Genomic DNA, 109,076 nt, shown 5'->3' with positions numbered 1-109,076 from the left:
ACTGGCACTGGTGTGTGTGTGTGTGTGTGTGTCCTGTGATGGACTGGCACTGGTGTGTGTGTGTGTGTGTCCTGTGATGGACTGGTGTCCCATCCAGGGTGTACCCTGTCTTGTGTTCCTTGTTTGCTGGGATCGACGCGGGCTGCCCTGTGTCCCTGAACTGGATAAAGCCGTTAGAAACTGGATGGGTGAACTTGAGACTTGGGAAGGTGAAGGGAGAACTTCTAGCCCTTATCCATTATCCAGTACAGGGGCGTGGGGAAGCCAGAGTCTATCCCAGGATCCCAGTCCATTACAGGACACACACGGACACACACACTCACTCATACTGTCCGCAAACGACATCTCCAAACTTGACTTCTCTCCCAGGAAATGTTGTCATCAGTCGAACAGGTTTACTTCCTTTTGCAAAAAAAAAAACTTTACTTTTGCAATCCTCTCCTTGGTGTAATGAGCAGGCCGTAATACTGCCTCCGTACTTTCAGACGAGATTGTGAACTGGTAATGGCTCGGCACGTTTCTTCGGCGTTGTATGTTTGCAGTGTTTTCTTAAGAGTTCGTGAAAGGAAGTCAGGGACCCCAGAAAACCATCTCGTTAATACTTGTTATACTGGAAACCCCTATCTATGAAGTCCTACACACACAGACACAAAAGATACAGTTGTAAAAAAATATATTTTTACTTATAATGAGAGCGGTGGGTGAGGGTATCTCACAATATTTGGATAAAAACAAGGCGCATGAAGTACCTCCTGTTCATCCAAGGGGAATGGCTTTCCTGCAAAAGTGGGAGGGTCTGTGTGGCATTCCTGTGTTGTGATTGGTGGACAGGCTTCACATGGGAAGGATGGGGCGCCCCAACGTGGGCGTGTTACCGATTGGTATTCTTGTCTATATGTGATTGGCCAGAACGGATTGGAGGGGGGGTTCGGCCTTCACGGATTGGCAGTTGTACCTGTCCATCAGCGGTAGGCGGTCTAGCAGGGCAGCCCCCTCTCCCCATACGCTGAGCGGGCTGTCGGTCAAGGTGAGAGCCAGGCGAGGTGGCCTATAGCTTCCGCGGGGGGAGGCGGGATGTTTCGGCGGTGCGGACGCCGATTGGTCGGAATAGGAACGGAGTGGGCGGTGCTTCCGGGTGTCGCCGATTCCGTGCAGCAAGGGATGAGAGGCGGGCTCTCCACTGAGACGAAAGAGTCTCACTGGACGTCGTCTGAGAGGGATCGGGTCCCCAAGTCTGTAATATCCCCACCTCTCCCCGCCCCCCGGATTCCTGTCTCGTCTGGAACGGGAAATTCTTCACTTGGGGAAGGAACTGGATTTAAACGTTTTTTAAACAAGAAAAACATAAACAGACCGATCGGGCGGCGATCCTGGTTTTGGAAAACGAAGCGCTGGGATGGGGGGCTTTTGAAGGACCGAAGCAAAAAAAGCAACAACAACAACATTTAATCATGAATAAATAACTTAAGTGTGTCCTTCGCTAACTTGCGCAGTTATTTTCGTGCAAAAAACAAACAAAACAACGTTTGATCCTGTTATAAGGGCATCATTTCCCAGGGTTGTCATCGTTAATACTGTTTTTGCAAGACGATCCGTTCCCCCTATATAGAAACATCGAATTGTTTGGGTTTTTTTTTCCGCTGTAGTCGTCTTCACGGCGATCTTTTTTTTTTTTAAATATAAACGATGGAGATACTGGACGGCGGAGAGCCACTCCTGTACTGGGATAGAAATCTCAGCGAGCTCTCCGAGCCCGGAGAAGGCGACACTGCCCTGTACAACACCGTGAGTAAAGACAAAAATAAATATATATATAAATACTGTTTAACTTTTTTTTTGCTTGGCATTGCGGAGTTGAAAACAAACGCTGGATTGTGCTCGGGACGCCCCGCTCGGCAAAGCGTGCCAAGTTTGCACAAACACAAAAGTGAGCTTTCTTGTGCGTGTGTGTGTGTGTGCGCTGTAGGTGAGTTAACTTTTTTATTTAAATGGTGGTATCCCCGACGGGGTTTATTTTTAAGAAAATTACAAAATCATCCGAAGTCAAAACACCAATCGCCCATTCCGGTAACCCCCTACGAGAGCTGATGGTTTTAAGCGAAATTAACAGCTGGACCCTATCACACAGTTTCGCCGTGAAACGTCTGTAAAAGATTGGAGTGGGGGGGGGGCCGTTTGGGCATGGAAAGGGACATGTCGGGTGTTTGCTGTGTAAATTCCTCCACGGAAAGCGGCGTGGAGGCGGAGGAGGAGGAAGAGGAGTTGTGTTTCGGCCGCCGGGCACCTCATCCGGAGGCGTTGCCTAGTAACGGTGGCGAGGGAGACGGCTCCCCTTTGACCTTCGGCGCGAGGGGGGGGGCTGAACATCTGTCTGCGGCGCCTGACGGTTCGGTTCTGCTTGATCTTTTATTAAAGAGGAAGGACGTATTTGAGAGATCTCTGGGGATTTGGGGGGCGGTAAATACAGTTGAAGACGTCTGGAACTCGTACAGGGTTGCTGCAAACCAGGACATTTTCATTTGGGGCTTCCACGGGTGCGAGTTTTGTTCACGGGTGTGTGCGGCCGTGGGTATATATATATCGATCTGTCTCTTTCTGGGCGTGTTGGGGCGGGCAGGGGGCCGCGATGTGTGTGTGTGCCCCCCAGCGCAAGCCGGCCGTGCATGGCCCTAGCGGGGGAGGTTTTCCGCGCCTGCAGGACGAGAGCTGTCTTGTCTGTTGCTTTCCAGACGGCTCCCTGACTCACTGGAAAAAACTGATCACGCCTTTTGAGGCGCTGCGGCCTCAACACCCTCCTAGCCAGAAACCCAGCCGTGCACGTCCCTGCTCCCCACCCCCGCCTCTGTTAACAGACAGAGCTCTTCGACCAGACCCCCTCGTCTGCAGCGCACGATCTAAGGGCCCCGTCTGAAAAGTGAAACGGAACTGCGAGGCGATCGATCGATTCCTCTCCGACCAGAACTCGCTTGGCCTCTTGAGATCGCGAATCCCCGTTGCTCACGGTGGAGGGTTTTCATCGCACCTAAGTTGTTCTGCATGGCTGTTGTTTGTTTTTTTGGGGGGAGGGGGGATTCTGTTGGGGGTAACGGCTGTGTATTGGCCCCTCCTGGTACAGATGTGTGGCCGCTTGTCTGGGCTCTGCTCCCTGGGGTGTCTGGTGGGAGGGAGGGCCCTTGGTCTGACTCGCCCTGCCCCCCACCCCCTCTCCCGTGGGCCTCCCTGTTTACCTTGGTTGCCTGCTGGAATGTTGCACGGCACTGAGAACCACTGTCCTCAGCCCTGTGCTCCTGCATGGCTCCCGGGGGGCACCCCTAGTTCCTGAAAACCCGGATTCTGTGGTCTTGTTATTCCTGCCGGCACGTGCATGCTCCTCCGCAAGATCGCAGGAATTACGTGCTCTCCGTCTCCATTATCGATTAAAGAATCCACTGACCTGCAACTGTGAAAGCTCCATTCGGTGTGCGTTCGTTTCTGCTTCTGTCGGGGCTGTGTGAAAATGATCAGACGGGCTTCGCCGAAGTGCAGTCGTGTTTGTTCAATCATATCCCATAAAGAGTCCATTAGTGGGCCCAAATACTGTGTCTCGAGTTTCTCTCTGGCAGATGCTTCTTTAGGAAGCATCAATGGATAATCACAAGTGTTAGAAATGGTGTAGTGCGTTTCTGGACCCTCCACTCCGAGCTCTTCCGAGGTCAGGGGGAATCCCACTACCCCCACCAGTGTGCAGCCCCACCTGGATGATGCTCCAGTCCTCTCACACACACCAGCTCTCAGTGGGGAGGAGAGCAGAGGGATGGAGCCAGTTCAGAGAGGGGGGTTATTAGGAGGCCATGAGGGGTAAAGGCCAGGGGGGAAATTTGGGCCAGGACACTGGGGTAACACCCCTACAGATAAAGAGCTGTAGATGTCCAATACAGAGGAATATATATATATATTTTGTTCGTGAAGCTCTAATGCTCAAAATGTTTTGTGTTTTACTTGTTTTGAAAGTACATGGGGTACTTTATTTGGCACTTTTTTTATTTGAGACTTTTTGCTGAAATAATATCGTGTGCTTGACTGTTATTGTAAAGAACTAAACAAGAGAACACCAGGCAACCCACTGTTTGGATACACGCAGGCGCGGATTTGTGACAGAATTTCTGGGAGCCCCGAGTGGTGCCTACGTGCCGTGATCAGCGCCAAGATCAATCGGGAATCCGAAACAGCAGGTCTGGTGGGAATGTGGTGGGGCGGGGCGCTGGCTCTGTGGCTCAGGACCTGTGCCTGTGGCTGGGAGGTTGCCGGTTCGAATCCCGCGGCCCAGCAGAGGAATCCTACTCCGTGGGGGCCCCCCTGAGCGAGGCCCTTCACCCCAGCTGCTCCAGGGGCGCCGTATAAATGGCCGACCCTGCGCTCTGACCCCCAGCTTCTCTCTCCCTGTCTGTGTGTCTCCTGGAGAGCAAGCTGGGGTCTGAGAAAAGACACATTCCCCAGGCGGGACACTGTAAATGGCCAATAAAGTGATCTGATCTTATCTTAATGTGACTATCACAAGCCCCGTGCTGAGGTCGCTGCCCTTATTGGGACTGTCTTTCACATCCCTCTGTCTGCACGTCTGCGTTTTTGCCTTTGGACTCCCGTAGTTTCCAGCCTGAGCACTGAGAACTCATCGCCCCGGTGAACTTCGCCCCCTGACTGACAGGTGTACAGCTGAGCCAGGCCAAAGTTCCGGCACGCGCCCTCCTTCGTCTCGATCGCGGTGCGCGCGCAATCAGCCCCTCGGCGCTCGATGAAGCTGCCCTTTCCCCCTTTGCCCCTGAAGGGGAGGCGTGTTTTGCTGGCAGATTCCCAGTAGACGCCCGCAGCCCCGGTGAGGAGACCACTGCAGGTCGTTTGGGAAGGACAGTACACCCCACCCGGGGCGGAGGAGATCTGGGCGGCGATAGGCCCTCCAGCCCCCCCCCCCCCCCCCTCTAACGCCTGCGTTTCACGGCCTGCGGTGTCGAACCTCCCGCGTCCTTTTCTCCCTGTGCGCGTGCCTGGGGTTAAAACGATGATCGGCCCACGGGTTTGTTCTGGATCGGAGGGGCTCGATCCCGAGCTCCGTGGCTCCGGCCCCCGTTTTTTCCTGCGTTTTTCGCCCAGCTGTGCCTCACCCCAGGACTTGATCCCGCAACCCCCCGCCCCAGCCCTGGCCACAGATCCGTACTGCTGCCCTGGGCTCCTCTGTGATGCTGCTGGTTTGAATTCCAGATCGATTGGATTCCCCTCCACGGCTGTTTTCCCTGTGTCCATCACGAGGGAAAGGCGCGAGGTAGGGGGCCGCGCCGCGATCTCCTACCTGCCCGGCGCCCTGTCTCTGTGTCCCCCTGGCAGCACTCTTGGATGACGCTGGGGAGGGGAGAGGGAAAAAAAAATGACTAGGCAGAAAAAAAAAGGGCTGTCCGTTCCTTCTGCAGGGGGGCGAGGAGCAGGGCGGAGAGGGGCTGCCTCGCTTTTTCTCTTCGGCACTTAATATCATGGAGGCGGGGCGCTGGCTCTGCGGCTCAGGACCTGCGCCTGTGGCCGGGAGGTTGCCGGTTCGAATCCCGCGGCCCAGCAGAGGAATCCTACTCTGTGGGGCCCCCCTGAGCGAGGCCCTTCACCCCAGCTGCTCCGGGGGCGCCGTATAAATGGCCGACCCTGCGCTCTGACCCCCAGCTTCTCTCCCTGTCTGTGTGTCTCCTGGAGAGCAGGCTGGGGTCTGAGAAAAGACACATTCCTCAGGCGAGACACTGTATCTGGCCAATAGAGTGATCCGATCTTATCACTACTGTTTATTGTTCTGTATGATCCGAAGTATGTTGTTGTGCAGGATGGTTGACTGTGATTGTCATGATAATAATAATTCTTATTGGTACTGTTTTGAATTCACCGTGCACATCATGTGAAAGTGTTGTCCCGAGTGCTGTGTGCTGTGACTGTCCCGAGAGGACAGAGCCAGTAAGAATCTCACTGTGGCAAATTGAACTCCTCTCTCTGTCTCTCACTTTACTGTAAAAAGAACCCCAAAAAAAAACCTCCCAAGGGAATCCTCTGTTGGGGTTGCGCTCTGCCGGATTGGGATGATCGAACGAGTCTGGAAATACTGTGATTTTTTTTTTAAACCTGCGTGACGTATGTGATCTACGTGTTTGGGTGATGATCGGAATACCTTCCAGCATTTTTCCAACGGCTTTATCCAATTCAGGATCGCGGGGGAGCTGGAGTCTATCCCAGCAAGCAGCGGGCTCAAGGGAGGGTACGGCCTGGACGGGGGACGCGCGCGCGCACACACACAGCATAGTTCTGTCCGCTAGTAATTACCAGTTGAACGGCGTCGATTAACGCACTTCGAACTGTTCTCATGCCAAACCGCGTGACTGACGGAGCCGAGCGACTGTCACTTCGACACTCCTAGTCTCTAGAAGAGCCGCTGGACAGCGTCTGATTGTTGATCTGGAGCACCTGGAGTCCATCGCAGGCCTGTTGGTCCAGCCCGTTTCTCGTCAGTCACTCGTGTTTCCCTCCTGCGTGGGCCCTGGGCACTGTGCCTGCAGAGCCTCATGGGAAATCCGGCCCTGCCCGTCCCCTCTGGGCCACAGCTCGCAGCGGAGAGGCAGTGTGGCTAAGGGCAGGTTCGCACCTCTGGGTAAAGACAGCTGTTGGGCCGCTGTGTCGTGGAGCTGCGATGCGGAAGGGTTGCTGGGACAGGGGGGCCGTCGTTGAGTCGGAGCTGCGAGGCTCCCAGGCCCGGCCAGCTGGCGAGGCGGGGGGCTCCAACAGAGCGGGCTTTGTTCCTCCTCCGCGCCCCGCGGACACTGCCTGCCTGTCCCGGGCCCCGCGACGGCCCCCGGTGGGCCGGCCCGGGCTGAAAGGAGCAGCTTTGTGTCGGCCGCAGCCTTGGGGGGGGGGGGGTGGAGGAGGAGGAGGAGGAGGGCACCTGGGCTGGAGCTCCGGTGGGCTGTCCCGGGACACCAGTCGGCACCTGGCTGGCTTGCAGTCCGAATAGGAATAGGAGGGTATGTGTGTGTGTGAGCCAGTGACAGTGTGTGTGATTGTGAGTGTGCACGTGAGTGTGTGATTGTGCGAGTGCGCACGTGAGTGAGTGATTGTGAGTGTGAGAGCCAGTGACAGTGTGTGTGATTGTGTGAGTGCACGCGTGTGTGTGCATGAGTGAGTGTGAGAGGCAGTGACAGTGTGTGTGATTGTGAGTGTGCATGTGTGGGATTGTGTGTGTTAGAGCCAATGACAGTGTGTGTGATTGTGTGTGCACGTGTGTGTTAGAGCCAATGACAGTGTGTGTGATTGTGAGTGTGCATGTGTGGGATTGTGTGTGTGTGAGAGCCAATGACAGTGTGTGTGAGTGAGTGCGTGATTGTGAGTGTGCACGTGTGTGAGAGCCAATGACAGTGTGTGTGATTGTGAGTGTGCATGTGTGGGATTGTGTGAGTGAGCTTGTGATTGTGAGTGTGCACGTGTGTGTGCGAGCCAATGACAGTGTGTGTGATTGTGAGTGTGTGTGTGATTGTGTGAGTGCACGAATGAGTGTGTGTGATTGTGCGCGTGTGAGAGCCAGTGACAGTGTGTGTGAGTGTGTGCATGTGAGATTGTGAGTGAGTGCGCGTGTGTATGAGGAGTGTGTGTAAGTGTTTGAATGAGACTTGCATGTTAAAAATGTCAGAACTAAAGACGCTTTTGCTGTGTATACCGTATAAGCAGGCCAGGAAGTCGGGTGTGAGACGCGTCTCACTCCTGTGTCGCGATCCTTCTGCGCAGACAAAGAGCAAGTGTTCTGGTGCCAGTCGGGATGATGCAGTGTCCTGGGGTCAGGCTGGAGCTAACGGAGGGCTTTTTCAGACCGCAGTGGAGAATGTGGAGCAGGCATTTGGCAGGGCTGTTCCGGTGGATGTGACTGTCCAGCACGCTGCTGCATCTTAAAGAAGAGAACCAGCAGAACTGTAAATGTCAAAATAGAGTCAGTGTTCATCCAGCCACCCATTGTCTAACTGCTGTCTGCAGTACAGGGCCATGAGCCTGTCTGGGCCAGCACAAGGCAGGATGCCAGTCCAGCAGAGGACACACGCACACACCAGGGCCAGTCCATCACAGGACACACAGGACACACACACAGACACACTCACACCAGGACCAGTCCATCACAGCACACACGGACACCCACACAGACACACTCGCACCAGGGCCAGTCCATCACAGGACACACGGACACACACACTCTCACACACACACACACTCACACCAGGGCCAGTCCATCACAGGACACACGGACACACACACTCACACCAGGGCCAGTCCATCACAGGACACACACAGAGACACACACTCACACCAGGGCCAGTCCATCACAGGACACACACAGAGACACACACTCACACCAGGGCCAGTCCATCACAGGACACACACAGACACACACACTCACACCAGGGCCAGTCCATCACAGGACACACACGGACACACACACTCACACCAGGGCCAGTCCATCACAGGACACACACGGACACACACACTCACACCAGGGCCAGTCCATCACAGGACACACACGGACACACACACTCACACCAGGGCCAGTCCATCACAGGACACACACGGACACACACACACTCACACCAGGGCCAGTTTTCCCAGAAGCCCGTTAACCTACCCAGTCTGCCTCTGGGCTGTGGAGGAAATGTACACTAACACTGGAGCACATGCAAACTCCACACAGACAGCACCCCAGGGATCGAACCCAGGGCCCCAGCGCTGCGAGGCAGCAACGCCGACCCCTACACCACTGTGCTGCCCGGAGGTCTGTTTATTGATTTAAAAAAAAAAGTCTAAGAAAAGGAGCAGTAGGCTCTGCTATAATGATATACCACCTGGTACTCTCAGGACGGCTCTCAAATTAACCTGCTGTGAAACCTCCCCGCAGTCCTGATTCTCAGTATCGTGTCCCCGAAAGTCCCAGATCGGTAACGAAGGCGCCGTTTTGGTATTTCCCCGCGTAGAAAAAAAAACACACACATGCTGACAGGCTGCTGTTGAGGTGATAAATCTCCCTGAAACTCTGCCTAGAAAACTCTGCGTGATCAGAGCACGGAGGTGCTTCTGTCCACTGGCCCTGCACAACAGCTGCCTAGAGAAGAGCAGAGTCCGCCATTTACAAAAAAAAAAAGGACAGCAGAGACTTTTTCTAAGGAAACTAAGCCATCTCAAGGTAGATAGAACCATCCGAACCATTTTCCCCAAGTCTTATTGAAAGTCAAATCGAATCTACCCTCTACAGACAGAGGCTGGCAAAGACAGTATTCGGGATTGTGTCTCTCGGCCTCCTGCACTGCGAGTTCACGCCTCTCCGGTCTGGGAGACGCCTCTGCGTCTCCGAGTAGGTGCAGTACTCATAGACACGGGAACAAATGCAATATCGGTTTGATTTGCTTTGATTCCAGAAGCTTTATTGGCATGACCAATGAATACATCAGTGTTGCCAGGCTGGGACAGGAGATCACACACTGTATTATTATTATTGAGAGACAGGCTCACTGTTCCTCAGGCTGGGACAGGAGATCACACACTGTATTATTATTATTGAGAGACAGGCTCACTGTCTGTTCCTCGGGCTGGGACAGGAGATCACACACTGTATTATTATTATTGAGAGACAGACTCACCGTCTGTTCCTCAGGCTGGGACAGGAGATCGCACACTGTATTATTATTACTGAGAGACAGGCTCACTGTCTGTTCCTCAGGCTGGGACAGGAGATCGCAACTGTATTATTATTATTGAGAGACAGGCTCACTGTCCGTTCCTCAGGCTGGGACAGGAGATCGCATACTGTATTATTATTATTGAGAGACAGGCTCACTGTCTGTTCCTCAGGCTGGGACAGGAGATCACACACTGTATTATTATTATTGAGAGACAGGCTCACTGTCTGTTCCTCAGGCTGGGACAGGAGATCACACACTGTATTATTATTATTGAGAGACAGGCTCACTGTCTGTTCCTCAGGCTGGGACAGGAGATCGCACACTGTATTATTATTATTGAGAGACAGGCTCACTGTCTGTTCCTCAGGCTGGGACAGGAGATCACACACTGGGCTGCCAGTTCAACTGAGTTCCCTCCTCCCTCTCCCAGTAGGATTGGGAGTTGTTGTGACCTCTCTCTCTCTCTCTCTCTCATCACCAACCCCGCCGGCCCCCCGCCTTCCTCATAGGCCGAGGCGCTGCAAGACCACAGCTGACATTCCTGTGGAAAACGGAATGCAAAGCCCAGCTGGAGGGGAAAACTTCTCCTCCCATCCACCCCCGCCAAAGGGATTCGCTATTTTGTGTTTCCGAGCCCGTGTGGCGCTTTCCAAACGCCATGTCATTCTTGATGTGAAGCTGCAGAAACCTGCAGTACACATGGGGGGGGTTCTGTCTACTTTTTAAAGTCTCGACAGTCACATTGTTGGTTTACTGTTACTGTCACAAAAAAGTGTCATTTTTCACGTCTGATTAATTTTCCGGCGAGATTGAAGTAATTGTCATTATTCTTTATTCTTTATTCTTATTGTTATTATTGTTGTTGTTATTTTTTAATAATGCAAAATAATCGTTCGCTCTCCTCCGTTCGGCGGTCCCGTTATACATTTTAGGTTTCAACGGTTGACCTGCTCTTAAACGCTTTCTGGTCCGGGGTGCGAATAGAGGTTTAGGAGATTAAGATGGAAGATGTATTTCTCCGGCGGGGGGGGGGGGGGGGACTCATCTTTTTAACTCTCTTCACGGCGCTCTCAAAAAAAAATAAATATCTGAGCGAGGTGTGTCACGTCGCAGGGCAATATAGTCTTCCCGTCGAGGTTTTAGTCGATTTTGGTGAACGCATGGGGGGCACAGGACTGCTAAAGAAATGTTAATTTACTGGTTTGTCTCTGCCAGTCGGTGACGGGCACTGGTCGGACTGGAAACGGCTCCGTGCTGCGAGTCCCCCCGTGAGGCTTGAGGCGCAGTTACTGTTAATTGTGAAAGAGAGCTCAGAAGTTGTGTGTTCCCAAGAGACGTGAGACTTTGGAGTTCGAGCTTTTATTTTTTTATTGATTTATTCTTCAGTCTTCACCCGGGCGGAAGTATAACGAGTCGTATTCTGCGGCCACGGAGGCGACTTTTTCCCAAATTTGGGCCGGACGGCGCGTCCGCGTCTGTGGCGCGCTCGGGAGTGACGTCATGGGCTCCGGCCGGGCCGGGAGAGGCCCGGGCTGATCCGTGTGTCTTTTTTTGTGTGTGTGTGTGTGTTGTGGAAAGAAAACGACTAGAAAACTAAAAAAAAAAAGAAGAAAAGTCGTGTGGCGCTCGTCCTGGCGGAGGACATGAAAGGGGGAGGGGGGGGGGAACCCGGAAGGTGTACGTCGCTCTTTTAAAGCGGCGCTCTGCGTAGGACACCGGTCTTTCCCTCCCACCAGTTTCAGTACGTCAACAGCATTTATGATAATGTTTCTTTATTAGCCCTATACAATTTCTTGCATTAGGAATTTGTCTTTTCGCATACCCCAGCTTTTTCTCTCCATGAGACACAGACAGGGAGAGAAACTGGGGGTCAGAGCGCAGGGTCTGCCATTGTACGGCGCCCCTGGAGCAGTTAGGGTGAAGGGCCTCGCTCAGGGGCCCACTGGAGTAGGATTCCTCGGCCGGGGCCGCGGGATTTGAACCAGCAACCTTCCAGTCACAAGTGCAGATCCTGAGCCACAGAGCCACCTCTCCGCCCCAGCAAGGGGGCGCTCCGGCTCCCCTGCATCTTGGAGAGCAAGCGTGCCCCCCCCCCGTTCACTGCAGTGAAGATGAGGTCTGCCGGCTCTTCTCTGTCCCGTGCAGATCAAGTCACTCGCCGCCTCCCGACACGCTCCAGCTCCACGCTGCACGTCTGCAAACTGCAAGCGAGATAGACTCCGCGATAGGCTCCCGTCACCCCACGGGCTGGGAGCTCTCATGAGCTCTCATGTAGCTGATCCCACAGGCGTAGCGCAAGTGCATGAGCCATGAGCCATGAGCCATGAGCCATGAGCCATGAGCCATGAGCCATGAGCCAAGACTCACCCTCATTAACGAGCCCCCAGTTACCGTCCCTTCAGGTCTTGAGTCTGGAGGGGGGAACCCACCAGTACAAAAGACCATGAACCATGAACCATGAACCAAGACTCACCCTCATTAACGAGCCCCTAGTTACCGTCCCTTCAGGTCTTGAGTCTGGAGGGGGGAACCCACCAGTACAAAAGACCATGAACCATGAACCATGAACCATGAACCATGATCCATGATCCATGATCCATGATCCATGATCCATGATCCATGATCCATGAACCATGAACCATGAACCATGAACCATGAACCATGAACCATGATCCATGATCCATGATCCATGATCCAAGACTCGCCCTCATTAACGAGCCCCCAGTTACCGTCCCTTCAGGTCTTGAGTCTGGAGGGGGGAACCCAGCAGTACAAAAGACCATGAACCATGAACCATGAACCATGAACCATGAACCATGATCCATGATCCATGAACCATGAACCATGAACCATGAACCAAGACTCGCCCTCATTAACGAGCCCCCAGTTACCGTCCCTTCAGGTCTTGAGTCTGGAGGGGGGGGTGGGGGCACCCAGCAGTACAAAAGACCAAGTAACAGGTTTATTCCCGGCTGGAAAGAGAGGAGAGACAGCACAACGTTTCGGCTGTGGAGCCTTTCTTGGGGGTCGTGAGGGAAACGCCCTCTCGCCGCACAGCCGAAACGTTGTGTTGTCTCTCTCCTCTCCCCAGCCGGGAATAAACCCTTCGCTTGGTCCTTTGCGGTCCACGCCGGCTGACGCGCCCCCCCACCAGCCCTACAAGGATTCAGAATCCGCACAGGATTCTGGATTCGGGCCCTGCCGCCGGCGAGGGAGCGTTTCTCTGGGGTGGCGCAGAGGCTGGGAAGAGAGAGCATCTCGTTTGCCGACAAGGCCGCTGTACGCTGGACCTTGATCGATTGGCTGGTTGGTTGATTGATTGATTGGATGTGTCGGCGGTCGTGAGGCTGGGCCATGGTGGTTGCCCTGTGGGGAGGAGGGGGGTGTTGGTGGTCACACGGGGGGCAGCCCAGTGGTCCCGGCTGTGGGGGTGGAGGGGTCGTGTTCTTGGGACGGGGTCGCAGGGTCTTGGGCGCCCTCTTGTGGACGTAGCGGGATCGTGCTTGTGCGCCAGCTGGGCACGTCTGCAAACTGCAAGCGAGATAGACTCCGCGATAGGCTCACCCCATGGGCTGGGAGCTCTCATGAGCTCTCACGTAGCTGATCCCCCAGGCATAGTGCAAGTGCATGAACCATGAACCATGCATTTACATAGAATAGGAGACTGTCTGGTTTACTGGTCCTCCTGTGGCCCCCATTTTGGGACAGTCTGAGTGGGAGAAATCCCATACATCCTGCGGTGCGCTGGCTCTGCGGCTCAGGACCTGCGCCTGTGGCCGGGAGGTTGCCGGTTCGAATCCCGCGGCCGACAGAGGAATCCTGCGCCGTGGGGGCCCCCTGAGCGAGGCCCTTCACCCCAGCTGCTCCAGGGGCGCCGTATAAATGGCCGACCCTGCGCTCTGACCCCCAGCTTCTCTCTCCCTGTCTGTGTGTCTCCTGGAGAGCAGGCTGGGGTCTGAGAAGAGACACATTCCTCATGCGAGACACTGTATCTGGCCAATAGAGTGATCCGATCTGATCTTATCCCGACACTGTCTCTGTTCAGGGTTTGGTGAAGCGCCATTCAATGCCGGTCCTCTCCCCTGTGTCCACAGCACTTCTCCGGGCTCCTAGACGACTTCTCCCAAGAGGCCCTGCTGGGCCAGCTCTTGAGCGACCCCTTCCTGTCGGACCGGGCGGGGGCGGGGGACGGGGACGAGGAGCTGGCCGCGTCCCCCGCCCCGCCACACATCCAGGCGGAGCACAGCTACTCCCTGTGTGGAGACTCCCGGCCCCAGTCGCCCCTCTCTCACCTCCCGGGCGAGGGGGCCAGCGATGGCGGTAGGTCAGAGGTCAGGGGTTGGAGGTCAGCGGCTCTACATTTTGGCAGGAGTGTTTGGAGACCCAGAAACATTGCAGGTCCATGATCCGTCCATCGATCCATCCAGCCAGACGCTTTCCAACCTCTTTATCCAGTACAGGGTTGCAGGGGGGCCTATCCCAGCAAGCAGCCGGCACAAGGCAGGATACACCCTGGATGGGACGCCAGTCGGTCACAGGACACACACAGACACACACTCACACCAGGGACAGTCCATCACAGGACACACACAGACACACACTCACACCAGGGCCAGTCCATCACAGGACACACACAGTCACACACTCACACCAGGGACAGTGCATCACAGGACACACACAGACACACACTCACACCAGGGCCAGTCCATCACAGGACACACACAGACACACACACACTCACACCAGGGCCAGTCCATCACAGGACACACACAGACACACACAGACACACACACACTCACACCAGGGCCAGTCCATCACAGGACACACACAGACACACACTCACACCAGGGACAGTCCATCACGGGACACACACAGACACACACTCAGACCAGGGACAGTCCATCACGGGACACACACAGACACACACTCACACCAGGGACAGTGCATCACAGGACACACACAGACACACACTCACACCAGGGACAGTCCATCACGGGACACACACAGACACACACTCAGACCAGGGACAGTCCATCACGGGACACACACAGACACACACACACTCACACCAGATTTCACTCGCGCCTGTTGCTTGCTGGGATAGACTCAGGCTCCCCTGAGACCCTGAATCAGGAGACGCTGTTAGAAAACGGATGGATGACTTGTGGCCCTTTCCTCTGTGAAATCCGCTCTGCACTTGAACAGTATCCCAGGAGCTACGTAGATAAGCAGATGGCGTGAGGATACGAATCTCGGGGTGTCTCTCGACAAGGGTAGGGGTGTTACCCCGGCGTCCTGGCCAAATTCCCCCCCTGGCCTTTACCCCTCATGGCCTCCTAATAACCCCCCTCTCTGAACTGGCTCCATCCCTCTGCTCTCCTCCCCACTGAGAGCTGGTGTGTGTGAGAGGACTGGAGCATCATCCAGGTGGGGCTGCACACTGGTGGGGGTAGTGGGATTCCCCCTGACCTGGGAAGAGCTCTTAGTGGAGGGTCCAGACAGGGGCTGTAGAGGTGTGAGGGATTATTATTATTATTATTATTATTATTAATCCCCAGCGAGTAGAGTAGTCAGGTTGGGAAGAGACCAGAGTGTTGACCAGGTCTTCAGTAACAGCTGTAGCCCCGTGTTGCGAATACAATGCCCCAGTGTTACCCCGCTCACGGCCCCGCCCCCTGCTCTCTGCCCCGTTGTCCCGCGCAGGCGATCCCGGCGGTGAGGACTGGCCCATGGAGACGGAGGACGGCGCGGAGCCGAAGCCGGAGCCGCTGCTGTGCCCGTCCCCCGGCCTGCTGCCCGCCCTGGCGCTGACCGTGGCCCCCCAGGGGCCCCCCCCGGCCCTGCCTCTCCGGCTTGCCCCGCCCGGCCAGCTCAAGACCGCCAAGGTGGGGTCCCGCCGCCGTCCCGCGCCCTCGGCGGGGGTCTTAGGCCCCTTCCTCGCCAGCCCCCCCCCTCCCCCGGCTAGATAGAGACGTATTGTCCCCTGCTGGTGAACTTTGTCTTTGGCTCCTCCACGTGCGAAACGCACAAGCAAAACACAAGGTTTCACGACTAGTCGTGTGAAATCACCACAAAAGTGCGCCGAAGCAGCAGTGAATGGAGAAATAATTATTTGGTGGGGGGACTCCGTTTGCGTACGCTCATCGGGTAGTTTTATTGAAGAGGGGGGCCCGAAGACGTCTGGTCGGTGTTTTAGATTTTAAGGGGAGCTGCAGTCCCAGTTTCTCAGACTGGTCACCGGTGACTTTGTGGAAGTCCCAGAAGTCTCCACGTTGTCGCGAAGAGTCTCCTCACGGGCGAGGGAGGGAGAGTTGGTGAGAACTGCCCTTCCTGCTCACTAGTCCCTGTACTGACTGAGGCGCTGTGATGGACGAGTGGACAAGGACAGGCTGTTGAACTTGATGTTGTGAGAAAGCCCTGGTCTCTCCACTGGCCAGAGGGGGAGTTAGTGAGAACTGCGAGGTGAGGCGGCCCTTCCTGCTCACTAATCCCTGTACTGGCTGAGGCGCTGTGATGGACGAGTGGACAAGTACAGGCTGTTGAACTTGATGTTGTGAGAAAGCCCTGGTCTCTCCACTGGCCACAGGGGGGACTTAGTGAGAACTGCGAGGTGAGGCGGCCCTTCCTGCTCACTAGTCCCTGTACTGGCTGAGGCGCTGTGATGGACGAGTGGACAAGGACAGGCTGTTGAACTTGATGTTGTGAGAAAGCCCTGGTCTCTCCACTGGCCAGAGGGGGGAGTTAGTGAGAACTGCGAGGTGAGGTGGCCCTTCCTGCTCACTAGTCCCTGTACTGGCTGAGGCGCTGTGATGGACGAGTGGACAAGTACAGGTTGTGCAGCGGACGTGTCGCCGCAGGAGTGTTCCCAGGTGACCTGCAGGCAGAGTTAGCGAGCAGTACGTGTCAGCGAGGCCGCCTGGAAGTGGAGGGCGATATTTCTGATTCGGATCGCCCCCTGCTCTGATCCCGCAGGTGAAAGAGGACGCTGACGGCCTCACGCCGCAGATCAAGCTGGAACCCCACGAAGTGGATCAGTTTCTGAACCTGTCGCCTAAAGGTACAACATCGCTCTGCCAGCCCCAGCCCTGGGGGTAATTAAATGTTCTGTACAGCATAGACTCACAGTGCTGTATACTACAGACCCACACAGCCCAGCACAGACTCACAGTACTGTATACTACAGACCCACACAGCCCAGCACAGACTCACAGTACTGTATACTATAGACCCACACAGCCCAGCACAGACTCACAGTACTGTATACTACAGACCCACTCTGCACAGACTCACAGTACTGTATACTACAGACCCACACAGCCCAGCACAGACTCACAGTACTGTATACTACAGACCCACTCTGCACACACTCACAGTACTGTATACTACAGACCCACTCTGCACACACTCACAGTACTGTATACTACAGACCCACACAGCCCAGCACAGACTCACAGTACTGTATACTACAGACCCACACAGCCCAGCACAGACTCACAGTACTGTATACTACAGACCCACTCTGCACACACTCACAGTACTGTATACTACAGACCCACTCTGCACACACTCACAGTACTGTATACTACAGACCCACTCTGCACACACTCACAGTACTGTATACTACAGACCCACTCTGCACACACTCACAGTACTGTATACTACAGACCCACACAGCCCAGCACAGACTCACAGTACTGTATACTACAGACCCACACAGCCCAGCACAGACTCACAGTGCTGTATACTACAGACCCACTCTGCACAGACTCACAGTGCTGTATACTACAGACCCACACAGCCCAGCACAGACTCACAGTACTGTATACTACAGACCCACACAGCCCAGCACAGACTCACAGTACTGTATACTATAGACCCACACAGCCCAGCACAGACTCACAGTACTGTATACTACAGACCCACTCTGCACACACTCACAGTACTGTATACTACAGACCCACACAGCCCAGCACAGACTCACAGTACTGTATACTACAGACCCACACAGCCCAGCACAGACTCACAGTACTGTATACTACAGACCCACACAGCCCAGCACACACTCACAGTACTGTATACTACAGACCCACACAGCCCAGCACAGACTTTTCACAGTGCTTTTCAAGCACAGAGTTTCACCGTGCTTTGAGATGGGCCCCGCCAGGGGACCCTGAAACGCCAAGGTCGCCTCGCCGTTGAGACACGGGCTCCCTTCTGCCGCGCAGGTCTGGAGTCGCTTCACATGCCCCCTACGCCCCCCAGCTCCCACGGCAGCGATTCGGAGGGAGGACAGAGCCCCACGCGCTCCTGCGCCCCCGCGAGCCCTGCGCATTCTCAGGCCGTCCTGAAGGTGGCGCCGCGCGGGCCCTCCTCGCTCACCAACTCGCCGCTCCTCACGGCGCCTCACGTGAGTACCCGAGGGGGGCGGGGCAAGAGGCGGGGCGGGGGGTTGGGCTCGGCCTCTGATTGGTGGGGGGGGAGATTTGACCCTCCCCCTGAGTTCCGAACCAGGAAGTGACAATGCTCGGAGCTCCTGCCTTCACCCGTGCAGCGACGATAGACCGCAGCGTCCCTTTCCGAAATAGATCGTTCCTCTGGCTTGTTGGAAAACTCGAGGGCGTGGTAAAGGCAGCCAGGAAGTGTTTTTATTCGTCCTGGATAACCAGAAGGGACAAGGAAGCCGAGTCGTGCATCGTGTCTCAGTCTAGCTCGGATACATTCTGGGGGATCGACTCTGCCAGTCCTTTGCCCCAGTGAATCTAAAAGCTTTATAAGGCGTAAAAGCTTAAATAAGTGGCAGCAGCAGAAGTGGAGAAGTGGGAGTGGACGCGAAGGATTGTCCATGTGCTGTTCTTCAGTTCAGTGTGACAGATCCTGCCTGATGACCTTTGACAGATAAGTCTTCTCTCCCTCTGAGGAAACCGTGTCCCGGTGTGAAAGGGCTCAGATCGGGCCAGTGAAACTGTGTCCCGGTGTGAAAGGGCTCAGATCGGGCCAGTGAAACCGTGTCCCGGTGTGAAAGGGCTCAGATCGGGCCAGTGAAACCGTGTCCCGGTGTGAAAGGGCTCAGATCGGGCCAGTGAAACCGTGTCCCGGTGTGAAAGGGCTCAGATCGGGCCAGTGAAATTGTGTCCCGGTGTAAAAGGGCTCAGATCACACCAGTGAAACCGTGTTCAGGTGTGAAAGGGCTCAGATCAGGCCAGTGAAACTGTGTCCCGGTGTGAAAGGGCTCAGATCGGGCCAGTGAAACTGTGTCCCGGTGTGAAAGGGCTCAGATCGGGCCAGTGAAACTTTGTCCTGGTGTAAAAGGGCTCAGATCACACCAGTGAAATTGTGTCCCGGTGTAAAAGGGCTCAGATCACACCAGTGAAATTGTGTCCCAGTGTAAAAGGGCTCAGATCACACCAGTGAAACCGTGTTCAGGTGTGAAAGGGCTCAGATCAGGCCAGTGAAACTGTCCCAACCCAAAGGGCTCAGATCACACCAGTGAAATTGTGTCCCAGTGTAAAAGGGCTCAGATCACACCAGTGTTAATTACTTGAGATCCCTGCTATAGCTGGTTTAGTTAGGATGCCACTGCCTGAATGATGATCTGTAACAAGTGGACAATTTTGAGAGTGACCTCTTGTTTAGGGGGGAACAAGCACTGGAACAAGCTGTCTACCATGGTCTTTATTAACCTGTAAGATCAGCGCTGAACCAGAGGGAAAGTAAATCTCCCAGAGGGATTTTTAATGCATCCCGGAATACTGTCCGAGTCTGCTTCCTGTCAGCCGGGGAGGGGGGGGAGAGGCGTGCCTGTTCCTGACCAGACAGCAGGGGGCGCCCTCCCCACCGCCGCCACTGCACCACGGCTTCTGCTGAGGCTGTCTGTGCTCTCCGTGGGCAGAAGCTGCAGGGCACGGGCCCCCTCATCCTGACCGAGGAGGAGAAGCGCACGCTGATCGCCGAGGGCTACCCCGTCCCCACCAAGCTGCCCCTGTCCAAAGCCGAGGAGAAAGCGCTGAAGAAGATCCGGCGAAAGATCAAAAACAAGGTGAGGTGGGGGATCTGGGGGGGGCTGGGGGGGCTGGTGATTGGCCTGCAGCCCTGCACTGGAGCAAACGTACTTTGTACAGTATCCTAAAACCTCAACAACCGTGGGAATCGGTCTCTGTAGAAAGTCCCAGTCTTCCCAGCCTCTCGCCCCCACACAGTCTCCACGACAGTCCCAGTCTTCCCAGTGCCTCTCTCTCTCACGGTCTCCATAGACAGTCCCAGTCTTCCCAGTGCCCCTCTCTCACACTCACGCGGTCTCCATAGACAGTCCCAGTCTTCCCAGTGCCCCTCTCTCACACACACGGACTCCATAGACAGTCCCAGTCTTCCCAGTGCCCCTCTCACACACACGGTCTCCATAGACAGTCCCAGTCTTCCCAGTGCCCCTCTCTCACTCACACGGTCTCCATAGACAGTCCCAGTCTTCCCAGTGCCTCTCTCACACACACGGTCTCCATAGACAGTCCCAGTCTTCCCAGTGCCCCTCTCACTCACACGGTCTCCATAGACAGTCCCAGTCTTCCCAGTGCCCCTCTCTCACACACACGGTCTCCATAGACAGTCCCAGTCTTCCCAGTGCCCCTCTCTCACTCACACGGTCTCCATAGACAGTCCCAGTCTTCCCAGTGCCTCTCTCACACACACGGTCTCCATAGACAGTCCCAGTCTTCCCAGTGCCCCTCTCACTCACACGGTCTCCATAGACAGTCCCAGTCTTCCCAGTGCCCCTCTCTCACACACACGGTCTCCATAGACAGTCCCAGTCTTCCCAGTGCCTCTCTCACACACACGGTCTCCATAGACAGTCCCAGTCTTCCCAGTGCCTCTCTCACACACACGGACTCCATAGACAGTCCCAGTCTTCCCAGTGCCTCTCTCTCACTCACACGGTCTCCATAGACAGTCCCAGTCTTCCCAGTGCCTCTCTCACACACACGGTCTCCATAGACAGTCCCAGTCTTCCCAGTGCCTCTCTCACACACACGGTCTCCATAGACAGTCCCAGTCTTCCCAGTGTCCCTCTCTCACACACACGGTCTCCATAGACAGTCCCAGTCTTCCCAGTGTCCCTCTCTCACACACACGGTCTCCATAGACAGTCCCAGTCTTCCCAGTGCCCCTCTCTCACACACACGGTCTCCATAGACAGTCCCAGTCTTCCCAGTGCCTCTCTCACACACACGGTCTCCATAGACAGTCCCAGTCTTCCCAGTGTCCCTCTCTCACACACACGGTCTCCATAGACAGTCCCAGTCTTCCCAGTGCCTCTCTCACACACACGGTCTCCATAGACAGTCCCAGTCTTCCCAGTGCCCCTCTCTCACACACACGGTCTCCATAGACAGTCCCAGTCTTCCCAGTGCCTCTCTCACACACACGGACTCCATAGACAGTCCCAGTCTTCCCAGTGCCTCTCTCACACACACACACGGTCTCCATAGACAGTCCCAGTCTTCCCAGTGCCCCTCTCTCACACACACGGTCTCCATAGACAGTCCCAGTCTTCCCAGTGCCCCTCTCTCACACACACGGTCTCCATAGACAGTCCCAGTCTTCCCAGTGCCCCTCTCTCACTCACACGGTCTCCATAGACAGTCCCAGTCTTCCCAGTGTCTCTCTCACACACACACGGTCTCCATAGACAGTCCCAGTCTTCCCAGTGCCCCTCTCTCACACACACACAGTCTCCATAGACAGTCCCAGTCTTCCCAGTGCCCCTCTCTCACACACACACAGTCTCCATAGACAGTCCCAGTCTTCCCAGTGCCCCTCTCTCACACACACACAGTCTCCATAGACAGTCCCAGTCTTCCCAGTGCCCCTCTCTCACACACACACGGTCTCCATAGACAGTCCCAGTCTTCCCAGTGCCCCTCTCTCACACACACACGGTCTCCATAGACAGTCCCAGTCTTCCCAGTGCCCCTCTCTCACACACACACGGTCTCCATAGACAGTCCCAGTCTTCCCAGTGCCCCTCTCTCACACACACACGGTCTCAATAGACAGTCCCAGTCTTCCCAGTGCCCCTCTCTCACACAAAGTCCCCATTGAGAGTCCCAGTCCTCCCAGTGAAAACTTGCGGATTCTGACTTTTTTCTCCCACCCCCACAGATCTCCGCTCAGGAAAGCCGGAGGAAGAAGAAGGAGTACATGGACGCGCTGGAGAAGAAGTAAGCCTGGTCTGGGTCAATGTTAGAGGTTTCCATGAGCTTCAAACCACCCCACACGCGCCATCTTTTCCAAGATGGCGGAGAAGACGTTGGCAAGCGCGCTTGGCCTGGTGGTTTTAAACTCTGGCTCTGGTTTTTCTCAGCAGCGTTAAGCAGTCTTGCAGATGTAGCTCTGGGCCGTAAAACCCCGTTTCAGGTTTTTGCTGATAAGTGGGAGAGGCATCTCTCCGTCCTGAAGTCGGCCCACGTGCCTTCCTGGAGACGAGATTTTTGTTGTTGCTGTTGACGATGGGCGAGACGCGCAGGGTTTTCTTGAAAAGTACCCCATTAAACCCCAGCAGGGACTGGAAACGGGGAATATTAAAGGTCTCTCGCCCTTGGATTCGACACCTTGGCTGTGGCAGCATTCTCAGGTGGAAGGACTTTACTCTCTTGCCAGCACTGAATGGCTAATTCAGCCATTCGGTACAATACATGTCATAGGGCCCCCTAGATCTATACCCAGCAGACGGTGAATTTCTCATAGCAACGATCTGGGGAACATAGGAGGAGTTGTGCAAGAGATTTTTAGGTTAAGAACTGCAGATTAAAAAAAACAGTCCAGAGCTGTATGCTGTTTTGTTTCTTAACAACGTGCTGTTTGCCTCTAAAATGCTTAACGGGCTCTTCAGGTGCTTACACTGCATGAAACCTTACCTTAAGGGTTCAGATGTGCCCAAACCTTGAATTAATAGAAACTTTTGGACTAATCAATCTGTATACTGATATGAAATCCAAAAGGGAGCATAAAATTAGACGCTGCCCACAATGTGCCGTTTTGTAGCGTTGCGAAGACGGCTTTTTTGCTTCCACTTTTTTAAAAAATTTTTTTGTAAAAGGTAAGCTGCTGCTGTTTTTTTTTTCTGGCGAGAACCTGTTGTCATGTCCCTCCGTGTCCACAGGGTGGAGACGTGCTCCAACGAGAACAGCGAGCTGCGCCGGAAAGTGGAGACGCTGGAGAGCACGAACAAGTGAGTGGCCTGGAAGGGCCTCCGACCCCTGACCCCCAACCCCTGACCCGGCATGTGCATAGTCATTTCCTGGATCCTCTGGAATTGGGACGCCATCCCACCTCCTAGCTCAACCAGGAGTATTGTAAAGAGGGCTTCTTACCGTTATGGGGTGCGCAGGATAGAGGGGTGACAGGACTTTTTAGTATTTCTGCCGCTAATTCCCCTTAGGGGCGTCTTCCAGCCTGCTTATTTCCCCACGGGCCCCGGGATCGGCGCAGGTACAGTCTGTGGGTGTGGAGCAGCTCTGCAGCACAGGAGCCCTGTCGGTATTCCAGACTGAGAGCTTGACGGGAGTGATCTCGGAGCTGTGCTGTCACAGCATCTCAGATCCTCCAGGCCGACGGTTTAATGTTTGAAGTCCGACTCCCTGTCCCTCTGCCTCCCTACCCCCCTGCGTCCCAGTCCCCCTGCGTCCCAGTCCTCCTGACCCCTGACCCCTGACCCCTGACCCCTGACCCCTGACCCCCGACTCCGCTCTCTCTCCAGGTCCCTCCTGCAGCAGCTGCACTGCCTGCAGGCCGTGGTGGCGGGGAAGGTGCCCCTCTCCTGCCGAGTGATCGGCACCCAGACCACCACCTGCCTCATGGTAAGGGCTCGTCGGGGGGGGGGGTCGTGCGCCCCGTCCGACGGGCCGTTCGAGCCGCCCCGCGGAAGAGGGGTCCCGGAGTGGGGTTCAGAACAGATTGCATTTAGAAATGCAACCCCCCCCTCCCATGCTTTCGCTCCAGTTCCTTGTGTGTGGGGGGGGGGGTAGTTGGCGAATGTTTCAATAGCAGCTGCTGTGAGACGTCGAGATGCAGGGGGGGCTTCAGCTCTCCCGAAGACCCCTTCGTCGTGCGGCGGCTCGGTTGCCTTGACGACGCAGGCCGCCCACTTTGTCTAATTTTAAAACCGCAAATCCACACACAGAGACAGAGACAGAGACAGAGACAGAGACAGAGACAGAGACAGAGACAGAGACAGAGACAGAGACAGAGACAGAGACAGAGACAGAGACAGAGACAGAGACAGAGAGACAGAAGTCGGGCGAAACAGACAAAGGGGTGGGAGTTCGAGTTTTGCGGCACGCGGTATCCACGGAAAGAAAAAGGATCGAATAAATCGTTTCTAAAAGACCGAGTTCTGCTCTTCTCAGTCTGGGCCCGTAGTTATGCGAGACGCCCAGAGCGTTGCTTTCCAATCCTGACGATCAGACGACGGCTCTTGAGCCCCAAGCGTTCGTCCGTCAAGCCCAGCTCTGCTGTAGGCCTCCCAGGAACCGCAGTAAGGACCATAGTAGTTATAGGAGCTCAGAGGGGATGTGGCTCTGCACAGCTCATACACACTGTTCTCTACAGCCTCCCCCTCCTGTCTTTGAGGTAGCTTCCTCAGGAATCTCCAGGACTCGGAAAGCATTCCTTTCTTATCGGGAGTTTGGTATAAACATTGCCCGCTAGGGAGTTCAGTACAGGGAGGGCGAAGCGTCTGTGCTCAAGCAAGTGGGAAGAGTATAGAGCTTACCATGTGGATTCAGCAGGAGTTCACAGCTCCTACCACTCTACGGGTACAGAGTAACACACAGATTCTGCTAGCAGGCTCCATCCACCTCTTGGGGCGGAGAGGTGGCTCTGTGGCTCAGGATCTGCGCCTGTGACTGGAAGGTTGCCGGGTTCAAATCCCGCGGCCGGCAGAGGAATCCTACTCCGTTGGGCCCCTGAGCAGGGCCCTTAACCCCAACTGCTCCAGGGGCGCCGTACAATGGCTGACCCTGCGCTCTGACCCCCAGCTTCTCTCCCTGTCTGTATGTCTGTGTCTCCATGGAGAAAAGCTGGGGTATGCAAAAAGACGAATTCTTAATGCAAGAAATTGTATAGGGCTAATAAAGAAACATTATTACATTATTACATTACATCCCCTGCCGGTTTCGGTGCGGCACTGACCTCTGTGTGGTCCTCTGACCTCTGGCCTCTAGGTGGCAGTGCTGTGCTTCGCCGTGTTCCTGGGCAGCTTCTCGCAGAGTTTCGCGCCCTGCTCCTCCGCGGCCAAGACTGGGCTGCCCGGCGTGCTGACGGCGCAGGAGTCCTACACCGCCACAGGTGAGGAGGGGGGGGGTCTCGCGCGCGGCTCTGGCAAGGCCCTGTTTACGAATCGGGTTGTTCGGATGTTGCCAGTTCCACTCCGGGGCTGCAGGGCTGTGAAGGAACTGCAGCCTGGAACAGAGACAGGGGTCTGAGGTCATCCATCCAATTTCACACCACTTCATCCAGCTCAGGGTCTCGGGGGGGCTGCCGGAGCCTCTGAAAACAAGCCCCAGGCGCAAGGCAGGCTACACTTTGGGCAGGACACCAGTCTCATCACAGGGCAGACACGGGGGTAATTGTTCCCAGAAGCCCATTAACCTGCTGGCACGGGTTGGGACCGTGGAGGGGAAACTGGAGCGCCGGAGAACGTGCAAACTCCCCCCAGACAGCACCCCCGGGAACTGAGACCGGGGGGTCCCAGCGCCGTGAGGCGACAAAGCTGATCCCTGCACCACCCTGTCCCCCCCCCTTGGGTCCAGAGAATTCTGCACTCTAGAAAATGAACAAGATGGGTGGAGACTCCATGGTTTCCAGCACAAGGAGAGCAGTGAGCAAGCCAGACGACACTGGGGGATGCGGTAACGATTGTCCGCTCCCCTTTATCTGAACAGCTCTCGAATTCGCAGATAGGGGACAGTGTCACGAAACGCAGGACACCGAGACGGCGAGCAGCGCGTCCGTATCTGTCCTCCAGCGACGCGTCGGTGCCGTATCTGCGGAGGTACACTGACTAGAGCCGCCCCCCTCCTCCACGCAGATCTGGGCTGTTATATAATGGGCGATAAATTTAAACCGCTTCCTAACTTCGCTGGCCGCCCGCGCGTGGCCGCCCGCAGGCGTGAGTCATGATTCCCTGCGGCAGCTCTTCCGATGCCGAGGGGGGGGTCGCTGTCAGTCGGACCTCTGCTCTCCAGGGGAGCCCGGGTTCGGTCCTGTCTGGATCATCCGGTCGCAGGGGAAGCTGGGACCTATCCCATCAGGCAATGGGGACAAGGCAGGGTACACTCTGGGCAGGACACCAGTCCATCACCACACACACACACACACATACCAGGGCCAGTCCATCACAGGACACACACACACACACACACACATACCAGGGCCAGTCCATCACAGGACACACACACACACACACACACACACACACACACACACCAGGGCCAGTCCATCACAGGACACACACACACACGCATACCAGGGCCAGTCCATCACAGGACACACACACACACACACACACACACACACACACACACACACGCGCATACCAGGGCCAGTCCATCACAGGACACACACACACACACGCGCATACCAGGGCCAGTCCATCACAGGACACACACACACACACGCGCATACCAGGGCCAGTCCATCACAGGACACACACACACACACGCGCATACCAGGGCCAGTCCATCACAGGACACACACACACACACACACACACACACACGCGCATACCAGGGCCAGTCCATCACAGGACACCACACACACACACACCAGGGCCAGTCCATCACAGGACACCACACACACACACACCAGGGCCAGTCCATCACAGGACACACACACACACGCATACCAGGGCCAGTCCATCACAGGACACACACACACACACACACACACACACACACACACACACACGCGCATACCAGGGCCAGTCCATCACAGGACACACACACACACACGCGCATACCAGGGCCAGTCCATCACAGGACACACACACACACACGCGCATACCAGGGCCAGTCCATCACAGGACACACACACACACGCATACCAGGGCCAGTCCATCACAGGACACACACACACACACACACACACACACACGCGCATACCAGGGCCAGTCCATCACAGGACACCACACACACACACACCAGGGCCAGTCCATCACAGGACACCACACACACACACACCAGGGCCAGTCCATCACAGGACACACACACACACGCATACCAGGGCCAGTCCATCACAGGACACACACACACACGCATACCAGGGCCAGTCCATCACAGGACACACACACACACACACACACACATATACCAGGGCCAGTCCATCACAGGACACACACACACACACCAGAGCCAGTTTCCCCAGACGCAAGCGCAGGCCTGAGCGCCCCCTGCTGACAGAAACGCTCAGGCGCCTGTGTCGTTCGTTTCAGTGAAGTCCCGGAGCCTGCTGGGGTACGAGGAGCGCAGCAGCCTGGACGAGCCCCACCCCTCGGGGCTCTCCGTGGAGCACCCCGAGGCGTGGGGGCGCCGGGGGGGCCCCGCGGCGGCCTGGCCCAGCGCGCCGGACCGGGAGCCGGAGGGGGAGGGGCGCGGGGCCGAGCCCGGCCTGCCCTACCTGCGCAGCAACGAGACGCACGCGGCGCAGAAATCGGTTCTCATCGAGCTGCACCCCCGCAGGTGAGCCAGCCGAGGGGTTTCAGTCTCTTACTGAGGCCAGCAGGCCCACAGGGCTCATAAGCTCCCATAATAATAATAATAATAATAATAATAATCCCTCACACTTATATAGCGCCTGTCTGGACCCTCCACTCAGAGCTCTTCCCAGGTCAGGGGGAATCCCACTACCCCCACCAGTGTGCAGCCCCACCTGGATGATGCTCCAGTCCTCTCACACACACCAGCTCCCAGTGGGGAGGAGAGCAGAGGGATGGAGCCAGTTCAGAGAGGGGGGTTATTAGGAGGCCATGAGGGGTAAAGGCCAGGGGGGAAATTTGGGCCAGGACACTGGGGGGGGAGAGAGAGAGAGAGAGAGATGATATGTAAATATCATTACTTTCATTTGCTTTGGCAACACTGATTGTACCCATCGGTCATGCTAATAAAGCACCTGGAATTGAATTGAGAGAGAGAGTCTTTAATATGCCCAAAGGGGCAATTCGTTTGTACAGTTGCAGTTGGTGTAGAGACGGAAAAGAAAAACACGCCAACAATCTGCACGGATAATCAGGTCAGCAGCCATATCACCCTGCAACTCACAACTGGCAACCCACTAAAGCTAAGCAGGTGTGAGCCTGGTCAGTACCTGGATGGGAGACCTCCTGGGAAAAACTAAGGTTGCTGCTGGAAGAGGTGTTAGTGGGGCCAGCAGGGGGCGATCACCCTGCAGTCCATGTGGGTCCTAATGCCCCAGTATAGCGATGGGGACACTATACTGTAAACAGGCGCCGTCCTTCGGATGAGACGTAAAACCGAGGTCCTGACTCTCTGTGGTCATTAAAAATCCCAGGGCGTTTCTCGAAAAGAGTAGGGGTGTAACCCCGGTGTCCTGGCCAAATTTCCAATTGGCCCTGACCAATCATGGCCTCCTAATAATCCCCTTCTATGAATTGGCTACATTACTCTGCTCTCCTCCCCACTGAGAGCTGGTGTGTGGGGAGCATTCTGGCGCACTATGGCTGCCGTCGCATCATCCAGGTGGATGCTGCACATTGGTGGTGGTGGAGGGGATCCCCATTACCTGTAAAGCGCTTTGAGTGGAGTGTCCAGAAAAGCGCTATATAAGTGTAAGCAATTATTATTATTAATTATATTTGCATGGAAAATTCCTGTATTTGATTGTCCAGTAAGGATATGGCTACAGGTGTGAATGGGAATCTTAAATCTCTTGGTTTTGGAGTTGGGGTAACACCCCTACTCTTGTCAGGAGACGCCCTGGGATTGTTAATCAGTCAGGACCTCGGTTTGACGTCTCATCCGAAGGACGGCGCCTTCTTTGGCGGTTTCACCGCGAATTATGTTTTTTTTTCCCTCGCCGAAAATCGTCAAAATCGGCCCGGGGGGGGGGGGCAGTTTGCTAATTGCCCTCGCTGGGAAGAGGGTTCAGTGTGAGTTTGGGGGATCCTGCGATGCGCAGCGCCCCCCTTGACCGGCAGGCGGAGGAGGAGAGGTGCAGGGGTGACCGAGGGGGGGTTTCCGATGCCCAACAATGTTCTGGGTGGCCCCCCGTGGGGGGTTCGGGGGGGCCCGAAAAAAGACTAGCAAGCGAGGTTCAGTTCCAGGTGCTGACTCCCCTCCCTGGGCCGTGTCTGTTCCGCAGGTCCCACCCGGAGCTGCGGGACGAGGGCGGCACCCAAGTCATCGACCTGGAGCGGACGGTGAACGAGACGTCCTGAGGACCCCTGCCCCCCCCCAGCGCCAGCGGCCGAACCCCTGTATTTATATACACCCCTCCTTCTTTTTTACCTGCCTGTTTTTTTTATGTATTTTATTCCAATCTGTTATTATCTTCCGTATGTACTCCAAAGTATTTGTGCGTGCAATGTTAGCGGTTTTTTTTTGTTGTTGTTGCTGTTGTCGTTTTTCGTCTTGAGGCGTCACCCCCCGCAGTGGGGGGGCGGTATTTAAACGGGACGGGTGAATTTGGGGTTTTGAAGCAGAGAGATGCGGTTGAGGTGCTCGTCCGCCCGCCCGTCTCCCCCGAAAGAAAAACGGAACATCAGAAAGTGTTTTACCGGCCCCATGTTTTCAGACTGCTGCGGGGAGGGAGGGAGAAAACCTCCTGAGCTCTGATTTCCGAAGGGACCCGCCGTTGTTCCTGTGCGGCCCCGCATCTGAAATAAAAACTCCGCCGAGACTCGCTCTCCCGAATGAGATCGCTTCGGTTTCGGGGCGCCAGCGGGCTTGAGAGTCGACACAGCTGCTCCAGCTTCGAGCCAGTCGTTGGACGGAGCCGAGCCAAGGAGAACCGGGTCGGAACAGCCGGTCGGCTTGAGTGGGGACTGAAACGAGGATTTTCCCGAGCTCCGCTGGCTGGGACAGACCGGTCCTGCGGTACGAAAACGTCTCTCACGGTTGCTGGGGGAACCCAGCTCCGTCCGGGATAGAAACGTGTCCTCAACTCCTACCGGAGACCCGACTGTCCAACCTGTCCCGCAGAGTGACTTTCCAGACTCCTGGAACTCGCTATCGTCCCTGCAATGACAGAGCAGGAAAGTGTCCGCATACTGCTGGACACCCTAGGGCAGTGGACGCTGTTTTGAAAATTGTTACCGAGGTGTGTCCTTGCTAGTCACAGGTTAAGGGGTGAGAGTGAATAATTCTCTGGGGCTGTTTTTTTTTTGTCAAAAAATAAATGAAGATGCAAAAGGAGAAAAAAAAGTACAGGAAAATCGTCATTTGCAGCCGCGAACTGCAGACGTCTTTGATCAGTGAGGGCGGGAGGGCCAGCGGTTTAGCGCATCGAAAGTTCCCCTGTCCTGCGAGACAGTTCCACGGCGGTCGGAGCATCGCGGGCACCGCGCCCGTTTCTCCCGTGTGTTGTGAACGGTGCGTGGCGTTTCAGTGGGAGCTCGGCTCTTCCTCGGCTGGGCTGGAAGCAGAGCACCCACGCGTGGGGAAGGGAATCTTTTATTATTATTATGATGATTATTATTATTATTATTATTAGATCCCCGGAAAACGCAGCCGTGTTTTTCTCGGAGTTTACACGGAGACACGGTCAATATGTTTTGCTCCCTTTTTTTATTCCTTAAAATAAAAATAAAAAATATTTTCCTAAGTAAAAGCACTTTGATGTGTGTTTTTTTAAAAATAAATAACATTTCCAGGTTCCATCCTTCTTTCCCCATCTTTTTCAGTGGAAGCGGGCGCGTATATTTCACAGCTTTTACAGCACAGCGACTGGGATAAAAATATATATATATAAAAAGATTGATCTGCGCCATAGGGCCAGAACTGCCGTGTTTTAGGTGTTCTTAAAACAGCCGAATCCCCTTGCAAAGCGTCTCTAATTAGCAGCTCAGTCCGGTCCTGGAGAGTTAAGAGCTCGGAATGAAAACCTGGGCTGGAGCTGCGGATGTTTTCCCGGACTGGAGCTGTGTGCAGCGCTGCGGATCAGGGGGGGAGTCCAGTCCGCATCCCGGAGAATCCACTCCCACACCTGCGGGTGGTGTTTGTTCCCACCGAGCTCTGTTACGTCACTGAGCCCTTAAAGGGCTTCGTGACAGGACTCGTCTGAACAGCTCTTAACAATGGTGGAGGCTGTGACTGACTGAATTGTAATGACTAAAAAAAAAGACCTTTTTTAAGTGTAAGCAATTATTTTTATTACTATTATACTATAATAATAATAATAATTGCTTACACTTATATAGCGCTTTTCTGGACACTCCACTCAAAGCGCTTTACAGGTAATGGGGATCCCCTCCACCCCCACCAGTGTGCAGCATATAGTAATTATTATACTATATGGGGGCTGGCTCTGTGGCTCAGGATCTGTGCCTGTGGCTGGAAGGTTGCTGGTTCGAATCCCGCGGCCCAGCAGAGGAATCCTACTCTGTTGGGCCCCCTGAGCGAGGCCCTTCACCCCAGCTGCTCCAGGGGTGCTGTATAAATGGCCGACCCTGCGCTCTGACCCCCCAGCTTCTCTCTCCCTGTCTGTGTGTCTCCTGGAGAGCAGGCTGGGGTCTGAGAAAAGACACATTCCTCAGGCGAGACACGGTGTCTGGACTATACAGTGATCTTTTAAATGTTCCATTCGAGAACTTGTTCGTTCGGTGGAGTCATTCATCTCTGCGGGAATGAACAGCGGCAGGTGTGTGGGTCGCTAGGATCGGGGAGCCCTGCTGTAGATCGGGGTGCCCATGCTGTGGGTCATGTGTTCCCTTCTGATCTGGCGCCGTTACAGGGTGTTGCTACAGTAGGCTCCTCCTCTAATCGATCATCTGCCCGATTGATAAGGCGGCTGAGCATTGCCGTCTCGCAGTGCTGGGGCCCCGGGTTCAGTTCTGGACCCCGGGGTGCTGTCTGGGTGGAGTTTGCATGTTCTCTCCATGTCCACCTCCTCCCACAGTCCAAAGACAGGCTGGTGGGTTAACTGGTTTCTGGGAAAACTGGCCCTGGTGTGAGTGTGTGTGTGTCCTGTGATGGACTGGCCCTGGTGTGAGTGTGAGTGTGTGTGTGTGTGTCCTGTGATGGACTGGCCCTGATGTGAGTGTGTGTGTGTTCTGTGATGGACTGGCCCTGGTGTGAGTGTGTGTGTGTGTGTGTGTCTGTGTGTCCTGTGATGGGCTGGCCCTGGTGTGAGTGTGTGTGTGTGTCCTGTGATGGACTGACCCTGGTGTGTGTGTGTGTGTGTGTGTCTGTGTGTGTCCTGTGATGGACTGGCCCTGGTGTGTGTGTGTGTCCTGTGATGGACTGACCCTGGTGTGAGTGTCTGTGTGTGTCCTGTGATGGACTGGCCCTGGTGTGAGTGTGTGTGTGTGAGTGTCTGTGTGTGTCCTGTGATGGACTGGCCCTGGTGTGAGTGTGTGTGTGTGTCCTGTGATGGACTGGCCCTGGTGTGAGTGTGTGTGTGTGTGTGTGTGTGTGTGTGTGTGTCCTGTGATGGACTGGCCCTGGTGTGAGTGTGTGTGTCTGCGTGTGTGTTTGCCCGTCATGATTTCAAGCTGAGGTCAGCCCCCGTGTGGACAGTATCGGAGACCGCAGCAGTGACGCTCGCTCTGTTGTTCTGTCATCGGAGACCCCTGCCCTGCTGAAGCCGGTGGCTCTCGTCCGGGGGGATGTCTCCTGCTCTGTACTCACTCAGGCCTGCTCATCATGAGCTCATCGCCAGCTGGGGAGCAGTGTAGACTGAGAGGGTTTTGTCCCTGAAGAAACGAGGTTGGAACAGCACCAGTGGCACAGTTCCCGAGACCCATTAATTAAGGCATTAATTAGCCCAGCAATTAGGGGCATCAGGACACAGGCCTCCCACAGGTCTAGGACCAGGAACCAACAGCCTGAGGCATTTTCCAAATTCAACATCTGCCTCGATCTGTGTTCTACGCACACCGTGCTTGCAAAAGTGTCTTTTTCTTAAAAAAAAAAAACAACACAAAACGATCTGCGAAATCTTTCTTCTGACTGAGCCCCTGCAGCTCGTCTCGTCCCCCTCCGCGTGCGTCTCCTGAGGTGAGATTCACGGTCTTTCATCGGCCAGCAGCCTCCATCCACCCGAGCTCCCCTCAAAACTGGCGATCTACACCAGCAACTGGAACCAGCGCTGGTTCCTCGTCTCTGGATCTCGGGATCTCTCCCTTTGGAGAGCCAGCGGATCAGCTTTTTGTGCCCCTATCGTGGCTGTGTCTCGGGATCAGGGAAGAAACGGCGACTCGTGTAATGTAGGTGCCTGAAATGTAGGTTCCTCATCTCTGGATCCTCGGGATCTCTCTCTTTGGAGAGCCAGCGGATCAGCTTTTTGTGTCCCTATCGTGGCTGCGTCTCGGGATAAAGGAAGAAACGGCGAGTCGTGTAATGTAGGTGCCTGAAATGTAGGTTCCTCATCTCTGGATTCTCGGGATCTCTCCCTTTGGAGAGCCAGCGGAGCAGCTTTTTGTGCCCCTATCGTGGCTGTGTCTCGGGATCAGGGAAGAAACGGCGAGTCGTGTAATGTAGGTGCCTGAAATGTAGGTTCCTCATCTCTGGATTCTCGGGATCTCTCCCTTTGGAGAGCCAGCGGATCAGCTTTTTGTGCCCCTATCGTGGCTGTGTCTCGGGATCAGGGAAGAAACGGCGAGTCCTGTAATGTAGGTGCCTGAAATGTAGGTTCCTCATCTCTGGATTCTCGGGATCTCTCCCTTTGGAGAGCCAGCGGATCAGCTTTTTGTGCCCCTATCGTGGCTGTGTCTCGGGATCAGGGAAGAAACGGCGAGTCGTGTAATGTAGGTGCCTGAAATGTAGGTTCCTCATCTCTGGATTCTCGGGATCTCTCCCTTTGGAGAGCCAGCGGATCAGCTTTTTGTGTCCCTATCGTGGCTGTGTCTCGGGATTAGGGAAGAAACGGCGAGTCGTGTAATGTAGGTGCCTGAAATGTAGGTTCCTCATCTCTGGATTCTCGGGATCTCTCCCTTTGGAGAGCCAGCGGATCAGCTTTTTGTGTCCCTATCGTGGCTGTGTCTCGGGATCAGGGAAGAAACGGCGAGCCGTGTAATGTAGGTGCCTGAAATGTAGGTTCGATTGTCCCAGAGACCCTGGGAGGGAACCCACCCCCCCTTTCGAAACGCGGCGGAGAACGTGCAGACTCCACACGGACAGCACCTGGGGGCAGGTCGGCGCCCCGCTGGGCTCACGGCCTCTTTTCCTTGAGAGCGGAACAGGTGTCTCTGGAGCCCGCCGGGGTGGGGGACATGTTGCACCTATTCGGCTTGCTGGCGGGGGGTCCCAACCTCCTGGTTCCCAGCCCCCTGCTCCAGCAGCGGTCTACAGTATGTGACCCCTGCCAGAGGTCGGCCCGGCTCCCTGGGGTTTCACACGACACTCGGAGGGGAGCCGCCCGGCTCACGAAACAGGAAGACGGGTGGGTGGTGTGATGTCAACGCGCTGTACACCCCCCGACGGGCACGGGACGGCAGGAGGAAGTTTTCGCCGGAGAAAGGGAGCAGGAGAGAGCGGCCCCGGAGCAGCTTTTGCGCTTTCCTGTCGCTCGGCGGCCGACATGCTCCCGCTTGCCGTCTCCGAGACGGCTGTGGAAACGTTTTTGCTCCGCAGATGCCGCGGGACGAGCCCGGGCATGTGGGCGCTCCGATTCCGGGAGGGGAAGGAATATGAAAGGTTTTTTTTTTTTCCTGGGACTCCAAAGCCGACGGCAATGCAGGTGAAGTCATCCGTCCGAGGTAAGCCCGTAAGCCGCCGTCGTCCAGAAACCCCACACAAAACAAAAACGGAAACAGGTTTGTGTGGGGGTTGACAACCGGGATCTGTTGAGGACCAGAAGCTGGACCGGAGACAGGAGCGGCGGGGGGGGTCTGCTTTCCGGACCCCTCGCTCAGTCCAAGTCTTTGTGTTTTAGCCTGTTTGTGTTTTGTTTTGTAAGGTTGTGCTCACCTACATTCTGCCTGTGCGCGTTTTGCTTCAGATGGGACTCCCACCCCCAAATCGTATTAAGGGAAAAATGCTTGGGAGCTCAAAAGGACACGCAGCCGGCGACGGGAGTTTTAAAGAGGGGCAGAAACTGACGGAGTCTGATCGGGAAGGGTCGGGTTTCACCACGGGGTCGACAGGGAAAGTGAAATTCTTCCTTTTTCTGTCGCTATCCTCGCCGGCTGACACATACAGATCAAAAGCTGTTGTTGCTGTTGTTGTTTTTTAGAGAGAGAGAGAGAATTGAGATGCAATTCAAAGCCACCGAGAACCGACGCATCGACGCTTGCTCCTGCGGGGCTTTGCGCTAGAAAACCGGAGCCGGTCCACTTCCTCGTCTGCTGCCCGAAAACCCTCCCCGCGCTGGGAAAATCTGTCTCTGAAAGTCGGACCCGGTGCCAGCACGTGTGACGAGGCCGAGGCCGTCTCCTCCACCCCCCCCCCGGCTCCGCCTGGTCATTCACCGCCCTCGGACCTGAAGCCCGGCGGCGCAGTACTGTAAAACCTCTGGCCCGGCGCCCTCGGAGCGCCCGCGTCGCGGGGGTCACTGACACGCCTCCTCTCGCCACCCGGGACGAGACCACCCGGGTCCACGCCGAGAAAGCCGTGGGCGTAAGAAAGATTTAGGGTTTTGGTGGGGGGTTTTTTTTTCCCCCCGGGGGAGGGCTGAGGAGCCCCCCATCCACGCAACGCACCCACTCCCCGCCGAGGTGCTAAGCGGCGGCCCGGCTTATGTTTCTCGACGCCCGCTGGTCCTACTATCAAATCCCCCCCCCCCGCCCGGCTGATGCTGACGGATGCTGAGCTAAGAGGAGGAGTATCCCAGAATGCCCCTGTGCCGCGCAGCCGGAGATGGATGCTGAAGCCTGCTACTACTCCGGTCCCTGCTGCTGCTGCTGCCATTAGCGGCTCCCTCGCTGTCTCCTCTCCGGCGGGGCTGTGACCGAGCCCCCGGGCTGCGGCGAGCACAGACCCACCACCGCCGGCATCAGCGGTCCGGGACACCTCGGCTCCCACCACCACCACCGCCGCCGCCGCGGAGAGGAGGAGGAGGAGGAGAAGAGGAGGAGGAGGAGGAGGAGGGGAGGGGGGTTATGGACCCCCTGGCCGTGCCCTGTCCGCCACCGGGAGACCCGCAGAACTTCAGCCCCACCAGCCCGCCGGGAGCCGCCGGGAAAGGAGGCGAGGAGCGCGGCGGCGGCGGCCGAGCCGAGGCGGCGAGGACCGGCGGGTCCCAGGGCGGCCGCCTGGACGGGGAAGAGTCGCTGGAGGAGAAGCTGAGGGGTCTGGCTTTCAGGAAGCAGACCTCGTACAGGTAGGCAGGGAGGCGGACGCGGGAAACGCGTGTGACCGGGCACGGTGGCGGGATTGGAAGCCTTAAGCTTCTGCCTCGCGGGTGCGTGGGTTTTGTCGGTCGGTTTGTTTTTTTGACAGCTGTCGGGAGACAAAAGGGGTGTTTTACTGTACGGTTCTCCGGGGGATTCCCCTTGGGATGAGCGACCCACCGCTGCCGGCGGAAAGGGGGTTCGGGGCTCAGCGCGCAGGCTCCGGCGACCGGACCGAACCGCGTTCCGCAGCTGCCCCGTGGGAGAGAGGCGCGGATGGTCACGCCGGAATCCCCGGGTCGCGCCGTCCGCCAGACGTGGGGCGCGGAGAGACCCGTCGCGGATGCTGTTTCGTCGGGTTGAGTCGTGTGCTGGTTCTGGTTCACTTTGACTTGTTTATACTGGAGCCATTCTCCAAATCGCTCCGGGGGGATTTAACGGACAGGAGATCAGGAGACGGAGACGAAAGCGATTTTGTTGTTGTTGTTGTTGTTGTTGTTGTTGTTGTCGCTTCACGAGCTGGCGAGAGGGCAGGCGTCACGGTTTTGCGTGTGCACCTGTTTTGCGTTCCGATGCCCGCACCTGGCGTATAACTTATAAACGTTTATAAAAGACGGCGCGCTGGACGGGGCGGCGTTTCCGTCTTCGCTTGTCGGGGACGGGACAACCCGTTGCTCCCTGCCAGAGCCTAAAGGCGGTTATGGAGGGGAGATCCCTTCTCAGGCGATCCCGCAGGTGATCAGCCCGTGAGACGAGCGAGCGACGCGGCCGGCGAGGGTAAAAAGTGGAATCGACGCTGATTTGCTTACCAAAACGGCCGTTTGAAAGGGTCATTCTCACATCTGCATATATTTGTTTTTTGAAAAACAGAAACAAAAGCTCTTTCGTTTGTTCTGCTGGACTGGAAAGCCTCTGTAGTTTGTCTGAGATCTGAACCCCTTTTTTTTTTATTCTGCCCTGTTAGGGTTTTGGATGATTGTCTGTAGCTGTTCGCGTCTCAATTGTTTTATTTCAGTTTTTCCGAGCTTGTTACCCATGAAACTTCCAGCTACCGGTGATCCTCTGCGGAATACACGCTCGTATTTAACGCCCTCGTAACAGTCGAACACCCTGTTCCCTCTGCGTGTATTATAATGCCCAATTACTGTCAAGTGCCGAAGAAAGTCAGTAGGGGTGAAATTCGCTTTCATAAAGGCAAACCTAACTTCGTTTCGAGTTAAGCCGGCAGCCGTGTCACCCTGCAGCTCCCAGCTGACAAACCCCACTGGAGCCCAGCAGGTGGGAGCCTGGCCAGTACCTGGAGGGGAGACTCCTGGGAAAGCTGAGGCTGCTGCTGGGAGAGGTGTGAGTGGGGCCAGCAGGGGGCGCTCACCCTGCGGTCTGTGTGGGTCCTCATGCCCCAGTATAGTGACGGGGACACTAGACTGTAAACAGGCGCTGTGCTTCGGTCGAGACCTAAAACCGAGGTCCTGACTCTCTGTGGTCATTAAAAATCCCAGGGTGTTTTTCGACAAGAGTAGGGGTGTTACCCCAGTGTCCTGGCCAAACGGGAGAGCTGTCTCCGGTTCCGAGCCCCAGAGACCGAACCCCCGTGTTTCTCGGGACGGGACGACACCGGGGCCCAGCCTGCTGAGGGAGAGACGGGGGCCGCGTCGTTTTCACCCTCCAGATCTCAGACCTCCGGCGTGCCTATTCCGCGTCCCCTCAAAGCGCACATTGACCTGATTTATGAAAATAGCACCGCGTCCATCTCGTCAATCTCAAAGGGACACAGGAAGACAGAAATGCAAGTTTCTCAAGTGTGATTTGTTTCACACCCCAGAAGGCTGGGATTTCCAGAGCCCCTCGAATTATTATTATTATTATTATTATTATAATAGTTCAGGTGGGTGGCATGCGTAGTCTGCAACGGAACAAATAATAGGTTTATTCCATACTGGAAAAGAAAACACAACGTTTCGGCTGTGACGCCTTCTTCGCTGACGTGTTGTCAGTTGGTGTCTCGCAGGGAAACCGAGTTAGTAACTGACACTGCCGCACGCAGACAGTTCTCGCACCTGGTGCTCAAGCGGGCTTTTGAAAAGGCTCGGCTCTCCGGCATCCCCCCCAAAAAATCACGCACTGCTCAGGACCGGCCGGAATCCCCAGGATGCACCTCGCCGACTCGCCGCGGTGACGTCATCACGGTGCGGCCGCTCGCCACGGCCGTCGCAGGTAACCCCCGAGAGGTCAGTTGCTCGCTTCCACGAAGTTTCGTGGGATACAGAAAGACAGGAACGGCGGGTAACCGGTCCCCCGAGAATGACGCCGCCGGAGGAGGCAGGTGGGACGTGCTGTGCGCAACGCCGGGAAAAGTATTCGTCCCCGGCGCCGGACATTTTGATATTCCCGAGACGGTACAAATAAACACACAAACAAAAAACGGAAAGCAGTCGAGCAAAGAAGAGGCGCGGGCTCAGAAGTGGGGTGGAAATGAATGTTGTTAAGTTTCCCGATGAGAGGATCGTGATCCACCAGTTAGTGCCGGGTTTCCCTACAGTGTCTAGGGACCCACGCAGGAGGGAAACACGAGCGACTGACGAGAAACGAGCTGGACCAACAGGCTTGCGATGGACTCCAGGTGCTCCAGATCAATGATCAGACGCGGTCCGGCGGCCGTTCTAGAGACTAGAAGTGTCGAAGCGATGATCGCTGGACTGACGCCATCAATCACGTGGTTTAGCATTAGACCCGTTTAAAGTGCGTCATGTCCGTCGACGTCACACACTCACACACCCATCTTCTGACGGCTCTCTCCAGTCTGTACTGGGCCCCTGGCTGGAGTTCTGGGCCTGGAGTGTTATTTGCGTGGTGTCTGTCCTCCCTGTGGTTTGTGTGGGGACAAGCTGGGATGTTGATTGGCTTCTGAGAAAATTGGCCCTGGTAGTGTGAGTGTATTATTAATAATAATAATAATAATAATAATAATAATTCCTTAGATTTATACAGCTTCTTTCTGGATACTCCACTCAAAGGCCTTTTACAGGTAATGGAGAATCCCACTACCGCCACCAGTGTGCAGTGTGCAGCCCCACCTGTTTGTCCTGAGATGGACAGGCGTCCCATCCAGGGTGTACCCTGCCTTGTGCCTGTTGCTTGCTGGGATAGACTCCCCGCCCCAGCGACCCCATCCTCGTATCTTACGGATGAAAACCGTTAGGAAACTGAGGGAGGAGTGAAACTGCGGGGGGGGAGTTTGTGTCGGATTTGGCTCGGCTGGCATGAGCCTCCAGCCTGGCGCAGACGGTGCCCCCTGGGAGAGACCCCGTGCTGGAGGAGGGGCAAGAGTCCGGCAGCAACGGAGCAGAAGGGCGTCCGGAGCCGATCAGATCCCAGTTTTCCCACCTTGCCCCACTGTGGGCCGGACCCAGAGTCGGTTACGAGCACCGCCCTGAGGCAGGGCACTTGTGTGGGCCGCCAGACTCTTTAAGAAGAGGAAAGAAGACAGTCAGGTTCCACTGCCTGATGCAGTGAATTGGCTTGTTCTCTGTGCTTCAATGCAATGAAACCTGCCGTGAAAACTATGCATGATCAGTGGTTGGATTTTGAATTTTATTCCTGGGCTTTACAATATTGAGCCTGAAACCAGGCACTTTTCTTCAGTAGTGCCTCTATAATGCATATCCTGTAATCTGCTGCGGTGTGTACATAATGTGATTGGTTTTCTGTTTGCTCTTTGCCCAGGAAATCTCAAATGAGGTTTGTCTTTGGGGAAAAAAACAAACACAAAACCGGTTTGGGTATAATCCTGTTTTACGAGCGAGCAGGACAGGGGGGCGCGCTGGTTTGCGAGATTTATAATTGCACGGGGGCGAGCAAGTGACTTGGAGGACCGGGTGATAGACGCTGGGTGCAGGGCCATAGGAACAATCAGCTTTGTCCGGAAGAGACTGCGTGCTTGCATCGTACTGGTGATCTGGCATGGCTCAACTCGTAAGCAGACCCTGATGAGTCCTGGCACTAATGCTCCTGAGTGACGGTCTTACCATGGATACAGACGTTGAAAAGCTTTTGTTTTCCTCTTGAAGTATATCTTTATATTTCAGACATCTGCCCTATTACACCGTCCTTAACGTGCTTGTCTTTGAACAGCGTGCATCATTCATTTCTTCCTCAGTGTTACCCTCCACAATAAGGTTCTGGTCCAAACCCAAATGTTATTTTAGAGTCAGTAGATCGTAGGAGAGGGGGATATGGTGACACAGTGGTCAGCACTACTGTCTTGCACAATGAAGAAAGCCTTTCAGGTTGGAGATACAAAGACATAGTGCTCATCACCACAGTGCTATTCGGCTCCTACTGTAGTGTTTTAGTTTCCATATACTAGCGTTGCCAGGTTCTTGGGTATGTAAGAAACGGCTGGTTAAGACCTTTCGATCACTTTCCAGCAGCCGTGTCCCCCAGCAGCTCCCAGCTGACACACCCCCCACTGGAGCCCAGCAGGTGTGAGCCTGGCCAGTACCTGGAGGGGAGACTCCTGGGAAAGCTGAGGCTGCTGCTGGGAGAGGTGTGAGTGGGGCCAGCAGGGGGCGCTCACCCTGCGGCCTGTGTGGGTCCTCATGCCCCAGTATAGTGACGGGGACACTAGACTGTAAACAGGCGCCGTCCTTCGGATGAGACGTAAAAGCGAGGTCCTGACTCTCTGTGGTCATTAACAATCCCAGGGTGCCTCTCGACAAGAGTAGGGGTGTTACCCCAGTGTCCTGGCCAAATTCCCCCCCTGGCCTTTACCCCTCATGGCCTCCTAATAACCCCCCTCTCTGAACTGGCTCCATCCCTCTGCTCTCCTCCCCACTGAGAGCTGGTGTGTGTGAGAGGACTGGAGCATCATCCAGGTGGGGCTGCACACTGGTGGGGGTAGTGGGATTCCCCCTGCCCTGGGAAGAGCTCAGAGTGGAGGGTCCAGAAAAGCGCTATATATGTGTAAGGAATTATTATTATTTTACTGTATAAGAGCGAGGATTATCTACATTTACTTGTCTCCTCTCATTCTGTACCCTTTCCCTCTCTACCGTGCTGTCAGTCGAGTTTGATCGGCCCCAGAGACTCGTCTCTTCTCTCTCGCCTTGCGTTTTCCCCCGAGCCGGAGCCCAGACCCCCGTTTGTGAGGGCTGATCTGCAGCTCCCACGTCTCCCGTTCCTGTTCCGTCTCGTGCCTTGAAACCATGGCAACGCCTCTGCCTTCCCGCGCGCTCCTGCGCGGCGGCGGCGGCGCCCACGACCCTCGGGGGGGGGAGCCGCGGGGGTTGAAAGCCAGCGAGGCCCAGGTGTCCCCGAATCCGGGGCTCGTGCCCCCCCCGCCTGCGCTGCCACAGCTGGAGCTGCTCGGGCTGCAGGCGTTCGGGGCGCGGTCCCGGGGGGCAGAGTCGGCGGTCCTGAGACCAGCTGGGACCCCGCTGGCCCTGGTGTGTGTGTCTGTGTGTGTCCTGTGATGGACTGGCCACGGTGTGTGTGTGTGTGTGTGTGTGTGTCCTGTGATGGACTGGCCCTGGTGTTTGTGTGTCTGTGTGTGTCCTGTGATGGACTGGCCACGGTGTGTGTGTGTGTCCTGTGATGGACTGGCCACGGTGTGTGTGTGTCCTGTGTTGGACTGGGTCTGGTGTGAGTGTGTGTGTCCTGTGATGGACTGGTGTCCTGACCAGGGTGTACCCTGCCTTGCACTCATTGCATCACAGGGCACACACACACACACACACCAGGGCCAGTCCATCACAGGGGACACACACACACACACACACAGACACACACACACACACACACACCAGGGCCAGTCCATCACAGGACACACACACACACACACACACACACTTGCACCAGTCCATCACAGGACACACACACACACACACGCTCATGCCAGGGCCAGTTTTTCTAGAAGCTTATTAGCCTACCAGTATGTTTTTGGATTGTGGGAGGAATCTCGCAGGGAGGACATGCAGACTCCACACAGACAGCACTGTGGCTCCAGAATTGAACCCAGAGCCCCAGCGCTGCGAGGTGAGATTGAGATAGAGATTTACTCTTTTCTTACAAAGATTTGAGCTCCTCTGTCATGACACTAGGCTATCCAGTAACTGAGTCCTACACTCATAATTTACTGCACATTTTAGTAAACGTGCAGGATCAGGATCTGCCCCTGTGGCTGGAAGGTTGCTGGTTCAAATCCCGCGGCCGAGAGAAGGAATCCTACTCCATTGAGCCCCCGAGCAAGGTCCTGAACCCCAACTGCTCCAGGGGTGCTGTACAATGACTGACACAATGTCTTGCCTGAGGAGTGTGTCTTTTCTCAGACCCAGCCTGCTCTCCAGGAGACACACAGACAGGGAGAGAGAAGCTGGCGTCTGCGCAGAGACAAATTCCTCATGCAAAAAAAATTGTATAGGGCCAATAAAGTGATCTCAATCTTAATCTTTTAGAAACTGGAGGGATGGAGTAGATTGTGCGTTTTAGTCACTGTTCCTGTCCAATAATAGCTCCCGAACAGGAAGCCCACGTTAAAGCTTGTGCCGTGCTATTTGGAGCCCGGCGAAGCTCGGAAAGCGCAGCCCCCTCTTCTGTCGAGCCGGGGGTGGGTTGAGGCGGACAGAAAGGTTGATGACGGAGGTGTCTGCGGGCGGTGGGTCGTGGGGGAAGACAGAAGCCGGTCTGCCACAGCTCTTTCCGATAAGGCAACGGCGTTCTGCTCGTCTCCAGCAGGCTGCGGCAGGGGCGATGTGCCTGCCGGCCCGTGTTGGTGCTGTGCTGTTCTCTTGGCGCTGCGCGTCTTGTAGACGGGCTTAAGGTAGCGCACACCTCCCTGTTTTGTGATGGTTGGGGGGTGTGACGAGGAAAGAGGGAGATCGGGAGCGTTGAGAGAGGGTGGAAACGTAACTTTCGTCTCCAGTATACCCCTCCCCTCGCGGGCCAAGCGCTTAACCCCTCCCAGCCCCGTACAGTCGCACGGGAAATATTTCAATGAATAAAACACGTCTTTTTTACACGAGCCGGGTCTTATCGGCGGTAGCGATGACGTCGGGTTCTGGAGAAACGCGCAGAAATGCCCCCGTTTCGGCATTTCTATCGCGCAGTCAAGTCCTGCTCGGCCGTCTGTCCTCCGCCTTAGGCACCGAAAAGAGCGCATAGCGATGTTGACGAGATTAGTCAGAAGTCAGTTGTGCCCCCCCCCCCAAAAAAAAAACACCCAAAACAAAACAAAACCCGACACGGGGCGGAAAGAAAAGAGACCGAGGTTGGAAACGAGCGTTGAGGTGAAGTTGGTAACAGAAAAGCCCTTCCTTGAATGAACCTGGGAAAAACTAAGGTTGCTGCTGGAAGAGGTGTTAGTGGGGCCAGCAGGGGGCGCTCACCCTGCGGTCTGTGTGGGTCCTCATGCCCCAGTATAGTGACGGGGACACTAGACTGTAAACAGGCGCCGTCCTTCAGATGAGACGTCAAACCGAGGTCCTGACTCTCTGTGGTCATTAAAAATCCCAGGGCGTTTCTCGAAAAGAGTAGGGGTGTTACCCCAGTGTCCTGGCCAAATTTCCCATTGGCCCTGACCAATCATGGCCTCCTAATAATCCCCCTCTATGAATTGGCTTCATTACTCTGCTCTCCTCCCCACTGAGAGCTGGTGTGTGGGGAGCGTTCTGGCGCACTATGGCTGCCGTCGAATCATCCAGGTGGGGCTGCACACTGGTGGTGGTGGAGGGGATCCCCATTACCTGTAAAGCGCTTTGAGTGGAGTGTCCAGAAAAGCGCTATATAAGTGTAAGCAATTATTATTATTATTATTATTAAGTTTGAATGAAGAAAAACCTCCCCGCTCCAGACCCTGTTAGGCGACAGTATTGTCACGCACACGGCCTCCATTGCGTCCCGGCGCGGTGACGTCACCGCCCTTCCCCGGGATGTTTTGACCTGGGGTGGCGCGAGACCCAGCCCAGACACCCCACTCAGAGCTCAGAGACTTTAAACAGAGCTCAGAGCCCAGACACCCCACTCAGAGCCCAGAGACTTTAATCAGAGCTCAGAGCTCAGAACTCAGAGACTCCACTCAGAGCTCAGAGCACAGAGACTCCACTGAGAGCCCAGATATTTCACTCAGAGCTCAGAGCTCAGAGACTCCACTGAGAGCCCAGAGATTTCACTCAGAGCTCAGAGCTCAGACACTCCAGTCAGAGCTCAGAGCCCAGAGCCTCCACTCAGAGCTCAGAGCCCAGAGCCTCCACTCAGAGCTCAGAGCCCAGACACTCCACTCAGAGCTCAGAGGTCAGAGACTCCACCGAGAGCCCAGAGACTCCACTGAGAGCTCAGAGCCCAGAAACTCCACTGAGAGCTCAGAGCCCAGAAACTCCACTGAGAGCTCAGAGCCCAGAGACTCCACTGAGAGCTCAGAGCCCAGAGACTCCACTCAGAGCTCAGAGCCCAGAGACTCCACTGAGAGCTCAGAGCCCAGAGACTCCACTGAGAGCTCAGAGCCCAGAGACTCCACTCAGAGCTCAGAGCCCAGAGACTCCACTGAGAGCTCAGAGCCCAGAGACTCCACTCAGAGCTCAGACACTCTGCCCCCCTACCGTCTGGGGAAAGATATCACAGTGCGTGGGCCAGCTCCACCAGACTCTGGAACAGCCTCTCCCTGCAGGCTGTCAGGCTCCTCAACACCCTGGAATCTACCTGCCCCCACCCCAATTCCAGAAACAGGGTTTCAATCCCCCCCAGCGTGTTGTGTAGATTGTATCATGCATTTGCCTTGTAATTGGCACTATCTGCACTTTGCACTATGTGCAAACCCTGCCTACAATGTGTATGTCAGGGTCCTGCCTGCATTTGCACCTGTGCGCTTGCATACAGCTGGAATAATAATAATAATAATAATTGCTTACACTTATATAGCGCTTTTTCTGGACACTCCACTCAATGCACTTTACAGGTAATGGGGATCCCCTCCACCCCCACCAGTGTGCAGCCCCACCTGGATGATGCGACGGCAGCCATAGTGCGCCAGAACACTCCCCACACAGCAGCTCTCAGTGGGGAGGAGAGCAGAGTAATGAAGCCAATTCATAGAGGGGGATTATTAGGAGGCCATGACTGATAAAGGCCGATGGGGAAATTTGGCCAGGACACTGGGGTAACACCCCTACTCTTTCTTAGAGACACCCTGGGATTGTTAATGACCACAGAGAGTCAGGACCTCGGTTTTACATCTCATCCGAAGGACGGCGCCTTCTTACAGTATAGTGTCCCCGTCACTATACTGGGGCATTAGGACCCACATGAGCCGCAGGGTGAGCGCCCCCTGCTGGCCCCACTAACACCTCTCCCAGCAGCAACCTTAGTTTTCCCCAGGAGGTCTCCCATCCAGGTACTGGCCAGGCTCCCACCTGCTGAGCTTCAGTGGGGCTGCCAGTTGTGAGTTGCAGGGTGATATGGCTGCTGGCTGTGACAAATAAATCCCACCGCCGCCACCAGTGTGCAGCCCCCACCTGGGTGACGCAACGGCAGCCGGAGTGCGCCCGTACCCTCGCCACAGCCCAGCTCCCCGCGCGTCTCCCAGGTCGGCCTGCGTCTCAGTCGTGGTCCCAGGGGGTGGGGGGGGTGGGGTGAAAAGACCCTCGTTATGACTTTATCACCACGACGGCTCTCCAGCGTGGCGGAGCAGGTGCACACTTGCGTTGAGACGCTGAGCAGTCTCCAACGGGGGGGCCACACTCTCGGAGACCCCCAGAGAGGAGGGGGTCGCCTCGGATTGCTTCCTGTGAGCGCGGAAAAGGGGGTGCGCCGCCGAAGGCGGGCTGGAAAGAGAAGCTCCGCGAGTTGAGCAGGAGGCTGATGTCAGGAGTGGTGCGGACAGCTGGGGCAGCTGGGAAGGACGGTTGAGATGCTCGTGCTGCCGTGTCGGTCTGTATGTGGGCCCCCTGCACCCCTCGCGGTCTGGCGCGGGGCCCAGGCGCTAGATTTCAAAAACCGGGCCCGGGGGGGGGGAAGGGAGGGGAGTGTGGTTGCCGCGGCAACTCCTTCCTGCCCTCCTCCTGGCTGGTGTTCTCTGGGAGACGCGGGGATGGTAGGGATGTGTGTGTGGGAGAGCAGCTGTGGACTGGGGACGTTTTCAAAGCCTGCGGCGGTTGGGGGGGGCAGCTGGACAGACACCTCTGTCTCCGCTGCAGGGGATCAGAAGAGCTCAGCCGCTGATCTCCCAGCCCCTCTGCTCCGGGCTCTGAGCACGCTGTCCTGTTGTCTGGGTCTCTCTCTTCCACCGCACTGCAGCTGATGGGCTGCCTTATCAGCAAGACCACCCCCCCCCGCCTCCATCTACCTGCTGCTGCCCATTCAGGGACACTGTGGAGCTGGAGTCTATCCCAGCGAGCAACAGGCAGGGTACGCCCTGGACAGGACACCAGTCCATCACAGGACACACACACACACACACACACACACACACACACACACACACACACACACACACACACACACACTCACACCAGGGCCAGTCCATCACAGGACACACACACACACACACACACACCAGGGCCAGTCCATCAGAGGACACACACAGACACACACAGACACACACAGACACACACAGACACACACAGACACACACACCAGGGCCAGTCCATCAGAGGATACACACAGACACACACACACACTCACACCAGGGCCAGTCTATCACAGGACACACACAGGACACACACAGGACACACACAGGACACACACACACACACCAGGGCCAGTCTATCACAGGACACACACAGGACACACACAGGACACACACAGGACACACACACACACACCAGGGCCAGTCCATCACAGGACACACACACACACACACACACACACACCAGAGCCAGTCCATCAGAGGACACACACACACACACACACACACACACACACACACACACACACCAGGGCCAGTCCATCAGAGGATACACACAGACACACACACACACACCAGGGCCAGTCCATCAGAGGATACACACAGACACACACACACTCACACCAGGGCCAGTCTATCACAGGACACACACAGGACACACACAGGACACACACAGGACACACACACACACACACCAGGGCCAGTCTATCACAGGACACACACAGGACACACACAGGACACACACAGGACACACACAGGACACACACACACACACACACCAGGGCCAGTCCATCACAGGACACACACACACACACCAGAGCCAGTCCATCAGAGGACACACACACACACACACACACACACACACACACACACACACACACACCAGGGCCAGTCCATCAGAGGACACACACAGACACACACACGCTCACATTTTGAAATATGTATTTGGTGACCAAGGAACCACGCCACTCCTGAATTAGTCCCTCTCTGGGCAGGTTATCTGGTTTTGTGCAGTCTCTTGTGATTGATTTTTACAGCTAGGCAAGCATGCTCCTCGTGTTATTCTTGTCATGACTGCAGGACGCCATCTGTTCCGAGTGGCTGTTGACAGTGCCGGAATAGATGTTCTGTAGACAGTGACTCACAGGCACATTACTGGGATGTAACCTTTTGGTCTGCTGTCAGATCTGAAAGCTAAATTAGTAAATGACTCGAGCTGATGTAAGAGACAGTGCGTCGAGGCAGAATCGGGAACAGTATTTAGGACAGAGGGCATTAACAGTGCCATAATACCGAGTGTAATAGCGCCTATTTATAATAATGAAGGGCTGGCACAGTTTTGCAGTGGTGGGCATCGCTGCCTCGCAGCGCTGGGTCCCTGGGTTCAGTTTTCATGAGGTGCTGTATGTGTGGAGTTTGCGTGTTCTCCCAGGTTCCTCCCTCAGTGCGAAGACAGGCTGGTGGGTTAATTCGCTTCTGGGAAAATTGGCCCTGGTGTGAGTGTGTGTGAGTGTGTCTGTGTGTGTCCTATGATGGACTGGCCCTGGTTTGAGTGTGTGTCCTGTGATGGACTGGCCCTGGTGTGAGTGTGTGTGTGTGTGTGTGTGTGTGTCTGTCTGTGTGTGTGTGTGTGTGTCCTGTGATGGACTGGCCCTGGTTTGAGTGTGTGTGTGTCCTGTGATGGACTGGCCCTGGTGTGAGTGTGTGTGTGTGTGTGTGTGTGTGTGTCCTGTGATGGACTGGCCCTGGTTTGAGTGTGTGTGTGTGTGTGTGTGTGTGTGAGTGTGTGTGTGTGTCCTGTGATGGACTGGCCCTGGTGTGTGTGTGTGTCGACAGAGGTTCCTGGTTCCTCTTGGAAGAATAAAATGCAGTTCTAGTACAGTACAACGTCTTCACCATCAGCGCTGCGGTAAAGAGAGATTCCCCCTGCCTAAGTGTTGGGTTCGCTGCTGTGATGTTAACACCTTTGTGCACTGCCTTCAGAGGCCCGTTCTGCCTGTCTGAGCCCCCCTGAGTGGGTTTGAATAGTGACAGCTGAAGTTTTTGCCCCGGGTGTCTCTGTTCTGTCTGACAGAGTCTTGAGTCTTGAGTCTCGGTGCAAAGAGAAGAGTGTGGCTTGACTGTGGGCATTTTTTGTGGGATGGGGGGGAGGGCTGTGTTTGGGGGTCCCCCATCTGTGGTGAGGCAGTCTGGGGTTTTGGCTGTGGAAGCTGTGGGCCTGGGGGGGAGAAGCAGAAGAGTTCAGGGACATAGTAGGGGAGGCCATCAGGGCTAGCGAGATCGTTTGGTAGTTAGTAGGTAATCGATTCGGTGATCTCACCCAGCTGTGTCTGGAGAGAAGCCAGGGTATCAGCTTCACCAACAGGGCTGGGCAGCTTGTTCCCCACCCCCACCCCCCTCTGTGTACAGTAGACCCTCCTGTCCTGACTGGAGGAGCTCACCCAGCTGGGTCTGGAGAGAAGCCAGGGTATCGGCTTCACCAACAGGGCTGGGCAGCTTGTTCCCCACTCCCACCACCCTCTGTGTAAAGAAATGTCTCCTGTCCTACCAGGAGGAGCTCATCCAGTTGAGAGAGAACATGAGAGAACATGGCTGGGCAGCTTGTTCCATGCTCCCACCACCCTCTGTGTAAAGAAGAGTCTCCTCACACACATGGAGCAAGTATAATAGCAACTAACAGTTCTAAAGTGGGGGGCATGTGAGATAAAGTCCAGTTGAAGCTTTCACAAGGGGCTTGTTTATAAACAGAGTTCAGGATGTACAAGTGTCCTCTTCCAGCTGATGAGGAAAATATATCAGGGTGTAGAAGTGTTTACAAAAGTCAAACTACAAAGAAAGATGTGTGTGTTTTTAAGATGCCCCTGTCAATATTAATTTCACAGGACAATGATACACCTGCTGTCTTGTGCAATTGGTTTCTGCTCACAGACCTTTCCTGAGAAGCCATGTGATTCTGCAAAAGTTGGTGTAAGATTGCATACTAGCAACACGACAGATCAATAGCTTAGTGTTTATCTAGTGTATTTTTATCATTCTTTTTCCAAATCGGAAAAACATGGTAAAATATGGTCTTCGGTGGTTTTTTTTGTGCATTCTCACTGACTCGCCATTTGTAAAGTCTAGGTAACGCTCCTACTATAGACATAAACATATGAGTATTCTTTTCAACAGTGCGGGGAACAGCAGCTGAGAAATCGTGGGGAGAATTAAAAATGTTTTTCTGCGGGTGACGTTCACTGGTGGCAGGGCTACCTTGCAGCGCCGGGGCCCTGGGTTCAACTCCTGGGGGGGGGGGTCTGTCTGTGTGGAGTCTGCATGTTCTTCTGGTGGGTTTCCTCCCGGAGCCCAAAGACATACTGGTAGGCTAACTGGCTTTTGGGAACACTGGCCCTGGTGTGAGTGTGTTGGTCAAGTGTCCTGTCCAAGGTGTACCCCGCCTGGTGCCCATTGCTTGCTGGGATAGGCTCCAATTCACCCACAACCCTGTTTTGGATAAGTGGGTTTCGGAAATCCGTGAGTGGTTATGCGTTTATTGCGTCTGCCGCACAGAACAAAGTGAACAAGGGGGACTGGCGTCCCATCCGGGGTGTACCCTGCCTGTTGTTTTGTTGTTTCCTCAACAAATAAATTTTGCCCAATTTTGCAGTTTTTGCTTAGCCATGTACCTGTTAATCAAAAATGGTCAAAAATCCAAAGTGTGCCTGTTGCATGCTGGGATAGGCTCCAGCTCCCCCGCGAACCCACAGTTGGATAAGTTAAAAAAACGGCTGGATGTACTAGGGGCAATGAAAGGGAGAGACGCTAAGCGTTTCCTCTCGATATTCTTTATGTGCCGTTTCTGTGATCCCATACTTGTAGGGCTGGGACCTGTAACGTGCAAAAACAAAAACAAAGAAAAGCAAAACCTTTTCTCTTGTCAGGCGGCTGGGTTCTGTGATCGTGGAACTGACGTGAGTCACAGAGCAATCCACTGTCCTTTGTGTGCCTGGATATGCAGGGCATTTGCAGAGCAAGCCGTGCGATTAGCTACAAAGCTAGGGAGAACATTCTGCGTGCCGAGATCCCCAAGGAGAGCTGAGGGCTATTGATGAAAAATTCACAGGGCTTTCATCGCCTGGTGTGAATATTATTTCTAGCCCCATCCTAGATCAAGGTGACTTCCTGTGAAAAGCGACGCTTTTTGTTTTTATTACGGCTCTGTTGTCTCATGGTTTCTCTGTGATACAGAGGGCTCTCGACCAGCGAAAGCCACAGACTCCTCCAGCAGGAAGACAAGTGGGCAAGGTTTCAGGATGAATCTATTCTAAAACCCTCCCGCTATATCAAGATGGCCGCGTCTCCTTTCTCAACCTGTATGGTTTGGAGGAGGCAGGCCAAGTGTTATAGTCTTTGAACCAACGTCTTCTAATCATTTAAGGACAGTCTGTTTGTTTCTGGCTGGTGAAATCTCATTATTCGCTCAAAGTCCCCTTTTTAATTACTAGTAAGTACTCGTTGGGTGGCTCTGTGGATAAGGATCTGTGGCTGTGGCTGGGAGGTTGCTGGTTCGAATCCTGCGGCCGGCAGAGGAATCCTACTCCGCTGGGCCCCTGAGCGAGGCCCTTCACCCCAGTTGCTCCAGGGGTGCCGTATAAATGGCCGACCCTGCGCTCTGACCCCCAGCTTCTCTCTCCCTGTCTGTGTGTCTCATGGAGAGCAGGCTGGGGTCTGCGAAAAGACACATTCCTCATGCAAGAAATGGTATATTCCTCAGAAATGTATTTTACTTCTATTTACACGTGGTGACTCACAATCTCCCAGTGGAAAAGAGAAGCTCAGACATCCTGAAAAGTCATTCCGAACGAAGAGCTAGAAAAATGTGTAGGATAAGTGTGCTCGCCTCCGAGTTAGTACTTATCCGAAGAGAACATGAACATTATGGAGCGCGTCTTTGATATGCAGTCGTGTCTACGTGGAGGGTGGTGCGGGGGTTGCCATTGCTGCCTCAGAGCGCCGGGGTGCTGTCTGTGTGGAGTTTGCATGCTCTCCCCCCGGTTCACACGGTTTGGTCCCACAGTACGGAGACCTACCGTTAGATTCGTTGGCTTCTGGAATACCTGGCTCCGGTCTGGGCGCGTGTTTGTGCCTGTCCGCCCTGTGATGGACTGGTGTCCCTCTCCAGGGCGTGTCCCGCCTTGAGCCCGTTGCTTGCTGGGATAGACTCCACCGCCCGATACCCCCCAATCGGACAGAGTGGGGAGCGAGTGGCTGGGTGGGGGAGATGGAATTGGTACTACTGCTGCAGTGGCGCCTTAAAAATCTCCAGTCGTAGTCTGGAGGGCGGTGCAGAGGTTTGGAGTCACTCCGCGCGGAGAGGCAGGGGAGGGTGGTGGGGTGGTGGTGTGCGTTTGTTTTTTTCCCGCTGTAATCTCTGGATTTACTGAGCTCTTGGCATCCCTGAGCTAGCAGCTGGTGCCCCTTGGTAAAACAGACCACATACCACGGTCTTAAGTCCCTCCTCCTAAGGCCCTTCCTCGTTTTCCTGATTTCCTGTTCCCGCCCCGCCCTCTGTAAGCCAGATGCTCCCACCAATCCCGGGCTCAACTTTGGGAGATGGAGACCCGCGGGGTCCAGGAGAGACCGGACGGCACCGGCTTCACCCCCTGGGGGGTCCTGACCGTCTGGGTCCCGCTGAATCCCACTGAATTCCCCGGATCCTGCGCCGGTTTTCCAAACCTTGTCCCCTCTGTCCCGGAGGGATCGTCCGGCTCTGGACCCTTGCCATTCGCTCCGGGTTATCCCTTCGGACTCCCCTGGACTGGTTCGCCATGGCCGCACGTTCATTTCGGGGGCGTACTTATGGGGACCCCTGCAACTCAATCTGCAATGCCTAAGGGAGCCCGCCGGTGCAAGTGAGATCATGAAATTTGCGTTCCTGATGTAAGCCAACACTTTGCTGTTGCTTCCTGACGCTGGCTGGCCGAGGGAACGGGACCAGCTAACCCAGCCTGACAGATCTCTCTCACTCTCCTCTCGCCTGCTCCTCTCGTGAATCGGCGTGTGCATCTGTCCCTAGTTATCGCCCAGCACTGGGCATCGCAGGGGGGGGCTTCTGATTCTGACGGAGCAGGGCTCCCCAGCTGCACAGTGCGAGGACGAGCAGATGCTTTCTCTGGAAGTTTTCAAACTGAGGTGGGGAACCCCCCCCCGCCAGACGGTTATTGTCCTCATTAACGACCGAGCAGCTGGGGTTTAGGTCTGAATCGATTGAATCCTAAATGTAAACGGCCAAGCTGATGCAGCACTGGGGCCCCCTGGGTTCAGTTCCAGACCTGGGGTGCTGTCTGGGTGGAGTTTGCACGGTCTCCACGCGTTCACACTGGCTTCCCCTCCTGGTGCTCCGGCCTTGTTCACCAGAGTCCGAGCACATGCTGGGAGGTCAATTGTGAGCGCGTCTGCCCGTGTCTTCCCGTGACAGACTGGTGTCCCTCCCAGGGCGTACCCCGCCTTGCGGCGCTACCTTTGGGGAGGGACACATCGGATCGTTGAAGCCTTGACTGATCTCAGAAGGTGCTTCAGTGGAATTGCACAAAGCGGTTTTGGAGTTCTAGAGGAGCAGTCAGAAGTCTGGGATTTTATTTCACTGGGATAGACTCCGGCTGCCCCACAACCCTCTTCATCCTCCTCGTTCTCTCGGCTGCGCAGGGGACTCGGAGCAAAACCCATCACCGCCTTTCTTTTCTTCCAAACTGTTCCGAAAAGGTTTCGTCTGCAGCCAGAGCAGCAAAAAAAAACCCCAAAACCTCGGATTAACCTAAAAAAATCCAAACCTTAAGTATAGGGCTGGAGACATACGTGTCCCTGCGTTTCCGTGGCAACGGGCCGGGGATCCTTTTAAAGGGATGACATTAATAGCCAGGTGTCAGAAAAGAGGATTATAGCCTTTGCTGACAGCCCTTCTAAATTAAACACGCAGACGCAAATGTTCCCTGACATCCGTGCTGCCACGGATGCCGAAGCACTGAAAGAGCTGCCAGCACGTACAGCAGAGGCACAACTGAGCACGCACGAACAGCTCTCCGGTTCACTAGTGCTGTTCACCACCGTGCCGCCCCTAACACACGCACGTGCACACAAACAGCTCTCCGGTTCACTAGTGCTGTTCACCACCGTGCCGCCCCTAACACGCACACGTGTGCACAAACAGCTCTCCCTGGGTTCACTAGTGCTGTTCACCACCGTGCTGCCCCTAACGAGGTCTGCAACAGTTAGTATATCTAGCACTGCTGCATCACAGCACTGGGGCCCTGGGTTTGGCTCCAGACCTGAGGTGCTGTCTGTACGGAGTTTGCATGTTCTCCCCAGGTTTATGGGGTGTTCCTCCCACAGTCCAAAGACAGCCTGTGTGTGTCCTGTGATGGATTGGCCCTGGTGTGAGTGTGTGTCCTGTGATGGACTGGCCCTGGTGTGTGTGTGTGTGTGTGTGTGTGTGTGTGTGTGTGTGTGTGTGTGTGTGTCCTGTCCCTGGTGTGTGTGTGTGTCCTGTGATAGACTGGCCCTGGTGTGAGTGTGTCTGTGTGTGTCCGGTGATGGACTGGCCCTGGTGTGAGTGTGTGTGTGTGTGTGTCTATCCTGTGATGGACTGGCTCTGGTGTGAGTGTGTGTGTGTGTCTATCCTGTGATGGACTGGCTCTGGTGTGAGTGTGTGTGTGTCTGTGTGTGTCCTGTGATGGACTGGCCCTGGTGTGAGTGTGTGTGTGTGTCTATCCTGTGATGGACTGGCTCTGGTGTGAGTGTGTGTGTGTCTGTGTGTGTCCTGTGATGGACTGGCCCTGGTGTGACTGTGTGTGTGTGTCTGTGTGTGTCCTGTGATGGACTGGTGTCCTCTCCAGGGTGTACCCCCACCTTGTGCCCATTGCTTGCTGGGAGAGACTCCAGCTCTCCTGTGACCCTGGTTTGTAGTGTGGTCTGTACTGTGGCCCTGCTCTGTTACATGAATGAGCAGAGCGATATACTGAGTCACGAGACCGGCGGTATAAGATTGTGACCACTGAAGGGTCCACCTGAGCGACTCGCAGTCACTCTCCAGTGCCTGAATTTAGCTGCAGCAGATGCAATGTTGACGTTCTGGCTATTTTTAAGCCAAGGTGCACAGTGTCCATGACCCGGGCACGTGAAACCCAACCTGGCCTTGCTCCGGAGGCCTGCTGATTATAGAAAAGGGGGTTTAAACTTTCATTAGGTGTCAGGTATGCCCGACCTGAGAGAGCTTTATAGCATGTCTGTTTGCGGTGTGACCCCCATATGTCAGGGTATAGGGTTTCTGCCCAGACTGTCGCTCTGCTGGAGCGAGGGGGAGGGAACGTCTTCATCGTGCGAGGGAGACTGGACTTTGGCTGCTCAGTCAGGTGGCTGCTTATACTGCCATCTGCTGGGTGAACTGGCACATCGCAGGTGTTATGAAGCCGCAGGGTAGTCAGGGGGCAGATCCCTCCCTCCACTCCTTCTCGGGGCAGAGCAGAAGATCTTGAAAAGCGCTTTTTTTTTTGTACGGGAGAGGAAAGGCTGGGCTTTCTTCAAGCCGTGACGCACGAGTGTAAAAAACTCGCCTTTCTGATCGCGCTCGCTGGAGACAGACATCCCGCGCGGCCTGCGGTTGAGTCAGTGAGCTTTCAAATGCGTTTTCTTGTTGCTAATTGTTGCTGCCAACCCTCTCGAGCTGATTGGTGTAATGCCCTGCTCGCTGGGGGGTATCTGAATCCACATCGAGCAAGCTAAAGTCTGTCCAGAATTCGGCAGCCAGAATCCTGACCAGGTTTGGCGCCAGTGATCACATTACTCCTGTCCTGGCGTCCCTGCACTGGCTTCCTGTCTGGTTTCGGGTCGACTTCAAAACCCTCCTGCTCGCCTATAAGGCACTGCATGGCTTGGCACTACAGTACCTGTCTGAGCTAGTATCGCCCTACTCCCCACCTCGTAACCTTCGCTCTTCTGATTCTGCTCTCCTGTCTGTCCCCCCAAGCCCGTCTACACTCTAAGGGTGACGGGGCCTTCTCCTGTTGCGCCCCAGAGCTCTGGGATTCATTGCTGTCCAGACCCTCACTGTAACTGTGTAATTCTGCCATCTCCTATCATTGTGCTTTTTTTCTGACTGTAAAACACTTTGAGAAACCTCTTATAAAACTGATTTTTTTCATAGAATCTGATTCTTTCGTGTGCTGCTACCCTGTCATCCCTTTCAGTAAATTGTCCTGTCATTGTACATTTTTTATTGCTGTCTGTGTAGCAGCTATTGCCACTAGTTCAAAATTAGTTCAGTGGTCAGCATTGCTATCTCCCAGCGCTGGGGTCCCGGGTTCATTTCCGGACCTGGGGTGCTGTCTGTGTGGAGTCTGCATGTTCTCCCCCTTTTCGTGTGGGTTTCCTCCGGCTGCTCTGGTTTCCTCCCACAGTCCAAAGACAATACTGGGTGTGTGTGTCCTGTGGTGGACTGGTCCTGGTGTGTGTGTGTGTGTGTGTGTGTGTGTCCTGTGATGGACTGGCCCTGGTGTGAGTGTGTGTGTGTGTGTGTGTGTGTGTGTGTGTGTCCTGTGATGGACTGGCCCTGGTGTGAGTGTGTGTGTGTGTGTGTCCTGTGATGGACTGGCCCTGGTGTGAGTGTGTGAGTGTGTGTGTGTCCTGTGATGGACTGGCCCTGGTGTGAGTGTGTGTGTGTCCTGTGATGGACTGGCCCTGGTGTGAGTGTGTGTGTGTGTGTCTGTGTGTCCTGTGATGGACTGGCCCTGGTGTGAGTGTGTGTGTGTCTGTGTGTGTCCTGTGATGGACTGGCCCTAGTGTGAGTGTGTGTGTGTCTGTGTGTGTCCTGTGATGGACTGGCCCTGGTGTGTGTGTTGTGTGTGTGTGTGTGTGTTGTGTGTGTGTGTCCTGTGATGGACTGGCCCTGGTGTGTGTCTGTGTGTGTCCTGTGATGGACTGGCCCTGGTGTGTGTGAGTGTCTGTGTTTGTGTCCTGTGAAGGACTGGTATACCCTGCTTTGAGCCTCTAGCTTGCTGTGATAGACTCTGGGAAAATGGACGGATTACAGTTTTTGTGGGTTAATAAAGGCTGAGGGCTTTGCCTAAACACAGCTTCAAGCCTCAGGCTGGTTCCGCTCAGCGGAGCAGATGCGCTTAAGCCTCGCGGAGCTCTGAGGAGTTCGGTGAAGTCACAGAGCCCGGAATTGCATGGGGTTTCCGAAAGGAGCAGCTGGCACAGGAGAAATCTGGGGAGGAGGGGGGCAGGAATGAATCACTCAGCAGAGCCAGTGCAGCGATTTCACCTCGAGATTCGAGATTCGAGGTTCGAGGTTCACGATTCACGGTTCACGATTCACGATTCACGATTCACGATTCACGGTTCAAGGTTCACGATTCAATTCACGATTCACGGTTCACGGTTCAAGGTTCACGATTCAATTCACGATTCACGATTCACGATTCACGATTCACGATTCACGATTCACGATTCACGGTTCACGGTTCAAGGTTCACGATTCAATTCACGATTCACGATTCACGGTTCACGGTTCACGATTCACGATTCACGGTTCAAGGTTCACGATTCACGATTCACGATTCACGATTCACGGTTCACGGTTCACGGTTCACGGTTCACGATTCACGATTCACGATTCACGGTTCACGGTTCACGGTTCACGGTTCACGGTTCACGGTTCACGATTCACGATTCACGATTCACGAACCTTGAACGATTCACGATTCACGATTCACGGCCAGTTTTCCCAGTCACAACCTTGGTATGTCTTTAGACTGCGATGAAGCCAGAGATAGCCATACTAAAAACAAGCCTCAGGCTGGTTCCGCTCAGCGGAGCAGATGCGCTTAAGCCTCGCGGAGCTCTGAGGAGTTCGGTGAAGTCACAGAGCCCGGAATTGCATGGGGTTTCCGAAAGGAGCAGCTGGCACAGGAGAAATCTGGGGAGGAGGGGGGCAGGAATGAATCACTCAGCAGAGCCAGTGCAGCGATTTCACCTCGAGATTCGAGATTCGAGGTTCGAGGTTCACGATTCACGATTCACGGTTCACGATTCACGATTCACGATTCACGATTCACGGTTCACGGTTCACGGTTCACGATTCACGATTCACGATTCACGATTCACGATTCACGATTCACGGCCAGTTTTCCCAGTCACAACCTTGGTATGTCTTTAGACTGCGATGAAGCCAGAGATAGCCATACTAAAAACAAGCCATACTGTACAAAAGTAATTCTATTATTCACTAAGTTTAGCATAGGATTAATGTTCCAATTCAATTTCAAAATCAGCAAGTATATACTGTAGTCGAACCTCTTCTCTGTACTCTCAAAATCTCAAAAGCTTTTCTTGTACTCTACAGTTGCCTCATCATGATATCCAAAGGTTTAGTCTCCTGCCCAGTCAGACTCAATGAGGCAAGCATGATATTGTGATGCCCTTGTTCTTAATAATACTTGTTTGATATATGTTCCTGGCCAAACAGGATCAACTGGTTAGGTTCAGACTTTAGGTAAAAAGGGAGATTTCGGTTCGTTTTCTGTCATATTTTCTGGTGAAAGGCCAGACTTTTATGAATCAAGTTAGGTTTAGGAAGGATAACATCAGGGTTGTTCCTATGTCTCAGTTCTGCATTTCTTTAATAAACAGGGGGTTTATGTGTGTAGGCCCTCCACACCAGACACACTGACTGACCCTGCAGGACCAGGACTGGACACCCCTGTCCTAGAGTCAGGACCCTGCCTGGAGGCTCTGATTGGCTCATGAAGGAGTCAAGACCTGCAGACACACTGACTGACCCTGCAGGACCAGGACTGGACACCCCTGTCCTAGAGCCAGGACCCTGCCTGGAGGCTCCGATTGGCTCATGAAGGAGTGAAGACCTGCAGACACACTGACTGAACCTGCAGGACCAGGACTGGACACCCCTGTCCTAGAGCCAGGACCCTGCCTGGAGGCTCTGATTGGCTCATGAAGGAGTGAAGACCTGCAGACACACTGACTGACCCTGCAGGACCAGGACTGGACACCCCTGTCCTAGAGCCAGGACCCTGCCTGGAGGCTCTGATTGGCTCATGAAGGAGTGCAGACCTGCAGACACACTGACTGACTCTCCAGGAGCAGGACTGGACACCCCTGTCCTAGAGCCAGGACCCTGCCTGGAGGCTCTGATTGGCTCATGAAGGAGTGAAGACCTGCAGACACACTGACTGACCCTGCAGGACCAGGACTGGACACCCCTGTCCTAGAGCCAGGACCCTGCCTGGAGGCTCTGATTGGCTCATGAAGGAGTGCAGACCTGCAGACACACTGACTGACTCTCCAGGAGCAGGACTGGACACCCCTGTCCTAGAGCCAGGACCCTGCCTGGAGGCTCTGATTGGCTCATGAAGGAGTGCAGACCTGCAGACACACTGACTGACCCTGCAGGACCAGGACTGGACACCCCTGTCCTAGAGCCAGGACCCTGCCTGGAGGCTCTGATTGGCTCATGAAGGAGTCAAGACCTGCAGACACACTGACTGACCCTGCAGGACCAGGACTGGACACCCCTGTCCTAGAGCCAGGACCCTGCCTGGAGGCTCTGATTGGCTCATGAAGGAGTGCAGACCTGCAGACACACTGACTAACCCTGCAGGACCAGGACTGGACACCCCTGTCCTAGAGCCAGGACCCTGCCTGGAGGCTCTGATTGGCTCATGAAGGAGTCAAGACCTGCAGACACACTGACTGACCCTGCAGGACCAGGACTGGACACCCCTGTCCTAGAGCCAGGACCCTGCCTGGAGGCTCTGATTGGCTCATGAAGGAGTGCAGACCTGCAGACACACTGACTGACCCTGCAGGACCAGGACTGGACACCCCTGTCCTAGAGCCAGGACCCTGCCTGGAGGCTCTGATTGGCTCATGCAGGAGTGCAGAGCTGTGATCCTCTTGCACACGGCTGAGCTCTGTTTTATTTTATTTCTGCGGCGTGTGTTTGGGAGGTGTCACTGTAAAAGACAGTTCTGTTCTCGTACTTGTGTCTTGAGTCTGCTCACCTGCTGGTGTTGTGTTTCCATGCAGGAAGGCCATTTCGCGATCCGGTCTCCAGCACCTGGCGCCCATACAGAGTCCTTTCCCGCCACTGACCAATGGGGCAGTGAAGGAGCTCAGCACCACTGTGGACTGGAGCGTAAGTCTGGCCAGTCCGTCTATCCACTCATTCACTCATCTACTCATCCACTCACCCACTCACCCACTCACCCACTCACCCATTTCCTATCTGCTATGTCCAGTTCAGGGTTGCAGGAGAACGGGGCTTTATCCCACCAAGCAACAGGCACAAGGCAGGATACACCCTGGATGGGACACCAGTCCATCGCAGGAGACACACAGACGCAAACACACACACTCACACCAGGGCCAGTCCATCACAGGGCACACAGGGCACACACACACACACACACACACACACACACACACACACACACACACACACACACACACACACACACACTCACACCAGGGCCAGTCCATCACAGGACACACACACACTCACACCAGGGCCAGTCCATCACAGGACACACACACACTCACACCAGGGCCGATTTTCCCAGAAGCCAGTTATCCTGACAACATGTCTTTGGACTGTGGGAGGAAACCCAGCCGAACACAGGGAGAACATGCAAACTCCACACAGACAGCATCCCGGTTCCATAATTGAATCCAGGGACCCAGCACGGCAAGACCACCACTCCACTGTTCCTCCACAACATGGCTTCCCATGAATAAAATTAAACTTTTTTAACCATTACCCCTATTTGTACACATACTCGGAGGGACACACAGTGGTGTACACACCTCTACAGCTGCGAGGAGTCTGAGGTGAAGACAATTTCCGAACACTTCCTGTGTGTTTCCCCCCCCACCCCCTCCTGCTGCAGGAAAATGCTATAAACGGGGAACACCTGTGGTTGGAGACCAACTGCTCTGGGGACCTCTGTTATCTGGGAGAAGAGACCTGTGTCGTGAGAATCGCAGTGAGTATGAATGAAGGCGAGGAGGGAGGGAGGTCGGTCAGTCAGTCAGTCAGTCAGTCAGTCAGTCAGTCAGTCAGTCAGTCAGTCAGTCAGTCAATGCCAGCAGCTGTGTCCCCCTGCAGGTCCCAGCTGACACACCCCACTGGAGCTCAGCAGGTGTGAGCCTGGCCAGTACCTGGAGGGGAGACTCCTGTCTGGACTGAGCTCTGGATGAGAACACGGAGCTGTCTGGACTGAGCTGCGGATCAGAACCCGGAGCTGTCTGGACCGAGCTGCGGATCAGAACCCGGAGCTGTCTGGACCGAGCTGTGGTTCAGAACACGGAGCTGTCTGGACCGAGCTGTGGTTCAGAACACAGAGCTGTCTGTACTGACCTACGGATCAGAACCTGGAGATGTCTGGACTGAGCTGCAGATCAGAACCCGGAGCTGTCTGGACTGAGCTGTGGATCAGAACCCGGAGCTGTCTGGACTGAGCTGCGGATCAGAACACGGAGCTGTCTGGACCGAGCTGCGGATCAGAACCCGGAGCTGTCTGGACCGAGCTGTGGTTCAGAACACGGAGCTGTCTGGACCGAGCTGTGGTTCAGAACACAGAGCTGTCTGTACTGACTTACGGATCAGAACCTGGAGATGTCTGGACCGAGCTGCAGATCAGAACCCGGAGCTGTCTGGGCCAAGCTGTGGTTCAGAACACGGAGCTGTCTGGACCGAACTGTGGTTCAGAACACGGAGCTGTCTGTACTGACCTATGGATCAGAACCTGGAGCTGTCTGGACTGAGCTGTGGATCAGAACACGGAGCTGTCTGTACTGACCTACGGACCAGAACCTGGAGCTGTCTGGACTGACCTGTGGATCAGAACCAGGGCTGCCGGACTGATCCGTAGATCAAAACCTGGAGCTGTCAGTATCCAACTGTGGATCAGAATCTGGAACTGTCTGCACTGAGCTACGGATCAGAACCCTGAGCTGTCCTGACTGATCTGTGGATCAGAACCTGGAGCTGTTCAGACTGAACAATGGATCAGAACCAGGTGCTGTCTGCACTGAGCAGCGCTGGATAGAAATGGATACAACCTTGTAGTTTTCCTAGGTTCACCACAAAAACAAACGACTTGTCTGGTGCATGACAATCAAGTAGGAAGCAGCAAAACTGCATTACCAGATTTAGTTGATTTAATCTCAAAGCAAAAGCTCATTTACAGAACCCTATATTACTGTGGTCAAATAAAACAGAGCCAAATAATGTGGGATTTCTCAAATAGTTTGGATGCTTGCGTTATTGAGATCCTTCACAGCCTAGGAAAGGTACAGATTTTTGGAGACGGGCTCTGAGAAAAAGAACAGGAGGTTGAGAGAGCTCATAAGCTGATTCTTCTGTGTCTCGGTGGAGCTGTCCTGCCCCTGTGTGATCACAGCCCCACCGAGACTGTCTCACTGTCTCTGTGATCTCTCTCTTTTTTTTTAAGAAGTCTGCGCCCCGGAGGAAATGCGCGGCCTGCAAGATCGTGGTGCACACGGCCTGCATGGAGCAGCTGGAGAAGGTACTGCACGCCTGAAGGGCCCGGGTCCCTGTCTGCCTTTTCAACCTGGGCTCTCCTTACTCGTGGAAGTAAGAGACCCAGCAGCCATGTCCCCCCTGCAGCTCCCAGCTGACAAACCCCACTGGAGCCCAGCAGGCGGGAGCCTGGCCAGTACCTGGAGGGGAGACTCCTGGGAAAGCTCAGGCTGCTGCTGGGAGAGGTGTGAGTGGGGCCAGCAGGGGGCGCTCACCCTGCGGTCTGTGTGGGTCCTCATGCCCCAGTATAGTGACGGGGACACTAGACTGTAAACAGGCGCCGTCCTTCGGATGAGACGTCAAACCGAGGTCCTGACTCTCTGTGGTCATGAACAATCCCAGGGTGTCTCTCGACAAGAGTAGGGGTGTTACCCCAGTGTCCTGGCCAAATTTCCCCCCCTGGCCTTTACCCCTCATGGCCTCCTAATAACCCCCCTCTCTGAACTGGCTCCATCCCTCTGCTCTCCTCCCCACTGAGAGCTGGTGTGTGTGAGAGGACTGGAGCATCATCCAGGTGGGGCTGCACACTGGTGGGGGCAGTGGGATTCCCCCTGACCTGGGAAGAGCTCTGAGTGGAGGGTCCAGAAAAGCACTTATTATTATTAATATTAAAGGTGCTGCCCCTCCCTGGGTGAGTCTGTCCTAGTGTTCTTACACCAGAGATCTGTCATTACTGCCTGATGCAGGATCTCCTCCTCCTGGGCGAACCTGACTCTGTAACTGTGCTCTTACTCCAAAGTAATGACATCGCCCCTTGAAACGGGCGCTTGGTCTGACCGGATCATTAAAATCCAGAAAGATCTGAAGGTGCATGCACCCTCCAGGACCAGGACTGGACACCCCTGTCCTGGAAACAGGACCCTGCCTGAAGGCTCTGATTGGCTCTTGAAGGAGTAAGAGCACAGGTACAGACATGGCCCTCTTAGTCCAGAAGAATTTGATCATTAGATTGATCATGAAAACAAACAATCTGAAAGCACCTGGTTCTGCAAGATAACCAGCTTTCTCCCATTTAAGACTGGTCTTGTGCATGAGGTCTCCACTGCTCGTCTCATGACTGTCCTCCCTCTGTCTCCGTCTCTTGCAGATCAGTTTTCGGTGTAAACCCACTTTCCGAGAGGGAGGATCAAGATGTCTGAGAGATGTAATCTCTTTTTTTCTTGCGCCAGAATCAGATTTCCCATCCTCTTTGCACCTGAGAAAGTTCTGCTGAAGAGTGCAGTGCATTTCTTTTGCTGTAAACCACAAACTCAGATCCAGATCAAGTTCCAAACTACACCTTCAGGCTGTTTCACGCCCAGAGACAAATGTGCACAAGGACAAAGTCTTGCCGTCCTCTAAGTGTCAAGTGAGATATAGCTGTTCAAGAGGGGTACAGAAGGAGAGCTGCCCTATGCAGTATCCCCTGATAGTTTGAGGAAAGGGAGTCCTGACAGTCTGGAAAAGCGAAGGATACAGTGTGTGGATGAGAGTCAGTGCTCAGCAGCCTGGAGGACATCTGAGCGAAATCGGATCAAAATTTCACGACAAACCATTTTCTACCCAGTTCATCCAGTTCAGGATTGCAGGGAGGCCAGAGCCCAGGCAAGCAACAGACACATGGCAGGATACACCCTGGGCGAGACACCAGTCCATCACAGGACACACACACTCACACCAGGGCCAGTCCGTCACAGGACACACACACACTCACACTCACACCAGGGCCAGTCCATCACAGGACACACACACACACACTCATACCAGGGCCAGTCCATCACAGGACACACACAGACACACACACACTCACACCAGGGCCAGTCCATCACAGGACACACACAGACACACACACACTCACACCAGGGCCAGTCCATCACAGGACACACACAGACACACACACACACACACACACACACACACCAGGACCAGTCCATCACAGGACACACACACTCACACCAGGGCCAGTCCATCACAGGACACACACACACACTCACACCAGGGCCAGTCCATCACAGGACACACACACACACTCATACCAGGGCCAGTCCATCACAGGACACACACACACACACTCACACCAGGGCCAGTCCATCACAGGACACACACAGACACACACACACTCACACCAGGGCCAGTCCATCACAGGACACACACAGACACACACACACTCACACCAGGGCCAGTCCATCACAGGACACACACACACACTCACACCAGGGCCAGTCCATCACAGGACACACACAGACACACTCACACCAGGGCCAGTCCATCACAGGACACACACACACTCACACTCACACCAGGGCCAGTCCATCACAGGACACACACACACACACTCACACCAGGGCCAGTCCATCACAGGACACACACAGACACACTCACACCAGGGCCAGTCCATCACAGGACACACACACACACTCACACCAGGGCCAGTCCATCACAGGACACACACAGACACACTCACACCAGGGCCAGTCCATCACAGGACACACACACACACTCACACCAGGGCCAGTCCATCACAGGACACACACAGACACACACACACTCACACCAGGGCCTGTTTTCCCAGAGGCCAATTCACCTCCCGTCCATGCCCTGAAAGTCTGGAGGGGTTTAGGTGGAGGATGTGTGCTTTGTGGGTTTTGAATGGTCAAGGGAGATCTGAGGTCGGTCCACAATGTTTAGGTGGTCCTTTCATTTTTCGTTTCTCGTTCTGCAGCAAAATATTGTCCGTCACCACTGGGTCCATCGCCGCCGACAGGAGGGGAAGTGTAGGCAGTGTGGAAAGGTATGGCACAGCGCGGTGTACCCCTTCTTTCCCAGCTGAAGTGTCGACGAGGGTCAGAGGTCACCTGTCCTGCTCCTGCAGGGCTGGCGAAGATCTGTAGAAACACTGACCCTGCAGGACCAGGACTGGACACCCCCTGATTTAGAAACGTTGCAAAGGATGATAACCTGAACGTGAGGCTCCCCTGAGGTCCAACCTGACAGAGACCACAGAAAACTCCCAACGTCTACAGTGTTCTAGAGGAGCTGTGTGCTTATGTCTCACTGTGGCCCTGGTCACCTGGTGTTTGACCTTCTCCTGCGTAACTAAGGACGACGTCATACAGTTGGCAAACCCCAGGTTTTGATGCTGTAGAAAGGGGAATGATACAGGCCGATATTATTATTATTATTATATTGATTTTAACATTGCATCAGCATATTAAGATCAATCACTTTATTGGCCATTTACAATGTCTTGCATGAGGAATGTGTCTTTTCTCAGACCCCAGCTCGCTCTCCATGAGACACACAGACAGGGAGAGAAGCTGGGGGGCGGAATGGTGGCTCTGTGGGTCAGGATCTGTGGCCGGGAGGTTGCCGGTTCGAATCCCGCGGCCCAGCAGAGGAATCCTACTCCGTGGGGCCCCCTGAGCGAGGCCCTTCACCCCAGCTGCTCCAGGGGTGCCGTATAAATGGCCGACCCTGCGCTCTGACCCCCAGCTTCTCTCTCCCTGTCTGTGTGTCTCCTGGAGAGCAGGCTGGGGTCTGAGAAAAGACACATTGCTCATGCAAGACATTGTATACAGCCAATAAAAGTGATCTTCTCTTAATATGCTGCTGCAAAGTGACTTGTATGCTAAAGATTCCCTTGCTCAAGTCTTAAAATGGGGCAATCGTCATTCTGAATAAGACCATGTGGCCATTGGGCACATCTTATGAGACAGCCTTGGCACCTTTTGTAAGACACTCTTTGTGACTGAGGCCTGTGATCTTCCTTCGGTGTCCCGAACCGAGGAGTGTGTCGTCCCACATCGCTAGTGTTTGGACAGGCTGAAACCAGTCTTCGCCTGGACGGGGGGTCGCGTTTCTGCATGAGAAATCTTTATTTCTGTGCCTCCCTCTATGAAATTATACCCAGGTGATGAACTGTGTGGGACAACATGGCATAACGCTGTTTGAGCTGTAAAACCTGTTAGATCGTCACGGGTTGACCTGGAATTGTTTAATCTGCTTCCTGTCTCCTCCCCAGAGTTTCCAGCAGAAGTTCTCCTTCCACAGCAAAGAGATCGTCGCGATCAGCTGCTCATGGTGCAAACAGGCAGTAAGTTCCATGCCCTTCCAACCAACCGTGTTCTGCCGAGCTAATGGATTTTTGGCCAAAATGTTCCAAAATTGAGTCAAACCTTTCTCACACCAACCTCAGGGCTGCAGGCTTGAAGTCCAGGTTATTTCCTGCTCTGCGGTATGAGAGCAGGTTCTTTTAAATTGATCTGGTGTGGCGTCTCGAGCTGAGAAAGTCTCACTGCTGCTTTGTTGCTTCACCGCCGTGAAAGTAAAATGTACCACAGTAACGTGTAAAACCTCCAATTTCAATCACAAAACAGAGGACATGTCCAGGTCCGCGCCACACCGGGCTCTGTGATTCAGAACCAGGCCAACAAGACCTCCGGTGGGGTGAGGCGGGCCTGTGACTCTGTAGACAAGCAGGCTTGTGAATCCAGCTCTTCTCCTCCAGCAGGAATATCGCTCTTTGTCTTGCTGATAAATACTCCTTACTCGTTAACTCTGCCCGCAGATCAGGTTGGAACATTCCTGCGGCGAAACGTCTGCTGCACAACCTGTCCTTGTCCCCTCGTCCATCGCAGGGACTAGTGAGCAGGAAGGGCTGCCCTGCGTCACAATTCTCACCAACTCTCGCCCTCGCCTGTGGTGAGACTAGGGGTTAATAACAGAGTGCCGACTCGCAAAGCTCACAATTCCTGAGGAATTTATCCATTTTTCCTCCCCCGTCAATGAATTCACTTCTACGAGCGAGATTTAATCACCGGTCTGGGTACCAATTAACCTTCATTTGTCTCTCTGCACCACACCTGTGCTAAAACCCCCCTGTCAATAGTGTCTGACCTGCAATGACACCTGTCCTCCTTGTCCGTACCAGGGTACCAAGGTGCTCCAGAGCTTTATGTGAATTCTGAATCCCCGACAGGTGTCCGCGAGTGCGGACCGTCTGGCGCGGGGAGGTAGGCGTAGTCGTGTGGCCCTGCGCCTCACGTCCTCACTCTGCTCTCTCCCCCCCGGCAGTTTCACAACAAGGTCACCTGCTTCATGCTGCACCAGATCGAGGAGCCCTGCTCCCTGGGGGCCCACGCTGGGGTCATCGTCCCGCCCTCCTGGATCATCAAAGTCAAGAAGCCCCAGGTACGGGACGTCCCGGTCGGGAGGGGAGATTTTTCGGATTTCGGGGTGCAGAGCTGGGGCTTTGTTATGTTCGTGCCAGTAAGCGTCACATCAGGAATGGTAGGAATTTGGAGTTTGTCTTTTCACGGACCCCAGCTTGCTCTCCAGGAGACACACAGACAGGGAGAGAGAAGCTGGGGGTCAGAGCGCAGGGTCGGCCATTTATACAGCACCCCTGGAGCAGCTGGGGTGAAGGGCCGTGTATGTGGACGGATGACATCATGTAACTTGCATTGAACAGCAGAAATCCCTTATATGGCACAATCCTATACCCAAGTTTAAATCTTGAAAAAAACTGAGGTCCTGACTGTCTGTGGTCATTAACAATCTCAGGGTGTCTCTCGACAAGAGTAGGGGTGTTACCCCAGTGTCCTGGCCAAATCTCCCCCCCTGGCCTTTACCCCTCATGGCCTCCTAATAACCCCCCTCTCTGAACTGGCTCCATCCCTCTGCTCTCCTCCCCACTGAGAGCTGGTGTGTGTGAGAGGACTGGAGCATCATCCAGGTGGGGCTGCACACTGGTGGGGGTAGTGGGATTCCCCCTGACCTGGAAAGAGCTCTGAGTGGAGGGTCCAGACAGGGGCTGTAGAGGTGTGAGGGATTACTAATTATTAAGTCATTAACTATCCCAGGGTGTCTCTCGACAAGAGTAGGGGTGTTACCCCAGTGTCCTGGCCCAATTCCCCCCCTGGCCTTTACCCCTCATGGCCTCCTAATAACCCCCCTCTCTGAACTGGCTCCATCCCTCTGCTCTCCTCCCCACTGAGAGCTGGTGTGTGTGAGAGGACTGGAGCATCATCCAGGTGGGGCTGCACACTGGTGGGGGTAGTGGGATTCCCCCTGACCTGGAAAGAGCTCTGAGTGGAGGGTCCAGACAGGGGCTGTAGAGGTGTGAGGGATTACTAATTATTAAGTCATTAACAATCCCAGGGTGTCTCTCGACAAGAGTAGGGGTGTTACCCCAGTGTCCTGGCCCAATTCCCCCCCTGGCCTTTACCCCTCATGGCCTCCTAATAACCCCCCTCTCTGAACTGGCTCCATCCCTCTGCTCTCCTCCCCACTGGTGTGTGGGGAGCGGACTGGAGCACGCTGGCTGCCGTGGCACCAGACTCAGGCCCGCGCCGTTCCCTCTCCTGTTTTCCCAGAATTCCTTTAAGAACTCGAGTCGCCGGAAAAAGCGGACATCGTTCAAGAGGAGGACCAGCAAGAAGGGGACGGACGTGAGTAGACGTCTCCTGGCTGGGCTCCCGAGGGAGTGGGAGCGATAAGGTTTACTGCGTCTAAACATTCAGAAACGAGGACACTCTGTTATCATGGGGGGGACGGGGGTGATTTATACTAGTGTCTATTAGATCGCACACTTGTTGACCACCACCACAACGACTACAATCAACACACTAGCAGCCAGATCACCCTGCAACTCACAACTGGCAGCCCCCCCCACTGGAGCCCAGCAGGTGTGTGAGCCTGGCCAGTACCTGGAGGGGAGACTTCTGGGAAAGCTGAGGCTGCTGCTGGGAGAGGTGTGAGTGGGGCCAGCAGGGGGCGCTCACCCTGCGGTCTGTGTGGGTCCTCATGCCCCAGTATAGTGACGGGGACACTAGACTGTAAACAGGCGCCGTCCTTCGGATGAGACGTCAAACCGAGGTCCTGACTCTCTGTGGTCATTAACAATCCCAGGGTGTCTCTCGAAAAGAGTAGGGGTGTAACCCCGGCGTCCTGGCCAAATTTCCCATCGGCCCTCACCAATCATGGCCTCCTAATAATCCCCCTCTCTGAACTGGCTCCATCCCTCTGCTCTCCTCCCCACTGAGAGCTGGTGTGTGTGAGAGGACTGGAGCATCATCCAGGTGGGGCTGCACACTGGTGGTGGTGGAGGGGATCCCCATTACCTGTAAAGCGCTTTGAGTGGAGTGTCCAGAAAAGCGCTATATAAGTGTAAGCAATTATTATTATTATTATTATTATTATTAATTATTATAATTATTATCTCTCTCCCCCTCACTGACAATCAACGGGTGGGGAACAAGGAATAAGGGGGGGGGAATCGTTTTTAGACGACATGTAAGGGTCTCTCGGGCGGGGAGTGGAGGACGGACAGTCCGGACAGGCGGTCCCCCGACTCGGGGACGGCGGGGCGGAGAGTCCCGTGTCTCGCTCAGACCCCCCTGTGCTCCCTCAGGAGTCGAAGTGGCGCCCCTTCCTGCTCAAGCCCATGCCCTGCCCGCTGATGAAGCCCGTCGTGGTCTTCGTGAATCCGAAGAGCGGGGGGAACCAGGTGAGTCCGAACCCCAGCCCCCACCCCTCCTCAGACACAAGGTACCCCTAAACCTCCCACCCTTCCTCTGACACAAGGTACCCCTAAACCTCCCACCCCTTATCCGACACAAGGTACCCCTAAACCTCCCACCCCCCCACCCCTCCTCTGACACAAGGTACCCCTAAACCTCCCACCCTTCCTCTGACACAAGGTACCCCTAAACCTCCCACCCCTTGTCCGACACAAGGTACCCCTAAACCTCCCACCCTTCCTTTGACACAAGGTACCCCTAAACCTCCACCCCTCCTCCGACACAAGGTACCCCTAAACCTCCACCCCTCCTACGACCCAAGGTACCCCTAAACCTCCCACCCTTCCTCTGACACAAGGTACCCCTAAACCTCCCACCCCTTGTCCGACACAAGGTACCCCTAAACCTCCCACCCTTCCTTTGACACAAGGTACCCCTAAACCTCCACCCCTCCTCCGACACAAGGTACCCCTAAACCTCCCACCCCTCCTCCGACACAAGGTACCCCTAAACCTCCACCCCTCCTCCGACACAAGGTACCCCTAAACCTCCCACCCCTCCTCCGACACAAGGTACCCCTAAACCTCCACCCCTCCTCCGACACAAGGTACCCCTAAACCTCCACCCCCTCCTCCGACCCAAGGTACCCCTAAACCTCCCACCCTTCCTCTGACCCAAGGTACCCCTAAACCTCCCACCCTTCCTTTGACACAAGGTACCCCTAAACCTCCCACCCCTCCTCCGACACAAGGTACCCCTAAACCTCCACCCCTCCTCCGACCCAAGGTACCCCTAAACCTCCACCCCCTCCTCCGACCCAAGGTACCCCTAAACCTCCACCCCTCCTCCGACCCAAGGTACCCCTAAACCTCCACCCCCTCCTCCGACCCAAGGTACCCCTAAACCTCCCACCCTTCCTCTGACCCAAGGTACCCCTAAACCTCCACCCCCAGCTCCGACCCAAGGTACCCCTAAACCTCCCACCCTTCTGCTGACACAAGGTACCCCTAAACCTCCACCCCCCCACCCCTCCTACGACCCAAGGTACCCCTAAACCTCCCACTCCTCCTCCGACCCAAGGTACCCCTAAACCTCCACCCCTCCTCCGACCCAAGGTACCCCTAAACCCCCCACCCTTCCTCTGACACAAGGTACCCCTAAACCTCCCACCCTTCCTCTGACACAAGGTACCCCTAAACCTCCACCCCTCCACCGACCCAAGGTACCCCTAAACCCCCCACCCTTCCTCTGACACAAGGTACCCCTAAACCTCCCACCCTTCCTCTGACACAAGGTACCCCTAAACCTCCACCCCCCCCACACCTCCCCCCGACACAAGGTACCCAAGGCGTGTTTCCCAGAGACCTGGCGTGAGCTGTCGAGCCTCCTTCAGTGATCTACTTCTCCTGCTCCTGAATGAGGCTCAGCCGAAGAAACGCTGGGGTTCTCCTTTCCACTTCTCAGCGTGGAATTAACCTTCATTTGTCTCTCTGCACCTCACCTGTGCTAAAACCCCCCCCGTCAATAGTGTCTGACCTGCAATGACACCTGTCCTCCTTGTCCGTACCAGGGTACCAAGGTGCTCCAGAGCTTTATGTGGATTCTGAATCCCCGACAGGTGTTCGACCTTTCTCAGGGTGGACCGAAGGAAGGGTGAGTAGGGTCTTTATCGCTGTTCTTCCTCCCACACCTGTTGCTTGCTGTCTAGATGTCAGTGATGATGTCAGATTTGGTAACTAGGGGGAAACAAAAACCCCAACACCCTCATGAATCCTTCATAGACTCCGCACAACACGCAAAAACATCACAACTCCATACCCCGGGAGTTGGTTTTTGGAATCGGTGGTGCAGAATGAAGGGCGCCCCCTACTGGGCCACCAGCGCCACTTCAGTAGTCCGGTCCGATTCTAAGAAGGATGAAAGGGGCCGACGTCTATGAAGGGGGTGGCGGGGTTATTCCTTCAGCCTTAGAGGTTATGAAGGCGCAGGCCTGAGATCAGCGTACGAGGAATGAGCCAGGGAGGCAGCTTGTCAGGGCGAAGTTGGGGAGGCCTGGAAAAGTTGCACAGAGCCGAGGGCAGCCAGGGAGTGTTAGCACATCGGAGAGCAGGAGTGCGACCATGAGTGCCACCCCCTGACCAGCCCAGCCACCCTCGGCATCTGAGCCGTGAAGAGGTGGTGTCGCAGACGGCGCCCGGCTCACACCCCCGATGTGAATCGAGCCAGCGAGAGGGCTCTCTCTCGGCCTGGGCTGTGTCCTGTTAGTGATCGCGTTCCTTTTCGGATCCGGCTGAGCTAGAAAAAGGAAAAGCCGTCCAGAATTCTGTTATGGATCCTTCTGGGGAAGCTGCCCCCAGCGGGCCATTTTCGATCAGTCGATCCCCGGAATAAAATGGAGCCGCTGTCCAAAGTGTCCACGATGTAACAGATCTCGCCGTTCCTGTGTTTACAGGTTGGAGCTGTACCGGAAAGTGCCAAACCTGCGAATTCTGGCATGTGGAGGTGATGGAACGGTAAAAACTTCAGAAAACAAATGTGTTTCAGGGAGTGAAGTGCATTTACTAGGGTATATCAGGGTATACCATACAGCTGGAGAGAGAGGAGACATAGCTGTAGCTCTCGGACCAGGGTGCAACGCTCAGGGAGGAGACACAGTTGTAGCTCCCGGACCAGGGTGCAGTGTTCAGACGGGAGACACAGCTGTAGCTCTCAGACCAGGGTGCAGCGCTCAGGGAGGAGACACAGCTGTAGCTCTTGGACCAGGGTGCAGCGTTCAGAAAGGAGACACAGTTGTAGCTCTCAGACCAGGTTGCAGCGTTCAGAGAGGAGACACAGCTGTACCTCCCAGACCAGGTTGCAGTGTTCAGAGAGGAGACACAGCTGTAGCTCTCGGACCAGGGTGCAGCGTTCAGAGAGGAGACACAGCTGTAGCTCTCGGACCAGGGTGCAGCGTTCAGAAAGGAGACACAGCTGTAGCTCCCGGACCAGGGTTTAGTGTTCAGAGAGGAGACACAGCTGTAGCTCCCCGACCAGGGTGCAGCGTTCAGAGAGGAGACACAGCTGTAGCTCCCGGACCAGGGTGCAGTGTTCAGGGTGCAGCGTTCAGAGAGGAGACACAGCTGTAGCTCTCGAACCAGGGTGCAGTGTTCAGAGAGGAGACACAGCTGTAGCTCTCGGACCAGGTTGCAGCGTTCAGAGAGGAGACACAGCTGTAGCTCTCAGACCAGGTTGCAGCGTTCAGAGAGGAGACACAGCTGTAGCTCTCGGACCAGGGTGCAGTGTTCAGAGGGGAGACACAGCTGTAGCTCTCGGACCAGGGTGCAGTGTTCAGAGGGGAGACACAGCTGTAGCTCTCGGACCAGGTTGCAGCGTTCAGAGAGGAGACACAGCTGTAGCTCTCGGACCAGGTTGCAGCGTTCAGGGTGCAGCGTTCAGAGAGGAGACACAGCTGTAGCTCTCGGACCAGGGTGCAGTGTTCAGAGAGGAGACACAGCTGTAGCTCCCGGACCAGGGTGCAGCGTTCAGAGAGGAGACACAGCTGTAGCTCTCGGACCAGGGTGCAGCATTCAGAGAGGAGACACAGCTGTAGCTCTCGGACCAGGGTGCAGCGTTCAGAGAGGAGACACAGCTGTAGCTCCCGGACCAGGTTGCAGTGTTCAGAGAGGAGACACAGCTGTAGCTGTCAGACCAGGTTGCAGTGTTCAGAGAGGAGACACAGCTGTAGCTCCCGGACCAGGGTGCAGCGTTCAGAGAGGAGACACAGCTGTAGCTCCCGGACCAGGGTGCAGCGTTCAGAGAGGAGACACAGCTGTAGCTCTCGGACCAGGTTGCAGCGTTCAGAGAGGAGACACAGCTGTAGCTCCCGGACCAGGGTGCAGCGTTCAGAGAGGAGACACAGCTGTAGCTCTCGGACCAGGTTGCAGCGTTCAGAGAGGAGACACAGCTGTAGCTCTCGGACCAGGGTGCAGTGTTCAGAGAGGAGACACAGCTGTAGCTCTCGGACCAGGGTGCAGCGTTCAGAGAGGAGACACAGCTGTAGCTCCCGGACCAGGGTGCAGCGTTCAGAGAGGAGACACAGCTGTAGCTCTCGGACCAGGGTGCAGCGTTCAGAGAGGAGACACAGCTGTAGCTCCCGGACCAGGGTGCAGCGTTCAGAGAGGAGACACAGCTGTAGCTCCCCAACCAGGGTGCAGCGTTCAGGGAGGAGACACAGCTGTAGCTCTCGGACCAGGGTGCAGTGTTCAGAGAGGAGACACAGCTGTAGCTCCCCGACCAGGTTGCAGCGTTCAGAGAGGAGACACAGCTGTAGCTCCCGGACCAAGGTGCAGCGTTCAGAGAGGAGACACAGTTGTAGCTCTCGGACCAGGGTGCAGTGTTCAGGGAGGAGACACAGCTGTAGCTCCCGGACCAGGGTGCAGCGTTCAGAGAGGAGACACAGCTGTAGCTCTCGGACCAGGGTGCAGCATTCAGAGAGGAGACACAGCTGTAGCTCTCGGACCAGGGTGCAGCGTTCAGAGAGGAGACACAGCTGTAGCTCCCGGACCAGGTTGCAGTGTTCAGAGAGGAGACACAGCTGTAGCTGTCAGACCAGGTTGCAGTGTTCAGAGAGGAGACACAGCTGTAGCTCCCGGACCAGGGTGCAGTGTTCAGAGAGGGGACACAGCTGTAGCTCCCGGACCAGGGTGCAGCGTTCAGAGAGGAGACACAGCTGTAGCTCTCGGACCAGGTTGCAGCGTTCAGAGAGGAGACACAGCTGTAGCTCCCGGACCAGGGTGCAGCGTTCAGAGAGGAGACACAGCTGTAGCTCCCCAACCAGGGTGCAGCGTTCAGGGAGGAGACACAGCTGTAGCTCTCGGACCAGGGTGCAGTGTTCAGAGAGGAGACACAGCTGTAGCTCCCGGACCAGGTTGCAGTGTTCAGAGAGGAGACACAGCTGTAGCTGTCAGACCAGGTTGCAGTGTTCAGAGAGGAGACACAGCTGTAGCTCCCGGACCAGGGTGCAGAGTTCAGAGAGGAGACACAGCTGTAGCTCCCGGACCAGGGTGCAGCGTTCAGAGAGGAGACACAGCTGTAGCTCTCGGACCAGGTTGCAGCGTTCAGAGAGGAGACACAGCTGTAGCTCCCGGACCAGGGTGCAGCGTTCAGAGAGGAGACACAGCTGTAGCTCCCCAACCAGGGTGCAGCGTTCAGGGAGGAGACACAGCTGTAGCTCTCGGACCAGGGTGCAGTGTTCAGAGAGGAGACACAGCTGTAGCTCCCCGACCAGGTTGCAGCGTTCAGAGAGGAGACACAGCTGTAGCTCCCGGACCAAGGTGCAGCGTTCAGAGAGGAGACACAGCTGTAGCTCCCGGACCAAGGTGCAGCGTTCAGAGAGGAGACACAGCTGTAGCTCCCGGACCAAGGTGCAGCGTTCAGGGAGGAGACACAGCTGTAGCTCCCGGACCAGGGTGCAGCGTTCAGAGAGGAGACACAGCTGTAGCTCCCGGACCAGGGTGCAGCGTTCAGAGAGGAGACACAGCTGTAGCTCCCGGACCAGGGTGCAGCGTTCAGGGAGGAGACACAGCTGTAGCTCCCGGACCAGGGTGCAGCGTTCAGGGAGGAGACACAGCTGTAGCTCAGAGTGTAAAATTCAGAGAGGAGCTGGAGATGCACTGTTTATTGAGTGATATAATTCAATATGTATGTTAATATGTAATGTATTTTATCATATAGGGGGGTTGGAAGACAGTCAAAATTATAATCTTAGTAAGCCTCATGCATCAAAACATACGAGAATGTTTTATAAAACTGTATTTGAACTTAAATCACAGTTCGTCAGACTTGGTGCTCCGTAATGAGGTGATGAACTCCTCCCTTTTCATCACCTGGTTCCCCTACTCTGGCATATTTTAGCCAGCAGGCGCCTGTCCAGTCCAGTCCAGTCCAGTCCAGTCTGAGCGAACTGGTATGGGGAGCTGTGATCTTGCTCACCCCAACTGGGGTGTGCTGGTGAGGCCGTCACACTGGGTGTTGGGTGTGTTTTTTGTCAGGTGGGATGGATCCTGTCTGCGTTGGACGAGCTGCAGATGAACCCCCAGCCGCCAGTGGCGGTACTTCCTCTGGGCACAGGAAATGACCTGGCGAGAACTCTGAACTGGGGTGGGGTGAGTCCCCTCATTCGTGCATTGTGCACTGTGCCCAACATAGTCCGCTGTCCACATCTTTGCAGCTCACTGGAAAATGTGATCATCCTAAATGTGCACCAGTTTTCTGCCTGATTTAGTTATACGGTTTAGATATAGAAAGCTTTAACTTAGTGCTGCCCGGAGTCTGAGTATGATCTCATTTAACTGTGGTTCTCAAACACTGCCACGGTTTGCTTTGATGGGAGGGTCATTGGATCGAGAGTTGATCAATCTGTGCATTTTCATATTTTAAAGGCGAAAAAAAAGCATTTAACGTGTATTATCTGAAGTGTGTTAGAATTGGAAGCCCACTGTTGGCCCAGCTCTTTTTCGGTATTATAATCAGCCTGTGGGTGGATGCCTCAGTAGCACAAAAGAGAATTTGGAATCGTGCGTTTGTCCCACGCACACATACTGTACCCCGTGCACAGACCTTCGCAATGAGGTGCGCCAGCGAGCACATCGCGCAACCTAACTGGAGGCAGGCAGTGGCAGCCTGAGTGGCCTGGAAGCCAGTTAACTCTCCAGCCTGGCTTCAGGCCACGGCAAGGAAACCCACCTGCCCCGGCAAACTCCACGCAGATCAGGTTTGAGGTCTCGAACCCCGGGCCCCAACGCTGCAAGACAGCCATGCACCGCCTGCTCCAGGTGTTTTCGGCCCGTAAAATTCGAACCGCCACTGATTTTGTCTTCTACGCCCACCCCGTACGGCGGATCACTAGGTCCTCGCGGTGGCAAACCCTGCTTCCGCACACAGGGGAGGGCAACGCCCTTGACCTGTGACCTATGACCTATGACCTACTACGGCCCTCCCTGTTTCAATGCCCCCCCCGCCCAAGCCAGATCGGGAGCAGTGACCCCAGGCCCGAGCCAGACTTGCAGCCCTTGAAGAGCTGGGGGGAACGCGGGGTGCTCTTTATCTCTGCCGTGTCCCCCCGTCCCCCCCCGATCCGCAGGGCTACACCGACGAGCCCGTGTCCAAGGTCCTGTGCCACGTGGAGGACGGCAACGTCGTGCAGCTGGACCGCTGGAACCTGGAGGTGCAGAGGGGCTCGGCCCGCAGGCTGGGGGACCAGGAGGAAGGGGTCCACAAGGTGGGTTCTACGACCAGCCGGCAGCCGCGTCCCCCCCTGCAGCTCCCAGCTGACAAACCCCACTGGAGCCCAGCAGGTGGGAGCCTGGCCAGTACCTGGAGGGGAGACTCCTGGGAAAGCTGAGGCTGCTGCTGGGAGAGGTGTGAGTGGGGCCAGCAGGGGGCGCTCACCCTGCGGTCTGTGTGGGTCCTCATGCCCCAGTATAGTGACGGGGACACTAGACTGTAAACAGGTGCCGTCCTTCAGATGAGACGTCAAACCGAGGTCCTGACTCTCTGTGGTCATTAACAATCCCAGGGCGTCTCTCGACAAGAGTAGGGGTGTTACCCCAGTGTCCTGGCCAAATTCCCCATTGGCCCTGACCCATCATGGCCTCCTAATAACCCCCCCCTCTATGAATTGGCTCCATTACTCTGCTCTCCTCCCCACTGAGAGCTGATGTGTGGGGATCGTTCTGGCGCACTATGGCTGCCGTCGCATCATCCAGGTGGGGGCTGGGGGCTTTGAAGTTATTTGCATAACAATTCATCTGCTGCGTAGTATCAAATGTTCATAAAAAGAACATTTCTTAGAAGAGGTAAGGGTGTATTTCTCTCACCAGGGACTCCAATAATACGATCAGGGGAAAACCTCTACGACCCCTGACCTTTGACCTTTCCTGGCCTTTGGCCTGTGACCCCTTGACCTCGACACCGTCTCCCCTTCAAAACTTGTGCTGTTTTTTTTGCAGCTCCCCCTGAGCGTTTTCAACAATTACTTCAGCCTGGGGTTCGATGCCCACGTCACGCTGGAGTTCCACGAATCCAGAGGTAGGAAGCAGAGCCCGAAGGAGGATTTTGAGGGACATGACAGACCCCGCCCAAGTTCAAGCCCTAAACCTTTCAAGTCATGGTCTGTGTGTGTGTGTGGGGAGGGTGTCTGTCAAATCTCTTGCCCGGGAAAAATCTGAAGAGCAACTGGAGCATAAGTATACATTTATCTAATATTATATGTACTTAAACAATATTTGTTAGTGTTGTTCCGCACGTAATACGTGCCAAGAAATGCCCAGCCACAAGAGAACAGTATTGATCATCACACAACCGTAAAAATCCCAGGGCAAGTTTAGAAGATGTTTCTTCATCAAACTTCATCAAACGGGGGCTCTTCGGACTCCAGTACCCTGTTTAGTAGCCGGTGGTTAATTGATCCCAGGATCTCGTTGTGCTGTGTCTTGAACGAGGCCAAACCTTCAGCTTCAGGCCCGTGGCTGGGTAGCTTGTCCCCCACTCCCGCCACTCTTTGTGTACAGAAGCGCCTCCTGCTCTCGCTTCCAACTGCACTGCCACCGAAGAGTGTTTGTTCCTCTGAACATCTGGGCCAATCATGATACAGGCTTTTAAATATCGTTACAATTAGGGGTTACAAAAACAGTGAATATGAGAAAAATTAGAAGCTAGAAAATAGCTTCTACTAGGGTCATCGGTTGATACTGAAGAACCATGGGGGTCCTGGGGTTTTTCAACAGAAAGCTTTAACGTGGCTTTTAAGATCACAGGAAGCCCTGATGCCCTGAACTCTTCCCATCATGCTCTGGGGGACGGGCAGGCTGACAGGTTCCTGCGGTTCGTTTGTTTCTTTGCAGAAGCCAACCCCGAGAAGTTCAACAGTCGCTTTCGGAACAAGATGTTCTACGCAGGGGTGAGGAGCTGTTTTCCCCTTTGTCCTTGTAATATAAATTCCGGTCGACATAAAAAAAAAAAAAACATTTGCGTGTGTGTGCGTGTGATAATCCGCCCCCCAAAAAAAGTTTTGGGGGTGAAGCACACGTCGTCGATAAGTGTGCGTCCGCCCAGGGTGCAGCCTTTAGGCGGTTTGACTAACGAGCTCGACGTCCCTGTGTGTCCACAGGCCGCCTTTTCAGACTTCCTCCAGAGAAGCTCCCGGGACTTGTCGAAACACGTCAAAGTTGTTGTGAGTCGGGAAATGCTTTTCATTTCTTTGCACTTTGATACGAGAGAAGAGGCGTGGGTTTTGTCAAAGGATATAGCCAGCCTCTATGCATATATGTTTCCGTGATTTATAAATATGCTTATTGATCTATATTATTTAGAATGTTTTTTTTGTCAAGGTGTACACACAATTGCGTCAGCCTAAAATAAACATTTAAAGACGCGTCTCCCGTGTTCCTGCTGCACCCCCGCAGAACAACAGTGCCTTGTTTCCCTTCCTCCCCCAGTGTGATGGCACAGACCTGACTCCCAAGATCCAGGAGCTGAAGTTCCAGTGCATCGTTTTCTTAAACATTCCCAGGTGGGTCCGCGGCTCACGGATCTCGGGAATTCCAAGGCGAATGTGGCCGAGGTGGGCGGGAATGCTTGGACCCTCATGCAATATCACTGACCTCATCCGTGACCTTGTAACAGGAGACAGCAAGGCTCGGGTTAGGACAGGAAGATAAAAATAATAATGAATCATCATAATTCCTTCCGGCCAGCAGCCATATCACCCTGCAACTCACAACTGGCAGCCCCCACTGAAGTTAAACAGGTGTGAGCCTGGCCAGTACCTGGAGGGGAGACTCCTGGGAAAGCTGAGGCTGCTGCTGGGAGAGGTGTGAGTGGGGCCAGCAGGGGGCGCTCACCCTGCGGTCTGTGTGGGTCCTCATGCCCCAGTATAGTGACGGGGACACTAGACTGTAAACAGGCGCCGTCCTTCGGATGAGACGTCAAACCGAGGTCCTGACTCTCTGTGGTCATTAACAATCCCAGGGTGCCTCTCGACAAGAGTAGGGGTGTTACCCCAGTGTCCTGGCCAAAATTCCCATGCCTCCTAGTAATCCCCCTCTATGAATTGGCTACATTACTTTGTTCTCCCTCCCCCCCTTTCCCACTCCGACGGCAGGCGGAGTGACGCGCTGGTTGGAGTATTTCTCGATCCCAGTTAATGGCAACGTCAGCTCAAAGATTTGGTTCAAACCACCAAATGGAGACGGGCGTGCCAACAAGCAGACCCTGCTGATGCGCTAGGAAAGAGAGAGAGAGAGAATTATAATAATTCCTTCCACTAATACAGCTCCTGTCTGGACCCTCCACTCCGAGCTCTTCCCAGGTCAGGGGGAATCCCACTACCCCCACCAGTGTGCAGCCCCACCTGGATGATGCTCCAGTCCTCTCACACACACCAGCTCTCAGTGGGGAGGAGAGCAGAGGGATGGAGCCAGTTCAGAGAGGGGGGTTATTAGGAGGCCATGAGGGGTAAAGGCCAGGGGGGGAATTTGGCCAGGACACTGGGGTAACACCCCTACTCTTGTCGAGGAACCCCCTGGGATTGTTAATGACCACAGATTTCCTTGTGATTTCTGGTGATTCCCTCCATAGTGACTGACCAATCAGTCCAGTCCCATAGTAAGACACAGTCCTAAGGTGGACGAAGCCCTTGACACCAGCGAGCCTGGATCTCTCACCAGACATACCCCGACCTCCACAAGGGCATCGCAACCTCCAAACGCATTCTCCCTGCTTTTCCCCACCGGCCCCTGAACCTCCCAACAGTCCAATTTCCGTCAGCGCTCGGGAAACGTTTGGAAATTTGACCAGGACACGGGACACAGGACCCCTGTAGTATCGCAGTGCTGGATATGCGAGTTATTTCCATGTCCCACTCCGGGGGGGGCGATACTGCTGGACTTTAAATGCTCAGGTTCCGCGATCCGCTGCTTTCAGATACTGCGCAGGCACCATGCCCTGGGGCAACACCGGCGATCACCGGGACTTCGAGCCCCAGCGCCACGATGATGGGTGTATAGAGGTGATCGGCTTCACCATGGCCTCGCTGGTGAGTATCGCCCACGAGGCAAGGAACAGGGATATCCAGGGATCCGCTGAAATGTTCCTGCCTGGTAAAGAAATGGAGGATCCCTTGGGTTTTATGGGGGAAGTTGTGCACCTCGCTGGTTTTAGAACCAATTTAATCGTGTCGTTGTCATTAGACGATGTGCAAATGACAAAGGTGACTGGCTGGGACAGCGACTGTTTTCTCAGCCCAGACACTGTATCTGCAACCTTTGTGCAGAATCTTTAGGAAGGTTAAGACAGGAGACCTTATTTTTATTTACTTTCTTCATTGCGGTTGACCATCATCCCATCGTCTAAACTATCGTGGTTTGCTCCTGGAAATGAAGTTTTTAAGTGCCTAGAGAGCAATTAAGGTAATTCAAGTAAAACCATATGTTTCATTAATATACAGTGCGATTTTTTGTGTGTGTTTTTTTATCCTGGTTGAGCCATTTGGTTGAGGGATCTGTGATGGCAAGCTGACACAAAGAGCTGTGAGCAGCTGTTTCTTGATAGAAGCCAGGGTATCGGCTTCAATAACATGGCTGGGCAGCTTGTTCCCCACTCCCACCACCCTCTGTGTAAAGAAGAGCCTCCTGTCCTGACTGGAGGAGCTCATCCAGCTGTGTCTGGAGAGAAGCCAGGGTGTCGGCTTCAACCACAGGGCTGGGCAGCTTGTTCCCCACCCCCACCACCCTCTGTGTAAAGACGCCCCTCCTGTCCTGACTGGAGGAGCTCATCCAGTTGTGTCTGGAGAGAAGCCAGGGTGTCGGCTTCAACCACAGGGCTGGGCAGCTTGTTCCCCACCCCCACCACCCTCTGTGTAAAGACGCCCCTCCTGTCCTGGCTGGAGGAGCTCACCCAGCTGTGTCTGGAGAGAAGCCAGGGTGTCGGCTTCAACCACAGGGCTGGGCAGCTTGTTCCCCACCCCCACCACCCTCTGTGTAAAGACGCCCCTCCTGTCCTGACTGGAGGAGCTCACCCAGCTGTGTCTGGAGAGAAGCCAGGGTGTCGGCTTCAACCACAGGGCTGGGCAGCTTGTTCCCCACCCCCACCCCCCTCTGTGTACAGCGCTCACCCAGCTGTCGTCCTGGGTCGTCTTTTCAATCCTCGACGGCGTGGCCAGCGGAGCGGGGCGGGGGCGAGGGTCCCCCCGCCCCGACGGTGACCCCCTCTCTCTCTCTCCCCTCTCGCCGGCCGGGGGGGGGCAGGCGGCGCTCCAGGTGGGCGGGCACGGCGAGCGGCTGCACCAGTGCCGGGAGGTGACCCTGACCACCTTCAAGACCATCCCCGTGCAGGTGGACGGGGAGCCCTGCCGCCTGGCCCCCTCCACGCTGCGCATCTCCCTCAGGAACCAGGCCAACATGGTGCAGAAGAGCAAGAGGCGCACCTCCGTCCCCCTGCTGAACGAGTGAGTCACCCCGGGGGGGCGCGGCGCGGGGGGGCGGGGGCACTGGGGCTTGTGTCTGTAGAGCAGCGAGGAAGGAGGGGTAGGGGGCGGGGCTTGTGTCTGTAGGGCAGCGAGGAAGGAGGGGCAGGGGCGGGGCTCTTAGTGTAGAGCAGTGAGGAAGGAGGGGCAGGGGGCGGGGCTTGTGTCTGTAGAGCAGTGAGGAAGGAGGGGTAGGGGGCGGGGCTTGTGTCTGTAGGGCAGTGGGGAAGGAGTGGTAGGGGCGGGGCTTGTGTCTGTAGAGCAGTGAGGAAGGAGGGGTAGGGGGCGGGGCTTGTGTCTGTAGAGCAGTGAGGAAGGAGGGGCAGGGGGCGGGGCTTGTGTCTGTAGGGCAGTGAGGAAGGAGTGGTAGGGGGCGGGGCTTGTGTCTGTAGAGCAGCGAGGAAGGAGGGGCAGGGGGCGGGGCTTGTCTGTGGAGCAGCGAGGAAGGAGGGGCAGGGGGCGGGGCTTGTGTCTGTGGAGCAGCGAGGAAGGAGGGGTAGGGGGCGGGGCTTGTGTCTGTAGAGCAGTGAGGAAGGAGGAGTAGGGGCGGGGCTTGTGTCTGAAGAGCAGTGAGGAAGGAGGGGTAGGGGGCGGGGCTTGTGTCTGTAGAGTTCAAAATTCCCGTTTTTTAGGAGGTATTCACGTCGGATTATATAGTGGAATTCAGGGATCGCGCAAATTCCCTGGGGGTTTATCAGTCCCAGCAGGGGGCGGCGTCCGCACGCGGGAGGCTGTGCAGAGGAGCAGGTGGGGGCTTATTCCAGGCTGAAAGGCAAAGAAAAGAGACACGGTATCAAATAAATGAGCCCTTACCGCCTCCAGTTCAGTGCAGTTTGTTCGTCAGCTGCACAAGTGCAATGAGAGGCTTATTTGCCTGCGTCAGCCCCAACACAAAGACAGGCAGGAAAACGCCAAGAACATCAACAAGCAGCAGCAGCAACAAGAAGTTCAATTTCACATATTAACTCTGCTGTTTAGGAATCTGCTGCTCAGCGTGGAATTAACCCTGTTGATTCCCTTTCGATTCTGCTCTGAATATGAAGGCGAAATGGAGGCTGAAAGAAAATGGTAGACAGGTGTTGTCTTCCGCCACTTGGCTTTTCCTCTGTTCTCCTTCAGGTCGTCCTTCGATACCCTGAGCGGGACAGTGTCGTCTTAAGGCCCCTTTGCTGGTGAAAATGGGATAATATTATTACCAGCACTGGGGTCCTGGGTTCAGTTCCCGCGGTGCTGTCTGTGTGGAGTGTGTGTGTGTCCTGTGATGGACTGGCCCTGGTGTGTGTGTGTCTGTGTGTGTCCTGTGATGGGCTGGCCCTGGTGTGAGTGTGTGTGTCTGTGTGTGTCCTGTGATGGGCTGGCCCTGGTGTGAGTGTGTGTGTCTGTGTGTGTCCTGTGATGGACTGGCCCTGGTGTGAGTGTGTGTGTGTCTGTGTGTGTCCTGTGATGGACTGGCCCTGGTGTGAGTGTGTGTGTGTCTGTGTGTGTCCTATGATGGACTGGCCCTGGTGTGAGTGTGTGTGTGTCTGTGTGTGTCCTGTGATGGACTGGCCCTGGTGTATGTGTGTGTGTGTGTGTCCTGTGATGGACTGGCCCTAGTGTGTGTGTGTGTCCTGTGATGGACTGGCCCTGGTGTGAGTGTGTGTGTGTCCTGTGATGGACTGGCCCTGGTGTGAGTGAGTGTGTGTGTGTGTCCTGTGATGGACTGGTGTCCCATCCAGGGTGTACCCTGCCTTGCACCTGTTACTTGCTAGGATAGACTCTGCCTTCCTGCAGCAACCCTGTAGTGGATAAAATGGTTAGGAAATGCACAGTTGATTATCTCAAAGATCCTAACACAATTGCCATTGACAAAACAGACCCATTTCCTACCTCCTGGGCGATGGGCGAAGTCTGGGCAGTTCTGTCCCAGAAGCCCCCCAACACAGCGGATCAGGAGGAGGAGTGAGACACCCTTTCCCCCCTTGAATAAAAGAGGGCTAGCCTGATCGTGCAAGACACAAGTTCAGCCAGGACTCGGGAAGCTCGCACTCCTATCAAATAGTTTCCGAAAGATTGTAGGGCGGCAGTGTTTGAGATTTCCCGCGTACAATGAAGCCAAACGATATATTCATTTGAGCAGACAAATTTAATTTGCAGCAATACTACAGTATGGTAAACTCCTGTGTAAACATTGTCTCAGTGTGTGGCCTTTCCTCCTTCCCTGCTTCCCTCCTGTCAGTCGTTTCCTAGAGGCCGCCCTCAGAACTGGTATCTGTGTCCTGCTGCTCCTGTTGATCCTCAACATGTCCACCTGGTGTCGCTCTCCTGTTTCTGAAGTGCTTGTTGGTGTTTCTCTCTCTTTCTCTTTCTTCCTCGGCGGCCACGCCCACACCCTCCTCTTGCCCCGCCCACCCCCGCCCGCGACCCCGCCCACAACCCCGCCCCCCGCCCGCCCCCTCTGTGGCTGCAGCATACAGAAAGTCTGCGCGGCTGACCTGCGCCGGCTGTCTGCTCCCCCTGACTCCTTCGCTGCGTAAGTATCCCGCTGCCTGACCTCGCTTCCCCCTCCCCCCCCCCCCCAAAAGGAAGTGACATCACTCTGTCACGTGTTCCTAGTTCCTGTACCTGCCTCTCACAAGTATTCACCTACTTCTGGCGATGCCCCTTTCTACTCCTGCTTATCCTGTTCAGGGTCATGGAGGAGCTGGAGTCTATCCCAGGAAGCAACGGGCTTAAGGCAGGGTACACCCTGGATGGGACGCCAGTCCATCGCAGGGGACACACACACACAGACACAGACACGGGAGAACATGCAAACTCTGGCGCAGGTCTATGTAACGGCAACAGCTCCGCAGCGATCTTTAACAAATGCCTCGGCCCTGCACCTCCCAAGACTGGGCTTCTGTCGCTGCGCGAACGCCGCGGGTGTCTCTGAAGCGCACGTCAGGGGCCCGCATTCGCAGAAAACCAAAACACAGCTAAATAAACACCTGGGGAAGAGAAAATCACCAAGAAATATCGAAACAATCACCCAGGCCTATTTCAATACTCCTACACCACTACTGTACATTACAGCGTATCCAAATTCAAACATAGTTAAGATTAAACCAGTCTACATTATTGTTTTTCCTTATTCTGCATGAAAGGATTTCCTAAGGACTATTTTCTTTCTTCGGTGCTACTGTTTTCCAACAAAGAATACACTTACCCCCATATTTCCTTAGTGGGTGTACAGGCTGCCCCCCCATCACAGCAGTATATCGAGTCGAAGAAAACTCTTCGCTCAGGTTAGGGGGTGGCCAAGCAGAGTCCTTCATTCACAGGCGTGGGGAGAACACGATCACGCAGGTCTGAGAGCAGCCTCTCACACAGAAAAGGCAATGAGTTTTATACAGCAAATTCACACATTCTAAATTTCCATACGAGGAGTGGTTTTTGAATAATTATAATAATAACCCCTTACACTTATATAGCGCTTTTCTGGACCCTCCACTCCGAGCTCTTCCCAGGTCAGGGGGAATCCCACTACCCCCACCAGTGTGCAGCCCCACCTGGATGATGCTCCAGTCCTCTCACACACACCAGCTCTCAGTGGGGAGGAGAGCAGAGGGATGAAGCCAGTTCAGAGAGGGGGGGTTATTAGGAGGCCATGAGGGGTAAAGGCCAGGGGGGGAATTTGGCCAGGACACTGGGGTAACACCCCTACTCTTGTCGAGAGACACCCCGGGATTGTTAATGACCACAGGGAGTCAGGACCTCGGTTTTACGTCTCATCCGAAGGACGGTCGCCTGTTTACAGTCTAGTGTCCCCGTCACTATACTGGGGCATGAGGACCCACACAGACCGCAGGGTGAGCGCCCCCTGCTGGCCCCACTCACACCTCTCCCAGCAGCAGCCTCAGCTTTCCCAGGAGTCTCCCCTCCAGGTACTGGCCAGGCTCCCACCTGCTGAGCTCCAGTGGGGTTTGTCAGCTGGGAGCTGCAGGGTGATATGGCTGCATTTCTTCGTGATTGTCTGTGTTATTCTTCAGCAGCAATTTTACCCTTGTACATAGACAAAAGGAAGTACAGCGATAAAAGGTGTGAAACTGAGCTGGACGTTCTGCAGTTTCGAGCACTGAAGCATCAATACTTCAAATAATAGACTTGCAGTTGTTCCTTCGTACTGTAGCTCGGTAAAGGGCATTTTTCAAAGCCAACCAGTCACCGTCTCATACATTTGAGCAAGGTAAAATGCGAACATTCTTCCTCGGTCGCCGCGGAGAGCAACACCTGCGGAATTTGGGAAGGAAGCGCACTCTGAATTTTTCCCATCCCCGCCCGATTCTCCGGGGTTTCCCGGAACGTGGCTTCCAGGTAGCCTCTGCACTCTGCCGTCTCCCCCTCTCCGAAGACCAGGAGCTCGCTTTGATTTTCCTCCCCGACCCGCAAGGGTGTCGCGGTCCGGGATGGGGTTCCGCGGTTCTCCCACTGACCGTTTTCATGGGTATCCCTCTCTCTCTCTCTCTCAGCCCCCACTCCGTGCCCGACCGGTTGAGGCTCCGGGTCAACAGGATCCACCTGCGCGATTACGAGGGGCTGCAGTTTGACAAGGAGCGCCTGCGCGAAGCCTGTGAGTACCCCCGCTTCTCGCGCCGCACCCCCGCTCCCGGCCATCCGCATTCCGCGCGGCCGCGACGTCGCCCAGGCGCGGGCTTCAGCTGCGCGAGAGTTTGAGAGCGCGTCGTTCCCGACGTGGGTCACGGGACACCCCCTGTGGCGTTAAAAATTAAAAATTCAATTGAATGGTTGATATTATTATGACGCAACGGGGGCTCAGGCGGGCGCCCTTGCCGCATTAGGTCGGCCCCCCCACCGTCGGGGGCTCGAACCCGGGACCTCTCTACAGCCCAGTAGCTGTAGTCCTGCTATCACTGGGAAGGGCGGTGACGTCACCTGCTCTGGTACGCCGGCTGTTACACAGTACCTGTCGGCCGTAAGCGTTACATTATCCTGACTTCTGGGTGCTAACTGAACTGATAATTTCTCCTTTACCCTGCTGTATTTTAGTATTGTCGTCGCGCCCCAGATTGTATCGGCTTCTTAACCTCTAACCCCCTCGGCTATCTAGAACGGGGGTGCTTGGCGCTTGGCGCTTTGATGTAGTAAGAACTCATGACCCCCGCTGCCTCAGTGTGGCTGAATTCAGAGTCTTGAGCTTTACCGTCATGATTCATGCAGAAAGAGCAGCTAATTAATTAACAGCTTTCACGCCACATGGAGGGGATTGCCGGTTACTTAGCAGGCGTTGATAGCAGCACAAAACACTCCTCTGTACGAGACGAGCGCCTCGTTAAAGCTGGGACTCTGAATCCCAGTTCTGTTTTGCGGGCCCTGCACATATTGGGACAGCAGCGATTGAGAAACCGGGGAGAGAGAGCCTGTAAATTGTAAGACAACCCCTGCGATACAGGTGGCTACGAATTGCGTTTTTGGTTAGAGAAGGGCCAGAAAAGAAAAGTCTTCCCGCTGCTGGGAGAGCAGGGAAGGAGAATTGTATCTTCTGTTATCTGGCTATAAGGAGAGAGATTTGCTGGGATAAATGACAGAAAAAAAAGGAAAATAATAGTAATTAATAATGCCTTTCACATATATAGTGCTTTTCTGGGCCCTCCACTCCGAGCTCTTCCCAGGTCAGGGGGAATCCCACTACCCCCACCAGTGTGCAGCCCCACCTGGATGATGCTCCAGTCCTCTCACACACACCAGCTCTCAGTGGGGAGGAGAGCAGAGGGATGGAGCCAGTTCAGAGAGGGGGGTTATTAGGAGGCCATGAGGGGTAAAGGCCAGGGGGGAAATTTGGCCAGGACACTGGGGTAACACCCCTACTCTTGTCGAGAGACACCCCGGGATTGTTAATGACCACAGAGAGTCAGGACCTCGGTTTGACGTCTCATCTGAAGGACGGCGCCTGTTTACAGTCTAGTGTCCCCGTCACTCTACTGGGGCATGAGGACCCACAGACCGCAGGGTGAGCGCCCCCTGCTGGCCCCACTCACACCTCTCCCAGCAGCAGCCTCAGTTTTCCCAGGAGTCTCCCCTCCAGGTACTGGCCAGGCTCACCCCTGCTGGGCTCCAGTGGGGTTTGTCAGCCGGGAGCTGCAGGGGGACACGGCTATTGTCAAAAAGGAGAAGTCCCAGTGATCACTTCACTCCGATTATTTTCCTTATCTCCCGAAGAGGGGCCACCCTCGCCCCTCTGCCTTCTCCCGTCTCCATCTTTGCTGTCGGCATGGAGTTTCCTTCACTCCGGGAGCCCCGGGTTCCCCTCAGCCAGGTGACACCCACAGGGAAAATGCCGGCGCTCATATTCCCACTGTCCTCCCAGTCTGGGACTGAAAGGCAGCAAGCTGTGGAATGAGCCTGGAATTCTCCCCAGGGGAGTTCTCCGGGGATCCTGTGCGTAGCCGTGAATTCTGCGGGCTGCAGAGGCAAACCATCCAGAGGCAAGGTCAGGAGGCGACGCTGGGACAAACGGAGAAGACAATCCGGAAGGCGAAATCCGGGAGACGCGATCGAAAAAAGGTCCAAAAACCGGGAAAATCCGACAAGACAAAAAGGCGCACTGGAGAACGTTAAAGGAGGCTGTTCACTAGTGAGCAAGGTTCGGTGCGTGAGGAAACTTTAGTGAAAAGCGAAGGGAGAGGGCCGCGGTGGGGGATAACTGGTCCCGGAGTGAGGATCTGTGGAATCCGGTGCCTGTGGGGATGTGATGGGCTTCAGTTCGGAATGGTGGAACGGTGGGCTTGGGAATGAGGACGAGGGTGGGGCGTGGCGGAGCCCAGGCGGGAGAGCGCACAGAAGACATCGGGATGGGGTTGGGGGTGGGGTGTCTGATCGCGTCCCTCTCTTGCGCCGAGTCGGAAGCTGTAGCTGTCCTGAGTCAGCCCACGTTTTGCTTTGCCTTCCCCCCCCCAGCCATTCCCGTGGGGATCATCGTGGTCCGGGGAGACTGCGACCTGGAGACCTGTCGTCTGTATATCGACCGGCTGCAGGAGGTACGAGGGTGGGCGTGGGTTCGAGGAGCGGTTGGGAGGGGGGGAGGGTGTCGTGGTGATTAAGCGGTTTGATAGCTGACGGGTTGGACAGTGGGTGGACGTGTTGGACAGTGGGTGGACGTGTTGGACAGTGGATGGACGTGTTGGATGAAGGTTTGATGTGTTTTGGACAGTGGGTGGACGTGTTGGACAGTGGGTGGATGTGTTGGATGAAGGTTTGATGTGTTTTGGACAGTGGGTGGACGTGTTGGACAGTGGATGGACGTGTTGGATGAAGGTTTGATGTGTTTTGGACAGTGGGTGGACGTGTTGGACAGTGGGTGGATGTGTTGGATGAAGGTTTGATGTGTTGGACAGTGGGTGGACGTGTTGGACAGTGGGTGGACGTGTTGGATGAAGGTTTGATGTGTTGGACAGTGGGTGGACGTGTTGGACAGTGGGTGGATGTGTTGGATGAAGGTTTGATGTGTTTTGGACAGTGGGTGGACGTGTTGGACAGTGGGTGGATGTGTTGAATGAAGGCTTGATGTGTTTCGGACAGTGGGTGGACGTGTTGGACAGTGGATGGACGTGTTGGATGAAGGTTTGATGTGTTTTGGACAGTGGGTGGACGTGTTGGACAGTGGGTGGATGTGTTGGATGAAGGTTTGATGTGTTTTGGACAGTGGGTGGACGTGTTGGACAGTGGGTGGATGTGTTGGATGAAGGTTTGATGTGTTTTGGACAGTGGGTGGACGTGTTGGACAGTGGGTGGATGTGTTGAATGAAGGCTTGATGTGTTTCGGACAGTGGATGGACGTGTTGGACAGTGGATGGATGTGTTGGATGAAGGTTTGATGTGTTTTGGACAGTGGGTGGACGTGTTGGACAGTGGATGGACGTGTTGGATGAAGGTTTGATGTGTTTTGGACAGTGGGTGGACGTGTTGGACAGTGGGTGGATGTGTTGGATGAAGGTTTGATGTGTTTCGGACAGTGGATGGACGTGTTGGACAGTGGATGGACGTGTTGGATGAAGGTTTGATGTGTTTTGGACAGTGGGTGGACGTGTTGGACAGTGGGTGGACGTGTTGGATGAAGGTTTGATGTGTTTCGGACAGTGGGTGGACGTGTTGGATGAAGGTTTGATGTGTTGGACAGTGGGTGGACGTGTTGGACAGTGGGTGGACGTGTTGGATGAAGGTTTGATGTGTTTTGGACAGTGGGTGGACGTGTTGGACAGTGGGTGGACGTGTTGGATGAAGGTTTGATGTGTTTTGGACAGTGGGTGGACGTGTTGGACAGTGGATGGATGTGTTGGATGAAGGTTTGATGTGTTTTGGACAGTGGGTGGACGTGTTGGACAGTGGATTGATGTGTTGGATGAAGGTTTGACATTATGGATGAAGATTTGATGTGTTGGACAGTGGGTTGACTTTGTGGATGAAAGTTTGACGTGTTGGACAGTGGGTTGACTTCGTGGATGAAGGTTTGATCTCTTGGACAGTGGGTTGACGTGTTGGATGTTGGGTTGGATGAAAGGTTGATGTGTTGGATGAAATCTTCACAGTGGACATCAATCCACTGTCCACTGTGTTGGACAGTGGATGGATGTGTTGGATGAAGGGTTGACATGTTGGACACTGGATTGGCCGTTGTGGCTAGATTGAAGGGGTTGATTTCGTGGATGAAGGAAAAATGTGTTGGACAGCGGGTTGATGTGTTGGACGATGGGTTGACGTGCTATTTTATTGGACTTATCAAAGATCCTGAAACGATCCGTCAAGGTGTTGTGTCTTGAAACGCCCTCTCTGAAATTTTCTCCCACCAGGATCTGTACTTAGCTCCTTCAAGCACGCACAGAGTACACTATCAGGTAATGCTCAATGATTTTTAATTGTCGGAGTATTTGTAGGTGTTTGCTTGATTGATTTTTTTTCTGCTTTCCAAAGAAAGGTAAAGAGCTTTGTCTCCCAGTGTTTAGTTAGCAGAGGGGTCATGATGGAGAGGATTACTGTAGTAATGCTTTTATTTTGTCTTTCATACCTAAACACTGTTTCTGTGACCCTGACCCGAACCCAGCCTGGAGCACAGTCTTCAACCTGACCCCTGACTGGGATTTATTTTCCAAAACACTTGTCTGTTTTTCTTGGAAAAAGTACATTGTCAGTGTTTCGGGGGGGAGGATGTTTAGTGAAAATCACACCTAACACGATGGTCCCGGCTTCCCTGTGTCTGTCCTCTTAGGATGAGAGCAGAGGACTTCCCTGGAGCCAATCAGCACACAGCTTGTCTACCAACTGGAGCTTCCTGGACTGTAAGTCAAGTGGAGGTTTGGAATAATGCTTAAGTGTGATGAAAACCGCCCTCTACAGAGAACACTGAAGGAGAGGCGCCCAGGGTGTGTTTCCCACAGAGCCCTGAATCCCAGCAGTGTTACAGAGGGTTTTATAGTAGAGTCCAGGTCTGGTCACCCTATCTTATGACCATGAATGGGTGTTTGAGTGACCATTACCAAAATGGTTCCATCTTTGGCCACCCAGCGCCCAGGTTAAGTACCATCTGAGTTGGATGCTGCATCACTGCCAGGGGCATCGTGGATATAGCTGTCGTTTAGGAGGATTCTGCTGGTCTACAGAGATCTGCATGGAGTGCTGACATACAGAAGACACGATGGATGGATTAATACCCTCATTCATTTATTCCTTTTTTTAATTGTATAACGTTAGCATCCCCAAAGGGGTTGGGCAGCCAGTTGACCTTGGACCCCCAGAGGTTTTTCTTCTCCTTACTGAGGAGTTTTTGGCTCCTCTCCTCCGTTGTCTTCTGGTCTTTTCTGTTCTGTATTCACAACACGTAGGGACCCTTGCTTTGTTCAGCGCCCTGGGGCAACCTTGTTGCGAAAGGCGCTATATACAAATAAATTGAATTGAATTGAATTGAATTTCTCCCTGGCCTCTACCAATCATTGCCTCCTAATCATCCCCATCAGTGAACCCCCCCAGGCCAGAGTCTGATTTCGACACCAGGCCGACATGACAAACCATTGACCAGAAACTGTCACCAGGACCTCGTTTCATCTTGAGGTTTTATTGTGCTTTATTGAAGTGCCAGACAATGGGGTCTGGGAGTCTTTTCTCGGACAGAGTGCACTTCTGAGTGCTGGCCGGGGGTGAATACGAGCTCGGAGCGAATGCTGGGGGTCACCAGCGTCACGCCACCAGAGGAGAACAGCAGGACACCTTTGGTAGTACGTCCTGCTCCAGGGGGCCAAATAATCTCATTTACAAATGCCACCCCAGAGATGAGATCCCGTCCCTGTGTTGCACAGACGTCCCCAGACCGTCTAGAGTCGGGGCGAAGGTTTGGGGGCTCGGGCCTGTGGCCCGTACCCCCAACCCCTCCTGCACCCCCCCCCCAGAGGGAGGTGTGAGGTGGCCTGTGGCAGTGATCACAGAGAAGGAAAGCTCAGTTCGCATTCATAGGGGGGACGAGGAAACCTGCTTTAAAAACAAAGTCGTCCTCCCTGTCCTCGGCTCGGGTCTCTCCCTGGTCTCCAGAGAGTCGCCGAAGGCGGGATTTTGTGTAACGCTCCTGTGTGTTTGCTCTTGCAGCGACATCAGCTGATCGCTGCTACCGGATCGACCGAGCTCAGGTAGGCCGGACCTCCCCAGCCTCCAGTCAGCTAAGACCTTCTGGACTAGAAACCCTCACGGGGGGGACAGGGGTGTCGGAAAACTGGGCAAAAGAGTGGGTCGCAAGCAGATTTAAAAAAAAAAGTCTTTCCTACCGCGCATTCCAGTCTCGTAAGCCAGAGGGCGCTCCTGCTCTGTCCTGTCCCCTAGTTTCCCTGTGCTTGGCTTGTCCTTCCGGTGGGTCTGTGTCTGGGACTATGTGTTTCCGGGTCACCCTTTCCTCCTGGCTCATCGTTGAGGGGGTTCGGATGTCTTGAGACCCGGCCCGGCACCTCTTCGGCCCGGGGGCACGGGTTTCAACCCGACGTCGCCCGACCTCGTGAGCCCGGGCTAACCCCCTGCCTCACCGCTACCCATAGGGTCTATTTTCCCTCCCCTGCCGTTCCCCGCGTGCGTCCTCCCCGACATCCGTGACCAGTCCGCGCCAGGAGGAGTTGGCGGCAGGTTAGCTAACGCGCGGAAGCGATTTGCTGCCACCTCGGGAATTCTCGGAATTCCGCGGAAAGCATCTCGTAGTGCCGAGATAGCGACGATAAGGTCAGCGTGCTGGCACCCTGTCGCGGGGTGCACCGGACGCACCCAGGAGCTGCCGATGTCCAGCGCGGCAGAATTCGTACGGATTGACGACTGAACGGGGTGGAGTCGTCCTGCAATCGGGGCGATTTCTAGCGCAGTAGGAACGGAATCCTGACGAGCCTGAGGTGTTGTGGGATTGAGAGATCAAAGCAGCCAGCAGCCATATCACCCTGCAGCTCACAACTGGCAGCCCCACTGGAGACTCCTGGGAAAAAACTAAGGCTGCTGCTGGGAGAGGTGTGAGTGGGGGCCAGCAGGGGGCGCTCACCCTGCGGTCTGTGTGGGTCCTCATGCCCCAGTATAGTGACGGGGACACTAGACTGTAAACAGGCGCCGTCCTTCAGATGAGATGTAAAACCGAGGTCCTGACTCTCTGGGATCATTAACAATCCCAGGGTGCCTCTCGACAAGAGTAGGGGTGTTACCCCAGTGTCCTGGCCAAATTTCCCCCCTGGCCTTTACCCCTCATGGCCTCCTAATAACCCCCCTCTCTGAACTGGCTCCATCCCTCTGCTCTCCTCCCCACTGAGAGCTGGTGTGTGTGAGAGGACTGGAGCATCATCCAGGTGGGGCTGCACACTGGTGGGGGTGGAGGGGATCCCCATTACCTGTAAAGCGCTTTGAGTGGAGGGTCCAGACAGGCGCTATATAAGTGGAAGCAATTATTATTAATTATTAAAGCAGTGATGGCTCTGTTATGAACAGTTATCCGTGCAATCACGTTTTCCCCTGCTTAAAACTGCGCGTCCCCAAGTAGCGATCCAGGTAGCGTATCACAATTGCGCTACCGCGTGATCGCATAAAGCACGCGGGAATTACTATCGAATTACTAGAAATCTACAACACATTTTTCCTTGGCGGTAGCAATGCGCTTCCCTGCTAACAGACCAAAATCCTGGTATTTCTCGGCAGGAACTGGTTTCAGCTGCGCACCAGTTAACTCCTACTGAGTACCGGTGTCTCTGTAAACCCGCTGCCCTCATAAACTGGTCTCCCACTGGGCTGTGGGATGCGCTGAACTGGGCCGTACAGGAGGTGTAGCTTTCCCGATGTCTGAACAGGCGTCTGGCGAATCCCAGCCGGAGCTCCGCTCGTGACCCGGCTCTTTGTGGGCGCGAGGCCGGGTGAACGGTTTTCCCGTTGTTCCGCGCCGCGGGTGAGGGACCGGACTGAAAACTTCCTCAAGGGACGCCGGTGTCGTTTTGCCCCCCCCCTGCAGGAGCATCTGCACTTTGTGACGGAGATTTCCCAGGACGAGATCTTCATCCTGGACCCAGAAGTCCTGGGACAGCCCTCCGGGGGTCCTGGCATGCCGGACGTTGTGGTGGAGCCCAGCTCTGGGTAGGTTCCCCCCTCACCTCTGTGGCAGGAAGATCGAAGGAGCTCAAGGCTTAATTCTTTCGGTTGGCCGTTCGTTTTGGGGGCTGGTTTTTCAAGTGCAAGTTTATTGTTATTTACACTCGTACACAGGTATATGGTATAACGAAATGCTGTTTAGCGAGCTCTCGGGCGATAAGTAGTGCAAAAAAAACAACAATGCAATTGTATGAGAAAAGAAAGACAGAGACAACAGGCAGCGTGCAAAACGACAACAGGCTGCAGGTAATAAAACAACATCAGGTGTGCAAAAGCATACATCAGCAGGAAGAAATAAAGGATAGAAAATTATAGTGAGCTTTTTGACATGCGAGGTAGAGGTAGATTTCAGTTTTGGTAAGAGAGAAGCCACTGTGAGGTTCAGATCGTAGGCGAGAGAGGCTGGGAGTTGAATAGTTTGATAGTGCAGGGGTAAAAACTGTCTCTGAGTCTGGTAGTCCGGGCCCGAATGCTCCTGTACCGTTTTCCAGATGGTAGGGAGTCATACAGACTGTAGCCGGGGTGTGTGGGGTCTTTGATGATGCTTAGAGCCTTCCTCGGGCACCGTCTGTCATAAATGTCCTGGATGGATGTTGGACAGTGGGTTGATGTGTTGGACGAAGGTTTTACGTGTTGGACTCAGGGCTCAGAGCTCAGATACAGGGCTCAGGGCTCAGGGCTCAGATACAGAGTTCAGGGCTCAGATACAGGGCTCAGGGCTCAGGGCTCAGATACAGGGCTCAGGGCTCAGATACAGAGCTCAGGGCTCAGGGCTCAGATACAGGGCTCAGGGCTCAGATACAGAGCTCAGGGCTCAGGGCTCAGATACAGAGCTCAGGGCTCAGATACAGAGCTCAGGGCTCAGATACAGGGCTCAGGGCTCAGAGCTCAGATACAGAGCTCAGGGCTCAGATACAGGGCTCAGGGCTCAGATACAGGGCTCAGGGCTCAGATACAGTGCTCAGGGCTCAGGGCTCAGATACAGAGCTCAGGGCTCAGATACAGGGCTCAGGGCTCAGAGCTCAGATACAGAGGTCAGGGCTCAGATACAGGGCTCAGGGCTCAGATACAGGGCTCAGGGCTCAGAGCTCAGATACAGAGCTCAGGGCCCAGATACAGGGCTCAGATACAGGGCTCAGGGCTCAGATACAGGGCTCAGGGCTCAGAGCTCAGATACAGGGCTCAGGGCTCAGATACAGTGCTCAGGGCTCAGATACAGTGCTCAGGGCTCAGAGCTCAGATACAGAGCTCAGGGCTCAGATACAGAGTTCAGGGCTCAGATACAGTGCTCAGGGCTCAGGGCTCAGATACAGGGCTCAGGGCTCAGAGCTCAGATACAGAGCTCAGAGCTCAGAGCTCAGAGCTCAGAGCTCAGAGCTCAGGGCTCAGGGCTCAGGGCTCAGGGCTCAGGGCTCAGGGCTCAGGGCTCAGGGCTCAGGGCTCAGGGCTCAGAGCTCAGATATAGGGCTCTGGAGAGTTTCACCGAAGTGAGGTGCAGGCCTGGGACTCGTTTTGAACATTTAGAATCATCTGGGTTCACTTTGGATCGGGGAACTGGCCCGTGTAGGAGATCCGAGGTGTGAACAGAACTTCCCTCTTGTCTACGGTCAGCCTTCTGTCTCCCTCCCAGCATCAGCGTCAGGCCTCCATGAAAGCTGTGTTTTGTTTGGTAAAGATTCAGCAGAAAGCAGCTCAGCTTTGGGCTTTCTCTGTGGGTCTCCAGCTGTCTGCTCAATAAGGAGCTGCCCGTCACTGCATGACCCCAGAGAGACGGAGGTGCATCTGGAGAAAGATCTAGGATGTTAGTTGCCCGTTTCCCTGCGAGATCCCGCCTTGACTTGAGTTTCCTCGGTTTTTATTTCCTCAGGACGCCCCTATCTTCAGACGAACAAGGTAAGGCCTGGATCGTCAGCAGGCCTGCTCATGTCCAGCCCAGCCTGTAGACGGCCATGTCCTGCCCGCGCAGATAGTCATCTCATTGCTTTCTGTGCATAGGGACGGGGTGCGTTTTCCATTAGGCATCACCACCTGCTGTAAAAGTGCAACACAGTCGGATTTGGTCAGCCATATGGGTGGCAGACATGGGAGTCATACGTGTTGACAAGACTGACATTTGCATATACATACAAATAGACACACTCACATATATCATAGAAATATACATATATACAAACACATAGACACATGTATATATACAAACATATAGACACATGCATATACAGTATACAAACACATAGACACATGCATATACTGTATACAAACACGTAGACACATGCACATATTCAAACACATAGACACATGCATATATACAAACACGTAGACACATGCATATATACAGGCACATAGACACATGCATATATACAAACACATAGACACATGCATATACACTGGCACATAGACACATGCATATATACAGGCACATAGACACATGCATATATACAAACACACAGACACATGCATATACAGTATACAAACACACAGACACATGCATATATACAGACACATAGACACCTGCATATATTCAGGCACATAGACACCTGCATATATACAAACACAGACACATGCATATATACAAACACATAGACACAGGCATATATACTGTACAAACACACAGGCTCATGCATATATAAAAACACACAGACATGCATATACAGTATACAAACACATAGACAAATGCATATATACAAACACGTAGACACATGCATATATACAAACACACAGACACATGCATATATACAAACACATAGACATGCATATATACAGGCACATAGACACATGCATATATACAAACACATAGACATGCATATATACAGGCACGTAGACACATGCATATATACAGGCACGTAGACACATGCATATATACAGTGTATACATGGACAGACATTATATAAAGCCTGGTCTTGGGACAGTTCGCCGGGAAGGCACTGGCTTCGTAACCCTGAGCTGCGTTCTCTTCCCCCAGCTCTTCTGAAGGCAGCGGCCTGTGGCGATATCCAGAAGGTGAGCTGCCTGTCCCCAACCGGAAAGGTTACTGGAGAAGTTCACTGCAGCGCCGTCTTTCTGTTTCGGGGGTCAGAAAGAATCAGCGTTGACGAGGGCATTTCGAACCGCAGCGATAGTCAAATGTACCACAGTGACTAGTAAAACCCCCAGTTTACAGCACAGAATAGAGGACATTTCCAGGTCCGCGGCGCGCCGGGCTCTGCGATCCAGAACCAGGCCAACGAGAGCTCCGGTGGGGTGAGGCGGGCCTGTGACTCTGTGGACAAGCAGGCTCGTGAATCGGCTCTTCTCCTCCGGCAGAAGTATCGCTCTCCACCGCCAGACGGCCTCACTGACACGTACTGCTCGTTAACTCTGCCTGCAGGTCACCTGGGAACACTCCTGCACAGCCTGTCCTTGTCCACTCGTCCATCACAGGGACTAGTGAGCAGGAAGGGCCGCCTCACCCCACGGTTCTCACTAACTCCCCCCTCTGGCCAGTGGAGAGACCAGCATGGAGACTTACGATAAGATGGATCAGATCGCTTTATCGGCCACATACAATGTGTCTTCTCTCAGACCCCAGCCTGCTCTCCAGGAGACACACAGACAGGGAGAGAGAAGCTGGGGGTCAGAGCGCAGGGTCGGCCATTTATACAGCACCCCTGGAGCAGCTGGGGTGAAGGGCCTCGCTCAGGTGCCCCAAGGGAGTAGGATTCCTCCATGGGATTCGAACCGGCAACCTCCCAGCCACAGGCGCAGGTCCTGAGCCACAGAGCCAGCGCTCCGCCCCTGGTCTAAACTCGGTATCAGATCACTCTGTTGTCCAGGTACAGTGTCTCGCATGAGGAATGTGTCTCTTCTCAGACCCCAGCCTGCTCTCCAGGAGACACACAGACAGGGAGAGAGAAGCTGGGGGTCAGAGCGCAGGGTCGGCCATTTATACAGCACCCATGGAGCAGCTGGGGTGAAGGGCCTCGCTCAGGGGGCCCCACGGAGTAGGATTCCTCTGCTGGGCCGCGGGATTCGAACCGGCAACCTCCCAGCCACAGGCGCAGGTCCTGAGCCACAGAGCCGCCGTGGTACAAACTGAAGCACTCACACTCCTTTTGGCAAAGCTCGCGATTTTGTGCTTCGCGCGGGACATTTGATATTTCTCCACGCCGTCCTGCCTGCAGGTCACCTGGGAACACTCCTGCGGCGACACGTCCGCTGCACAGCCTGTCCTTGTCCACTCGTCCATCACAGCGCCTCAGCCAGTACAGGGACTAGTGAGCAGGAAGGGCCGCCTCACCTCACAGTTCTCACTAACTCCCCCCTCTGGCCAGTGGAGAGACCAGGGCTTTCTCACAACATCAAGTTCAACAGCCTGTCCTTGTCCACTCGTCCATCACAGCGCCTCAGCCAGTACAGGGACTAGTGAGCAGGAAGGGCCGCCTCACCTCGCAGTTCTCACTAACTCCCCCCTCTGGCCAGTGGAGAGACCAGGGCTTTCTCACAACATGGAGACTTACAGGACGTCCACAAAGCTCCCGATTTTGTCCTCAATTCGAAATGTGTCAAATGTTTCAATCAGGTCAATGATATATTGGGAAATTGGAGTCTGTTTTGCCTCTACTAAGCCTTTATTATCAGGCCTTGATCGTCTCCTGCCGGGAGGGTGTGGGGGCGGAGTGGGTGGGTTCCGGTGCTGTCTGGCCGTGTCCGAGCCCTTCCCGAGGGGCGAAACCCCGCCTGATTCCCGGCTCTTCTGTGCCGCAGTTCTCCAAGGCCTGGGGGAGAGGTGCCAGCCTGCAGGTCAGGAACTCCGGCGGACTCTCCGCCCTGCACCTGGCCGCCCAGCACGGGCACGCGGACATCACGGCGTTCATCCTGGAGCACGGTGAGCCTCCCGCTGGGGGGGAGGGGGGCGTGAGGTCACCGGGAGCCCCTGTTCCCGAAAACGCGAATACTACCAGCCAGCAGCCGTGTCCCCCTGCAGCTCCCAGCTGACACACCCCACTGGAGCCCAGCAGGTGGGAGCCTGGCCAGTACCTGGAGGGGAGACTCCTGGGAAAGCTGAGGCTGCTGCTGGGAGAGGTGTGAGTGGGGCCAGCAGGGGGCGCTCACCCTGCGGTCTGTGTGGGTCCTCATGCCCCAGTATAGTGACGGGGACACTAGACTGTAAACAGGCGCCGTCCTTCGGATGAGACGTCAAACCGAGGTCCTGACTCTCTGTGGTCATTAACAATCCCAGGGTGTCTCTCGACAAGAGTAGGGGTGTTACCCCAGTGTCCTGGCCAAATTTCCCATTGGCCTTTACCCCTCATGGCCTCCTAATAACCCCCCTCTCTGAACTGGCTCCATCCCTCTGCTCTCCTCCCCACTGAGAGCTGGTGTGTGTGAGAGGACTGGAGCATCATCCAGGTGGGGCTGCACACTGGTGGGGGTAGTGGGATTCCCCCTGACCTGGGAAAAGCTCTGAGTGGAGGGTCCAGACAGGCACTATACAAGTGTGAGGGATTATTATTATTATTATTATAATATATAATAATAATATGTTTAATTATTATGAAACAGGAGAGACTATTTTTAGCTATACAGGAAATCCGAGTTTCCCAAGAAAAGCAGAATGGCCACTCAACCTATCAACTTCTGTCGTTTTTAATCCCAGGGTCCAGCCTGACAGTGGACTCCGAAGACAGCGAAACGTAAGCACGTTTTTGATTCTGGAGTCCTCTGACTAAAACGTAAACAAAGCACGTATAGCTCGGTGGTTTTCAATCTAGACGTTTGCATCACCCAGTTGTTAATCTAGAGAGAGTTTAATCCGTTATGACTCCACTTGAATCTGGAGATTCGAATCTGTATGTTTTACGGGTGTTGAGCCGAGAGTTTTTAATCCGGTTTGATTTTTGCTTTCATCTGCAGTATTTTTACCTGCCTGTCTCATTCATTTTCATCAAGAGCTTGTCATCTGTACGACTCCCTTTTAATCTAGAGATTTAATAATAATAATAACATCACTTTATTAACCCTTTACAATGTCTTGCATTCGGAGTTTGTCTTTTCTCAGACCCCAGCCTGCTCTCCACGAGACACACAGACAGGGAGAGAGAAGCTTGGGGTCAGAGCGCAGGGTCGGCCATTTATACAGAACCCCTGGAGCAGCTGGGGTGAAGGGTCTCACTCAGGGGCCCAACAGAGTAGGATTCCTCTGCCGGCTGCGGGATTTGAACCAGCAACCTCCCAGCCACAGGCACAGGTCTTGAACCACAGAGCCACCACTCCGCCTATTAGCTTTCTAATGGTGTGTGACAAAAAAAAACGAATCCACAGATTTGAATCCAGTTGGCTCCTTTTGAATCGGTGGAACTGTACCATACGGGGTTCTGTTTTTAACTTGGTTTTAGCTCATGCTACTAGAAGCACACTTTCAGGGGCTGGAGGGCCGGCTGGGACTGTATTCTCCTTCGAGAGGTGTGCGCAGGGAGGGAGTCGTTCAGGAGAGGCTGTTTGCACAGGGTTCGAGGGGTGTCAGACAGTCTGTCCTGTGCCTCTTCCAGGGGAGACACAGCCTTGCACAAAGCAGCCTTCCATCGGCACCGCGGCGTGTGTCAGGCGCTAATCGACGCCGGAGCATCGCTCTCCAAGCTCAACTTCCAGGTGAGCCCTCCCTGCCTGATCAAGATGGTCCGACAAACACCCGCCCGGGACTTCGGGTCTCTGCTGCCTGTTTCAAGGGCGGAAGACTCCCCTCATCAGCTTAGGGGCCGCCCCAGCGTCGCCGCGGATGGGCAGCGTGATTCAGATCCGCGATCCCATCCCAGACTCTCCTGGCCTGGCAGAGGAAAGCCTGTTTCCTGTCGGCCTGGTTTTCTTGTCCGGTGAACTCCGTGGGCCAGCACAAATGGGTACTCCCATCTATCCAGCAGCTGCGTCCCCCTGCAGCTCCCGGCTGACACACCCCCCACTGGAGCCCAGCAGGTGTGAGCCTGGCCAGTACCTGGAGGGGAGACTCCTGGGAAAGCTGAGGCTGCTGCTGGGAGAGGTGTGAGTGGGGCCAGCAGGGGGCGCTCAGCCTGCGGTCTGTGTGGGTCCTCATGCCCCAGTATAGTGACGGGGACACTAGACTGTAAACAGGCGCCGTCCTTCGGATGAGACGTCAAACCGAGGTCCTGACTCTCTGTGGTCATTAACAATCCCGGGGTGTCTCTCGACAAGAGTAGGGGTGTTACCCCAGTGTCCTGGCCAAATTTCCCCCCTGGCCTTTACCCCTCATGGCCTCCTAATAACCCCCCTCTCTGAACTGGCTCCATCCCTCTGCTCTCCTCCCCACTGAGAGCTGGTGTGTGTGAGAGGACTGGAGCATCATCCAGGTGGGGCTGCACACTGGTGGGGGTAGTGGGATTCCCCCTGACCTGGGAAGAGCTCGGAGTGGAGGGTCCAGAGAAGTGGTATACGTTATAAGTGTCAGGAACTACTTTTGCATGGTGCCAAGCGATCCCTGTGACCCCGTCCCTCCTGTCTCAGGGCAAGACCCCAGGGGACAAGGCCCAGGAAGCTGGCGACCCGGACCTGGCGTCCTACCTGCAGAGCCAGCAGCAGCAGCCGATGATCTCCCACGAGGACCTGGAGACGGCCGTATGAGTCACCGGTCCGGACAGGTCCTCCCCCTGCTGCGCTCTGGGGGCCGGGGGGGGCAGGTAGCCCCACCCCCCCACCCCGGGAGGAGTGGTCTCCTGGGACTTCGCCGAGAGGGTTTTTGAAATTCATTGCTGCCGGGCTGGGGGAGGGGAGGGGGTCGGCGCCAGAGAGTCCGTCCGATCGTTTTTTTTGGACTCGGGGACGCGGCCGGGGGCCCTGATTTTGGTCATGGGGTGACGCCGGCCTGCCCGCCTTCTCCCCCCGGGGCCCGTCCTGCTGCAGTCGGGCCCCCAGACGCGAGCCCCCCAGCACCAACCCCGCGGACCGACGGGGGGGGGTCTGTGGAGCTGGTCGGCCAGGATGAGCCGGGGACCCCCCCCTCGCGCTGCCTCGTGTCAAAAGCGCCTGGCTCCCGTTCCCAGCGGGCGAGAACTCTCCCCAGAGAGATTCCGGGAGATATTTTTCGGAATATCCCTTGTGCTGCTCAGAGGATCACTTTGTGCAAATTCCCCGACGGATGTACAGTGATCTGAAGCCGCTCTCCTGTTCTCCAGAGAAGTGAAGAAACGGACAAGTCCTCTGAGGATACTCGTGGGATACTCGTGGGATACTCGTGGGATACTCATGGGATATTTGTGGGACACTCATAGGATGCACGTGGGATTCTTGTGGGATTCTTGTGGGATGCTCATGGGATACTTGTGGGATGTTCATAGGATGCTCATGGGATTCTTGTGGGATGCTCATAGGATACTTATGGCATATTTGTGGGATACTCATAGGATGCACATGGGATTCTTGTGGGATTCTCGTGGGATGCTCGTGGGATACTTGTGGGATGTTCATAGGATGCTCATGGGATTCTTGTGGGATGCTCATAGGATGCTCATGGCATATTTTTGGGATTCTTATAGGATGGGCATGGGATACTTGTGGGATGCTCATAGGATACTCATGGCATATTTGTGGGATACTCATAGGATGCACATGGGATTCTTGTGGGATTCTTATGGGATGCTCGTGGGATACTTGTGGGATGTTCATAGGATGCTCATGGGATTCTTGTGGGATGCTCATAGGATGCTCATGGCATATTTTTGGGATTCTTATAGGATGCGCATGGGATACTTGTGGAATACTCATAGGATGCTCATGGCATATTTGTGGGATACTCACAGGGTGCTCGTGAGATACTCCTAGGACGCTCATGGCATATATGTGGGATGCTCGTAAGATACATATGGGATGCTTGTGGAATACTCATGGGATACGGCGACAGATTGTGATCAGATCCGATCACAGACAAATGAAGTGCAGTATGTGTTAGTGCACAAGTGCCTCAGTTTGTGAGTTCATTACTTAGGCCTGGGGACAAAGGGGAGGTGTAAATAAGAGGGATTCATCCTCATAATAATTCAATAATACGTCAGGCTCACCACCCAGGACATCTGTGTTCATAACCTACCTAGAAATATTCTAAGCTGTGGCTCGGCCATGTGCTATACTCTCTCACATGCGCGGGCTATAAAGTCTGGGGAACATATCGGCAGAACAAGCTTCTGTATATCTTTCATCTGGCAAGACGTGAGAGCAGAACCATTTCCACAGCTGAGGGAATTTATAGGCGATGTTCCTTGCCTGGTTGGTTATAATTCACCAGAAGACAAGCATTAACCTTTTTTAAGCCACGCTCAGCGTCCGGTTCTTATTTTTCGAATATCAAAGGAACACGAGGGCAGTAAGAATCTGGCCTGTTTGGATGTTATCAGTTAATGGATGCCAGGATCTCATCCAGCTTTTTTTTTTTTAAAGTAAAGCTGGGGTATCGGCTTCAACAACGTGGCTGGGCAGCTTGTTCCACACTCCCACCACCCTCTGTGTAAAGAAGAGCCTCCTGTCCTGAACGGAGGAACTCACCCAGCTGGGTCTGGAGAGAAGCCAGGGTATCGGCTTCAACCACAGGGCTGGGCAGCTTGTTCCCCACCCCCACCACCCTCTGTGTACAGAAGAGCCTCAGATTTTAAAGCGCTTCTCTAGATTCCACTTGTGACCTCTGGTTTGTCAACATTGAAATGATGATATTGATCTGCTTCAGCATATGTCGACATTTATATATATTTTTATATATATATTTAGACACATGCAAATGTTTGAACATGTTAAAGTACAATATTATCTTGTGAAGAGTCTCTAACAGTATCTGAGGTGTCAGAAAAGAAAGTGGAGGATTTGGGGTGCGCACCCTCATGGGATACTCATGAAATGCTCCTGGGATGCTTGAGGGAAACTCACAGGATACATATGGGATACTCATAGGGTGTGTGTGGGATATACATGGCATACTTACGGGATCCGTAAGGAAACTTGTGGGATACATACGGATATACTTGTGGGATACATACAGACTACTCATTGGATACTCGTGGGAGATGTAAGGATTCTTGTTTGATTCATGTGGGATAATATAGTATACTTGTGGGATACATATGGGATACTCATAGGATACATAAGGGATATGTAAGGATTCTTGTTGGATACATGTGGGATACTCATAGGATTCTTGTGGGAGAAGTATGGGATACTTATGGGATATGCCCAGCTACAGCCTATCATTCATCTCTTGATCTTAGGTCTGTTTCCCCTGTCATGGTTTACAGTATTATTCATCACCCGGGACAGAACAGCCCGCCAAGAGCTCTGCTTCCAAAACAACTGGATTTTCAGTGTGGTAGAACGTTACTTTTCAAAAATGTAATCCATTCCCCTTACCAGTTGTTTTGAGCGGTTTTGAAACTAAGTTCAGTTCAGTTTATTGGCATATGCACGAGTGCCACAAAATGCTTATTTGCAGGTAGGCACCAATAAGCATGAGAGAAGCAGATAATAAGCAGACAATGGGGAAGGATTGTGTTCAAGAGGCAGTGCGTTACGTAACCAGCTAAATGTACTAACACTGCATTGATCACTGGAAAAAAAAGAGGTCTGAAAAAGAAGCGTTTTTTCCCATGCTGCTTCTTTATCTTGAAGATATCCTTTCAGCAAATGATTTGCAGCGCCAACGGGTTACTTTTTAAGAGTGACTTTGCCCAGCCTGGCATTGCAGAGAGCAAGCACCTTATGAGGACAACCCAGGACGAGTTGCACAAAATGAGTAGTTCTAGACCAGACCCAGATCGAAATGGAAAAACGATGCGTTTTGCACAAATGGAAAAAGCTCGGCATTCGCTGTTAATTGTTCTTTGCTCCCGGGGGGGGGGGGGTCATACAGTGTTGGACAGAAGTATTCGCCCACTTGCTAAATCTTTGCAAAAGAAACGCATGCAGGGGCAAAGGTCAAAAGCGTATTTTTTCGACTTTGATTGACACACATTTGCGGTAAGCCGAGAAAAAGACATGAGCAGAAGTCTGCAGTCCAGAGAAAAAAGGGAGTCACAGCGCAGTCCTGGTGAAGGTTCGAGATGAGTCTGATTTGTGGTGGAAACGTCCACTTCCAGAGAGGGCTGAAGGAGACCCACGCAGGGTGTATTTCTCACAGAGCCTTGAATTGCAGCAGTGTTACAGAGTCCAGCGCTGGTCACCCTATGTTATTACTCTGAGAACCAAAAACTCCCTCTTATGGTCCACTGGCTCTTCATGATGATGTTATTCCTGCCTTTCAGACAGTATTAGTGGGACGCCACGTCCAGCAGCAGGTGTCTGTTTAAAATCAGGACACAGGAGTAACGTCCCCAGGGCCAGAGCCACATTTCAACACCAGGATGAGCAGGTAGATTGTCACTGATGGTCACGACTGCTCCAAAATTCCCAGCAGCTCTGATCTGCCAAGCCGGTGAAACAGGAAGACGGATATATTTTTTTTTCTTTGAGTTACAAGTGAGCCTACCGATTTATATAGTCTTTTATTTCCTGTTTAGTTGTTTGTACAGGTGGGCGAATACTTTTGTCCCACAAGCTACCTTTTAAATGATCTAGATGCGTTGAAAAGGAACTTTGCGTGAAAAGTTAACATTTTCTTTTTGGTATGAATTTGTTGTTGAGTACAAAGCAATGCAGTGCTAGTTTTTTTTAATGCAAATCCGTGTCTTGCTCAGTTATCTTTGGAATTTAATCATGATAGATCGGGTTGTGTTTTGACTAGAAAAGTGCTATTTATTTTCGGTTTGGGCTGTTTTCAGGTGTAGATAAAGGGAGGGGGCTGTACTAACATTATTTGCCTGTATAATTTAATTGTATTATACCTCTAAAACTGGGTTCACACTTGAGAAATCATTCTCACAATTTACAGTAGTTCCAAGCAACCAAATTGCTTACATATGGAACAGCTACACTGTAGGTAAGACCAGTATTGTCTGGACCACATTCCCCAGAATCCTTTGGTTTTCTGGAAGCTAATTGGTCAGGTGACAGAGCAGCCCAAAGGTTTCTGGGAAATGTGGTCCAGACAAGGCTGCCATCTTGTCTTAACCAGCTGAGCTCTTGCAAAGGGCACCTCAGCAACTGACTGGCTAGCCGGTGTGCAGAATTACTGTAGGGAGGAAACGTTTTGTGGGATAAAAGAGATGAGTCATATCGTGAGACGTTCCCCTGCAGGACACTGGAAAGCAGAATTAAAGGGGAGAGAGTCTCGTGACCCATCTGAAACTCTTCTTGTTGAACCGGGCCAGAACCGGACCAGAACCCCATGGAACATTCCTGAAACCCAGGCCTCCACACAGCTGTCTTCCCAGTCCAGCTCTCTGCCTCTCAGTCCTGCGCTGGTGGTTGCGGTGCTCTCAAACAAGCAAAAACCAGCCGAGCCCGGGTTCGAGGAACAGGGTGCGCTGACGTTCCTTGGGCACAGGCTCGTTTTCCTCAGGAGGATTTGTTTATCGCGCAGTAACTTTTCCATCAGCGCGCCGTTTTCCTCCTTCTGTGGCTCTTTTGACTCCTTCGCTCCTTTTGTAACGGAGTTCTGAAGCAAAAAAACAAAAAACAAACCAACGACAGAGACTCGTTCTTCTTCCTGCTGGGAATTGTGGGGGAAAAGGAAGAAGAAAAGGAAAAGGTTTGACTGCAGAGAGCACAGATACACAACGATGACACAACGCCCCAGTCTCTGTGGGGCTTTCTGTAGACCAAGGTAGGCCTGGGTATAATATATTGATTTAATATTGACAGCAGGACAGTGACTGGTATCCAAAAAAGGCCATTTTAACGTAAGGTATTGCCTGCTGTGTGTAGGAATAGCAAACGACATTGAAGACACACCAAATATAGAAATAATTCTTCCAACTCACTTTGGTACTTTCAGAAACTGAGGCCTATCTTCCTGTATCCAGTTATTGAGAGTGTGTGCCTGTGGAATATTAGCAAAACCTTTCCACTGAATTTCCGTTTGGTTTTTGTTTTTCTTTTCTTGAATAGTTTGATCGGTAATTTGGATGTGGTATTGATTTTGCATATTTATCTTTGAAAATCTGAGCCATATTCGATGCAATATGAATGGATGACATTTGTGAATTTTTACATTATATTAATGTTACAGAAAAATTGGTATGGTTGTCCTTGACACTGCAGCGCTTTGTGATGAAAAGTGTTATTTTTAAAAGTGACTGTGACCTTCTTTTATTCTGAAGTGTTTTCTTAGGATTTGTTTTCTCTCCAGATGGGAAAGAAGCCTGGGCACCTGGCATATGGCAAATTATAGATAATAACTGTGGCCCTGCGTCACTCCTGCACACTACACACTAACACACTGCACACCTGTCCTGATGATGATTGGTCACTCCTGCACACTACACACTAAAACACTGCACACCTGTCCTGATGATCTGTCACTCCTGCACACTACACACTAACACACTGCACACCTGTCCTGATGATCTGTCACTCCTGCACACTACACACTGCACACCTGTCCTGATGATGATTGGTCACTCCTGCACACTACACACTGCACACCTGTCCTGATGATCTGTCACTCCTGCACACTACACACTAACACACTGCACACCTGTCCTGATGATCTGTCACTCCTTCACACTACACACTAACACACCTGTCCTGATGATCTGTCACTCCTGCACACTACACACTGCACACCTGTCCTGATGATGATTGGTCACTCCTACACACTACACACTGCACACCTGTCCTAAAGATCTGTCACTCCTGCACACTAAAACACTGCACACCTGTCCTGATGATCTGTCACTCCTGCACACTAACACACTGCACACCTGTCCTGATGATCTGTCACTCCTGCACACTAACACACTGCACACCTGTCCTGATGATGATTGGTCACTCCTGCACACTAACACACTGCACTCCTGTCCTGATGATCTGTCACTCCTGCACACTACACACTAACACACTGCACACCTGTCCTGATGATCTGTCACTCCTGCACACTACACACTAACACACCTGTCCTGATGATCTGTCACTCCTGCACACTACACACTGCACACTTGAGCTGATGATCTGTCACTCCTGCACACTAACACACTGCACACCTGTCCTGATGATCTGTCACTCCTACACACTAAAACACTGCACACCTGTCCTGATGATCTGTCACTCCTACACACTAACACACTGCACACCTGTCCTGATGATCTGTCACTCCTGCACACTACACACTAACACACTGCACACCTGTCCTGATGA

General features: G+C 54.3%; 2 protein-coding genes across 4 annotated transcripts; both read left to right on the top strand.

Moving 5' to 3' along the window:
* The first annotated feature begins 1,134 nt into the window (after positions 1-1,134).
* On the top strand, positions 1,135-30,548 carry creb3l2 (cAMP responsive element binding protein 3-like 2). Its single transcript, XM_069191998.1, has 12 exons — positions 1,135-1,785; positions 13,808-14,033; positions 15,417-15,598; positions 16,686-16,770; positions 17,939-18,120; positions 19,603-19,749; positions 21,867-21,925; positions 22,867-22,935; positions 23,464-23,563; positions 24,929-25,052; positions 27,196-27,442; positions 29,082-30,548. Exons 1-12 carry the CDS (start codon positions 1,687-1,689, stop codon positions 29,155-29,157), a joined length of 1,596 nt encoding a protein of 531 aa, XP_069048099.1. The 5' UTR covers positions 1,135-1,686; the 3' UTR covers positions 29,158-30,548.
* Positions 30,549-34,359: 3,811 nt separating this feature from the next.
* On the top strand, positions 34,360-108,027 carry dgki (diacylglycerol kinase, iota). 3 transcript variants are annotated; one of them, XM_069191772.1, is made up of 34 exons: positions 34,360-34,635; positions 35,112-36,197; positions 59,681-59,789; positions 60,541-60,636; positions 62,110-62,181; positions 63,283-63,339; positions 64,897-64,965; positions 66,196-66,267; positions 67,248-67,364; positions 68,549-68,623; positions 69,586-69,681; positions 71,265-71,347; positions 72,147-72,207; positions 75,724-75,837; positions 76,815-76,952; positions 77,683-77,761; positions 78,577-78,632; positions 78,843-78,905; positions 79,171-79,244; positions 80,657-80,768; positions 81,979-82,178; positions 84,646-84,708; positions 86,687-86,787; positions 89,133-89,212; positions 91,022-91,066; positions 91,438-91,507; positions 92,805-92,845; positions 94,681-94,802; positions 96,685-96,710; positions 97,780-97,817; positions 99,561-99,681; positions 100,453-100,489; positions 101,345-101,444; positions 102,312-108,027. In XM_069191772.1, exons 2-34 carry the CDS (start codon positions 35,977-35,979, stop codon positions 102,426-102,428), a joined length of 2,925 nt encoding a protein of 974 aa, XP_069047873.1. In that variant the 5' UTR covers positions 34,360-34,635; positions 35,112-35,976; the 3' UTR covers positions 102,429-108,027. The 3 variants fall into 3 exon arrangements, with proteins under 3 accessions (XP_069047873.1, XP_069047872.1, XP_069047874.1); XM_069191771.1 differs by having other exon boundaries at positions 62,107-62,181; XM_069191773.1 differs by lacking the exon at positions 84,646-84,708 and having other exon boundaries at positions 34,361-34,635; positions 62,107-62,181.
* Positions 108,028-109,076: the final 1,049 nt, after the last annotated feature.

The sequence above is a fragment of the Lepisosteus oculatus genome, chromosome 7 (genome assembly GCF_040954835.1).
Source record: "Lepisosteus oculatus isolate fLepOcu1 chromosome 7, fLepOcu1.hap2, whole genome shotgun sequence".
Lineage (NCBI taxonomy): Eukaryota > Metazoa > Chordata > Actinopteri > Semionotiformes > Lepisosteidae > Lepisosteus > Lepisosteus oculatus.
Note: the sequence above shows the minus strand (reverse complement) of the source record. Positions and strands in the feature narration are given on the sequence as shown.

Excerpts from the sequence above, each read along its gene's own strand:
- creb3l2 (XM_069191998.1), top strand. The coding sequence starts at position 1,687 with ATGGAGATACTGGACGGCGGAGAGCCACTCCTGTACTGGGATAGAAAT. Across the intron at positions 15,599-16,685 it reads GCCAGCTCAAGACCGCCAAG|GTGAAAGAGGACGCTGACGG; the intron begins GTGGGGTCCCGC and ends CTGATCCCGCAG. Across the intron at positions 27,443-29,081 it reads ATCGAGCTGCACCCCCGCAG|GTCCCACCCGGAGCTGCGGG; the intron begins GTGAGCCAGCCG and ends TCTGTTCCGCAG.
- dgki (XM_069191771.1), top strand. The coding sequence starts at position 35,977 with ATGGACCCCCTGGCCGTGCCCTGTCCGCCACCGGGAGACCCGCAGAAC. Across the intron at positions 71,348-72,146 it reads CAGGGTGGACCGAAGGAAGG|GTTGGAGCTGTACCGGAAAG; the intron begins GTGAGTAGGGTC and ends CTGTGTTTACAG. Across the intron at positions 75,838-76,814 it reads GAACTCTGAACTGGGGTGGG|GGCTACACCGACGAGCCCGT; the intron begins GTGAGTCCCCTC and ends CCCGATCCGCAG.